The sequence below is a fragment of the Gavia stellata genome, chromosome Z (genome assembly GCF_030936135.1).
Source record: "Gavia stellata isolate bGavSte3 chromosome Z, bGavSte3.hap2, whole genome shotgun sequence".
Taxonomy (NCBI): domain Eukaryota; kingdom Metazoa; phylum Chordata; class Aves; order Gaviiformes; family Gaviidae; genus Gavia; species Gavia stellata.
In genome coordinates, this window is record NC_082637.1 from 67,781,786 (window position 1) to 67,925,964 (window position 144,179).

Sequence of the window (144,179 nt, forward strand, 5' to 3'; positions counted from 1 at the left end):
TTTGTCAGTGTGGTTGGCAGTTCCTTGTCAGCAGGCGGATAGGAGTAGAAGAAGCTTCCTTGTGTTCAGTATCAGCAACTCCTGTTTAATTTGCATTTGAGGGAGTTTTTTCCATAGCTTATTCATTTGCCAGTGAGTTAATGTGTCCCTGCATAATCAGATAAGAATGGAATAGAATTACTAATGATAAGAGGAGGTGGAACAAGGGCATGCCAGTAGAGCAGCCTTTCCTTCACCCACCTAATCTGAATAGACCATAATTTCAACTATCTCAAGTTTGGTTTGGTCTTATTTCTTTTCCCAAGGTAGGAGCAGAGGTATTTTTTTTTCTCAAAACTCAGTTTAGAAAATTAAATGCTCTGGATTGGCTATGACAGCTACTACTTCATTCTGTGAAGCTGGAGTTAAAGAATAAAGCACTCTTGCTTGCAGCTAGGCAAGCATGTCACTTGCCTTCTAAATCCAATCCAAGAAACAATTAATTAAAGCAGAGTAAAAAATATTCTCTGTGAAGCACAAGGAAAAAAAAAACAGAAAAATTTTGCTCCTAGTGCAACATACTTTTAATGTGTGCAAGTCAATAGTCATAATTGCATTAGAGTAAATGCAAATGTCATAAACCTTTAGGGTTGTAATGTGCCATTCACGAGGCAGGCCTGCACAGTGAAGGAAGGAGGACTTCCAAACAGCTTTGTCAGCTGGTATTGGCCCCCCGGGGCTCAGAAAGTGGGTTGTCAGCAGTAATGCCTGGGCTACCCTGCCAGACTTGTTGGTGTTCAAGAGGTGGGGGGGGCCTTGACCTCACCCTCGAGGTTACGGCTGCCCTGCAGGGGCTTGTCTTGCAACCAGGGACGATGCTCCAGGCTGTTTAGCAATGCACTTGTGGGTCCTTCTTTAACATTCAGCAAGGGGCACAGTGACAAGCAAAAGGCTGCAACACGAAGCTGCAGCATTTTAAAACGTCGCACAGAACCCCATTAATTTACCACTAGTAAATTCATCCCTTCTAGTGTCTCTTGGACAAAGCAGCAGTACAAACACCCTGGAGTTTTATGCTGTGTTATTACTTCTAAGCTTCTGCAACTCGACGTAGATTATCTCTTTTAGCTGAAATACTTTGTAATGCAGATGAAGCTGCTTTTGAATCAGAGAGACAGGTGTTAATGGCCAAGATGCAGGAGGCCCGATTTTAAACTCGTGTATGATGTCATTTCATTTGGCTTCACTCAGCTTCTAACCTGGTTTTGTCTGAGCAAATTCTCACTGAACTCAGTGGGCTACACCCTTTAAACATGATAGCTAATATAGAAAGCGGATACTTCATATGTTTATTAATTCTGCTCAACATAATTTATAGCTATTTTTAGCACAAAACTGTGAGCGTATATGCCATGATATATTGAAAGTGAATACAGAGCTATGACTATCCATAGCAGTATATATGCAGTTGGAAAGAAAAGAAAAGGAAAGTTAACGCAATAGCTCAATAGATCTGTTACGGTCTTTCAACCTTTAAGTCTCTAAATATGTATTATGTGGCAAACCTTAAACAGTTCCTGCAACCTAAAGCTTTCCTGTGGATTTTGCTTTGGCCCCTTAAAAATGTGCATATACATTTCCTGTTTGCATATCATCTACTCAGCAGGACCAACTATAAACCATACCAACTATAAACTATTCTGCCTAAGTAACACAAACTGCATGACCTTGCACTGGCCTTTGCAAATGATTTGGACCAATGATGTGTTTAATTGGGAAATTAATGGGCGAAAGAGATGTTCCTGTGCTTTTCCAATCCACAATTATGTTCTTCTGCTTTTACTTCCAGATAACTCTACTGACTTTGAAAAGGGCACACTTTGGACAGAAAAAAAAAAAATATGTAGCAGTGCAACAGGCGCATGCCAACTTCACTGCTGAAAACCAGCAGAATTCGCACCACCATGGAGCAAGCAAATCAAGCTATAAAACAAGGCAAGTGTCCGCTGAAATAGTCTCCCCGAAAGAAGCACTAGATCCTTGAGAGTTGTTTCAGCCACTGTCACTGAAACTAAGCTTTGTGACTGCTAATGCTGTTGAAGAGCATTGAAGAATGCTTGATCCTATCATTGAAATCACAAGCATCTCCTTCAAGCAATACAGCCCAGGAATCACCCTAAAGATTGCAACAGCCTAGTCCTTTCTGAAGAAAGCCTATGCTTGATGCTACCAAGTTCAGCATTTATAGTTCTCTTTTTTCTAAACTCTCTTTTCTTAGTAACGTAATTGAGAAAAATATATAGCTTTCTAATCTGAATAGGTTTCTATACTTTGTCCATCACTGTAGTGCTTGAGCACTTAGTATTGTCTTGAGAACTGTAGTAGAATCTATCTGCATAGAGGATTATGGGATTCCTCGTTTAGATAGGAATACGCTTCAGAAATCACCCTCAGAATTCAGTTTCTATCAAAAAATTCTAGCTTTGATTACCTCCAAAGTCACCTTACAATTAGGAAACTACAGAGAGGATGCAATATAGAATCATAGAATCATTTAGGTTGGAAAAGACATTTAAGATCATCAAGTCCAACCATTAACCTAACCCTGCTAATTCCACCACTAAACCATGTCCTTAAGCACCTCATCCACACATCTTTTAAAAACCCCCAGGGATGGTGACTCAACCACCTCCCTGGGCAGCCTGTTCCAGTGTCTGACAACACTTTCAGTGAAGAAATTTTTCCTAACATCCAGTCTAAACTTCCCCTGATACAACTTGTGGCCATTTCCTCTTGTCTTATGACTTGTCACTTGGGAGAAAGAGACCAGCACCCACCTCTCTGCAACCCCCTTTCAGGTAGTTGTAGAGAGCGATAAGATCTCCCCTGAGCCTCCTCTTCTCCAGGCTAAACAAGACCAGCTCTCTCAACCGCTCCTCATACGCAAGAAAGGTGAAGATATTGAGATCCAACACAGCAGCAGAACACAGAGCAAGAGGGCTCCTCCTGAGGAAACTGGAGCACACCTCACACATTGTTTGATGCAGAGGTGCCAAGCTAAGGACATCTAGCACCTGAAGAAGGTACTCATACAGGAGGAACAATCCAAGTAGGATGCTTATCCTGTCTAAAGCAGAAAGATTCAAGCTATAGACGGTGTGTTGAGATAACAGAGAGATCAGGAGAAAAAAAGGTTTTCTTCAATGGTAAGCTGCTGCACAGAGATTCTACTTTTCCATTGGCTTCTATCAGTGCCATTGCACCTCATAGAAGAAAAAAGGCATAATCTGACTGTGCCCACACTAGAATGACAATGATTAATTGCTAATTCTTCATCCCCTCATGGAGTTTATTTATGGTAGGCAACTGGTATAGTGAAAAGAACTACATGCCTCTGATTTTTAAATATAATTTTGTTCCCTCTGTACTGAAGATTCTTTTCAAGCACAATACATCATTCAGTGAATCTGAACTTATAAGAATCTCAGGCCCCCCCATAATATTCCAAAAATAGGTGCAACTAGCTTTCTTACTTTAACTTTCCCCCAGTCCCTTAAGGGACCAGTGTTGCCCCTCAGGTATCCAGACAATGTCTGGGAATGTCTGTGATCTTTAAAATACAAAATTCCAGCTCCAATGTATTTGTATGAAAGCCAATTCTGTATTTATTTTTCCCTAAGCCACAGAAAATGTCAAAATGTGTAAGGCGTAATGACTGTCAAAACTGGGACCCTTACCGCATTATTTATAGACATTAAGATATGTCACAGCAATTGTCCTACATAAAGAAGCCCGAGAAGCTTGTGTTTTTAAAGGTCTTCAAGTGGATGTTTACATAATAATGACTGCGAAGGAGTAGGTGTGTTCTGCTAGGCAAACCTCTCTAATTCACTTGTTTCTGCAATTGGCAAGACCCTTTTACAAAATGTTATAGGAATGTCTACAAAGTTGTTGCCATCTAGCCAGAAAAAAAAAATAATCTGCATTTTAAGAAGGATTTATTCTTTCACATAACTAGACTCCAAAGCCGTAAATGGGTGTGCTGTGCTGTATACTTCCATTGTTCCCAAAGCTGCTGCATATGTTTATTGAATTGGCCCTTTCAAGTGGTTAGTGCTGGTCAAATCTGAGTTTTGTTAACTGAAAGGGGAACAATTAATTTTCTTTAAATAGCCCCCTAAGCTATGGTCCTGAGTTCGCAGGAGTACAAATCTATTTTTAGGATCTAACTTACGAAGTGTCTTCTCTAAACTCCAGCAACAATGGAAAGGCAATATTCAAGACACACTGCCTTAAAGAAAGTTATACTGAAGACTTTGAATGGCAGGATTTTGATTCAGCAACAACAAAGATGAATATTCATTCCTGCCTGTTAATAAGCCACCAGAAGATTTCTAAAAAGGTTCACTGACCTTAACTTTCATGGAGAAAAGCCACAGACTGACAAACTGGTTCCTCTCTAGAAACAGGATGATCTCAAATAATTGAAATGCATGGGATACGGTTTCTGTGCATGCACAGTTGGATGGAAGGATCAGACTTCCAGTACAGGGGCTACTCTCTATTGCTTTGTGAAGGTAGCTGATCATCGCTGCCCAGGCAGCCCCAGGGACACCTGCGGGGCTGCAGGGCAGCTTTGTAGAGAATGTGCAATGGGTCCAACACGCCTGGTGTTGAGCTTCCTGCAACAGCTGTTGGAACCTCTGTGAATGGAGACCTGCAGCTCCAGGGGCTCCTGCTCTGGGATGATCCTGAATACTAGCGGTAAGAGTGAGAAGCACTCAGAAACAGGTTCATTATCCTTGTTGATTGTTTTGGTCAATTCTTACTGAGTTGTGAAAAACAGACAAAGCCATCACCTTTACGCTTTTGAAATGTATGTGGTGATGACAGGCATGCATAAATTCTGCCAACAAAGTTCATTTCCCTTTTTCTGCTTTAGTGCTTCATAGCTACCTAGAAAAAAGTCCAATGGGCAATAGGGAAAATAGTGTGCAGAAGAGGGAGATGGTGTTAGTAAACAGGTGTTCAAATATTTGGGTTTTTTCCTCCAGGTTTTTGTCAAACAACTGCAAATCAAAATCACAGTATTTGATTACAATGTCTTGTATATCATTTCGTATAATTGGTCCTATTGTATTCCTTTAGCAGCACGGAATACATGTCAATTACTATCTGCAGGTTTGGAGATGTATATATTTGTTACATCTTTCCTGAAAGGCTTGAAAATAAAAGCATTTTCATTTAGCTTATTAACATTATGTAAATGGCAACATAACTAGCCTTGATTTGCCACCGCTACCTTGGAAATAGTTAAACATTATTATTACTTAGCTCAACATTCCAGTTTTATCTCTGAAATTAATGCTTTTAGGCTCAATTTATGCTTGTCAACAAATAATGATCATAGATGTGAGCTGGTTCATAATCCAGAGGTACTAGGTTACAATGTGTTGCCATGGAAACTGTGTTTTATTGCATTTTCTCTACTTGATTTAAGACGTTTGACAATCATAGCAACTGTTTGCCTGTCTTCCCATATCATAAAAAATTCAAAAACACAAACAACCAATAGGGGACATTCATACAGTTCTTGGACCTCACTATAAAAATAAAAAAGAAATGACAACCTTGTATTTAATAAGGACCTTTCGTGAATAGTTTATCTCACAGTATGTCTAGGAGTGTTGGAAAATTCAATCAGTGGTTAGTCATCGAATGGACCTGTCTTGCCTGTGGTTCATTTTGTTTATTGCATCATATATCTTTTATGATCACTGGGACTTTAGCCTGAAACAGCATTTTCTTTAACAAGAGCCATGTTTCCTCTAACGTTGTTTATTGCATCTGAAACATTACTCTTTGAAACCACAGTACATTTTCAATTGAGCAAAGGTCTGTAACGGAATACAGCATGTCTGTGTTTATTCAGGATCCCAAGTAAAAAATATCCCAGTTCATGTAACATTAATCACTTTGCCAGTGTTCAGCTGAGGTCATTGCCACATTCCTAACGGTATTAAGCCGAGTCAAGATTAATCACGTACATTAAACCCTGCAAGGAAAGCACGTGAAGTGGATCTGAAATTAGACATTTGGTGAAGGACTAAGAGAGCAGTGTAACAAAATATGTTAGCAGTGCGGTAGCAAGCTTTCAGAATGATATGAGATTTTTCCTACTATGTCATTAGCTCACCCATATTTAAGGCTGTGTTGCTTTCATTTAACCCATTTTTTAGAAGTTTTAAATAAAATCACTAAAACCCTTTATAGATTGTAGGAGTGATATTTTTCCCCTTTTTTACTTATTCATAGACTTTAAAAATGCATTCATGTGTTCTTATGTAACTCAAATTAAGCTTCTGGGATTTTTAAAAACCGGGTAATAAAATCCTGCAGTATTTTAAGACAGAAAGGTTAATAATCAAAGAGTATTTAAAATCAGTTATCCTTTCATACTTTGTCTTCTTTCTGTACATGCACACACTTTAGTACCATGATGCTTCATATTTCATGCTGATGTTGCTGCAAGTGTAAAAGATGCATTTTACACTATGTCTTTATGTTCTACACGATAGACTGTAACAATTCCTTCGTCCATTCTTGTAAACTTCTATTAAACGTTTGTTTGTTTTTATTATGTTACACAGTCATAAAAGGATAATTGAAGCACAAATAATTCCCACTGAAAATCCCAAGGAGAAAAACCCATGGTGACGTGAGGTTTACAGTCAGTTATCTCTGTCTTGAGAATATATTGAAGTGTCAAAAACACTAGATTAATGTTTTAAAAAGATTAGGAAACCAGGCAGTTCAGTCACAGGAATGGAAACTAAACTGCTGAACTATAAAATTAAAGCAGGAAGATTAACATTATTTTGCCATTCTGCAATGGCCTGCAATATCAAATGCTCTCTTTTTCAACGATAACAGAAAGTTTTTTCATACAGCCAACATCCACAATCTGGGCTTGCCCTAATTGCAGCTGTATAAGGTTGTGGCCTCATACAGCTCTACAGAGTCACAGAAGTAAATAAAAAACGCTCTCACACAGTCATTTCATCAGAGCACAAAAAAGGCTCCTGGATGGGGCTGGATAGACTGAGTATTGAAGGCAATCCTTCTCTCCTTGGAAAGTCCCGTACTCACTTCCTGACCTCTGTGATGTGCAGGAGGGATATTGCCACCTCAGGGTCCTCAACAGGAAAGACCCTCTTCTACAGAAAAGGTAAGTGGCACCTCATCTTGGTAAAGACCCTCATACTGAAGAGGACGCCTAGCACCAAACTCTACAAGCTTTAGGAGAATCGTGACGTTTATGCAAGCATTCAGACATTATTAAGTTTTTCATCTCCTTCCCTATGAACTTCCACTGAGCGAGTGGGCTTTTTGTAGTAGACCAGCACAGAAAGCAGTAAGGAAGTCTAATGCTTCCCTGCACTTAGAAAAGAACGTTCCTCTTATGGATCATCATAGGCACTTCTCACAGCTGAAGGCAGGGGATGCTTCTAGTAGCAATGAAATTTATGAGGCATCTGTTTCATGTGTGTTTGCCACAACTTTATGCCAAACTGATGTCTGGAAACAATCTTTACTCAGATCTGATTGGCATGTACTCTTGATGTTCCTCTATAGAATAGGTCTTTTCCCAGTGGTTGTCAGGGAGGTTTCTCTAACAAGTTCCACCCCCCGCTGCAGAGGCTTACAACATTGGAAAAAAGAAAGTCTGCTGCCTTCCTGGGACATACTATAGGTAAGGCTTTTGTTGTTTGGATATAGGTCTCATATTTGCTGTAGGACTCAGGAATGAGTTCTGTGGCCTACGGTGTTTCGGTAGTATGTAGAATACATATTCTGTGCACCTCCTAAAACACTTATTGCATACTCTTCTGCAATGGCAGGGATTTGGACTTCTTGTACAGTGTCCTTTCCAAACCTGTACTCTGGCATTCATTACAAAATGGCTAGGAATCCAATGATTTTGACTGTGCTCCTAGTTCTGCCACCGACTTCATGCATGACACTTGAACTTGCACTCCTCCATACTACCTGTCTATTTAGCAGTTTGTCTACTAGATATCTCTGTCATATTTGGGCTTCTGCCACGTATTCTGAAGGGGTATTTACGAACACCTGTCTGAGAAATAAACCACACTTTCTTGGTTTTTTTTCAACTCTTTGTGGAAAATTAGAGGTAAGAAAAGAAAAAGAAAAGTTTTGGTCCCTCTTTTCTGTCTTTACGAATACTTGCTTCCAAAAACTTCATTAATGCAAGTTCAAAGTCAACTGACTTGCATGCCTGCAATATACCAAACTGCATGTGCAACATTGCCCTGGAAATCAGAGTTTACCACTGGCTTTATCTGAGACTAAATTGCACCACTACCTGTCCTATTGGCTTTAGGTGATGCCGTAGTATTATGTTGGGTTGATTAAAGTTCTACCACCGTAACAACCTGACAGTGTTTTTGAGTCCTTTTTTTTTTTTTTTAATTGATTGATTGATTGATTAGATGACTGATATCCCACTACAGATTTGGAATTAATAGCAAGTCTAAGCCAGTCCCAGGAGTAGGGATGCCTCTTAGAGGTATTTCTCCATGCTTAACTTTAGAGCTGAAGAGACAAAGCGAATATGTCAAGAATGTCACTAAAAAGTTCTGATTTTGTTAAATTCACAGTGAAGAATAAGACTGCTGAAATCCTCTGCGAAAAAATATGCATCTGTGGCTCCATGTGTGCCAATGAATGCATCCCAGATTGATGCACTAAAGGCCAAGGGATATGTAGCATAAAGTAGTCCCCATAGGCGAGTCTGAGGCAGGCATACAATACTTCAACAAATAAGTAGCCTGCCCAGAAGATAGGGAAGAAACCAGTGGGCAACATGGCAAAAAATCTGGTGACTTTGTATTGGGTTCGTTGTACCTGAAAGAAGTCATACAGAGATTTAGTCTGTGTTTCTAAAATTGCTCAATGAATTTCACTCAACACAAAAATACACAGACCAAGACAAGAAACAGTAACTCTTGCAATTATTTCCTTATTCCCAACTTCTTACCATTTTGGAATATTCTTCTGTAGTCAGTGGTCTGGCCCAGAATATCCTGTGTGACTCTTCCAAACCATTTGTCTTCCAAACCATTTACTGCCTTCAGCTCAGCTCATCATCTATTACATATGTTGATCTAACAGCCAAACCTCTCTGCTCTGCTGTGAAGGCAGGTTTATTTCCTCCCTTCATTTGCCTAGGATTTCCCATGCGTCTCTGTGAGTCCCTGTTCCAACACCTTGATTTCTTTGCTCTTTTTTTTTCTGTGAGAAAGTTACTGCAAAGAATACTGTTGTGAATTTATAGCACAGTCATTCTTCTGCACTAAATCCCTCACAGTGGGGATATTTGTAAGGACAGAGTCAGATCATTTCTTTTTACTGCAGCCATGCCAGAGGAAGTGGTTTTGATCCCTAGGTACCAAAAGTTTTTACCTGTTCCTCTGAACGAGGTGCTTTCATGAGTATGTCTTAGTCTGCTCCTGGCAAAATGGTCTGGATTGGGTTACGTTTAAAGTGTATTTTTTGGCAATTCAGCCAGCAGATCTGGTGATGGCAGCTGGGACAGCAGTCTGAGAAGAGGCAGGTCTCTGTCCTTACGGTACAGTTAGATGAAACGGCATAACCCCATTTCATGGTTTACTGCGACTAAAAGGGGTTGTCCTGCTCCGTTCAGCCCTCAATCCCTTCTCCCTCACTCGCACCTAACCTACGAGCTGCCAGTGACCCCCTCAGAGGTGACACAACTGCCCCTCTGACTGCAGAGCGAGCTGATTCAGCTCACTGAGCCAGCAGCAAGCTAACCCCACAAAACAGCCAACAGTTTTTTTGTTGGCTTAACAAACTCCACTGACTCACTTAGGGGTCAAATGAGTGCCAGAGCTGTGCAATGGAGAGGATGAGACCACACAGCTTGAAGGGCTGGAGAAAAAGTGGGAAAGCAGGGCCTGAAGAATGGGACTGCCCCTTTTGGCAGCAGCAAGCTGTTAGAGCAGCTCAAGTGTCTGGCGGAGCTGCACCCTTGCCGTGCACAAAGGATGCCCCTACGAGAAATAGTGCAGCAGTTGGTGTGCTTGAAGTCACACCCCTGCCTACTTTGCAGTAACTTCACTTGATCCATACGTCTTTTGTTCCGTGTTTGTTCTCCAAATTCCCTCCCTGCAGGCAGGTAAGGGAAGTAGCTTCAGCTAATCTCCTTAGCATACCTATTGTCTGCCTAAAGTACAGTCATTATGTTCAACAAGTCTCCATTGTAACCAGTCTGGGAGAGAGAAGACACAATCCTGTGAGCTGGATACCCATTTGCCAGGGCATTCAGAAGTACAGCAAACCTGCAAGCTCGCCACACCAACCAGAACTCCTACATCTTACCCATTCACCCCGTGGCTGCATTATGTCAGAGTTCAAATTACTAGACGTTGATTAGATGGGAGAAAGGTTTGCCAGAAAACTTATTCTGGCTGAATGCACATACATTGCACGGCAGAACATGTCGGGCCCCTTATCTAATTAATTCTGTAATTAACAGACATTGCCCAGTTTTGGAGAGATCAGCCTTTTTGTGAGCACAAGTAATGCCAGTGGCTGGGACAGAAAATGTGGTTTTGAATTAAATTTTCAGTGACCAGTTTTGACCTTATTCCCCCTAGTAATTAGCAAGAATATTCTACTACAGTCAATGGCTTAACAACAAGAGAGGCAGCTTCAGGATATGACTATTGGGCTGTAAACAACCGTCGCAGATGAAACAGAGTTATTTTCTAAGTCTATTGTCACTTGTTTATCATTGTACTCCCATGCCTCTGCCCAGAAGTTACTAAACTTCACCTCTTCCAGTAAAGAGCCCCCTCTAACTCACTTCTGCCTAAGTGGGTTCAACTGCTTACACAGTGGGGAAAATAATTTTGCTAATTTGTCTCATTTTGGCTGGAACGGCCTTGGAAGTGTTCAGGTCAGGGAGAATATGATGTACTATCCCCAGGCAGGTGATGGGCAGTATCTCTTCCACTGGCGCAGCAATTTCCATAGTAAATGTCTATTGCTACCGCTCCGGTCTCCGAGGCAGATATCCAGTCACATCTTCAGAGTCAGAAACTTTTAAGGAGCAATTAGATATATATTGGATAAGCCATTAAAACATTTCATTTTAATGATTTGTATCTGCAAGAGGATGTAAATTAATAATGGCTTATCAAACTTTACAGTTGAAGTTATTAAAAAAGACATCTAAATAGTAGATGATTTAAAAAAACTATCTATGTATGTATATACATATACTCACACACATGTACATACTCATGTTACTGCAGGAAGAGCTAAAATCAGTTTGGGTTTTTTTGTCTCTCATAAAAGAAATGTCTCACACATGTTGTCCAGCTTGAAAGTTTCCAAGAGAGCTGATTGCCAGCAATTATTTTATATTTTACAGTGCATTCTTTCACTCTATATTTGGTTTTGTTCATATGGAGTGCTCGGTGCAATACAAAGGTTTGTAGAGGGTTGGAATTCCTAGATCCCTCCTGAAAGCTCGTTATTAACAGAGGCTGCTTAAAAGTACTTTCCATAGCTGCTGGCTGCTCCTGAAACGCATAACAACAAGCTTTCGGGGGGGGGGGGGGGGGGGGGGGAAGGAAAACCTTAAAAAGAAAAAAAAAAAAAGGAGAGGACACTGATTTCCCTCATTCTGAGTAGGAGGTATAATGTCTTTATAAAGCAATAATTAAAATAAAAACAATTATTGGTCCCTTATCTGGACCTTGCAGCTGTACTTCCCCCTTCTGCATTAGCAGTGTGTGTTCTAAGGTTATGAAAAACCATGAAAATTGCATCTTAAGAGGAGTTTTATTCTTTTTCCTAGGATTTGATTGAAACAGACAGCTACATTTTGTGTATATATAATTAGGCAGTAAAATAGGCTTTGAAGGCAGATTTCTGTTTAGTATGTGAGTCACATGCACAACAGTCTTTCATTCAGCAACCAAAGACTGATCTTTTTAATGCCTCAACTCGCTCAACATGTTTTCTGAATGCTACATCTTGCAGGAAAGAAAAAAAAAAAAAAGAAAAAAGGAGAGAAGGGAAAAAAAACCCCAAATGGCTTTTACGCCATATTTCTCTCCTTCTTTCTGTTTTTCCTCGTTTCCCCAAATGAAAAACAATCTGAAAAGCCAATCTAGCTAGTCCGTAGTGATTTAACCTTATGACAAACTGATTTTTATCATCTTTCTTTCCAGATTGTTGTCCAGGGCAGCACTGAATGCTGCACCAGCTCTAGGCGTATCTAATCCCTCTCATAAAAGGCCATTGTGGTAGTAAAACTGAGACCAATGGCTTTTTCATTCTCCACCTCTCAGCTCTCCAAAGTAATGGCAATGGGGTCTTCTCTTCATGTTTTTCTTTTCAGATGCATAGTTTCTCCTTTTAATAAGGCTAAAATAGAGAGAAATAAAAGGAACAGAATCACATTTTCCTCAAAGCTCTTTCTGTAAATACCTTCTGGAGAACTGAACTTAGGAACAATTATCTGCAATCTGAGTTGTTGTGACACTGTGTGTGAATACAGCAACGTATCCTTGGAAGCTTCTGATCATTCTGAAGTATGTGAACATGTTAAAATGTTGGGCAGATAATACTTAGGGCTTCATATTTTCTGCTTAGGGTCACACTCTGGCACTCGTCCTCACCCTGAAGCCTGGGGAACTGCGGATGTGATAAAAGTAGTGCTCAACACAGGCACAGTTCTCACACCTACTCCTTGTAAAGTAATCATGTAGAAGCCATTGTCCACTTATTTTGTGCACTTGCAATGCATTCTTGTCAACAATATTTTCCCAAAAAAAAGTTTTTTTACAAAGAACAATTAAGAAGAGTAGACAGCAAATATTCTCCTGGAAAAGTGCACTTTTATTTTTTTTTTTCCCAAAAGCCTTGACCTCGGTGCTAAATGTTTTCATTAATAATATGCTAACGGATTGTATTTCAGAACTAGTTCACCATTTTGAACAGCAGTACAAGAGAAAGTTGGTCTGCATTTGATTACAAATTTTTATTTGACCTCAGAGGAATGCTTTTAACCAGCAAGATATAGAGTGCTAGGTAAAAAGATTTACAGCTCGAAATAGTTCACACAAATTCTTTTCTCCAAATAAAAACACTGAATTTTAATACTTATTAATATCAATGTACTTACAGATATCTTTTAATATCACCATTAAAATTAAAACCCAACAACACTGCTTAAAAGCTATAAAACCTTGCTTTGGGCAAAATTTTAACAGAAGTGTGTCAATTCTGAGGGCATTACATTTGTGCACTTACGGAAGTATAAAATGAAAAAGCAAAATTTTATAATAAGAGTGCTATAATTTATTCATAAATTTCAAATCCAGAGAGAAAGCGACGGAGCAGCATGTACTCTGCAAAACAATATTCCGTGGTCCAGAGTATGGAATAATTCACAGGTATCCTTGTCTTTTAAGTACAATTTGCTAATCTTCTGTTGGGCGTTCTTGATGAATATGAGCTAGAATACACTCTGTTGAAGCAGTGATCCTCACAGCATTTCTTCCGGATTCTTTTATAGTATTGCTGTGGGAAGATGGTTGAAAAAATAGCACTTCTGGCTCCAGGACACCACAGAAAACCGTAGGCTCCAGAAGGATCCCTGAGCATCTCCTAAGGACTCAAGACTTCTTTAAGCAGAATTACAAAATGTGCACCAGGTCTTTTTTCATATCCCCGTGGCTGTTCAGGGAATAAGACAAAAAGTCTGCTGCCATCCCTGCTTAAATGGTTTGAAAGCACAGACCCGTCTTTACAAAAGGCAGATAAAGCTGAGACCTCTGCGTGACTCTTTGGACTGTCTTTCTTTTCCCTAGTCCCAAAGAAGAGAGCAGTTTCAGTCACTGGAAGGTCTGCTTTAATAGCAGTTATTTGCAATACACATGTCTAAATCTAATGCAGATGTTCTTAATCGCATTACACTTGATCTCAGTATGCTTAACAAACACAGTCCTCAGGGCACCCTGTAAGGTAAGTAATCACTGTTACACGAAATTACAAGTGAGGAAGCAGAAGCATTGTCCTAAGAAGACCCACAGGTTTCAAAGTCCAGATTGTGCAGAGGCTCACTAGCTAAACAGATCACCTCTGCCTGGTGTCTGGCACGAGCCGTGCATGCCACTGCTTCAAAACAGAGACATAAGTGATGCACTCAGTTTAGCTACAATCATAACTTTCTTCCCTAATAAGAACGATCAACCGGTGATGGTGTTTGTTATTTTCTTGTACCCCAGCTGTGGTGTGTAACACCAGCTAAGTTTCATGGCCACTGCTGTGGTACAACTCCTAGACGTTGAACCAAGGGGCACAAGACGACTGTCGGAGTGTTGTACACACACCACATACTGACAGAGTAAGACACCACTGAAATCTTTTTGGACGTTGTATAAAATTTTCTGGATCCTCAGGTGATATATTGCCTTTTGTGGGAAATTCTCACAACGTTAAAAGTTTTTTGTGACCTGATACTCCTTACCACCGGACTTCCAAATCTATGCATTCCTCAGAGTTTTTTTCTCACCATTTTCTTCTTTATTTATCAGCCTGCTTCTCTTTTTAAATTAAACTTTTGCAATCATATCTCTGCAGAAAATATCTAACGGCTGGATAGGTCTTCTCCTGAAACATCAAGAATGCAATTCTGCAATGTTTCAGGTAGCTCCATAGAGAATGTAAGCCTTGAAAGTGCGCAATGTCTCACCTGGTCCAGGCTCCCCTTCCACTAAAAAACTGCATTATTTTTGGCTGGGGGATTAAGGATGTTTTTACATCCACGCATCGTTTCAGTTATCATTTCAAGGCAAGATGGCCAAGTCACAGAGAGAAGTACCATGACCTTCTCAAGGTCACATAAAATGGTGAGACAGCAGAGAACAGATCCCCGGTTCCTCAGCCTCTGCACTAACGAGATCATTCTTCCCCTTTTGTATTTATACTGTCCTCTTTTCTGCCTCCCTCTCTTCGTCTCAAACCCCCCTCTCCTTCGTTCCTATTGTCTTGATCTCTGTCTTCTCACTCTTCTTTTCCAGCAGGTCTCTTCTTGTGCAGTTGAGGGTACGAAGCTCTCTTTGCATTTCTCTCTTCCTGCCCCAGTACAGCAAAGGAAACGACAGGAGAGCAACAAGAACAGTCAGGAAAGCAAGAGGACATAATTGCCTGCTCTGGTACACATAGGGAAGTTCTCAGCCATACTCTCTCCACTTGTGGCTCCCGTGGCCCACGCACTTCATTTGCTAAAATGCCTCTCGGCTGATTATCAAGATCTCAGGCATTCACCTTGTCCTAGCGTATTTATTTTCTCCTTCCACACCTCTGCAGTTTTTAAATCTACCAGACGTCAATTCCCAGGCACATTCTGATAACTTCTTTGGTGAGTTTTCAGGGTCATTCCTCTTCAAGCTCCTTTCTGTCAGAAATGTAGCAACACGCTTCCTCATTCCTCCCCTGAGGATGACATACCTAACCTTGGCTTTGAAAACTTTCACAGATTCATTCCTCACTTCACCAGCCAGTACACACTCTGCCTCTTCGTCATCTTTATCTCACTCCTAGTATGTACTACCTGATCTTATCTGCGGCCTATTCCTTCTGCCCATCCAGCATCATGTTTCTCTTTCTCCTTTCACATTGGACAACAAATCCCCCACAACCCCGCCTCTGCTGCAGCCTCCTCACCTCTAACTGGCTACTTCTCTGCAAATTCCATTTCAAGACTCATCTTCCCTCTCCCTGGCCTATGACTCCTAGCCTTCTCCCTAATAAAACAATCCAATCCTACTCCCTAAGCCTCGGTTTCATTTCCCTATGCTCATTTGTTCTCTCTGAAATCCCAAAGTATGGCACCCAGCCACTGGCCTTTTGTACATTTTTCACCCTAGCACTACTGTAATGTGGATGCTGCCCGACTAAAATACTGAATCTGCATCCATCATTTCTATTACAAATTATAATTAACTGTGAAACATTAAGCTATGTGGTATGATAGTAGCTGTAAAAAATACACCGTGTAATGGAGTACTAAGGCTATGACAAAGGACTATAACATGTATTGCCTGTTTCTCATCGCACACAGTCTATTAAGCAAGAAACACCTGTTTTTAATATTATCTGAATGTTTACACAATGCACTACATAAATAAATAAGCCGTTGTTTAAATTACTTGAGGAGAAATTGAGTATCTATACAGTGAACCGAAGGCTATATTCATGTCTGGGCAAAAGGTTTGTAGTTCAAATTCTACAGCAGAACTCCACAGAACTATTAAGTTGCAAAATGGAAAAGGCTTACTAGGTCATTCAGTCCATTCTAATGCCAAAATGGAGTCATTCCCCATTGTATTTATTTTTAGTGTTTTTTCCAGCCTAATTTTTCCAGTCCTGTGCAATGGGACCTAAGAACTTCCTTTGGGACATTATTTATTTCACTGATTAGCACACTTCACTCTTAGGATTTCTTTTTTAAATCTTCAACTGTTGTTCTTCTTTTCTTTTTTTCATTCCTTGTCCTCTCAGAAAGATAGTTTCTATCCTGTCTACCTTTTACACTTTCTCCCTACCCCTAAATAAATAGACATACATGCACGCGCGCATACACACACACACACGGTCTTTCATAAATCACTCCCTCTAGTTGCCAGGCCATTTTTGTTGCTCTTCTATAAACACCACAGCGGTACTTTGTTTCCATATATAACCTATATTTGTGTGCTGAAACATCAGAGACACTGACCTTTAGATTAGATATCAAACTGAGGCTCCTTGTGAATATGCAGATAAATGTAAAAGAGTCTACGGACTGTTCTAAAGAAGAAGAAAACATTGTTAGCATTGCCTCTTCCAAAAAACAAGTAGTATCTAAGTATCTAAGTGTCTGCCAACTGTATAATGACTCCTCTGTATGTTTGTATCACCAGTTCCCACACTCCGGTCTGTGGATCACTGGCAGTCTGCATAGATGTAATAAATAATCCACAACTAATCTGCAGAGCCAGTAGTTTGTGCACAGCAATTAAAATTTTGTTCATAAGACCCAGGGGGTAGGCTGTGGTAAATTCTGAGGGTTGTAAGGGTGTGCGAATCCAAAATTTTCGGATCAATATGATAATCTCCAACGTACTGCTTTCTAAACCTGCTGTGAGGAACATCTTTACGCGCAGAATGTTGTGTATGAAAGAAACGCCGCTCATTGTTTACCTAATTAATCTGGCAAACAAGTCCTCAAGGGAAACGGGGTTTTGTCCTCTCCTTAGTGTAAAATTGAAGAAAAAATAGCGATGGTTTAGCGATGGTCTGCAGTTGTGCCGCATACAATACTGAGATTGTCCGCACGTACGCGTACCTCTGCGCCTGCAACATGGAACACAGGAACAAAGGGTGCAGTTAGAAAATCTCGTCTGAGGGAAGGTAATTTAGGCTCAGCTGCAAATGGCGGTGGGACTACGTGGCGTTTTCAGACATTAATAAATTTAACACCAACGATCTTAGAGCTCGTCCTATTAGCGGGACAGGGGCGTCGGCAAGCGTTGAAAAAAGCCCTTCCCGAAGTTGCCCGTGAGTGAGTATTTGCTGCAGTCTTTACTCCCCACCGGCGCCCGCCTCTGAGCACAGGTGCCCCGGGCTTTCGGGGACGAGGGGGAGCCGCGGGCCCCGCGGGCAGAGCCGGGCGCGGCGCCGCCGCCAGCCCCACGCCAGCGACCAGCCTCAGCCAATGAGAGGGCGGGAAAGCGATTTCTGGAGCGCTGATTGGCCGCTGCGCGCTCGGCGCCCCGGGGCGCCGGGCGGCCGGGGGCGCGGGGCGGCGCGGCGCGGCGGGTGGAGGGGAGAGCGCAGAGCGGGGGGCGGAGGGCAGTGCGTTCGCCCCCGCGCCGGGCTGGAGGCTCCCGCCTGGCCGCACTGATTGATCTTGTCGCCAGGCTGCTCCGGGAGGAGGGAAAAAGGAGTTTTCCCTCGTAACAAGCGTGGTTTTTACACTGTCCAGGAGTCTAAGATAAAAGCCTCACATTCCTTTCGCTAAAAATAGATGTTTGCCGGTGATTTTTCTTAGCTTATATGAGGCATATGTCTGGCAAGATTAAAAAAAACACCAAGGGGGTGGGGTGGGGGTGGATGGGGACCTCGTTGGGATTAGCGGTCTGCAGCTGCATTAATTAAAACCGGATTTCCTATTTTAGACAAACATCGCTAATTTATTGGCCTTCTGTCCGTCTTGTAAAACGTACACGAGTACGAAGTTGTAATTTAATTTGGCGAGCAGGCAGAAACTACGGCGAAAAAGCCACTAAATCACACGGCAGGCACCGGGCTCTTTTTGGAATGGGGACGTTTCCAGCCTGAGGAGACTGTGAGTTAAGTGGTCTTTCTGCATCCACTCATGGGAATCGACTGCTGCGGATGCGCTCACGGGCCTGCGAGTGGTCCTGCTGTAATTTCTGCCGCAGAAACGGGGAAATAAAACCCTGCTTCGGTAATCACGCAGCAGACGTTGGGCAGGCTCCTTCCCGCTACAGTCACAGACAAAAGCCAGCGGGGAGAGGGGGGAGAGGGGAGGCTCCGCTCTGAATGCTGTGATCTGGGGAGGTTTGTGAGGGTATTTCACCCATCAGTCGGCAGCTGTGGTTGGAGAAACGGCTCTCGCACGGACCGCTGCTTTCAGAAATTAAAATGATGGTGTAAGGCAGATAAAGCAGAGGCATTTTTGCAATCTCTCCCAGTGACTGTTCCTTGGCTAGTTAACAGACCATCTATTCAGAAGCAATTTTCTTTGGGCTGAAATTATGTGCTGACCGTAGCAGATCACTTCCCATAATAGCCCTTCCCCCACCCAACGCTAAATACAAACTGTCTCCTACTCGCTGTATAATAATGTGAAAATGACTGTAATTTCGCAGACGAGAAGCAGCCCCAAGTGAAACGTGTCTAAACAGAGGTCGATATTGAAAAATCAGGGCCATTACCTAAATCTGAAAAATACATACTGTAAAGAAACGGCAACAGTGATCCACGACTAAGTAGGCTAAAAAGAGTAGGCTGGGTGCTGCTGCTCTTGAAATTTTCGCTAACCGCCGAGCGAAGTGACCCAAAAGTTACCCCGGGGAACCTGTGATTTTCAGTTGTCACAGCGTCGTGCCTGCTCCTTCTCCCACGCATTGCAAACGCCCGGGGCGCATCGCCGGCAGTGCCCGGCTGCCACAGCGGCGGGGCCGCCGCCCGCCCCCCCGGCGCTGTCAGGACGGCGGGGCGGGAGGGCAGGGGCGCGTTCGCACCGCAGCCTCTCTCCTTTGCACTACGCACATGCTGCGCCTCCCCCCCCTTGTAATCGCTTAAAAAATTAACGCCGTCAAAGGCCTCCTTGGCAATGAACTCGCCCCTGCTAATAAACCCATCGTTACCAGCCCCTGAAGGGGAAGTGTTTCTACGCCAAGAGAAACGGAGCGGGTTTCCTCCGGGCCGCTGCCAGGCCTCCCCAGGGAGCGTGTGCTGGTGACCCCAGGGCCCGCGGCGCGGGGCCGCGGGGCGATGGGGAGCCGGGGCTCGCGGGAGGCGAGCCTTGCCTCCCAAGGGCCCTGCTGACGGTGGCCTGGTGGCCGAGACACGGCCGGGTGCCACACCGCGGGTGGCTTTGACCCCCCCATCTTGCGTCATCTTGCCTGATGCCCCCGCGGCGAGCAGGTTGGGGAGGTTTCACTCCTCCGCTACCTCTCCGCTAATCGCCCCTGTGATGGGAAAGCGTGTAACGCGGGGACGCTAACGCTCGTAATTTGCTCAGCTGGATGAAGTCCAAAGAGGTATTTTGTCACCCTGTCACGGGTGTGCAGGACATCGTAAATGCCACGCTTTGACTTCTCGCCGGAAACCTTGACTCGGGCAACGCGTGCGTTTGGCAAGAAAAACATCCCCTATCGATTTTCGCAGGGAGATAATTCCCAGCGAGATCAAGGGACGGCGAGGGGTGGGGGGGCGCACACGTAAACCGTGCTTAAGGGTACGACAAGGGCAGGGTCGGGCCCCCCGGCCCGGCGCACGGCGCTGCCTGCGGGTGCCCGGCGGCGGGTGCCGGCGAGGGGCAGCGCCTGCCTTCCCCCCCGCCCCCCCGGTGCCCGCGGGCGGCCGCCGCCCCCGCCCCCACCCAGCACCGCCGTCTGCGAAGGGTTAAACGCAATTTAACGCGGTGGTGTAGCATAATGGCTCCCAACCTAAACAAAAGGAATGATTAAGGGGGATATTTTCGAGCTACACAAAGCCCGATAGGGAAGATTTGTGTTACTAATTCCTGTGAAAGGATGTTCACGTGGTAGTTATACGGTCGCTGGCATTCACAGTTCAGTGCGTGCAGCAGTAAATCAGCAGCCTGGAAACAAAAGGGTTATTTTCTGCTCCCCCTCCTTCAGAAAAAAAGGGGGGGGGGGAAGAATAGAACCCGACCTGCCTAACTTAAGCCATATTGTAAAAATGAACATGGAATAAAATACGTGAGGAGGGGAAGAGAGCGAATGCAGGAAGGAGGGCGGGTCCGAAAGCGCAGCAGCGCCTCGGAGCCCCCCCCCCCCCCCCCCAGCAGAGGTGGGGTGCTGCCCTGCCCTCAACCTCCTTTCAGCCCCTTCCTCCAGACACTGTTTGCTTTTCTCCTCCACTAAGCACGGAAATAATCGCACATGTGTATCAGCAGCCCTCTCTCGCTGGCTTCAAGCTGTTGTAATTTTGAATGAGGGGGCATTTAAAAATTATGAGTGAGATTCTAAATTGCCTCTTTGAAACCGGCACAGAAAAATCATTCATCACCGCTTCGAAAACTGCCCTGAAATTAAATTAAAACGAAATGAGGGAGTCTTCCTCCCAACGTGTGAGTCTTGGCAGCGCTACTCTCCACCTTGGTTTTCTATTTTTTCCCCTCCTCCCTCTCTCTCGTGCCCCTTTTTTTTTTTTTCCCCTAAGCCCTAAATGTTATGCAGGATAATTGAAATGGGAAACATGATTTGTATCTGGCTGCAGCAGGAGGCTGCCGTCTGTAGCACTCGGCGTAGGCTGAGGGCTGCAGAGCGAGGGGCTGTGCGTGCGTGTGGCGAATGTGAGTGCGTGTGCGTGTGGCTAACGCGGGCGGGTGTGTGCGGTGTGTGTATGCCCGCGCCTAATGCCTGTGTGTACAACGTGTGTGTGTGCGTGTGTGCGTGTGTGTGTGTGTATGTGCGTGCGTGTTTCTGTCTCTCACCCTCGCCGGCAGGCAGGAGGAGCGGCGGACCAATCAGAGAGCCCGGTTTCATAAAAGCTGGCTTCTGATTGGCCGGGAGGGAAAGGGCATTGTGAACAAAGAAAAGTCCCTCTCAGGTACCGCGCCGGAGCGGGCTCCCACTCCCCCGCCTCGGCCGCCGCTCGCGGCCGCCGTGGGGGCAGCGCCCGTGTCCCCTGTGTCTGACAGCGAGCGGGGGGATAGATGAATATGCTCTTTTTTCTTCTCTTCCCCCGTTTTTATTTTTGTTTTAATTTTGTTTCTAGAAAGAGAGGAAGGTTCATGGTATCTGGTGCTCTCTTCTTCCAAACACAATAAATCTGTTGAAGACATTAGATTTTTTTTCCTAATAAAAAGCGGCTGCAACAAAAACACACTCAATGCAGTTAGAAGGAAAAGGTCAACTCGATCCAATACAGACCGTAAGTACGGTTGCGTGGTGTGTCTATAGCACTTAGAGGGGATTTTTTTTTTTTTCTTCTCTGCAAAGGGGAGCGTTAAGAGTTTTGGGAGTTGAGATAACTAGGGTTTTTTTGGGGTTTTAAAAAGAATCCCACAAGCAGGATGAGTTATTGGAGAGAAGGAAGAGGGCGAAAGCGCTCTAGTCACACAAATCATACTTGACGGTGCACTTGGGGGGCGTTAAAGCATAGTGCCTTTTTGGGGGTTTAACTAACCAAGGGGGGGAAATAAAAAGCGACACAATTACAGACCAGCCCGCGTACCTCCCCCTCCCCCCGGCCCCGAGAGCGAGGCGCTCGTTAGGAGGAGTGATGGGGTTCCGACAGGTCCCAGCGGCACGGGAGGCATTTCTCCTGTCACACGGAGACGCCAGGAACGCGAGGCTGGAGCGGGGCGGGGGGCGGGGTGGGATCGCCCGTTGCTCGCCGGCGCCTTGGCCGTTCCCCCCACCCCTGCCGCGGTCTCCCAGCCGGCCCGCCGCTCGCCGGCCCGCCGCTCGGGGAGGGGAAAGCCCCGAGGTAGCGGCACCCCCTCGCCGGCCGCCGGGAGGGGGTCTGTGAGGTGTTTCTGGGGAAGCGCCCGCTTTGCCGCCGCACCCCCGGGGATCCCCTCGGCGGCGGGGGTGGCGGTGAGCGGCCGGGGCGAGAGGCAGCCACGGCGGGCGCTGCCTGCCTGCCTGCCGTGCGTTTTTGGTGTGTTAAAGACCCGACCCGTACTCGCTGGATACGCTTGTCACCCATTTTTGTCCTCACGACAACCAATGGAGCCCGCCAGCCTCACGTGACGCGGGCGGCCTGAACTGTAACGGAACCGCCGCGCCTCGGGGGTTGGCGGTTGCTGGCGCGAGCGCCCCTCCTCCCTCCCCCCGCCCGCCACCGGCAATTCATTACGGCTTTTAGCTTCCCATCGCCGGCTAATTAAAAATACTAAGCTAAAGCTCCGAGACCGTCTGACTCGGGGAGGAGGGGGGAGAGGCGGGAGGGCGAGGGGAGGGGGGATAGAAGTAGGCTGCGAGGTTTGCCGAGACAATAAGGTGGGAGCGATCTGTCCTGAAAAAAAGGTCGTCTGCTTTATCTCCTCGGACTCTAATTACTGAATTACTTACCGCATGACTGATTAGCCCAAGCTCCCGGGTTTTTCTTTTTTTTTTTTGGGTTTTTTTTTTTTTTTTCCCGAGACAGCAACTTGAAACTCTGATCTGTGCCTATACTTTTTTCATTACTATTTTTAACAAGCGCTGATTTGGGGCGGGGGGGACGGGGACAGACACCCCCACCCCCCCCTCCCGAAATCTTATCCCTGGGAAAATTTACTTCGTTTGATAGCACGCTGTCCTTCCTCCACTCCCACAAAATGTTTTGATAACCGGTTTATCAGATCAGTGATTCCCCCCTCCCGCTCCTCCTCCTCTTCCTCGCCCCCCCCGCCCCCCTCCCGTTTCCCCTCAAGTTACTTCAAGAAATCAGATCTGTCAGGACGGGCGAAAAAAATGCCACTTCCCAACTAACAGGCGGAATCCAGCCCAGATTTTCAGTCCTTTCTTCTTCTTTTTTTCCTTCCTCCCTTTCACTAATTTATCCCGATGTTAGCACATTCTGTCTTGTAACACCCGGGCGCCTGTAGGTTTGTTTCATGGGATCATTACTTACTGATCAGGATGGCTCCCAGGTCCGGGGCTGAAGACGGAGTGTGAAGTTGGGGAAACATTTCTTTCTTTCTTTTTTTTTTTTTTTCTTTTTTTTTTTTTTAATTACTGTGATGATTATTACCTCTTGGTGCTTATTCAGGAAAAGCAAAGCAAACAAAAATCTGGTCCTTGATGCTCCAGTTCTGAATGTGAAATATTACCTGCCAGCTGGTAAAGTTGTGAGGCTCAGCAATTTTTTTTTAATTTTTTTTTTCTTTAAGCAAGGAGGAAAAAAAACTCTAAACAAACAAAAAAAGGACTTCTGATCCGTGTGCCAAAGTAGGGGGAGAGATGTTATTGACCGATTTATACTGGCTGAGATGATACTTGCTTTCTACTTTTTGATCACTTGCTCTTTAAGTAAAATGAGGCACAGAGTTGTTGCTGAGACGAGTGGGAACAGCATTTTGATTTGCTGGTTTAATTAAAAAATGATAAAGGATTAAAGGTAAGCATTATGCATATATATGTATAAATATTTCGACAGTCGTCTGTAAAAGGGAGAGATCCCTTTAAAAATCGTTTTGACTAAGCTTTGTCAAACACACACTCATTTGCGGTCACTGAGGCCACCTTGGTGCAGATCACTTAAAGTGTATGTCTTAATCAGTTTCCTGTACAGTCAGTAATACTATATTTAACAGACCTAACAATTGTATGACCTAGGAGTACATTAGAACTGCTTTTAGAACTGTTATCTTGAGAATATTTTTTTAAAGAAAAAAGACCTTTTTATTAATTTTCTTCTTCTTTTTTATTTTTCTTAACCTATGGAGTTTAATGTTTTCCAGTAAACCTTTGTGTTTGTAGGTTGTTGGTTTTTAACAGAAGCTGTATTGTGGCAAGGAAAATCAGGTTTCCCACTTCCCTTGGTGCTCCCTCTCCCCCCCAAGAGATTAAGTGGAAGGGGGGTAAAAGATAATACAGGAGAGTCACAAAACTTCAAGGGTCTGGTTTAAAGCCACAAAATCCATGGAATGCAGTGAAGAGTGAATCTGTGTCCTTCCTTTTCTCCCTTTCGTGCCTAGGTGGTGGTCCAAGGGGTTAGATTACAACATGTGCTCCAACAGCTAGGCACCACTTCTAAGACTGTATTTCCTGAGCTTTGTGGATTTAAATCATGTAGTTAATTTCTTTCTTTCCTTTTTTTTTTTTTTTTTTTCTTTTTTGTGGACATGACTTTTTAAGAGAGATTGTGGATGTTGGTATACAACTTAGATTAAAGATGCTCACTATGAAAGCATCATGGCCACTGCCTCCGGTTTAACAAACTTAAGAAAAAAATGTGGCAATGGTTAATGATTTCGCTCCCCCTACCTTGCCCCCTTTTTATTAGTCGTACTATATTCTGGTAACACCCAGACAAGAAATATTCGACTTTTCCCCTCCTCACAGGACAAGGTGGACGTGGACTGCAGGTTGTAAACCTAGACACACCTAGGGGAGGAAGACAAGAAGACTTGAACTTAAGAGAGCCCAACGGAGATAAACGAATGTCCCCACACCTCCAAAGGAAAGTTCATCGGATTTTTACTCTAGAGATCTCATCTTCAGGATGTCATTGAACACTTCCACTGCAGGAAAAGGTGTGGATCCAAGCGCGGTTGACACTTACGACAGTGGCGATGATTGGGAAATCGGTGTTGGGAATTTAATAATCGATTTGGACGCCGATTTGGAGAAGGACAGACAGAAATTTGAGATGAATAATTCTACTAATACCACCAGCAGCAGTAACACCAGCTCCAAGGATTGCGGGGGTCTGGCTTCCAGTGGGGCTAATGCTACCTCAGCCTTAGCTGATGGCCTAAAATTTGCTTCTGTTCAGCCCTCTGCTCCCCAGGGGAATTCCTCTCACAAAGAGACTAGCAAATCAAAAGTGAAAAGGAGTAAAACTTCTAAGGATGCTAATAAATCTCTGCCTTCTGCTGCCTTGTATGGGATTCCTGAGATCAGCAGTGCTGGCAAGAGGCAGGAAGTCCAAGGGCGCCCTGGAGAGGCAACTGGCATGAATTCAGCACTGGGTCAAAGCGTGAGCAGTAACCCAAACGGCAATAACAACACCACCAGCAACAATACCACCATTGCCTCTTGTGGGAAAAACAAAGAGGAGAAACCAGGTAAAGCCCTGGGCAGCAGAGGCTCCAAGCGGGATAAGGATGCGGGGAAATCCAGGAAGGACAAGCAGCATGACCTGCAGCAGGGCCACCCCAATGGCAGTGGGGGTGGCAGCAGCCAAGCTCCCCCTGGGCACCTCTATGGCTTCGGGGCCAAGGGCGGCACTGGTGGAAGCAGCAGCCCTTTCCACAGCACCTCCTCTGCCGTGGGGGAGGTGAGCAAAAGTACCCCGGATTCAGGGTTAATGGGGAACTCTATTCTGGTAAAGAAGGAAGAGGAGGAGGAGGAGAGCCACAGGCGAATCAAGAAGTTGAAAACAGAAAAGGTAGGACAAAGCTCCTCTCCACCTCTTCTCTTCTGTGTCTCCCTGTGTCTATAATAAACGTCCCACAACTGTGTGTTTGGCTCCCGCGTCCTTCTCTCTGCTTCGTATTTGTGACGTGCATCTGTTCTTCCTCTTAAAGAAAAAAGAAACAACCCCGAGACCTCTTCCCTAGTCAGAAGTCACCATGTTTTGAGTGTGCTGCTCTTCCTTACGATTTCCCCTCCCTGTCCCCAGAGCTGGAGGACGTTTCTGTCTTGTCTGTTCCTTTTGGTCGCACTCACCCAGAAGGAGAAACCCCGAGATGACCCTGACTCAGCTGTCCCTGGTTTTCGCAGAGAGCAGCAGTGTTGGTACCAGTGGGACGGCACGTGTTTGCAGGCTGGCGGTCGGTGTGTTTGCCTAGGGGGGTGCGTAGCTCAGGCTCCAGGAGCAGCAGGTCTTGTGTGCGCTGACACTTTTCCGCAACACCGGCGGGCATTTGCGGCCGTTCCTCTCCCGAAGTCTAAAGGGACCCCACTCCTTTCTCCTCCGACCCGCTGTCTGGAGCCGAGATTGTTCTTGGGGCAGGGGGGCAACAGGCGGGATCGGCAGAGACCCGGGCTCCGCCGATGCACTTTGCGGAGACGCAGGATGCTTTACCGTACTGGGGGGCTCCTCTGGTGCCGCAGCCCAGAGGCCCCAGAAGCTGGTGTGGAGGACGGGGAGGAAGGAGCCAGCAGACAGGCGGTGCCTCTCATCCTCCTGGAAGGAGGCGGCTGGGAGGAGGGGAATGCACCTTGTGCTGAGATGCGTGTGTGCAAAACAGCCTTTGGAACAGAGGGGAGCCGTTTGTCTCCTGCCTGGGGGAGCTTTCCTCTCCGAGTCCCGCTGGCCCTTGGATGCGAACCACTCGTTTTGTTGAGTGGTTGAAATGTATGAAAGAAATCAGATGGGGGTGTGTGTTTTTCTTCCTTTCTGTTACCGTACGAAGGATGCTTTCTGTAAGACTAGATGGCCACGACTCTATTCTTCGGGAAGGGTGGAGGGAGAGCTTGGCTTTTGTTAACCGCTGCTTCCAGGAGGTTCTGGTGTCACAGGTTCTGGTGTTGGCAGGAATTGTTCTGTCCGTAGGGCAGAAGGCATCTTCTGGGGGACCTGGGGGCGAGCGTTGGCCCAGGATTACGAGTCCGATGAATTCTACAGGTTGTTAAACAAAGATAGCCTGGTCTGCCTGAAAAATAAAAGCAAACAAACACCCCCCAAATGAACAATCTCAGGGTGTTAGATTGTGACTACACTGTCAGCTGTTGGTCTTAAATTACCTGCTTTTACAACTTCCCTAAGCGAATGTTCAGCGATGGGAAAACTTTCGGGTCAGCGTTAACTGTATGGTCTGCAAGTGTCTGGGAGGGCTGAAGGTCTCAGGGAGAAGGTCTTGTTACAACCCATTACCGGCTTTTTTGTATTTTGGTCGTGTTGAGGTTTTTGTAATTTTTAAGTTGACTGGAGGATTAGATATGGGTGTTTGTGACATCAGTTGAAACTGGAAGATAATTTCAAGGGCTTCTGTTCAAGGCAAGGAACAAATTAAATTTCGTATTGTATGCATATTATTGCTTTTAAGATAGCATATCTACAGATGAATTTGAATGAGCCTTGTGACCTTTTCTAAATGCAGTTGAGAAAACCAGATTGCTGTAATTCATGTGTATATGTTTGCGCTTTGATTTATGAAAGTTCTGTTCATGGCGGAAAGGTGTCCTAAAATCTCACGGTCTCTTTATTAACTTAGTACAGTAGGCATTTACTTCTGTTGCCAATAGTCTTCAAATTGCAGTTCTCTAATCTGTTTTAACTATCTAGATAAATTGCCGTAATCCGGTCTTCACAATGGCTGTGGTTAAAGAGTCAGAGCCATTTGATTGGATTCAGTGGCTGCCTGGAATGTGGGAGGTACTGCCCTTTTGCAACCCCCTTAGCCTTTTAATCTCTCAGCCAAATGTTCACATTCAACAATTTTGTTTAGCTGGCAATCTGAACATTTCAGTATCTCAAAGGCTGCTGTCATGGCAACAGAGATTAGAGGGTGGTGTGGTTTCTCCCGTTTTTGTGTTCCTTTCACTCGCTAGTCTCACAGGAAATTGTATGAAGAATCCATATCCATGCGAGTAATCGTACGTGCAGTGTAAATTGGATGGCATGCAAATTCAGAGCGAACATGTATGGAGTGGTTCAGAACCAGTGGTACACTCTGTGTTGTAATTGTTGCTCCAGGAGGAGGTTTGGAGCTTGCATTTCCAGTAACAGCCACTGCTGTTGGCACACACCGACTTGAATGTAGGTTCCGCGCATTAGAGTCATGCAGTGTTGGCCATTGTCTGGCACAACGGTGTGCTGGCTTGCTGTCTTAAATAACATCCCTTAGTATTTCTCTTCCCAAACAATGTTCCCTTCTAGGCATACAATAATAATAAAGCTCGTTGCTGACAATGGTTGCAAGCTTAAACCCAGCCTGTGGTACTATTAGTGAAACTTAACTGTTTTATGTTTGTTGTTATGGCTTTTTTCCCAACTGTTTAATAATCATTAGAAAGATTTTTTTTTTAAGGGTTTTTTTAAAGGTTTAAGGGCTAAGTGTTCTTGATTTGACTGTTTATACACTAGAACAGATACGCTGTACTTGCACAAAGCACCTTGTGTCTGTAGATAAATATATAATTTGCAAGCCTGCATGTTAAAGCCAATTGCCAGTTGTTACCTTAATGCTGTGAAAGACACGCCTCATGAATTTGGATGTTTTCTCTTAGATACAAATGAATTCATGCCTGCTGATTCAAAATCTACAGGTTTTTGTATGTGGTGTGGAATATATTGCATTTGTTTACTATTTGTGAAAAGCTTGGAGCAGATTCCCAGGAGTTGGAGTCACTGTTTAGCTTTCACAGCATGCTTCGATGTCTATTTTTGGTCTATTTATTCTGTTTCCTTGCTGCAGAAAGTCATGTAAAACATGATAAATCGGATCTTGTGAAGCCTGATTAAATCAATGACTGTGTTCTGCTGGCTCTTTTATGCAGAAACCGCAAGTACGTTGTAAAAGTCGCCACTCCCCTAATATGTGGATAAAGTCAAAGTATGCTGTAATTCTAAGATGTTTGAGCTATATTCATGCAGCCCATTTTGTGGTTAAGCCACCAGTGACATGTCTGAATAAGTAGCTTTGACAGGTAGGCTAACCACTCCTAAGATTTTTGGTGTTAAAACCTGTCTCCGTTTTCCATTTCTCATCCATACCGTTTTTAGCACAGTTACTGACTGTTTGTCAGCATAAACTCTTCATCTGTTTTAGCTAAGTTTTTTGTATTTTTTAACAGCTGTTACATTGAAGAGTGTTCCAAGTATCTAGAAGAATTTGCTTTGTGTGTGTTGTGGGGAGATTTTGGGATTCAAACAGTCACAATTTACTCTGAGAGACAGGAAAATTGTATTTGGCATGTGAAAATCAGTATGTTTATGTGAAAATAATACAGAAGATACAAAGCTATAATCAGAGGTGTCTAGTTGCAGTTTGCAAATGAATCAGCCTCGTGATATTCCAGGATTGAATTTTTCTCTTGTGTTAGCTTGTTGTTTCTCATTAAGACTGTATTTCACATCTGAAAGTTGTCTTCAGCAAATTAACACGTTGGCCGGTATTGTTTGTTTATTTTATCTTCACTTTCTTTTTTTTTTTTTTAATAGCGGGGTTGAGGGTGTTTTACACTTCATCAGGAAACTCTGTGTGCGTTTTACGTATTGATGTAAATCATTTAAGTACATGCTTTGATTAATGATGTCATGGAGATATGCTTTTCATGTACTTTTCTCGCTGGCCTTGGGTGTAGTTTATTCGCTGTGAAATAAAAGGGCAGGGAGGTCACTTGCTGTAATTAAAGAACAAAGTCTATTGTTGTTTGACAGCAAACTGTTTTGAAAGCTACATAAGGGATTTAGCTGTTAAAAACATTGATAACTATGGGTGTCTAACAATAAGCACAGCTCAAGGTTCTTAAAGTTCTGTAGTGCTGTCTAGTAGTGTGACAGCGCTTTTTGAGCTGGGTGAAGAGGTGTTGCCCTTTGGCCGAGGAAAGCTTTCCGTGTGAACCTGCTGACCCCCGCCAATATGTATGACCAGATCTGCTATTGAATTCCTGTGCAAAGCAAGGCTTAGCGTAGCACAATGGAAGCTGGTCTAGAACATTTATAAAATAAAGGAGGGAAGCTGATAACCTTATTCGGAACTACTGGAAAAGTATTTCACTTTGGGCATCAGTAATTTTACAGTTTTAATAACTTCATAAATACCCAGTAAAAAGGAAAGGATTGATTGTCCAGATGTCATGAGGTTAACCATGTTCTCCATGTTAAAGGGCTTTGCAAGACTGTTTTAATTACAGCTATATAAAGACTTGTTTTTCCAAAGTAGCATTTTATAGTCCAATAAATGAAATGTATGTTAAAAGTGCTAAGCAAAATCTCCTGTAACCATAGAGGTGTTCAATAACCAGATTCAAGTAACATGGAAAGTACCATCTGTTCCTAGTTTTCAACATAAAACCAGGAATTGAATAGCTGAGATTTGCTCGTATTTTTTTGATGCTCTTTCTTTTTTTTTATTATTATTATCATCATTATTTAAAAAAGTTCACCTGGCACTTTATAGAAGCTTTCTGAAATGCAATAATACAGGAGAGACTGTGAAAACACATGTTCGTACATACAGTTAACCAGTTCCACTTTCATTTAAAGGGTTTCCAGAAGCTCAGTCATTGAAGAATTTATAATAGCGAATCACCTCCTGCAGGCAAACACAATAAGGGTCAGTTCTTCAAAGGTCTTACTATTTAGGTAGAACCTGAATTATTCTGTCAATTTTTCCCTAAGAGGTAAAAGGAAGGGGGGGGGGGGGAGGGGGGAAGCAGCCTCTCAAAGGATAACTTTAGCAAGCTCTTATCAGTCACCTAATTGCATATGATAAATCCATTGACTAAAATTTTCCATGCAGAGACTTTTCTGCTCTTCAGAAGACTGTTCTAGAATTGTTGATGGGGGAAAATTAGTCTTTTAAAGATAACTTAAGTTCTGACCTGTTAGGCAATGAGATTCTTGGCTGCAGTCTACAAGCCCTGGATAAAACGCCATCCGGCCTTTGTTTGAGGTCTTTTACTGAAGCTAATGACTGGTCTTGTGCCGCCCTGAGATAAATGACATTATCTCTGAGTGGTCTGACAGGAAACAGACATGTTAATGGTGAAGCTGCGGGGAGGATCTGCTACAGCTCTGACAAAAGAGTAAAGCTTGGACCCCTGGTTGTGATCATTAACACATAATGCATTCCAGCTTCTCTTACCAGGGGCTTGATAATTGGAAAGCTATTTTATCGACAACAATGTAAATCATAAATCGGAAGTGTGCAGTTTTTCTTGCATGCCAGAACTTGAGCCTTTTTTTTTTTTCCTAAGAAATGAATGACCCACTTTTAAAAGGTATCATCTGTAGGCTCCTTAGTATTGACGTTTGTGGGAGATGCTGTGACCTGCTTTCTGTGAATTGGATGCATCCTTTGCATGTTGAATGCAGGTTCCCCTGTATTTGCTCTGTGTTATCCATGACATTTGCATTTGTAACAGTAGGCTGAATGCTGTTACTTCAGGGAAAGCAGGCCCCGTCCTGTGCTTGCTTTGTAAAACAGGTGTATTCAAAAACACCCAACAATCCACAGCAGTGAAAATGATGTTCCCTTAGATAGAAGACTGTTGAGGGTAGGTGGCAGGGTGGAACATCATGGTACCCATTATAAATTGAAAATTTGACCTCGTACAAGGCTACGCAGGTCTGCTTCTGTTTCTCCCTCGTGCCGCTTCGGTGCACATGCCAGAAAAGCCAGCAGCGTGTTCTGTACCTGTGACTTGATGGATGCTGGTCCCAGTACCTACTGTGTACTTTCTAAATTTGCTGTGGTCTCCGCGGTCAGTTACTGGATCTCAGAACACTCGTGTATGTCCTGCTGACTGCCCGGGCCATCTCAAGACTGTTCCAGTTGAGAGCTAGACAGCACGCATCCACCTCTTAAAATCCACTGGACAGGTAGGAGAGCAGGTGTCTGACCTATCCCCAAAAAGGTGTCAGGTGTGAGGTTAACAATGAGCGTGAGATTATATCCCGGCACCCTTTTCTCCCCTCTGAAGTCACTAAGGTTACACATGCGTCTAGGAACCACATGTGGGATTAACGATCAAGAAACATAGTCTGTGAAACGGTAGATAAGAAGTCTTGCCTGAAGAGAGGGTATAAAGAAATGGAGTTGGGGGACGTAGACCAAATATGCGAGGAATTAGAATTCTCTTCAAAATGCCCAGTGTGTCAGCAGTATCTTGACAGCCTATGCATGCTTGTTTACCCCTGGAGCCATGGTCTTGGTTGCAATGCTCTTTTTGAAGCATTCTTTTTACTTATTTAGACTAGAAGAGTGAAAAAATCTGTGTTTCTCCACATCTTACACAGTGTTATTGGTACATATGGTATCTGAGCACATTTTACAAGCATCATCAGGAATATGGTCTCAGAAATATAACATTTCTGCTACCAGAAACACCACCTTTACTTCTATTTTGGATAAAGACATATATATATATATATATATATATTTTGGATTCCCATCACCCACCCTTGAAAAAAGGTTAGACTATTTCTGCAGCTACTTAGGCAGCTTTGTGTCGTTGCCCCATGTTCTGTATTTCTCAGATATAGTGTTCTTTGAATGGCATGTCAGCTACATGTTCCAGATTTGTTCCATGGTATACAACTGGGATTGCTGAATATAATGAAGTTTTAGAGTCTGCCTTGCTCTGAGCTAAGATACTTTGTACAGATGATCCAACAACCAGGTTATTCTTTATGTAATATGAATAGTACTGTACCAGCTTTGTATTGTACTTGTATAGCGTTCTAACGTACATGGTGATATGTCCCATGAGTCCTCAGACAGGGTAACACCTGTGGATCTGTGGATGCAGTGACTTCAGTTGAAGGGCTGGCAAAATGGTGTTCCATGAAAATTTCCGATGATGACGTAACTACAAAAAGTAAATAGCTTTGTAAATTTAGAGAAGTTTGTTTATATTTCTTTTTTTTCTTTTCAATTTGATGAACTGTTTTTCTTTTTCCCTTTATGCACCGGAGTGTTTCTGCCCAGTGGAGCGCTTTCGTGATGCAGTGTTTCACCAAAGTGAATAATAATATAAACTATAATTTTTTAATTTGCTTAAAAATATGTTCGAAATGAGATAATTTGAATAAAGATAATTACCAGGTTTTGTAGCAGGACCTGAGGGGTTTTCTTAAAATGAGATTTTAAATCACAAGATTTTTTGTTTAATTATTACATTCTTGAATTAAAACCGCAATTTACTGCAGGCTATGAGTAGCCATTTGGGCAAATATGAAGATCAGACTATGACTTTTGGTTGTGCTCTAGCCAGGGTTTCAGTAAGCACTCTCTATTGCATTTTCTCTTTTAATTCTGACTAAATGGTCTTGGCAATTGGAACAAAGCCTTTACATTTGAATAAAAGGTTGTAAAAGTATTCAGAGTTACTTGACTGACAAGCGAGTTCTTTGTATTTTTCTTCCCTTTTTTGAAAAAGCTTGAGAGAAGATTCAAGGGGGTGGGAATAGGTGGTTTGCTCTGATGCCCCTGTTTGCATGTACATGTACACATGTATACAGAATATATGTGCTTATATGTAAGACTACTTGATAAAACAACTTAAGTGAGTGTGTAGGGTAAGTTGCATGCAATGAAATAGAATTGATGACTGTACACGCAGGTTTTGCAGCTCTAGGGTAGCTATGGTGTTGATTAAATTTTCTGAAATTTTAAGCCAAGACTGCAAGTAAAAAAGTTGGGTTTTAGTGACAGAAGTTTATAATATGTCCGCTTTTCCTGTAAGTTGGCAAATACTGCTAAATCTCAAAACGAAGGGATCAACTTTTCTAGCATCTATCTGTAACATCCACTGAGGCTATTCAGATCAAAGCCTTTGGGAATTAAATGTGAAGCTGTTTGTTTCAGTAATTTTGAAGTGAAGACGTGCCATGTTGAATTGTAGGTCCTTTATGACATATCTTCCTCAACCATTTTGACTTACCGATCTTCAGAAAAAATAAATACTGCACATTTGGTTCCCTTATCTTCTCCCATCTTCCTCTCCCAGTTTTTGAGTCTTCCTAGCCTAAATCTTATTCCTGGGCACAAACCCAGATTGGCTGAGGTGTTTCTGTCTCCTGAGAATCTCCACCAAATAATAACATTAGAAAAATGTCCTCATGGGGATGTTTGACGCATTTGCCAACAGTGGCATGCGAATGCAGTTTTTGCAGTAAAGAGCAAACTAAAATCTATTGATTGTGGTTCCTTGGTGTTTTCAAAACACCGGTGTTCAAGCTGTTGAATTGTCTTGTCATATTAACCAGGAGGCAGATGGCATTATGCCACAGAAGTGTATTTTTACTTAAAGGAACTTTAGAGGTTTTGATGTGTTTTCTTTTCCTCTTATTTCCCTGATGGCTTTTTTTTATTGAAGAGTAACATGAGGAGACCTGGTAGCAATTTTATTGCTTTCCCATAACAGTTTGAAATAATAGCTTGGTCTTTGGTTGCCAGTCAAGTTTCTACGAGTCAGCTTGATTCTGTTTTTTATCATGTGGCAGTGGAATATAAAAAGTACATGTTTGTAGTTTGCCCTCTGAAACTGGCTGTTTTTCTCATGCTTCAATTAGCAACAGAAGACTAAGCTCCAATTGGTCACACTTCTGTAAAATCCTAGAGCTCGCCTTCTTCATTCTGATAAAAGAAAGCATCAAGTTTAGGCTCAGTTTCCCAGGGAATTTTGAGGCACATCTGGCCTCTTTAACTGTGTGCACTAGATAGTTTGATTTTGCACACATTTAGTCATTTGCATTAGCCACTGAATTAATTCAGGGGTTTTGTTAAGTCCGCCCCCCCTCGCCCCCCCAAACATAAATTCACACTACTCAAATGCCACCTTTTATTGATGAATTTCAGTGGTGTTCTGCTGAACTGTGGTAGAAATATGTCTGTCACAGGAACGGCACCATAGGTGTCTGTTACATAAGCATAGATTTTACAGTTTTCACTGCTTCCCTCAACCAGTAAGAAGAGTGAAAAGCAACTTGTAATCTCCTTTCTCATAGTGTGTAGGGCCAGACCAAATTATTTTTGGATTTCCTGTCACCTCCTTGGCTGATTTCTGTGGATGGCTTATGTTAAAAGCAACAACAATGTTTGAATTGGATGGGTTTGGTCTTTGGGTTTTCATTCTTCGTGGAGAACTGTTTATTTGTGTGTGGTTCGCCACACTACATGGATAGTACTATCAAATCTGTGCTTTATTATAGGCTTATAGCAGTGGAGTAATGGCAGTAGTTGCGTTCATGTTCTTGCCAATTCTTCCTTCTGGAAGGAGGGAAATGAAACTAGATCTGTATCTGTGTGACAAAAGGTAATAGTTAGAAGCAAATACAATTAGAAACGGACCTCATTACTCAGTTGAACTTTCCTTTGCTGCTAGGAGGTTTAAATCTGGTTTAGTAAATGTCCAGGGAGTTGTTTAGTTAGCTTGCACTGACAATAAGGATCTGATATTCCAGGAGTATTTCTGGATATATTGAACATACCTGACATAAAGTTTTACTGGTTAATTTTTGCCCTGGGTTTAACATTAGGCAGTGTGTGTTGAATTAATTGCACTGGAGTTCTGGAATTTGAAGGAAAAATACTGCTGCAGTTTGAGAACAATGACGGTGGTTGTTCCACACCCAGTGTTACTAAAAAACTAAATTCATGTTCTTACCCACTTCAGCTAGTAGTAAGGGGTAGTCTCATGTAATAGTGTTACTAGTTGCTGTTTAAGGACAGGATTGTGTACATGTATGTGTATATGTATATCAATACAGATATATGTAGGGGAGGTGTGTATATGTATGAATGTGTATATATAGATGTATATATGTATACACACACGAGAAAAAAGAGCTGCTACTGTTTTATAAATACAGCAACTGAGTTTTGGCTAATAGTCTATATTTACATTTCATGTCCAGATCCTTTAACAATCTTTCCTGTGATGCTGCACCAGATGCCAAACATTGAAGGAGAAAGCTAGCAGCTGTTTCCATTACAGCATTGGTACATGAGCCTCTACACTTTTTATTTTCATTTTTTATATTCCCCTCCAACCTTTCCTAATCACCCTCTAAAATTCCCTCCAACCTTTCTTAATCACCCTCTAAAAAGGATTTTTTCCTCCTGCCTCTGATTTATCTGTCTGCAGGGTTCTGTGTTACTCTTAGCTTTAAAAATATAAAATCTGTCTTTTGTTTTGTTTTTTCTCCTACAAGCTTAATGCTTTGACTCTTGCTCACAGTGTGCAAGGGCTTACAGCCCTTTCTCAGCTCAAGTAAGTAGTTCATTGCATTATGTCTGTGTAAGCCCTACTTGAGATGAGTCCTGGTTACAAAACAGGGCCCAGTATGACCAATTTGATTATTCTTGTAACAACTTGAGCCTCTGTATGATTTCTATTATTTTGCACACCGCCTCAATAGTGGTTTTTTTCATTCTTACTCTTTCCTTCACCATCTCTCTGAAAATAATAGTTTCATGGCTGTATGCTGTTATTGCTGAGATATGACTGAAAACTGCATGCAGTACAGTGAAGCACATTCATTTTCATCTAGTACCCGTTTATTGCCTTGAGCACTGTAAATCTGTCAGCTCTTCACGATGCTTTCACCTCTTTCTTCATTTGCTCCAGCTTCTAGTTTGACAATGTTCCCCTGAGGCAGAATTCTAATCTGCTTCCAATTAGTTGCAAAATGTGACTCAAATTTCCACATTATGGCTGCTGTTTTACTTGCACGCACAAATCTAGAAACAAATTAATGCTCTTGAATATTTATTTTTGAGCCTTCAGATTTACTCCGGGAGGAAAAGTTGCCAAATACGTTCAAACTACTTCCAAGATTTACATTTTTCCTCAAACTGTAATATTGATTATAGTTTAAAATACCTCGTACTGCTTAATTTTTACAAAAGCTTTTCAGCTGGTCGGTAATTATTGAAGCTACATTGCTTATGGATAGAATTAAAAAATGAACACTGCTTATAATTAAGTTTAAAATTTGGTTGCGGTTCCTGCAATTCAGGATTTCTTTTCCGCAGGCCTCCTGCAACATTTGGGTTTTTTAAACCTTTACGTAGTTTTTCAGGACAAACATACCTACCTGCCTGCCTGCCACCTACTTACTGTCTGCACCTCCAGAAGTGGTGATTTGGCTGGGGGAGGGAGACAGAGACTCACTTGGTCTTTGGTGAGTCTTTAATAGGTACAGCTAATTACAATCTGTTTGTCTGTGTCCCTTTGTATGTGTCTGTACTTGTCTCTGCATGCATATACATGAGTACATGGGTGCACTTTTGAAATATTTTATAAAAATTGAGTTTTCAGGATTCTGCTGTAATGTTCACATTCCTGTGAGCAGTTGCAGGAGGAAAATGGACTTTAGTGTTGTATTCATTGGGGAAGAAGTGAAATTCTGAGTGGAAGGTGTGGAAATCTAGATTACAGCACCGTGGAGAGAACTGGAATTTAAACCCAGGCGGGACTCTGAACTTCGGTCCTTGTTCGGGCAAAACTGGCATCAGAGGCTCCGTGACAATTCTGCTTTATTGCCCATCCACCTCCATGCCTTATGTCTGTAGTTGCCTATATGGAGAAACACAGTGTATTTAATTCAAATGTACCAGTAGCTAAATTTATAGGTGCAAATCTTTAGTGGAGCTTAGCACTCTGCAGCTTGGCAGATTGATGTCAGCAGCTGTAATAGACTTTAAATAGGCTTGGAGAATTTCATTGAGAGTATATTGCTGAAGTTGATATTGCTAAGTACCTGTCATTTCTAAATGAGATTTACACCTGTAAATTTAGCTTTCCATTTACAATAATTCACTTATTTATGGACACATTTTAAAAAATATTTCATTGTCCTTACCATCCCACATTGAGGTGGTAGCCTGCTAGCCTCGTGTTGTATGTATAAACATCCGAATGAAGGCGAACACACACATGCTGTGTTTTGGTTCATAGTCCCTGAGAACTATTTTCCACCAAGAACAAAAATGTAAAAACAGAGGTAACAGAAAATGACCTTGATGTTATTTTGTTTTCTCTTGGGTCACGAGTGACTCTAACTGCAGAGATGAGAAACCTAAAATGTTATTTATTTCTCTAAAGGTTTCGCTTACTCTAGTAGACTCCTGTGATTCACAACATCGTTTTATAAGGAAACAATATTTGCAAACATTGTGAAATGCTGCAGCAGCATGACTTTTTTTTTCCTCATAAAACATCAAAGTCTTTGAGGTTCAGCTCTGTAGCCATGGTGAATTGCAGTTCCTGTGATTGTCAGTTGTTGAGGAAAAAAGCACACAGACAATTAAAATTGGACTGAAATGCATGTATTCGTAGTTTACAATAACTGACTTAAAGATATCCAGAGTGTTTAAAGAGGCCAGCACATAAAAAACCCACCCCCACACATCCACAGGTATGTATACACACACACACACACACAACCACACATTATTAATTTTTCAGGCAAAAGCCACAGTGCTTCAGAGAAGCATTAAATGCTTTTGTTGATAGCTTATAGTTTTATAAACTCTAAATGAGCTTATTGCCTTTTAACCAGCACTAAATAATAGAAGAACCTATGAGCCTCCACATTGGACAGCAGCCAAGCAGCCAAAGAAAGGGGGGGGAAGAACTGAATGGTTTAATTGTAGAGCAAATCATTTGTTTACAGATTAAGACCTATTTGGTAGCCAAATCCTATGGACAAGGAGGTGAAAGAATGAGGCACTAAGGTACAGGAAATGAGCTTTATATTTTGTGACTAAGTCCTGCTATTTTTGCCTCCTCCTTAAAGCAGAGGGGGCAAGGAAAAAATGAATTGTTTAACAGCAAAGACTGCTGAGCAAAGTGCACGTATTAAATAGGAACAAAAGGGTGGGAAAAGGGAAGTGTTGGTGCGCTTTACACTCTGACAGGAACCTGACAACTGGAGCTGCTTCCAGCTAAGGGGCACCAGTCGGTGGCAAGAAGAGCTGCCCTATTTTGTTTTCTGTCTGAATGGGGTGGGGGAGGAATGCCTCTGTTAATGTGAGCAAACATAATACATTTTCTTGAATCTTTCTCCCAGAAGTGCAGTTTGGCTTGCTCATGATACCTTTTTTCCCCTCTTTTTTCCTTCTCTTTTTTTTTCCTCTCTCCTTTTTAAGAGCAAGTTTTTTAAATGGGCCTTTGTTTCAGTATCATAATTAATTCGTTGACAGTTCAAATGGTTAAGAAGTGCTTGTGGTTCCTGCTTTATTGTTGTACAACCTTTTTTTAAAGACCTACTTACTGGTGGCCGGTAAACTTGAAGATACCATTTTCATGAGTCACTGGTTTAAAGATCAAAGTCAAGAAAGTATTATAGCAGAAGTGGAGTAACCTCTATAGTAAAGGTTGTTTAAGCTTCTTTATTTGAACCTCCTCTTTTTCAGTAATGTATAGCCTTTCAAAACTTTTACCTTTTGAGGTGAATTTTCTGTGACTTCTTTACTGTAATTTCTCCAGCATCACTGCTGTGAAAATGAAGTTACAAAGTCTGGATAGGGAAAATGCATATTAAGGGAAAAAGCATCACAGAAAAGAAAACATTTTATTTATACAGAACATCCCTGCTGCCAGCAGCTTGGTAGGCAAAGCCTTCTTGGAAAATGTGTCATGATTGTTTGTGTGAAAATTGGCTGTGATTTGATCAGATTATGAACCTTCTGAAGAATATGTCTGGCCCATGTAAAACTGGCTATAAATACCCGATTTTCCATCTTCAGAGGCCATAGTAACTGCATGAGAGAGGGAGTAGGCATAGCTGAGTTTGGCAAGTTGTGTCTGGTCATCTGAAGTCATTATAAAAGATGCTTTTAGTTTGATCCCCTTCAAACTGCAATAAAATGGACATTGGGTTTTTTATCCCTTTGAGAAGTGGCAAGTTTATGTAAAGAAAAATCAAAAGGTTTAGGAAACAAAGAACTGGTCAGCTGTTCATATTTGAAATTGAATACAGGAATAGGAAAATTTTTAGTATAGTTTCTGTAAGGGGGCAGGAAAAAAGTTAATGAGCTTCAGGTGTGGCTTTTTAAGTGTTTAGCAATGCTATGTGTTGTTTCTTTTCATATTGCTTGATTGAAATTTACTGACAGTATATAAGATGTTACTCTCTGCTTGTGTGTAAACAAACAAGAGCATTGCCAGTAACTTGTGCTATTATAAATACTACTCCCTCAGACTGTAGTCCATTAAGTAGTAACCCAAACAACAGTATTTTTCCTAATAGAGTGCTTTTTTCTTCATGTTTAGTTTCTGCTGTATTTCCTTATCCAGAGAATGAGAGATAGTACATGGTGAAGTGCATGTAGCTGTGTTCCCAAATAACAGGCCACTTTACCCATTGCATTTAGAGGCTGGTTCCTTTGAAACGAGTAGCAACATTAGCACTAATATCTCTGCAAGGAGAATGCTGCCTTGAAGGTTATGTAAGAATTGTGTCTCTCATATGCATTCTAATTATATGCATATTTGTGTACATTTATGTCCCTTTGTTTTCTCCCTAGGCAGTGAAATGGCTATTTCCGTTGGAACATGAAACCAGTCTGTTATCTGATATCTGTTTGGTAAAATGAGCATTGACAACATATTTTAAGTGATTGAAGGCAGTGTTCTAAGTGACCCTTAAAGAACTTTACACTATGTTCTGGTATTGTGATTTTGTTCACATTGTACTTTAGAACTTGTATAATGTGACTGGCAGAGCTACAAAACCAGTCTGTAATAGGAAATTTGCAATAGGAAATTTTAAGGCATAGCCTCCATCTGGTAATATTTTTTTGCATCTACTTACAGGTATATAATTTTAATGTTGTTACTGCTTCTAACAGATGCAGGGATGGTCTTCAGACTGCAGGTTAAAAATGATAGCATTGAAATAACAGGTGAGGTTTCATAACTCTCAAGACAAAATTATTCTTTTTTGCGGGTGTGTGAGGCTTAACTGTCGGTGGACAAATTCATTCCAGGCTAAGTCTTCCATTTTTTGATCAATGTAGTGAAGTATGTAATAGAAAGTCAAGGGTACCATATCCAAATGCTTGATAGACTTAATGAACTTCTCTGTCTCCTTGGTGGAGTAAAAAACAGTAATTAAGCAATGTTGCCCTGAATGTGGGTCTCAGTAAATTCAAAAGGAAATTTGCCTTCTAAATCAACAATTTAAGACCAAGAAATTATTTAATCTCAGGATTTTGGGAAATTTGATAGAGGTTTACTTTTGTTTTTGTTGTTTGTTGTTGTACTAGAAGCCAAGGGGCTGGTAAAATTCTGAGAAAAAGGAAGTTGCTGACATGATTTTAACTCATTAAGATAAAAATAGCTCTGGATAATATTTATAGTGGCATAAGAGCTCCTCTTTCTTATAATTGTGTTTATCAACTTTTAATTCTTTAAAGAAAAGCCACGCAAATGTAGTATTACTTTCAGAATTGAGTGGGGGGTGAGTGGTTTAACCTGCACTAACAAATTTTCAGTCTCTTGCGGGAGGTAAACCTTTAATAAGTTTAAAACAGAGGTCAGAGTAGATTTTTCTCTGTTGTATTTGGCCTGCATTTGTATGGCCCATGGGTGTTTCTGATCTGATCTTGCCTCTGTTGCACAAAGGACTCACTCGCTGTGTTTACTTACTTCTGTGAATAAGAAACAGCCCCATGGATGAGGAGTGTGACACCTTTGTTGTTCATTCCATACTTTCAGTATTTTCAGTGTTTTGACTTAGAGAAGGTAATCTGATCTGGAAACTGAAAGTCAGTATACCACGTTTTCCAGGTAATTAGGCTAATTTGTTTTAGTCATTACTAAATTTGTAAAGCATTCACTGAGAGACCAGGCTATGAGCAGGAAGGAGGTACTAGTTACTTCGAGATTAATTGACTCTCCTTTTAAATTACAGCTTCATTTAGAAATAAACTCGTAGCCCACTTTAGAGTTGAATTACTGCATTCATTGGTTTGGGATATGAGAGCAAAGCATCATTACAACTCTTTTGAGTAGGGAAACGTAATTTCTTTGGTTTGGTTTAAGTCAGGCTGCACTTAGAGGAACCAGTACTTCCAAGACTAACTCCTCTTAGAGCACTACAGAAATTCTTCGATACCTTTATGGGTTTGCCAGTGTGGAAGTGGGCTATGGTAAATCTTGTTTTCTTGATTTCCAGACACAAAAGGTCACATTTTTGCTCAGCTCTCTCAGAAAAGGTTTTGCACAGCTCTCCTACAGAAGAGTGCCTGCAGATGCCTTGGGTGTATTGTAGTCTTTGCACCTGGATGTGTAGTGAAGCTGTATCTGTGAAACGGCTGTGAATGGAGCAGTTCCAGGACAAAAAGGGTAGCTGCCTGTCAGAGTGTGCCTCAGCCTGCAGGTATCTGTGGAGTAGTTTTGTTAGGTTTCTGAAAATGAAACTCGAGCTGTAATCCCATGTGGGGTTCTAACAGCATCTACCCAGAATACTATCAGTACTCATCGCTGATGAGTACTTTCTTATTTTCCCTCCTTATTTTCTACAAGGCGGGCCATTCCCTAGTCTGCTCTTGTCAAAAAAAAAAAAAAAATCCAGGTGATCACTATAGTGTGCTTTTTCTAACCCAGCGTCCTACTTGGATGCAATGAAAGGTGGGGTTACATCGGCAATGTGGAAGGAAACGCAGTGATCTCCAGAATAGGTGAGGTGGAGCTGGTGATAAGTAGCTGGGTCTGATACCCTCATTTCAATTTAGCTCAGTGGCAGCTGTAACAAGATGTGTAACTCCAGCCTAAATGTATTGAGTTTATTTGGGCACTTAGACTGACATTTGCAATCTCCTGGTTAACCAGAACAATTTATTTAAAAAAAAAAATAAAAGAGAAATGAGCACTGAAAGTCTTTTTACTTTATTATACCACATTGCCTGCTTTATTCATGAAGGCCATCGCTGCTTTATGTGTAATTCTACATATTCTATTCACATTCTAATGTGATACTAATTCCTTCTATTTTAATCTCACATTGTAATGCCTTTTTCATTTTTTCCCATCTTGTGCTGTATTCAATGTTACTAAAAGAGGTGGAATATAGGGAGAAAATTTCCTCAAGACCCTCCAGTTCATTTGACCGATCGTGTATGTAGTCAAATCTCTGGTTCCCTGGTGTACTCTGTCAGTTTCCCCTGTTGTTTCTGTGGACTTACCAACTGGTTACCAAGGAGAGAAAATTTCTTCCAAATTAATAGAAAAATGTGCCATGAAACCACAAAAATGTATAGAAGCCTCCAGGGTAAGCTGTGTATCTGGAACAACTGGAGCATGTCCAGAGAAGGGCGACGAAGCTGGTGAGGGGTCTGGAGCACAAGTCTGATGAGGAGCGGCTGAGGGAACTGGTATTGTTCAGTCTGGAGAAGAGGAGGCTGAGGGGAGACCTCATTGCTCTCTACAACTACCTGAAAGGGGGTTGCAGAGAGGTGGGTGTTGGTCTCTTCTCCCAAGTGACTAGCGACAGGACGAGAGGAAATGGCCTCAAGTTGTGCCAGGGGAGGTTTAGGCTGGATATTAGGAAACATTTCTTTACTGAGAGAGTGGTGAGACACTGGAATAAGCTGCCCAGGGAAGTGGTGGAGTCACCATCACTGGAGGTGTTCAAGGAATGTGTGGATGAGGCATTGCAGGCCATGGTTTAGTGGACACGGTGGTGTTGGGTTGATGGTTGGACTTGATGATCTTACAGGTCTTTTCCAACCTTAGTGATTCTGTGATTCTGTAACACTGTCAGGGCTTTCCTTTTTAAAAAGCTTTCATTAACCTGAAGGGACAGTGCCTGTAGAAACCTTATTGCTGAAATCCTTGTCTCCTTTGCTGTCCTGTCTTGGAAGTCTCCATCTAGACCTCTGCTGTAACAACATTTGAAACTTCTCATCTGGCTGGCTGGTGGCCAGGTACTCTGGACATAGCTAGGAAGAATATCACAGATAGCAAGAAGGACAGGGTTTTCAGGCATAACGGTAGGAGCTGGAACTGAGTCACTTTGTATGAATGAAGCTCACTGAGGTATGACCAAAATTTGCCCTTCAGTTCTTCAGGTGAAGCTGTTTGGGGGGGTGGGGTGGGAGGTTGAGCAACATCTGTCATCTGTCTTCTGGTCATGAGGAGGGATAGTTTTGGGGTTTTTTTGCCTCTGTTTCCACACTTGCCACCAGACTCTGAAAAACATGTTTTTTTGGAGCTGGCACAAGAGAGGAACAGCCTTGTCTTTATGGCATTCTTGAGTGCTAAACAGTCTTTTGCCCTGTGTACCTGGTGAAATAGTTAGTGGTAACCTATGGAACTAGGTAACCATACAATTCCTTATGCAAATGATACAATTTGATAGATTCTGTGGTTATGTGCCAATCTGTGCTGTTTAGGGAGCCAGGTGGTGATGTGACTGTAGAAATGGCATGCTGTTGTTCTGCATTTAATGCACATTAGCTAGGTTTCAATAAGCTATCCCATCATGAGGAACTAAAGAAGCACCTCTTTGGAAAGGAAGAGGAAGCAGGAGAGTATAAGCCCACGGTGAGGGAAGGACAGTCTTCACTGAGTCTCTGGGTTGCCCACTTGAGGTTGTGACACAGAGTGACTCACAAATCTTGCCTTCATTGTCCTTCTGTGGCCCTAGCCATATATTGCAAATGCTGTGTTTAATGCTGAAATGTAGCTTCTCAGTAACCAAAGTAAATCAGTGAATGTTTTGTATGAACGCGTTCCTCTTGGATGTGTTTGCACAGTGCAGAGGAGCCTATGGCAGTAAGCAATTACCAAAGGGTTAGTTTTTCTTCAGTATGCCAGCATTTTCATATAGATGCTTATGCTTGTGGTAACTTGGATCTCAAGCTCCTTTAATCTCAGCGAGAGAAGCCTAAGAAGCACAAGAGATGTATATTAGCTGTTGCAGTACTGGGGGCTGAAAACAAAACACCATCTTTCCTGGTTACAGTTAACCTCTGGTTGAACTCTTTACGGCTTAAACTGGCACCAGCCCCATTTCTCTCTTCTGAAGCTTCCTCTTCCAAATTTGTACATACGGATATCGTGGGAGTTATCATGATGATGACTGATGCCATTTACAAGCCATTGGAGGGCTAGCTTGAATGACCTGGCCTGAGAAACGTGCTTTAGGTAGTTGTAGAAAAAGACAGATACTTAATGTACGAGGCAAACGAGCACAGTAACAACAAAAGAGTTTCCAGACTGTTTTCACTTTGTCTAACCTAATTAAAGATCCAAAGAGTTGTATTAATAAGCCACAGACACGTACTGTGCAGAGACCTAGAGTTGCTTCCATATAACTAGGCTTGAAGAAGTGTGCCTAATTGGAGAAAATACTTTGTTGTGATGGGTGTGGCTGTAAATCTTGTGCATCTAGAAAGTGGAGGCTATCTTTGATTTGCCTGTAAAATCTGTGACTAATTTAGCAGATATTAACGTTGCCTTTGATTATTAAACAGTTTCAAAGTACAGTGAAATAATGTTTGTTCCCAAGCTGTTAACTTTTGGAAAAGTCACTGTGTATCAGTTAATTAATGATGTTTATAGCATCAGCATGTTCAATAAGCCCATCCCTCACGTTAATTAAAACGTGAATGTTATAATCTTAAATTGCAGTTATCTGACCTTTTAAAAGAATGGCTTGTGTGCTACTCCGTGCCACTGTTATAATGAATTAGAAATCAAAATCTAATGATGAGTATGTTTTCTCTCTAATGAAACGAAATGTGGAGCTCTCTTCCCCCTGTGTCGCTGCTGTTACAATCAAGGTGTTGTCCGTGTTAAAATTTGAATACCTCCTCCTCCTCCTCAGTCATCACCGCTGAATAAACTTGGTTTTGATTGTAACTTTACAGATTAGCAGTTCCTTACTGCCCATCTTGCTCTCCAAAGCACGAGAGTAGCCTAAAATGGCTGCAGATGATGATGTATGGCTGCTCTTGTGAAGCTGCAGCTGTGAATCTCAAAGAGGATGTAACCATGCAGAATCGCTCTTTTAGATGGTCATTAGCGCTGCATAAGTACAAGCCTCTTTTTCAGATAGCGTTTATTCTTCACGGTTCTTCTACTAGTATGTGATGGCAATGTCATTTGCCAAGCATTGAATAACAATGAATGTTTTATTGAAGTACAGTATTCTGAACCAGTGCTTTTTTAAGCCGTTTAAGTGCTTAATTTTCGTTTGACTGCTCCTTTTCATGCAAATGTGAGTGTAGCAGAAAAAGCCAATACATCCTCCTCCCTTGTGCTCCTGTGATGTATTGGACTAAGCTGAAGGCTTGTGTGTGGGAGAAGGAAACATAGCTTAATTTGTCAGAGTTATCCACTGGCATCCTATCCTACTCCAGTTTTAGTTGTCTTTCTTCATTTTGCGTAGAAGAAAAACGTGCAAAAAAAGCAGCAAGCTTTCTGTGTGATGCTAAGGAAAACGCGAGCCAAGAAACAGTCTCTTCCTTGCCCCCAAACAGATGGAAGACCAAATTCCAGATTCCTTTTACGTGAATGAAAAGAGGAATTAGGTCTAAATATTTCAATGCATGGTTGTTTCATTCTTCTTTCAAGGATCTCAAAGCACTTGGAGGCATCACGAGTTCATCTCTGAAGAGCAGATTTTTAATGTGGTTAACACCTACAACTATGGTAAAATTTTTGAACAGTCTAACGCCTACTTTTGCCATTATGAGAATCTGAGGGAAGCCCATACACCCAGTGTGCTTTGTTCTTTTGAACATCTGGCCTCTTGTTTTGATTTGTGAGCTATTTTGAAAATCTGGCATCAGTTCTGGGTTTTAAGTTCTAATTAAATATAGTACACAGTCTGGCCATAAGCTTCAGAATACCCAGAGGGAAGGAAGGGGGGGGGGGAGCTATCCCCATTTTATAGTCAGTGAAATTGAGATGGCGAGATCATAGAGTTATTGAAAATTGCCAATATCTTTCTATACTGAATAGCTCCATCAAAAGCAGCTTTTAGAGCCTAAATTCAGACCAAAAGAAGTGCGTTTGTGATCTCAAAATTCCTAGGTTTTAGAACCACAAAACAAATTGCATTACGGCATGGAAATTAGCCGTACTATGCCATAAGGACTGACTGTATCCATTCCTACATTATCATCAGACTCTTCAACATGTTTAGGGAATATGAAATAATATTCACGTGTTTGTGGGCGGAACAACAGATACGATGTTCTTTCTGTGGAGCAGTAAACAATTACGCCTCAGAATTCAAGTGCTGTGACGCTCATTTTAATAAACCACATGGTGATTCCCTTTTAATTATAACCAGTATTGAAAGCAAGTGGTCAGTCTTCAGTAGATACTCACAGAATCACAGAATCATTAAGGTTGCAAAAGGCCTGTAAGATCATCAAGTCCAACCATCAACCCAACACCACCATGCCCACTAAACTATGTCCCACAATGCCTCGTCCACACGTTCCTGGAACACCTCCAGGGATGGTGACTCCACCACCTCCCTGGGCAGTCTGTTCCAATGCTTCACCGCTCTCTCAGTAAAGAAATTTTTCCTAATATCCAGCCTGAACCTCCCCTGGCGCAACTTGAGGCCATTTCCTCTTGTCCTGTTGCTAGCCACTACTTGAGTCACTAGTCAAGCTAATCCAGTCTAGGGTAGCTTAAATACCTCTTTCCTTGCTGTGTAAGAGTGAAGAATTTTCTGTATCCTGCTTACCGAGATCAAAGAACATTGTGTTTATCTGATTCTTTTTGCCATTTTTTCTCTATAGAAAAGCTAGGTTGCAATGTAAGAATGTGTGTGAAGTTCTTTGCTTACATGCAAAGATCCACCAACTCTGTATCTTGGATGTCTGTGTGTGTTTTTCTAGAGTGTCTGTGTGTGTGTGTCTGTGCGTGTGCGTGCGCGCACACGCTTTTTTCTTTCTATATCCTCCACACACAAGTGGTGCGTCTTCGGGTATCTTTGATCCTGTCTTTTCTGCTGGGCCATTAGTCATATTGGTTCTCCAGTGATAAAGGAAGCTTTGTTCTCAATGCAGTTTTAACAATACAGTATTGGGGCCTGTCATATAAACATTGTTGACATCAAAGAGACTTTGCAAAACCATGTAATTTTGCAAAAATACAAACTGAGTTTTATTTTACCTTCGTATTTCAGATACAAAAAGGAAAACTGACTAGGTTGGGTTTAGTGTCCAAAAGGAGTGACATTCCAGAAGCAAATCAAAACAATGACAAGAAAATTTAACTTCTTCCTTTTTCAGTTACCTAAAATGCTAGTAGTAATATAAGCAAGGTAGCTTCATTTTTCATCTGCCAGTACCCCTTTAATGTAATTTAGCATTGATACAATTTTCTACAGTTGCAGATGGAGTAGCTCCCTCAAAATTGAAAAATAAGTATGCCATTAATTTCAGCATCTGAGAGTAGTGTTTTGAACTACTTTGTTTGTGAGTAGGCTTTGAACTAAAATGCTGTGTTACATATTGAAAACTGTTGTCAACCACTGCGCTTTTTCTGTTTTATTGTAGTACAGTATTTGCTTTAACCCATTTAAGAGTCAGCCCAATAAGAAGCAAAGGAAAGGCAGCAGAGGTGTAATAAACACCGGTTTAATTTTTACAGCACAATACATTATGGAACTATAAAATTGTGTGATTAGCTAAGTCATTAACACTGTCTTAAAGCAAATAAGTGTTTAGAGCCTCACACACTTAGTGCTGAAAACCTTTCTAATAGTGAATTTAAAAAGTAACCGGTGTTGCTTCGAATAAAGGTTCTGCTGCTGTGCATCATCAGGACCTCTGTATGAGGGCTGTCATCCAATTATTATATTCTAATGCATTCCCTGTTTTACAGCACTTATATCTATACCATTTTGACACTTCCTTGAGAAGCGTGCCATGCAGAGCATTTGTGCAGGATCGCCACCAAAAATGAGTTAATTGATTTAAGTCCTGCCCTCCACTTTATGAAAGGGTTTTTTTTCCACTTGCTGTTTTATCCTGCATTTATCGGTAGAGAGTTAGGAAGTACAGTAAGAGCCAATCTAAGAGTCACTAGAGTCAGTTAAAGTCTCCGCTTTTCTAATGGGAACCCACTGATCCAGGTGCTATGTTAGTTGCTTATGTTTTAGATCTCTAATTGCCTGGTATGAAACATCTCAAAAGTCCCAGATTTTTGTACTGTGCTCAGTGCTTTCTGAAAGTGATGTCTTCAAGTTAGAAATTTAGGAAATCTTTACTCTGTTTTGAATACAGTCTAAAAATAGATAAACAGTCTCTCTTTTGAATTTGCTAGATACTGGGAGGCCACTCCTGTCAAATTTAACTCATGTCACTTGGCGCATTAAGTCCAACATTTGGTATTAGTTTGTATTAGTTCATTCAAAATTGAAAACAATGTTAGAGAACATTTGGAAGACAAATTTCCTGTCCCAGCCAGCTGAACAAAAACATGGCCTCTTCAATAAATTTAACTTCTTTTCAATCCAAAATTATTTTTTTTGGCCATTATCAGCTGCACAGTGGTTGAATCACTTTCTTGTTTTATGATGCGCTTATGAAGTTACTGCTTTGGAAGACATCTGCCTGATAAACGTTTTCCCAGGTTAGCTTTTAAGCAATTGAATGGCAAAATTTCTAGTCCTTATAGAATGACAGAAAGAGAGAATACACTGAAATTAAAAACTTGAGGTGTTTTAGGGTGGCTTTCATAGCACGGTGTTCTTTTCAGAGATGTAAGAGAAACATACCCTTTTCGGATATATATCAGACAGAACGTTTTCTTTTAGAACAGTGGATATATTCCCAAAACATGTCGAGGATAAGCTAAAAAGTATTTCTAAAATTGTGTCAGCTGTTAAGCTGCCAGCGATAGACCTTTAAGGACCTGGTGTGTGTTCCAGGTATTGCTTTCGCTATGGAAAAATAAAGCGGAAACCTAAGTGAGCAAAGGACTCTCACACACTGTGTTAAGCCATCAAGCATCAGTGTGAGTTTAAGATGTTTCATGTCTCCCACAGCAGTTGCCATCTCCATGGCTGTGCTGGCAGAGTGATGGTGTGAGAGTCGTCTGTCCCCTTTGGTGCAAAGCATACACTTAGCCTGTGGTTCCACCTCTGCTGAAACTGATTTCAAACTGAGCTGTCACTGTCACACTTAGCCATGGACCCTGGATAAGGAACTGGCATGTCAAGATGAATCCCACCACAAGTGTGAGACAAGTTGTAGGATTATTTTTGGCCCGATATGAGTTGTCCACCTGTTCAGCTGTAGGAACACAAGGATTGATAAAGACCCTTAACCCTTAGTTAAATTTGCCATATCAGGTGTCCCTGAAGCAGAAAGCTGTGGAAGCTAACATTGCCATTGTTACCTGAGCAAACGATCTGGGACTGACATCTCTTTGCTCAGCTGTTTACTAAAGGGGCAGTTCTACAATATGAATCCGCTGCCTGCCTCTGTGTCCTTCCATGTGTGATTATAACCCTCTTAGCTGTGTCAATTTTACTAACAATACGCCATCCTCGAGTAGGATATGTATGCATAATATTCCAGGAAAAAACAAGTGAAGGGAACGAGCGTCTGGAAGACTGCAGCAAAGTGGGAACTCTGAAAACTGGCTCATCTGACAAAGAGTATGTATTCTGGAGCTGTGCCTAAAGGTGTAATTTTCACATTCCTGACTCTGGGGCAGCAGAGAGAGTCTAAAAGGTTCTTGCTTCTTGCCCCCCTTTTGCTCAGAGGTTAATTGCTGGCAGTACCTGAGATAGCTTGTGTAAAGATAGCTCTGGAAAGTCCCCACAAACAAAATTCTCTGTTCCAGACTGCATACCTTTAAATACAGTATTGATAGAGTTGAACGCAGGTTGTTTGCAGTCATGCTGTAAAACATCTCTCTATTTTCAGACCCTTGACTAGAGTCCAGGCAGGGTAGTTGATGACTGGACAGTGATTGGACCAAGCTTAAAGACTCTCCAGTTAATATTGCTGCATTTAAAATGCTAGCAACAGGTTGTCTGAGGTCCATCTCAATAGGCATGTTTACATTTGTACAGAGGAATAAGTGCTCCCTTTGGAGGTATATTCTTGTCTTGTTTCCATTCATTTATATGAGGGAAGAGTAAACCTCTCGTCAGCCACCCTGCATAGAAGTCAGTAAGAAAGACAGAATTGTGCGGGTTTTTTGCACACACTTGAAGACCAAAATGAACCTGAAGATGAGTTGGTTGTATTTCTGCTTTAGTTCTTCTAAGTCATTAGTGAGACAGAGTAAATGGATGCCTTGAAGGCTGGCTAATTTGTTTGTAATAGTAAACAGCTCTGGTTTTGAGGGAGAGAAGAGCCATCAAACACTTCTGTGTATGGATGTTCATTTCCAAATATATAAATAATGATTGAGGATGTATAATTGATACGTTCAGGAAAGGAACGTATAGAAATTGTCGCCTTTACCCACCAGACAGAGCTTTTGCAGCCTTTCACAACTTCGCATATGTTAATGAAAAACATTTTCTGAGAAATTGGCAGCTTTGTGCTTTGTAGCTGATGCCAGCTTTTTTCATGGACCAGTTCAAGGCAGAGCAAAGGGAAAAATGCCTTGTTTTAGTGCGTGAATTACTCTGACAAGCTTTCACATTGCCCCTCCTCTTGTTAATATTCTTTTTGATGTGAGCTTGTAGAACAGAGGATTGGCTGTTAATCTGTGGGATCTCAAGGGCTTTTGGCAGTGGCCCATAATTGATGTGTTCACATGGCTGTTGTCTGACTACTAATGATTAGACAGCAGTGTTATCTCCCAGCAAAATCAGTGTTGCTTATAAATCACACTTGATAAACTGCAGTTTCATTTCTTCAAAGGATCTGTACATGTCTATATAGTTTGATAGAACTGCCAGAGTCATTTCATGATTTCATGACAGTTTAGATTAGCTTATTTTTTATTTCAGTTGAGCAAAATACTTTAATTTCTACCCAGTGTATAAAAAGATTTCTTTTCATTTGTTTGTCTTTGTTACAAGCGCGTCATGCAGTGGATAGAATAGAAAGGGTATGTAGCATTAGGGCAGAGCAGAGAATAGAAGGTGCAAGGAACTGTAGAATATAACACATGAAAAGTGGAATACTTGGACTGCTGGTTTCTTTTGCTTTATTTGAACAGAAAGGAAGCAGGTGTTGATCACACTGTTACACTATAAAAATAGACTATGAGACAGTGTAAGAGAGGAGGAAGTTAGAGGTTAGATTGATGTACTGAAACACAAGGTGTTTCAAGAATGGTGTCTGGGATTTTCTGGGTGAAATCAGGTCCTCTGCATGCCTCCAGTCTTTCTCAGCAAGACAGGAATGATAAGCAGTTACTGAAACTCTGCAAATGTAAACTTTTGTCTGTGTTTGGGTGCTTAGAGAACATGCTAATGAGGATCCTAATGTACTAAGGCAAAAATCAATAGGGAAAAATGTCTTTGCGGTAGGGACATGAGAACAGAGATCTCAAGGTGACCTGCTTCTAAGCCATGGAAAGGACAAGATTTGGCTGGCTGTTCAGTAGCCTGTAATCAGATGATTTGGTGCTGATAGTGTAGATGCACGCATGAAAGAGAATTAAGAGAACACTAAGCGTGGGTTTCTCCTCTGCCAAAACTGAGTGGCCTCAGAGCTGAGGCAAGTAGGTAACTAAATTTAGAAAGGTCTTCCCTGCTGACTCCGGTTCTTGTATTTGCCTTCATGTACTGTAAACTTAATCCTTCAGTCTCATTGTTAAGGATTATCGGACACTTCGCATCGGCAGCATGTTCAGTTTAGAAAGAGGAAAAAAAAGAACAAAACAGTTTGGAGGGAATAGGTATTAGCAGCTTCCTCCTCACAAGGATTATTTTCCTCTTAAAAATCTTCACTGTAAATGCATTATTTTCAGAATTTTTTTAGCGCTCCTGAAAAATTATTTGAAATGCTAATTACTTTTCTCCCTGGTAAAACAAACACTGCAGTCCAAATTCTGCCCATAGTCATGATTCAGTGGAACTACTCTGGTTTTACACCAGAGCAAAGGGGTACACCAGTCAAGAGAAAAAAATTACTTATAATAAATTTGCTTTCCCTAAGATATTATAAATACCTCAAACTGAGAATAAAGCTTTTCTTTTTATTATTAATTACAGATATTCAACAGCAGGTAGTTGCAGGGATAGCTAAATAATAATGCTTCAGCTCTTTTTTCAGTTGAACTATCACAGTGAAAAGGACAGCTGAAAGGTCATTTTAGAAGTGTCTCCTTCAGTGACTTGCTAAATAATCGTGAATGTCTATGTCCCATTCTTAAAAGTAATAATACTGTCTTGTTCGTTAAATTAATAGGACATGGTATCATACACTTGGTAGTGTTTGTAGCTAAGACCATGAAGTTGGTCTAAGAAATACAGTGAAAAACTAAGTGATGTGAGATCTTACATCCTATTGAAAAGCCCAAGTGGGAGACCTAGGGCAATAATACAGGAATATATTAACCAAAGATACACCTGTCTTGCCTAAGAAGCCTAAGGGCTATCTAAATTAAAAATTTTGGTGTCTGTAGACACTGATAAATATAGGGCCATGAAGTCAAAATAAGACTTTTCAGAACATGCTAAAAAATGTCATCCATAGGAGTCTGGTTAGGCAACTAAAAGGTTTTGGTATGCACAGACCATCAAGGAAGCTCAGTTCTTTTTCTGAGGATTATAGAGGTTCTTTGACAAGCTTTTACAAGAGAAATTAATAGTTTATTTGATTTTTCTCAACAAAAAATTATTGAGGAAGCAACAGTCTGAATAATAATATATGCAACTTCACACTCACAAAGTAGAGTAGTTGGCAAATGGGTAAAAGGCAACATAAAACCTAGTGATAGACCACTGACATGCAGAAAGTTGAAGAGGAGCTAAGAAGCTGTTTCTCTTCTGAGTCTTGTTTGCCACTGGATTATACATTGCAGATTCCTGGAAAAACTCACAAAACTGTAATGATTCTCTATGTCCCTGCACTCCAGAATGGCTGAAAAGGCAGCTATTCCACCAGACTGAAGTCGCATCATTGACTAACTGAAATCTTTTGGTAATGGAGAACTTCTGCTGCAGGGTCATAGGGTTGTGGCATGATTTGCTTGGACATTGAGAATGAAAACTTGAAAACATAGAATGGTTTGGGTTGGAAGGGACCTTAAAGATCATCTAGTTCCAGCCCCCTGCCATGAACAGGGACACCTTCCACTAGACCAGGTTGCGCAAAGCCCTGTCCAGCCTGGCCTTGAACACTTCCAGGGTTGGGGCATCCACAACATCTCTGGGCAACCTGTTCCAGTGCCTCACCACCCTCATGGTGAAGAATTTCTTCCTTGTGTCTAACCTAAACCTACCCTTTTTCAGTTTAAAGCCATTACCCCCTGTCCTATCACTACATGCCCTTGTAAAAAGTCCCTCTCGCTTTCTTGTAGACCCCCTTCAGGTACTGGAAGGCTGCTATAAGGTCTCCACAGAGCCTTCTCTTCTCCAGGCTGAACAACCCCAACTCTCCAAGCCTGTCCCCACAGGAGAGGTGCTCCAGCCCCCCCAACCATCCTCGTGGCCCTCCCCCAGACTCGGTCTAACAGGTTCATGCCGTTCCTATGCTGGGGGCTGTAACAGTTAAATGCATTCAGTCATGGTGCAATTAAATTATCCATTATCTTCCTGTATACAATTAAGAGTGGGAAAATTTTCCTTGGCCAGCTGGTGTCTTGGTATGTCATAGAGCAAGCATAGCTTCATTTCTGGGTCAAAGCCTCACACCTGTTAAACATTGACAACCTCAGGGTACCATTTACTGATAATGCTGTCAGATTTCCATAAGCAAATACCTTATCTTTTTTCAGGCTCAGAACTGTGAAGAGTTGAGTGTAGCAGAAACTTGGGAGGAAAAAGAGGTGATTGTCATCTTTAACATGAAAAACTTTTTTCTTTAAAATGAAAAGCTTCTAAAGGGTCACAGATTTTGATAAACTGTTAACTAACCTTTACGAGCAAATGGCTGTGCCTCGATTTTTAGCATATTCACACCATCTGATACTGGTGATCATGTTATGCACATTCTGTCTAAACCCAAACAGTTCTGAGAAATGCCTTTCTTGACTGTAGAATAGAGTGTATCTCTCTAGACAGGATAGGTACCTTGAGCAAATTTCAGTGCTTGTTTATTCTGTATGAAAGCTTAGCAAAGCACCCACACTGACTGAAGAAAAGTTTGGAAGTGCAGACTGAAGAGCTGACCAGGAGAAATCAAGTTTAAATGGAGAGAAGTGTTCTAGAGACCTATGGACAAAATTATCTCAATGAATACGCCTTTCTTGGGATGAAAGAGGAGAAATGACTTTACTAGAAATTTGCAGGTGGTGATCTGGGCATTCTCCCAGGACTCTGCCGAACATTAGAGTTGACATACAGTTTTTCACAGATGCAGCTTTTGGCAGAAGGGTATCGCTGGCAGCTGTCAAATGCTAATCTTTCCCACAGTAAAACGAGTGAATGGCTTTGGGAAATCCCAAGCATCTGAGCTAGAATAGAAGATACAAGAGAGAACAAGGAATTTTCCTTACCTGTTATTTAGCACCATTGTTTCTGCATTAGACCCTCCTCAAAGCTTTGAGTCTTCATCATGGTCTTCATTGTATATTAATGCTCTCCTAAAAAAATACTAACATTATCATGTCTGTGGAGGTCCTGTAGATACAGTCACATAATGTCTGAGGAGGTCTGGAGGTCTGCATGTAGAAAGAATATGTAGCTGTCAAACAATCGCGAGTTTGCAGAACTGTGTTTGCTGGTTTAGCAGCTGAGTGGAATGGCGTAGATCATCTTGAATACAAGGGGGAATTTTTCCCTTGTTCCTTGTAGTAAAAGCATAATTAGATTATGTAATTAGAATTATGTAAAGTAAAATTAGAAGCATAGTAAGAGATTTAAGTGGATTTTTTTGCTTAATAATAAATATTCAGAATATTGACATTCCAGATGTGAGTGATTTGCTGATTGACTGGAAAAAAAAAGTGTCAGTTTCTGTTAGTGTGTCTTTGTGTTTTTTTTTTCTCCCCAACTACTCAAGTGATTTGAAGTGGAGAAGTTCATTTTAAGAGTAGGAAATACTTGGAATCTCCAAGTAGATGCTACTTGTGTTACTCAGTTCAACACAATTGCATGTCAGGTTTCTTCTCCATACTGCAATATTTGTAAAGCGTAAGTGTATTTTTTTATTTTTCTCAAACATAGGTTTTTAAGTCTACAAACAAAAAGTTTGCTTGCCAAAAATGCCTTCATTAGATAATAAGCATGAATTTTAATAAATAAAATATTTTTAGGTAATGACCACTATTTCAAAGGTATAATTAAATACTTCTCATCTCAAAATTAATACTAGTTTATTTAAGAAAACAAACCATCAGTTATGTTAAGCACAGTGTCAAAATGCTTCTAAATGGCCTCTTATGTGATTTTAGAAATACTGAATTGAGATTAAATTGAGATTTTTCAGATGAAATGGAGATTCTTCATATGGGGAGTTTCTGTTACATGGTAGAATACAACGGAATAGCTTTAGTTTTTAGATGCGTAAATTCTTTGGGGGGGCAAGGTTTGTAGCAAGAAGAGGTTTAAAGATCAATTCGATGTCTAGAAATGCAGACACACTCCTGAGCACATAAACATTTTTTTCCATGTCACATTCTCCCGCATTTGTTTTCTTCCAAAGTAGTTTCATTGATTTCATTAGACTTACTTCTGATTTATGATGCTGTGAATGAGATTAGAATGAGATCTTCTGGGGTCACTGTTGCTTTAGCAAATTAAGGTAGGGACAAGCATGCTTTGTATAAAAACAAGGTAATCTCCCTTTCACCTTAAAATCTACAGAAAGCAATTTGGAGAAAGCAAAACTTCTGTATAGGGCTGAATTCCTTTATTTCCTGTTTTGCATTTCAGACATGGTGATTCTGTGAAGTATTAATTCATAACGCTAAAGAACTTTACAATGTAATTTTCAAAGTTGGAGGTTTCTTATTCCTTTCAGGCTTTATGTTGGTGTCTTTTTTAAGGAAGGATTTAGTTTTGCAAAGGGTCAGGCTTTGTTTTTTAGGTATGTCTCATAATAAGGATTCAGATCTTCTTTCCACGTTCTTTCTAGTAGTGCAGACGATCCCACTGGGAATGCTTACAGTAGATTTTTTCTCAATTTAAAAAGCAGTGCTTTCTTGGAAGGGCTTATTCTGAGCCTTAAACCTGCTCCTCTGCCTTTCTCCAGGCGGTATATTGGTAGATGGATTAAATGGCTTTTGGCATGTACATTTCAAAATCACGTGGTAGGTGACACTGCAGCAGTGTATGACCCTGTTTGGTCTTAGATTGGTAGACTATGCCATCATTGAGATATATCTTCAAAGATACACCTTCATTAACGAGGTGGAACTACACGTACATTCATAGTTATACATGTGATAGCACACTTTGATGGGTCATACCACACGGCCTGGCTGCATGGCAGCTATTTTCTAGTTTGCGTTTTGTGATTTATGACAGCAATATTTCACCCTTTGAAAGTTTTCAAAGTTGAAATGCATGCAATACATAGATAAAGAATACTTCCACTTGATAATACGATTAAAAGTTATCCGTTTAAATCTCTGTGAAAAGTGATTTTATTTTGAAAACTACTATATATCAGCTTCTGTTAGATCAGTACCATGCCAAGTAGGGCCATAGGTATTCCTGGTATCTTGCTCTTCTTTCATTCAGATGAGTTTTCCCCAGGCATACATGAGAGATTTCGTCCCGTAAAGAGTTAAAATTCTCCCATTCCTGCAGGAATGGGAATATGATACAGCTGAACGCAATTTTATGATTTTGGGCACTCTCTGACCTGGGAAGTCCCCACCATTCTGTGTACCTTCTTCTGTGAGCACAGCGTTACCCACTGGAATCTCTCCTGGTTATCGGGAAATTGTGTACAAAGGACACAAAATGTTAATTTTCAAACATAATTTTAGAAGCTTACACTGCATCAGGAAGATGAGTTTTGACAAGCAGAACTTAATTCCAGCATGTAAGGTGCCAGGAGATCCCTGCTTATTAGAAAGTCTTGCCTATTTCTAGTTAGGGTGGTATTTCCTCTCCCTTCCATACCCTCTTCCTCATACTGACTAATGTTATGCAGCCACCGAAATATTTTTTTTTTCGGTCATGTTCAGATAGAAGAGTGCTCCATGGAGCACTGACTACATTGCTTGGCAGGCATTCTTCATTTTCTGTGAGCTTTCTACAACTAAGAGCCATGGCTGTCTGATACAATCAGACACTTGGCAGTGGAAAGCTGCCATGAATAACACTCCAGCTTTGTAGCCTTTGTCACTAATCAGCTCTCAAAAGCTCTTGGAATTAGGTGAATGAAGAAAATATTGCTTGAATACTTCTGTCTTTTTTGGAGCCCTTTGATTATGCGTATAAAGAGAGCATCTATGTAAATAACCTTCCTCAGATTTAGATTTTCATTCTCATATTGGAATATTTCGTGTGGTAAACAGCAAGGCTACTGCTCAGTATGCGCCAACACCTGGGAATAATCATGCAAAAATAACAGTGAGAAACTGCAGAGCATCTGTTCTTGACATTAACTTTCCTCGGCTTGACAGACTGCCACCACCAGATGTTAGTCTTATGTGCCTTTTTTCCACTGGAGATGGCGGTCTTCCTGCCTCTCTCTTTGCCTCTAATAGCTTACATCAGTGCCCTTTGGAGAATTCATGAAAACAATTGTGTCACCACAATGATCGCTGAGAACCACCACTCTGCTGTGCTGACATTACGATTATCAAACAAGATGGGATAATTTTAAAACATGGAAGACTGGAGCAATATTTAAGCTCAGCGTATTTTTTTCTTACTAGTAAGGTCATACTTGTGCAGCGAACATGAACCTCAGGGACAGTAAATGTCCGCTTAAGTCTCGACCAAAGGCTTAGTGTTTTAATTCACAGAACAACAGTCCCTTTTAATGCAATAGGCACTCTTTGGCCTTGTCCCGTGTGTTTCTAGTGGCAATCATGAACATTCATTAGCAGCTCTAAATAAACCAGAACTGAGTGCAAATATTTGTAACAAAGAACTTAGTGTAGGGTACACTGTCAGATCCGTGCCTTCTGTAGCTCCCCTCGCTGTTTATAATACTTGGAAAATGGAAGACACATCTGCCAATTTAGTCTACATTCATTTAAAACATTGGCTAGTTTAGTATGATAATAGCAAACGTTTTGTTTCTTCTCTGGCTTTGTGATGAGTATGTTTTATGGAAGAATGATGTTGCACGTGTAGTAGGAGGTTTTGCACAGCTTTATAAAACACCATGTAAACTATCAAACAGGCCATTCATCAGCACTTCTTGGTTTTATAAAGGGATGTGGCTTAGCTTTTCTTAAGCACTGGGCTCCATTTACCTGCCAGTTACTGATCCTGGTTCTCTTCTGGCTTGACGTAGTATGCGTTAAGAACCCTCTAAATTATGCCTGGGGTATATATTGATCCTGTTTCATTGGCAGAGCCCCGTTACGCAGCCAGTGCCAGGGAGCAGGGCTATGCGCCATCCAACTGTTTGCCTCCACTTGGCATCAGACAGCCAGGATCTGTATAGCGTAGAATCAGTGCCCCCCTGTACTAGGCATACACAGTTATGGTTTTATGTTATGCTTACTATTAGATCTTGCAAGTAACAGCTGCTGGTGGGGGTCAGTTGATACTTCACTTGCCTGTGTGTACGCAAGTCTGCTCTGCAAAGCATTCTTGCCTGTGCTTTAACTCTGCAACTGTGATGGTATAAAGAGAAGAATAGAGATATAATTGGTTGACTGCCACAGGAACTCTGCTTTACTCAGTGGAATTTTGCTGGTATTAGCAGGTTTTTACTCCTGATGGATGCTTTTAGTATTCATGTTGTGCTTCGTGGTTTTTTTTTCCTTCAAACTTTGTTCTCTCTCTAACCTGAAGATTATTTTAGTCCTAAATAAAAATAACGCCCCCAAAATGAAGAAGAATTTGGAGAAGAATGTAGTTATAGGTCCTTCCTCTCTCCTCCCTTGTTCTAGTGTAATTGAGGTCAGAATCCAGGCTGGTCATACAAAGATCTATACAAAACATATTTGTTAAATAAATTAAGGCTTGTGTGCACAATTAAAAGTCTTGGCTCTCTGTATGTATGAATGATGCTCGAAGCAAAAGAATTGTTACAAAAGCCAGTTGTAACAATTGGTAGAATTTTTAAAAAGTTCTTTTTAATTTTAGATTTCCATTTTATTTTCTCTCTATGAAAAGTGGCCATGCGATGAAGTGAGCTGATCTGTGATACAAGCGATATATAATACAAGGAAAATACTCTTTAGTCCTTTCTTCTTTTGTACCCCCATGTGCCGACTTGGCTTTAAAAGAAAGCAAAGTTAACTTTGATCTACATTAAGATACATTTGAACAAAACCTAGGTGACAATGTACAGTGAGTCAGTATGTCTCTTCTGTTGAGTCTTCTTACGGGGTCCAAAATTAAAAACTGCATAGACTTAAAGACGTTTGATCATCTATTTGAAAGCAGCTCGAAAGCAGCCTTTTTTAAAAAATCATTGGATTGAAGAACGATTTCTTGGTGTGATATCTATGATCCAGTGGGACAAATAAACACAAATTTTAGGTGGTTTAGCTATTTGAGTGCACACACTCATATCCTCATTTAGCTATCGTTTATGTGACAAAGGACCTTATGGCTACAGTAAAATACGGAGAACCCTCAGGCCAAATCTGTATACTGAAGATTTGCTACTGGGTATATTGGAAGTCATACGGGAGAGATAACTTCTTCAGTTCATATATAGATATTGTCTCTGTGTGAATTGTCTGTGTACAGACTGGTTGTCTGGCGAGTTGTATTCTTCCAAATACAGATTTTGGAAACCCTGAGAAATTAGATGGTTGGGATAGGTTCTTCTAAAAGCCCTCATCTGTTATTTCAAGTAGAAAGATGTAAATGTTATCTGTAAGCCGTTAGGTGGGTGATCCTAATGTATTTTAAATGATTGGGTGACAAAAGATTATATTTGATGCCATATGGATATTAGAATTGTTCCAGGTGCTACTTTCTCTACGATGCACATGAAAAAATGGTATTTGTCTTTGTACTGTCTTCATAAATGTTTTTCTTTAAATAGAAAATAAAGTTCCCAGTTTGCAAAATTGATTTACATCCACAAATCAGTCTCTGTCAGCACCAAGAAAAAAGTGGCCCTAATCCTTGTTTTTAAAATGTATTGTTATTTCATACTAGCAGTCTATGACAACAGGGAATAGTCTTGTAGAAACTTAGCGATTTGCCTTGTTTAGCATGATAGATATTTTTGTACTTAATGTTTCATGTGCAGCTTTTGGGCTGATGTCAAAAAAATTAAACTCAAGACTGAAATTACCTTTGATACACCAGATCTCTGTATATACAAATGCAGTCTCAGCAAACTGGGCTTTCTTTTTTTGTTTTAATTTATCTTTTTTTTTAATCTCACAGCACCATTATAGTAAGTTTGTCTGTTGTTTTCAGGTTGATCCCCTGTTTACAGTGCCTGCACCTCCACCTCCGATTTCCAGCAGTATCACACCTCAGATTCTGCCTTCCTACTTTTCCCCATCTTCATCCAATATTGCAGCACCAGTCGAGCAGCTTTTGGTACGGACTCGTTCAGTGGGTGTAAATACTTGCGAGGTTGGAGTAGTAACAGAACCCGAATGCCTTGGACCCTGTGAGCCTGGGACCAGCGTGAACTTGGAAGGAATTGTGTGGCATGAAACTGAAGAAGGTAAATTGTTTTTTCCATTAGGTTTGTCTATGAGATATGTTAACGGGGAGGAGACTTTGCTGTATCTGCCTGGGTGCTAACTAAGGGCTTGCTAGTCTGTTTGGACACCGTTATGTAAATTGGCAGTCACAGCTTTATAGCTCAGCTAGTGAGTTTTTCTTTTAAAAACAGATGGCAGGTTTTTTATTATTTAAGCAACTGTATTTTCTGAATGACCTACCATGTAACCCTAGTTAACAATAGAATTGTTTCCTATTCCTATATTGAGAAAAGCGTATGAAGAAATACCTAATAGCATAGCATAAATGTGCTATTTAAAAGTACGTCATGAGGGGGGTTATATGTGATGGGAGTGGATATCTGAATAGTTTAGATGAAAACTTAGCCAAATATTTTGGAATTCAGACACTGTGATCAAAAATGCCACCATTATGTAACAATAGAAGCCCCAGAGACCCTGCAGAAATTTAGTTTGATGTGATTTTTGTTTGCATTTTGGTTATTTGAAACATGCTTTAAGAGAAAAGCATTCTTGCTCGAAGTGTTCCATCTGGTGAAGAAGTGCTATCTAAACCAAAGTGATTTCTTTAATATCCTTTGAAGGCATTTGGCCAAGTAGGAGTGCTGGAGAGCTTTGGGGAATACTAAACGTTGATTTGCTATGATTTAGAACAAAGTAAGTAGGAAGAGGATTATGCTGTGATACGCAGATTTTTCCATTTTGCTTTTCAAAAGCTCATTATTAAAATACCAGCTTTCTCCTGTTAATGCTAAAAATACTGCATGTGAACACTAAACTTCTGCAATTTTTGATTTAATAATAGTGGATTTCTCCAGCTATAGCTGCTTGAGAGTCTTCCTGTGATTGTTCTTAAGATTGTTTTGAGGATTATTTAATTTTTAGTGATCTACCTGCCTCAATAGTGAAAACAAGATTGTTTACAAAAGGATATAATGGAAGAATACAGCAGTGCATTGGTTCATGATAAATCCTGACATCCTTCACACATACGCACAACGGCATTTGGTCCTTTGCAGTGATATATAAGACCTTACCAAAGTGTTCTACACTGTCCTCTCAAAAATCAATAGAGAGAGGCAGATTTACTTGCTTTTATATGCTTTCATCCATCCATCTCTCTGTGTATGTCTACAGCAGATTCATAAGGTAGATTGATCCTTTTAGATTGTTTTTAAAGCACACTATAAATTTTGTTTTAAAATATCCATGCAGAGATGACTGCCCTTAGCAGCTCCAATCTTCCTTGACTGGCCTGTATTAACCAGAGTTGGAATGTGTGGGTGTTAACTGTGTTGACATGAAAGAGCAGTAGCTGTTAATAGTGTTATTCTTGCTGAATAAACTAAACTTCTGACCCCCACTGAATTTAAGAAGCCTGCCTTGTTAAAGGTTTGGCACCAGAAATGAAGTATTAAAAAAAGTGCATTCTGGTCAGGATGACATTCCATTTACCAGTTTCTCAGCACTCTACTGGTTTAAAAACTTGCTGTTAGTTAATAGAAATTAACTCCCTAAACCTTTTCCCAGTTTGTCTAAAACAGTTTTCTGAAACAGCTTGAAGTTCAATGACGGCATGTTTGAGTGAAATGGTTTTGAATGTGCCTGTTTTCACAGAATTACAAACACTGTTTGGCGACACTACAGCTATCAGTGACTGCAATAATAGATAAAATGGGATTCTAAAATACTCTAGAAATATAGCTAGAATGTGGATTAAGAGACTGAAGATAATTGTTACGATTTCATTTTGCATGGTTTGTACTGTGCTCTGTGTTTTACTGTTTCAGACCCTGCTGACTGAAGAAAATAACATAAATTCTAGTCTGTTTTCCCAGTGTTCACAATCAACACTGTATTATGAAAAATGAGTTCCTAAGGATCACTTTTGCATTTTAATTAAGTTTTGACGTTTGAGGCACACATATATGTATATATTTAGCTGTTTTCAAATTTTCTGACATGTTCATGAAAGCAGCTATATAGCAGCTTGTGTGAAGCCATTTCTGCCAAATTTTAGAAAACAGGGTGCAGATGGGTCTTCTATTTATCTTTAACAGAAGGAGGATTACCAGATACTCATTTTTTCCAGTTATGATTTTGACTTTAATTAGGCCAGAACATGACCTTTCCTAAATTGGTGTAAATCCAGAATACTCTAACTGAAATCTTTGTAATTGGTGACAGCTAAAACCATCTTGATATTCATAATGACCAACTGAAATACAAATTTCTTTTGTGATGCCCATATGTTTCTTTCATATTTACTCCCTTCACTGCTTTCTAAAACCTAATAAAAACACACATGCCAACTGACATTTATCTAGCTGTCTATGTATCTGATAGCTTTTTCACGTAAAACAATTCTAAAAAGCTAAGGTATGAAAATTTCTGACCTTGGCTTGTGTTTTGAGATATTTGAATTATTTTGTATCTGATTTAGCCACTCTGTAAGACGAGTTGTGAGGCGATTAGAATAGGCTTGTACGATGTCTGCATACTCTACGGCATATGGGAACTATGAACCAAATGTGCTGCTGAGCAGCCCTCATATGCTGCATCAACTAGCTGTGGGAATGCAAATACAGAAAGGATGTGATGATCACAGTTATGATAGCCAGAATGGTAGAGTGAGTAGAGAAAGAAGAAATCAGATAGTTTATGTAGAACTCATTATTAAATGTAATATATGCTTTATAGAGGAGAAAGTGTGTACTTGAGAATTCATGTTTTGAAGGTTTTCGATATCTGAAATAACCAGTTTTGTTTTAGGAATGTTAAACAAGTTCTCACATTCTGTTGCATTCGTTCTTCAAGGTCAGAAGAAGGATGATGTTTGGTTTTATTAGTCATACTTTTAAGATAATCACTCCAAGGAGCGGGGGAAGCAGCATTGGATTTCAGACAAAACTGTGGCAGATCAAAGAGAGCGTTGTTACTACAGCTCTTTTCATTTATTCCATACCAATCTATTCCGTTGACTTGATCAGCAGATTTAGTAAATCAGACCGTTTTTCCCAGAGTGTTTCAATCTTAAGATGTGTAGGGGGAAGCTGGCATCTGAAGTCTGTCACATTTTATTACAGGGCTTTGTAAATAACCATAGCTGGTTACTCATATAATTGACTGAGACTGCTGGTTATCACATGGGCATTTCTCAGTTGCGCTACTAAGTTGTGTGATGGTTAATTTCTACGTATGTATGCTGTAGGCATTTTCATCTGCGTAACGACCTTGTTTGGCTATGACTTGATAATGTGTCCAAAGTGGTATTAATGGCTGTAGGAAAGAATATTGAAGGAACTAGTTGGGACTATCCTTTAGAAGTGAAATGAGAAATGGTTATGGGCAAGTCAATCTGAGAGTTGGCAGCTGATGCTGATATTTGACACTAGAAACGACCATCCAGTAACAGTAAAAGTCCTTCACAAAAAGCAGCTTGGCAGTGTTATTGGAGTGTATTTTTTTGTTTGGTTGATTCTTCTGATACTCTGGGAAACAGCTGCTAAAAGTCTGTATTTCTATACTGAGAAATAAGGTTTATCTAGAATCAGGTACTTGCTAAATCGTGTAATTATCTTCTGGGAAAACAGTTTTGAAGAGAGCCATAATTGTTTCTTACTGCCTGGAGGAAATAAAAATGACCCAGAAAAAAGGGAAACCACCAACCAACTTTCTAAATTGCTTAGAGCTTGCTTTTTTGTTTAGTTTCTCACACACAGTTGCCCTGGGTCATGTCCTGTTTTTGGTTCTGCATCTAGTAGTAGAGTCTGCCTTTAGATGTGGGAAGCACTAGTTCTGATGATGTCTTGTTTGCTTGAGAACTGTGTAGGAGACAGCCATCCGTCAGCTTGCTGCCTTCGCGTGCAGAACAAGCTGTCTACATGCGGCGTTGAAGTTCTCGCATTGCTGCACTGACATTCTTCCTCTTTGTGCAGTTTGGGTACAACTTGCTGTTGTTAGTAACAAATAATGGGGACAGGAGTTGTATTTTTTAAAGTGTCCTCTTAGCAGGGTTAGCTTGTTGATTTTTATAACTTGAGACTAGTTGTCAAATGTAAGAAATAGGAATCTGCTGGATCTCAGAAATCTGATGGGATCACCTCCAAGGTATTCTAAATTTATCCTAGCATCAGTTCTGACACTATTTTGCAGAAATTTTCAGTAGAAAGGAGAATGCTTAGATGACAGAGAGGCGTGCTGGTACTTGTTGTGTATGGGTTTCCCAGCCTGCCACATTTGCAACCAATATGCATAGATGTTGTTTTGAAAACATAACCTGTTGCACAGGCCTGATGTGGATTCCTCCCTGTCTTACTATGTGATGTTAGTTTTGCAAAAACTATTTTAAAGAACAGTCTGTTTTAAGTGTGTTTGGTTATACATGTGTTTGTACATGTGTGTATAAGTAAGGGTGTGTATGTGCCTATACAAATAGAATTAGAAGAATGAGAAGTAGTCTGATTGCCTCTGATTCCCCTTAGCAATTTTTGTGGTTTAACAACCACATTTTCCTACTTTCACAAATACAAAGGCATGATGAAACAATGAAACTTGTAATGTTGAAAACCGTGTCAAATATGTAAGTAAACAAATGCAGAAATCAGAGATTCCTAAAAAATCTGTGTTATCAAAGAATATTACAATAATTCATAGAAATTCAGATAAATATGATTAAATCACAGTGTTGTCTTGAGCTCAAGCAAGGTTTATAGAGGGAGGTAATATCCTTTATTAAACCAAGTGATACAGTTGTAAAAACCACGTAACCTTTCAGACTGGGTGCATTATATTCTGTCCTTACGGTGTAACGTAGACGGTTGAATTGCTGGATACAGGAAGCAGTGGTTTGGTATTGTTAACCACCATATTCAGTTCAGAGTTGAAAGACAGTGGGTATTTTTATAGGAGAGAAGCATAAAGATACCCACTGCTCAAAAATCAGGCTTTGTTATGTCCATGTTACAGAGAAGCAGTTTGTGGAGAAGATAGTTTTTTTGCCTAGCTACATTAACAGAACACCTAAAATCCAGCTATTTTCTGCTGTCATGTGAGTCATCTGCTGACGGGTATGAATGTCAGCCAGTATCAAGATGTCATCTGTTTAGAAAAAGCCTATACACGTGTTTATATTTTGAGATGTTATGTTTAATTTTTCCTCTTTCTTCCATCTGTGATATCAGACCCAGTAAATCAATGGATTTAAGGAAGCATGAGATAGGGGTTTCTTTATAGACCTCAACTGTCTCTTTGTATCATCTAAGGCACTTGGAGTCTTGACACCTAGTATGTGTTACACAGAAACTTGTAGCAGAAGAGAAATGGGCTATATCTCACAATGGGAAGCCACAGGCTTGCATAGAAATGTTTGTGGTTTATGGAAGCTCCACTTACTTTACAAAAGGACTTTGGGAGATTGTACTTCGGGATGTACACAGACTATCTAAGAAAAGTTTTAAGGGTTTAACTTTACAATGGTTTTAAATGGTTTTAAACCATTGGGACTGGCTCTTATGAACCATGCGTACATGGCTGGGTTGATGTGGCTTTAATGAGTCGCCATGAATCAGCTGGGCTATGATAACCAAACCTTTGCAGGCTCTTTGTTCACAGCAAACAGTAGATAAATCATGTCAGTATAAGCCTTCTCAGTGAAGGAGAAATGCAAAATAAGGTATAGGTGTTCCCTGCCGGCAGAGCTGTATGTCAGATGCGATATATTTTGACCTCCTTGAGTTTAATTTTGATACTTTTACAAAGCACTTCTTTTTCCAGAAATGTTCAACTAGTCATTCATTTAAACAGTAATTTAAGTTTAAAGCTGTTTGTCTAAGTGATGGGAAGCATCACAGATTAGTGAGGATCTGTAACAGAAAAAAAATTAGGTGAAAACACAACCAGTGCTAATTTCCAGTCTTTCTTAATGCAGCGGAGAAGTCAAGCTAGTTCATCACCCCTTCCATTCCTTCCTGACACCATTGCTTGAGAAGATTTTTGAAGTCTGCAGACCACCACTGGAAGACAAGCACTTAGGAAATTTGTGTAAAGATGCTGTTAAATGTTAATTTTGGTATTGAAATGTCAGCATTCCTCCTTGAACATACACACACCCCAGGGTCTAACTAATGCTATTCCTACAACTTTGTTTAGAGAGGCTGTACATCTCTATTGCATGGAGGGATGCGTGATTTGTTTGCTGCCTAGTGCTTGTCTTGTTGCTTCACTCTTATGGATGCAGATGTAATGCTAAGCAGAGCATGGCCACAGTACAGTTGCAATAACTGACCAAAAATATCCAAAGTGTCTTACTTAGCTAGGATAGTAATGGCCAGCTTATCTAAAATGACCTGGCAAATGCCACATTTTACAGCTCAGCGAGAAGACTGGGTGCAAGTCCCTTGGTATAACCCAAAGCAGAGAATGAAAAAACAAATTCCAGACAGTGCTTACATAAAAAGCTGTATATTGCCAGACTGCTATAGAGGAAGACTCCCTGCGCTGCTTGTACATACATAGAAAATTATCCCTTTTACAAAGAAGCATATGGGGGCAGGTAGGAGGCATAGAAAAAGGAAGGCAGATAACTGAGATTGGAAACATTTGCTTGGAGCTATTTGAATGTGAAACTAAGCCTGCTCAAGCAGTGTGGTTATGAACACTGAAGGAGTTACTTTAAGAAAAGCAACAGTTTTGAGCATTTACTGCTCAAAAGCAGACTCTCAATAGCAGCAGATTGCTTAGAAGTGAGACCGTTCCAGTACAAAATACTTGCAACATGTGGTATTTGGATTTGTAGATAGCAGGGGGGAGAGATGACTGCTAATGAAGAAAGTGTGTATGCTTGCAAGTGTTTTCTTACTAAATAAATACCACTGGAATAAGGAATGAAAGCACAACTGAAATGCTATCTTTAAAATGGTGTGGTTCAGGGATTAAACCACTTATTTAAAGATGTTCTCACAGTTACTCTAAATTTGTACATAGTTTAACTAGTTAGGACAAGCTGTGGTCTTCCAGTTTTGTTACACTCCTAAGTATTGCTGGTTTTCTGCAGTGGTGAATGAGAGGGTCTCTTGATTGCTGGACTGTATGTTTTCACTAATACAAGTTAATATCAATTTAATAAAATAATCTTTCTTTTCTGCATTTCAGGCTATGTAGTGAAAAGCTGCTTTTGGCATTGGGACTAACTTGCCTGTAAAAGATCAGTGGCTCACCTAACATCCAGCTTTTCAATTTTTAGAATCAGTGGAAATGTACGTTTTGTCACCCTGAGGGCATATTCATAATTCTTTCTAGTTATTACTGATGTGGTAGTAACTAGCTATTAGTCTGGAAGTCCTGGTGACAGGAGGCAATCCAAAAAGCAGGAGGAAAACCTCAATTTAAAAATTTTGAACAGTGAAGAGTTCTTTGGCCTTCAGGGTTACTAAAGATTACAGCTTATATTTTTGCTCTAAAAGAGGGAGACAGGAAAGGTAGAGGTTGAGGGTGAAGACAAAGAATATCAAAAAAGAAAAGCTCAACGGAAATAGCTTTCTTGATTTAGACTGAAAAACTAGGTCTAGATTTAATTACAGCTAGTGTTGCAATGGAAACCACAATTGAGGTTCACCAATTTTATATCCCCAAAAGCAAAAACAACTGGGATAAAAAACAGAAGGCCAGTAATAGAGCACTTTGCTTTAATTTTGTTTTTTGGTGGTGTGGTGTTTTTTTTTTTGTCTTTTAAGGAGTATCAACTAAAGCAGGAACACTTACATGTCCATCAAAATTAACACTGGTTTGTATTTACTAGCTGCAAATTTAAATCACAAACAATTTTTAAGGGGATATAGCTATGGAAATAAAAGGCCATAGAATTAATTTTTAAGGGCAGAATTTACTACCCTTGTTAAAGATTTAATCAGAATAAAGAAGAGTATTTAAGAAAAGCCTTCTTTTCCCGTATTTTGTTTGTTTGTTTGTTTTAATAGATGTCAGTTACTTGTTAAGCTTAATTGGGAAGTTTACTAGGGCTTTGCTTGAGGTGCTATTTTAGTGTATCTAAGTGATTCCGTTTTGTTTGAGTTTTGTTGGTTTTGTTTCTGTATGAATGTTAACAGGCAGATTAGGCCATTTGCTTTTTCTATAGTGACTTAGCCACTAGTATAAAGATTTCCAGTAATAAAATGGAACTGAAGTTAGTTGTCAGTAGACGGCAATTGTGTAGCCGGTCCCTAACACTGAGGACAAGTGTTGTGGAGAATCGGTTTCAAGCCGGGGCAGTTCCAGATCAATCTTTAATTAATCTAGAGGTGTTTTTTTTCCCCAGTCACTTAAAACTTCTGCATTTAAGTAGGTTGAAACAAGCAATTACGTTTTACTGCCTGTTTACTTTCCCCTACAGTGTGAACCTGTACTTCTTAACCTTGCATTCATATAGAGCTGGCTTTTGTGGATCTTTTAAAGCCTGAGGCGATGCGACCCCCTCTAGTTGGGAGATTTTAGAAACAGAAAGAAGCGTCTCAGGTTTCACTAAAGGAGCTGTTTTCCTTAGGGAAGAGATAAGCTGCTGTCAGCTTTTAGCAGAATATGACTTCTAATGTGTGCTATGGATTTTTTAAGAAAGCTTACTTCTTAGGTTATTCTTTATGATTTTATTAAAGTCCTGAAAGTTACGACTGTAGGTTCTGTGGTTTCTGAGAAAGTTTTGCAGTGGATTAATATTTGCTTCTTGAAAAATTTTGTTCAAATCACTACCAGTGGCAGTGAAGCCAGTACAAGTTTGTCTGTATCCAAGCCAGTTTCATCCAGAAGAACTGTTGGCTATTGGTAGACTTCATTTAGATTCAGAGTAAGAAGTATCACTGGTTACAAGCCTGAGCAATCAAAAAAAAAAAAAAAAAATTGTTCTGGGTTGCAAGAATTCCCAGCTAGAGACCTGTATTTAGACATGCTACCACCTGAACTACGGCCAGTGGAAGCTACTAATGTTCATTAGTTAATGAAAATCAAATCATTTTTGTTGAATTCTGAAAGAGAGGATGACATTTCAGCACAGTCTGCACGCACTTGAAAAAGCCTTTCATTTTTCTGTTGTTGTATAAAGGAAAGAAAAAGTTTTCCTTGGCAGTCATATAAAATTAAGAATTCATTATTTTTAAGCACATCAGGCCTGTGTGACCCTTAAGTGGCAGTATAGTTTGGTTCTTTCACATTAGCCTATTTCTGAGCTTTTTCAACTTCACGGATTTTTTGCAAACCCCAGCTAGGCCCCACTTCTTCCAGAGTGGAGGGCTTCTTAAGATGACAGTGAAAGATCTCGGTTTTGAACACAGTGACACAGTAGTTTGTTTCTCGTTAAACTGGCTAGTCAGGGTTTGTTAGAAGCAGATTTAGCAGGGAAAGTGTTCAAACATAGTTCTGTTGTGGAGAGAAAAGGCGGCAGCGAAGTTGTCCTCACAAGTGCTGGTGGAAGGCTGAGAGATCTCCACAGTGCTTCCGACTTCTGCTGGTCCAGTCCGTGACCGCGGAGGCATTCACTGAACCGCGTGCGTTTTCCTCCAGTCTAGCTCTTTGGGAAACTTCTCACAACAAACCTTCACATCTTGTTTGAGAGTTATCTCCTAGGTTTTGTGTGTCTGTGTGTCCCAAAAGCTGCGCAGACAGGTTTCTTTGAATTTTCCTTTCTCCAGCACTTGAAGTTCTGACGGCCTCAACCGCTGTGCTGTTGTACTGAGGTACGGCTTCTTGCTGGTCAGGGAAACTGCAGATGTGAGCAGACTTGAAACAGGTTTCGAATGACTACATCTCCCCTGCAAACACCTTCCCGTTGACAGTGGGAATGAAGTTGTGTAGCATTTTAGTAATTTATTTCATGATACCCAGTCTGGAGGTTTTTCCTCAAGAACTGACAGGCAGTTTCTCCCTCAGATGAAGATTAAAGGTGGCACAGAGGTTCGGATTTATCTACTGATGGCGCATTTTTATGAAACATGAACCAGAAGGCTAATGCCATTTCTTCTTATCTTGATTCTATCCACGCAAGTGGCCCATGAAATTAGTAAAAATAAGGGGGGAGAGGGACTCTTGAGGGGCAGGAGTAAATCTGTTCTTGGTTTTGCTTCAAGGCAGTCGATGGTGATTGGGTTACAAGTGGTTCTGTTGGTCTAGACAAGCAAGTGACAGGAAATAACTTTGAGAAAATGTTTTTGTATCCCCAAAGCATTATCTTCAAGGAGCACAGTTAGTAATGCTGTTGTGAAAAGAAACCTCCATTTGGACAGACAGCTTGATGCAGGCAAAGCTGCTAATTTGTTTTCAGCTTCAAGGAGATTTAGAGTCTTTGCATCCTTGGCAGTAACACACAATGTAATTGTTTCCCTTCCCCTTAATCTTCAGTCTAGCTGCATTGGCTTAGTGCAGCTAGGAAGGGCTGGAATGTTGACTGAATTAGCTGCACTGGATAGCTTCTCCTAACAGGCGAGGAGAAGTTACTCCAGGACTCTTCTGACTTTCTAGTATGTGAGAAGAACACTCACTGTTCTTTTCATGATTACATCTAGTCGCAGAAACCCTTTTGCACAGAAAGGAGAATAAATTGTTGGGTATGAAAAGGAGGTGACAGAATTAATGTTCTTACGCTGGCAACGTTACTCAGTTATTAGGGTCTCTCTGTAAATAACAGCTTTGCTTTCATCTATTTTCTGCCTCTTTCTTCCACAAAAGTAATTTTGTAACCTTACAATTTTTAAATACTTTAAAAAACCTAACTGTGCACCGGGAGATTTGTTTGCATTCCTATTACTCAGTTTGGCAATGTTTGTGGGCAGCAGCTGCTTACACTTTTGGAATATGTGCCATTAACATACCACTGGTATAAACCTAGCTCAATTCACCAAAAATACAATCTTCAGAGAAGGAATATAGCATATCATTGAGCAATTAAATTATTTAGTCAATCCAGTGGTTAAGCTTGGGTCAGCTTTGAAGGGTAAATTTCATTGCTGGGTTGCATTCTTGGCTATGAATGAATGCATGAATAATCTTCCTTTGAACCTTAAGATGCACAATAGACACAATAACTCTTGAGTTGAACTCTTGAGAGTGGGCTGATTTATGGGCAGCTGTTGAAACTGCTCCTAGTCAAATTATTTTTTCATCTGTGAAGTAGAAACCTGTAGTATACTAATCACTGTATACCACTGCAATGGTAGACAGACAAAAGCTGTGGAAGTCTTTACTATGGGTTTCTAATTTATAGATTAAGAGAAAAAGTAATGATTTTGACATGGTACTGCCATAAACCGAGAATCACTTGTCAGGGCTCCAGCAGACAAATAGCTGAAGGCGTTATTGACCTCAACTACTCAGCTGGTTGATCTGTGTAAGTTACCTCTCATTTAGCAGAGGCAACAGCAGAGATTGTGTGTACTCCCCAGTGCCAGCAAGTTCACAAACCTGCGTAAGCCAGCGCTAGTTTCATTTACATTAATGCTGTGATTGCAGGTGACCAAGGATCTGACACACATTTGTTTCTACCCTCCCTGCTCCAAGGGCTGTAGCCTCAAGCAAAGGGCTGGGGCAGATGTACAGGAGGGGGTAGTGTCACCACCCACTCTATCAAGATTTGGCCACGTTTATCTGCTGGAAGGCTTAGTTTGCTAGAAGGATCAAGAGAGGTCTGTTTAGTGATCAGCAATAGTGGCTTGGCACAGTGCCTTTTCAATGCTGGGGGAGGAGGAAACTGTTCTTGTCTCAATATCCATTTCTGAGCTATTGTGTCTATATTGCACAGTGCTAGGAAGTTTACTGTTTGTCATAAGGCATTCTGCATTATTAAAATTGTGTCATGGCCGTTGCTTTTTAGGGACTTCTTCTGAGAATTAGTTGCAGAAGGAGCAATTTGATTTTATTTTCTTTCAGTTAACAGGCCAAGCAGATGGGAAAGCAGACCTGGAGTAGTTTTGCTGGCTGGCTGCCACGATTCTGTAAATTTTGATTTGTGTGGATATGTAACAGTTTTATTTTTCCCTTTTTGGAAATGTATGCCTGTAAGTCTTTCAGAAATTAATCGTTGGTTTCCTGTGAAATGTGCACTTGTAAAACAAATGTTGTAGCAATGTGCCATGCAGACCCTGTGTTGTGTCAATTAGGAAGTGTGACATCAGCAAACTCCATAGGCTGTCAAAGGCTAAAGCACTTTTCAAAGCATCTTTCCTTCTCCAGCTCTCCAGAGAAAGGATTAAAAAATGACAGAAATTTGAACGGCAGTTCAGTACAGTTTTATTGTTTGCCTTTGCCACTCAAAAGGCACAGGGTTCGTAATTCTACCCAAATGAGATTTTTAATGCCATTTGACCTTGCACTGTTTTGTATTTGAAATTAACAAGGCATTCAAATTTGCAAAATCTGTGTTAACAACTAAGTGTGAGTTGATCAAAACTTGGAAATCTTAAATTTAACATTCCAAAGGGGGAAAGATGAAAAATGCAGCTCATGTTTCACCCTTGGTCTGTCTCCCCTTCACTTCTTGCTATTCCCTGCACCTCCACACCAGAATGACCTGCAAGAAGAGTTACTTAAGCATTTATTAACTGTGGTATTGATGATGACATCGTCACTAATTACACGCCAAGAGAGCTACATTTAACAGTAAAAAATGCTAGGGATTTAAGCACATGACTGACAGCCTGGGTCATAGTCATTTTTTGTAGCTTTTTCCCTGGAAATTTGAAGAACTCAGATTCTCGCTGTTCAGCATTTGAATCTTTCAAGATCAAAAGGCCTTTCCTTCAAAGAGTTTCATGTTGTTATTTAAATGGTAATAGGCTCTATCCTCAGTTTGACTGTGAGCATTTTAACTTTAGTAGGTTTGGGATTTTCATTATTTTCAGTTCTGTGCTTCTAATGGAGGAGGTGATTTGGGGAATGACAAAGATTAATTGCAAATTTGAAAGCTAGTTACTAGTGACAAGAGTTGATAACTTTTGGGAAGGCACATACGCTATTTGAGCAACATGTGTTCTATAATGAATGGTTTTGCTGCTATAATAATCTGTCTCTTCTTTTCTGGTGACTTTTACATCTGGAGTAGTTCCTCACTGACAGGTGAATGTTTCTGTATAGTGTGGACTGTGAAGTAGACATTAATTATGGGATTTGTTAAACTGTTTGCCTGCAAACTTTTGGTTCAATACAGTACTCTCTGGAGAGAAGGTCGTGGCCACAAAACTCTGATCTCCAGGGTGGCAGTGCTTGAAGAGTGGTAATCTTTGGTGAATGCTTTGTACTGTGATTTTCAATACTTTCTGGTGTAGAAAAACTTACGGTCCTGTGAGGTTTTTAGGGGACAGAACCAACATTTTGCTTTAACTCCTATTCAATCCTTGCTGAACTGGACTTCAGTTCCTCTCTTTTAAAGTCTATTACCTTCAGCTGTCAGTGTGATGAAGAAACATGGAAACTGCTATCCTTGTTATTCAGGAAAAGCTAAAATACATTCACAAAGAAATGTATTGCTATATGATATTGCTGTCATTGGAGTAAGGAAACTGCTGTTGAAGAGCATTGAAGAGCATAATGAGACATGATTGTATTTCCTGTGCTTAGTGACTTGGTTTTCATTCTACTGGGGAGAGGGGGAAGGAAAAAAAAACCCACAAAGGATCCTTAGGACCGCTACAGTGGCTAAGCTGTATTCAGGATTAGAATGTCTTCATGCTAAACATTAAATAAGAACCTGCAGGCCTGGGTCAGAGAAACAAACAGATGAATGTGGCAGTTTTCAAAATGCAGCAATTCAATTTATATGTGTTAGGGAAAGAGGCATCTGAGGAGTCTACAGAGGGGTCTTTGTATTGGTGGTGTAGCACCAAGGACTGCATTAAGAACCTCTAGTGTTTTCTAATAATGTTAGAGGTATCTTCCCATTCACGTGTTCTTTTTCTACCGGCTTTAGACCACCCAACATCACATCTAACCTGCAGCCTTTTTTATCCTGCAGTCTCTTTCTTCCCCTCCCCCAAACGTATGGTGCATGTGTATTCATGTTTTTGCTTTCTGTTCACGGAGGTATCCAGCTGGGAAAATACAGTGTGTACAATACTCTCTGCCTTCAACTGACATTTCTTATAAATTGCAACAGAAACACTGCTATCAGCAGCTTAATAGCAGGTAGAATACGGCTCTACATATCAAGTCTCAGCAGGACACAGAAACTATGGTTACCAAATTTCCAAAGAGAAAGGGTTGGGAGGGCAAGTTTTTATATGAGAATACTGGCGAGGGGGAGTGAGAAACATTTAAAATGGATTCATTGAAAGCTGCCTTTTTGAAAAAAAGGCTTATAGGGGCTGACTCAGTGGCTTCAGCATTCACTTTTTGCTGAATTGTTGTTTTAGAAGACCTCACAGGAGGTTTCTATTATAAGCAGTGCAAAAAAATCAGTGCAATAGTCTTTCCTCTTTGGTCCTTAAAAAAACCTACCCTCCACACCCATTCCTTGAAATACTTTTTGAAAAATATGTAATACTTAACTGCTGCTGTAGTATAAAGTGTTTATGACAGAAAGTCCAGGTCAGCCACAGTGCATTTATGCAGGAAATACAGGTTTGGTGGAAATAGACTAGTAAATAGCATTATGTTCCTAATCACAGGATTTAGTAAGTTTCCATTTTGCCCCCAGCTCTCTTTAAACCCAAGTCTTGACTGAAGAAGGTCAGCATAGGTTAGAAAATAACCTCACAGCATAGGTTAGAACATGTATCACAATACTGAAATAAATTAATTGATTTAGAATTGATGGTTTGTTTGTTTTTTGGGTTTTATTGTTGGTTGGTTTGGGGAGGGTATTAAGTCAGATGAGATCTTGTTTATCACAGATTGGTCTGTTCTTTGTGAACATGGCAGAAAGGACAGGAAATAATGATCTTAAATTGTGGCAAGAGAGATTCAAGTGAGGCATTAGAAAAGCATTTCCAACAGCAAGGATAATGAAGCTGTGGAGTAGGTTGTCTAGCAGCTTGTGGAGTCTTCCGTTAGAGGAAGATCTATGCAAACATCTTTCAGGATAGATGCTGATACTGCTTCAGAAGCAGGAGGGGTGGACTGGGCAACTTCTTGAGGTCCTCTCAGCTTTACAGTTCAGTGTTTCTAAGAGCAGAATAGTTCATAATTGATTTGGTTGCTTTTTCACTTCTCACACGGGGATGTCCTAGGAAATTAGGACACAGTGTGTCACCTTTATTTTTTTTAGATTTAAAATTAGTTGAAAAGCATTAGTGAAATATTTAAAAAAGGCAGTAAAAAGGAAATTGTGCTGCCTAAACCACGGCTATATATAAATTATAGCAGACAGCTATTAATCAAGGGCTCATGGGAACCAAATATGGAACAGAGAACAACTCTCTTATGGACAGCCTAGTAATGAAGAGACCAACTGTTGAATCTATATAGCTGGAGGAAAAAGGAGGAGAGTGTGCAGGTACTCTTTGCTGGAAAGTTACTCCTGTGCTTGGCTTAATACCAATACCTAGCTAGTAAATATCTCATAATTTTGAAGGTTGCTTCTCCAGTAACCTTTGCTTTACTGTAACATAATCTTTTAAAGCTGTCTTAAGAGGAATGAGGGAAGGCAGTGTTATGAACATAGTACAGCATATTGAGATCCAAGAATACCGTTGAGTCTGAGTGAGGCACATAAATAACACTAATCTTCCTTCTGTGAGGACAGCTGTTGGTTTCAGTTTGGAGAGTAATAAAAATACTGCTCTTCTCCTTCAGTTTTTCAAGCTATTTTCAATGGAATATTTTTCCAGTAGTAAATACGTATGAGCATTTTTGTTTGTTTCTTTGAGGGGTGTTGGTTGTATGCTGAGTTTTGCTGGGAGAGAATTAAAAAAAAGAAATCTTTTCAAGGTCTCAAAGATACGGCCAGGTGTATTTTATTTATGGCATCTATAAGACAATTGGCAGCCAAACGAAGAGACAGAATTTCACTCATAGTCTTTCCACTTTTCTCATTCTTTCCTCATTATTTGCTACCACCTATCAGTAATAGTATTTAAGATTTTCCTAGTTCTGTGTTATTTCCCCTATAGCTGACTTCCCTGTGACAAAGAGTAATAGTGAGTTTACCAACAATGTTCTCTTTGATTCATCATTCATTTGGGTTCTTTCTGCAGTCCTCCCTTGCACTCCTGAATTTTTATAAGATCTCATTTGAATTTCTCAGTTGGTCAGCCATATAGTTTTGTCAAAGAACAGCCTTTACCCATTTGATTATCTAACCATGAACCTTTTTGCCAGTGAGCAACCGGCTTGCAAATACATTACATTACAGAGGATGTTTTCTCATGGACAACAAGAGAAAACCCCACACTTCTCTAAAAGTATTTATGTAGATAGTTTACTAATCTCCCATTGAGAAGGCCTCAAAGAAAAGAGATTTTCAGCCAGTAACAACCTAACTTTTGATTGTGCCTGCTACATTCTCTAGACAGGACAGGTGAGATGGTAGAGTCAGAAAATAAGTTTAAAGCAGTTTTATCTAGACACAAATTTATCCTTTATTGTCTGCACTGGCTATCATTGTGAATATCTGAAATCCAGAGCAATTTGGAAGGTTCTGTATGCAGTGCCTTTGCTTTCAAAAATGAAGACCCAAACTGACTCAAATCTTTTCGGAAGCATTGTGCCTTGACTGCCAAGGGACTGCTAATTATGTAGGTGGGAAATCCTTTGGAGAGAAGAAATTATCTTTCTAGTCTCTGAATGTTTCTGATAGTCTCCTGTCAGGTAGAGCCTCCTATCCATGGATGTCTATAGGCTCCTTTTCAGCAATTCCCAAATGTACTAGAAGTGGATATATTTAACCCCTAAAGACAGACATATCAGAGGCAAAAATAGGTTTTAATTTTTCTAAAACAGTGGGTGTTAATCTGTGAAATTTAAAAGTACTTGAAATAAACTCAGTGGCTGCCATTTTGCATAGAATAATTTCTGAACTACCTTAAAGGCTAGCTACTGAAAGAATCACCTACAGTCGTGTGGTTTAAGGATGTTTTACTTCCACTTCCCAGTTTTTCCAGTTTACCAGATTTGCCTTTTGTCATTTGTCATCTGAAGTACTGAGTCATGTCTTTGCACTAATCTATAGGTGATTAAAGATAATACAAAATTTTCTTTTCAGAAAAAACAGAAACTTCTTGAAAGGAATGGTTGTTAAATTCATCACTATTTAGGAAATACAAATTGTTTCAGGAGTGTGCTTATACCTTCAGGATCCTATCAGTGTAAACAAAATGTCTATATTAATAGTGTTTATGAACTCTTTGGTCAAGTTTGCGTTTCTGATGGACCAAATGCAGATTTTGGTGTTCTCAGAAATAGTTCTCAGTCACTAAGCAGTTTTATCAAGAGAGGAAAAAAAGGCCTTTTCAGAGGAGAGAAGGAAAAAGTAAAATGAGTTTGCAAAACTTCAGGACTTAAGTGAAAATGGGTCTGTTGGGCAACAGGGAATCTTTGCCCAAGAGGTTTTTCCAAAGCGTCCCTTCAATTTTCAAAACCTTCAAATGAAAGGGTGAAGGTAGCAGCTTTCTACCAGCCTACCAATCATGTCAGCTGTAAAGAGACCACAAAAACCTGACAGTGGGTTTCCTTTGGTGTAGCTCTTCTGTATTCTCAAGCCTTCTTCCTTGGAATCTGATTCAGTTCACCAAGCAGCCTTTTTATCTGCCTATCCCCAAAAGGTTTCCTCCTAAAAAGAGGTTGTTTCTGATTGTGCATAGTGCATTGGACTTTGCAAACAAAAAGGCGGCTTCTCATAAGTAAGATGCTAACGGGATCTGGGCTGTCAGTAATATGGTGAAGGGAAAAAGACATAGCCGCTACAAATGTTTTCCATGGACAGTCATTAAAAACCTAGTTTACTTACTTTTTGAGTAGCGTGGTAGCTATTTTAGGTGATTGCAGATCTTTGTTAAGAAGAATATATCAGTTCCTGTTACTAAATCTGCAGTCCTCAAATCACCACTGGTGTTCTTTGTTTCAAAAGCAAGGTGTCCCCCTTCTGTGGAGTTTTCATAGGTCATTTTAACATTTCTTTCTCAAAATAACATTTGCAGAAGCTTTTCAGTCAGAATAGGAAAGGTCTTCCAGGAGAAAACATCCCCTTACCAATGGACAAAAGTCCTACTTTTGTTCAGTTCCTAAAAGAGGCAGAAGGACCTCCATGGTCTTGTGTCCCTTAACAGTTAAAACAAATGTACGGTCTTATCTTGATCTCTAGTACTCTTTTCTGTCTCTGTCACAGAGGAGGGTCCATGACAAAGAAACCCAGCCTCTGTAATCTAAGTAACTAGTTGACTAAAATACCCAAAGTTCATTGGTAGAACCTCTGAACAAAGTGAGACTGTGAAGAAAAGGTGCCACAGCCTCGGCTGCCTTCTGAGTGAGAAGAGAGGCTTCTGCAAAAGAATTGAGAAAGGCAGCCAACTGTCATTCTTTTCACACCTTCCTGAAGTGTTACAAACTTCTTGTTGTGGCATCTGTTGTTACTGCATTCGGTCGTCTACTGCTCAGAGATGTGGTCCATCACAGGAACCCATGGGTGGAGACATAAGGAGGTCTGACCTTTTCCCCGCTGGCACCCTTTCTTTATCAGTGCTGCCTTCTTTTCCTGATGAAATGCCCCCGATTCTGTGTGATTCTACTCCATTCTTCCCACTAAGCGGCCTTTATCTTCTGGTGAATACTGCACAGAAAGTATAAGGGAGAGAAAAATACAGTATTGTTTTTGCTAATTACTTTTGTGGTTTCAGATGGTCATCTTCAGGCGATCTTGTGTCCTGAAACACAAAGACTCCTCTTCATAAGGCAGGTAGGTGAGTTAAAAGGTGATAACAACTATACAAATAGCATGGGGGACCAAGAGCAAGGGAGCAGTCTTTCCATGCAGTTGTCTCCCACCCTACAGGAGGGTGAATATCCACCCCAGTGAACCCCCACAATCTCTAGGTCTATAACAAAAAATGCATTGGCTAAATGGAACTGCATTCACACGTTAGGACTGAGGGAGCTAGATTTTATATGGGTTTGATATATCATGCTGGTATTTCACAAAAGGGGAGGTCCACATGAGGTGTGTAGATTATTCCATGTAGTATAATGATGGCATCATTTCACTTGCTTCCTTCCTGAGAGAAACCATTAGCCGTAGTGGATTAGCTGCTGTCTGAGTGGAAGTTGTTCTGATGAAGATGATCATGTAAAGAGTGAGCTGTAGTTTTATATTAGGAGAGAGGTCAGGAAATGAATGTGTCGGAGGATTTGAAGACAGAGAACAAAACAATCCCAGAAGCCTTGCTTTTGTGGCCTGTCAGAAGCAGCTTTCTTCATGTGGTCAGAGAGAATGTAAATTACAATAAAACATGCAGTGAAGAGTTGTACTTAATCTGACTAAATATTACGCATAAAGTCTTTATCAGTCTTTTCTGCTGCTGCTGTTGCAGGCACATATTTTCAGACATTCAGTATATTTCCTCCTCCCTCCCTTTTGCTTCTATTCAGGGGTTGCAGAATTTAAATTAGCTGACATTTTCAGTATCATAAATAGAGGACTAAGGGTTATACTAGTATGATGTGGTGACAGTTACCCTAGTTCAGACATGCCATTTCTTTCTTTGTTTTCCCTGTCAGTTACACTATATTACTAAGCACAATTCACAGTGTAGTGGCGATCGAGTTCACAAACACTGTCATCACAAAGATGGGAAATTAAAATGTTCCTTGCCAAACTTTATAAAGAAATTGCGGGTGAGGACTGGAAATCAGAATTAGGCTCTCAGGGCTTTTGGTCAGTGTATGGTCCCCTCTCCAGCACGAGTCTGTGTAACAGAATAAAGGGAAGAATTTTCCTCATTAACTCATGTGACAAGGAAGTGAAACAAACCACACAGCTTGTACTACAAAGTTTTTATTGCTTCATAAATTTTATTGAGATAGAAATTAACCACTTTCCTCTGTGTTTTAAACAGAGTCAGTTTGTGTTTATTGACACAGGGGAAGCTCATCTGTGTTAAAGAATAGATCTGTTTTCTGTTAGAAAAAGCTGCACTTCAGAGATATTTTTAATACCATCATGTATTATCTTGACACACCATGCTTAAGAATCTGCGGTTTCGTTTTTTAATTTAACAACAACAGCTTTTCTACCTGATTGGTTTTGTGATAAGCGGGGAAGTATCAAGAAAGAGGTATTAAATTATAAGAAAACCACTGTGAGATACAGCAGATGTGCTGAAGTCAAGAAATGTTTTTATGCATTTCCAAAAACTTTTCAGCACTGCATCCACATTAGGGCTACTGCAATGTTTACTGAAGCATTTGAACGATGTTTTCCTGCTTATTTATGGAGGAACATAAGCATGGGTATGTTACATTGTGGCAAACAAATTCAGGACTGTCTTTCATTTAAGCTGTATTATTCATTATGAATTTTAAGCTGCCCGAAAACATATGGAACTTATACAGCTTTATTTGGGTACTTCAATACAGACAGGTCTGTATTTGGAACAGAAGCTTAATGAGCTGTGACTATCTGAAAAATGTAAATGTATAGGCAGAGCCCTTGAAACGTCACCCATCTTTTTCTTCTCTATTTTTACAATAATGATTCTACAAGATGGGATTTGCATCTCTGAGCAATGAGTTAAATACTTCCAAATCTCCTTGAAATCAATTTCATGTGATCACGCATGCAGATTGAAAACCATGACTTTGAGATTTACGTTCTGTGAATAAAATTTACGTTCCCTGAAAAGCAAAGAAGGCTGTCATTTCATGCTTCCTAACCTTCATTGTCTATTTCCCTTTGGTATACACAAGCCCAGCGCGCCTGCGCGCAATCTAGAGGAACAGCTTTCTGCTTTGTCGATTTTGTTTTACAAAAGTCCTGTTTGCTTTACTGCCTTTATCTATTACATCTGTAAAATTTATTTAAGCAATGACAAATTTCTCTTCTGGGCCTGGAGTCTAAAAGAGTAACTACTGTCAGGCTATTGGTAAAAGATTTGTTGGATATGACTGTTCATTAAATTGCAAGGATCTGTGGGTGAGGCTAGCTGTCTGAAGCTGCTGTGAGTAGGTGGGTTATGGGCTGAACTTAGTGAACATACATCATCAGAGAGACAGATGTGCTTCAGCAGCCTCTTGTTTTGTTCAACTAAAATGGGTGTTGATTTTAGAAAGCTCAGCAAAATCACTGTCGTTTTTCTAAATCAGATATCATTCATCCTACAGAGCACACATGAAAAACAGCATTTAGGTTAAATATAGCAGCATTACTTCTCAGCTGCATAAGTTGACAAGAATAGCATTACATTTATTTCCCTTTAAAAAAGTGCTCAAGCTGATTGCAGTGCCTGTGAGTGAGGGCTAACTGACAGCACTGTAAACAGGAATCCTTGTACACTGCAAGTGTACAGTCCAGGGTGCTGCAGTGCTTACCTTTTCACACTGCTTTGCCAGGTTTTCTCAGCCATGTTTTATGTCCCTGTAGGTACAAGAAATTTAATGTTGCACGCATTGTCACTATTTTTAAGAAAGCAAATAAGAGAATATTTGTCAGGATAAAAACCTGAGTTACTGTGACTGTTTGATCCACACTAGCTACATAAATAAATAGAAAGGCTTGCTGTATTTTTAATTTTTATGATGCTACTGCAGCACTACCAGTGCTTACTGCTCTGTTTATTCAGGTGTCCACCTAAATAACTGTGAAACTTCATCTTCAGCAGAATCTGAAAACAAGCTATTTGATGGACTACAAATTATGAGTTCTTCTCATTCTTCAGGGCGTAAATATGCTTTCAGCTGAAAGCCAGGGAGGGAGGGGAATTCTTCCTTTGAAACAAGCTTTTAGTCTGCACTTCATCTCCTCTGGTTTTGTATGAAAAGCCACACTGGACTAAATGACAGCTGAAAAGGCAAGCTGCTGTATCAGGGGATTTAGCAGAAGGAAGCTGCTGTTCTTTCAGCCAGCACCTTCCCAGAAAGCTCACTGAATCTCTTACCCGTTCAGTCCAATTGTGAAGTCAGTGCACTAACAAATATGCACATGAAACAGTTTAATTGAAAGTACCTCTCCCTGTCTTAGTACTGATATCCGGGTTTAACAACGTAAATAAATACTCACTTATGGATATCAATTTCTATTCTGTAATTTAAAGTGAGATTATCCTTTCCTAAAAGCTGCTGTTCAATGGCAGAATCATCTAAAGCTACAGCTAAGTTAATTAAAAAAAAGAAAAAAGAGCCACTCTCTTCCTTCTGTTTCTTCAATATCCAGCAAAACTGATCTCTGGAGTTACTGCAGTTGGTTTCTGCTAGTTGATCACAAGTTCCATTCCTATCAAAATGAGTCCTGCTTTCCTATTTTTTTTTCCAGTTTTAACTTTGATAAATAGGAAAAAAGACACAGAAGACTTTGCCAACTGTAAAATCTAGTCATGTTACATACACAATGTTGAAATTCTTACACAAAAAAAGGGTTTCTGCACGTTTGGTGACAGCACATTCTGACTCTGTAAATGACCTGTTGGTGGTGTAAGATTTATGCATGCAACTGAAGTGATACACAGTTGTTTAAAAATAATAGTAATAATTAAGGTTGAATGTTTTCAAAGACAAGTCAGTATTCTTCCGTGTCAGACTTAAATGCTCTTCAGACCTCAGGAGAATGCTAGGGAAAAATAATGACATCATCATTAGTTTTGAAAGTGTTTTTCCATTTTGAGCACAATGTGATATTGATCTTGAAATACTATAGAGTGACTAAAGAAGAACATACCCGTTTGTCCACGGCTAGCATAGCACAATTCCACAAGGGATATTTTTAATCAAATCTGTTTTGGTCACTGGTTTTCTAATACACAAGTTACGTTACGGACATACCAACATTTGCATGACAGTTCTGCGTGACTGAAAGGTTATCCTTCTTGGTGTGTGTAAAATCATCTTAGGAAATCTTTCTTAGTATGCAAAGACGATGAGACTAGCTGTTTGAATGTTACACCTTTCTTTCACACAAGTGTGTGTCTAAGGGCTGATCTTTGTTACTGATGATTATTAGCAATTAGGAATGTGTTACTTTCAGGGAAAAGGCTTTTGGGCCATTATTGCTCATAATAGCCTTTCTTTCTCATTGAAGCCTTGGACTTGCCCTAACTTCATCAGAGCAGAGGAAAAAAGAATAATGTGAACAATAGGAGCCATGGAGTTTGACTTAGGCCTAATGTGAGGAGGCTGTAAAAGCTGTCAGGGAGCTTGATTGATTGGCTCTCGGGCTGCAGCCATCAGTGCAAAGCAATAATGTTCCTGCCTCTTGTGAGAGGGCTGGATGTGCCACCTGGGGTCAGAGCTTATCAGCCTCAGGGGCCAACATTTCAGATGAGGCCAAAGTGCAGTCAATAATTTATACAGAAATTTGTGTGTAGATTCTGGAGTAAAGCAAGCTTTATCTTGATACTGTTTGTTTGACCAAGGGAAGAATTAAGCCCTGTCTGAAAGTCCACCCTCTTTTTTTCTTTTAGTGACATGGGAAAATAGTCTCCTAATACTGAAATATGTGTTTCTGTCATCATGTTGGTTGTACTTCAATGAGGGAGGGCATTCCTATGATGATACTTTGGGGGATGTTTCATTGCCAAAAGGAATGCAGAGATTTTTAACTGATTATATTAGGATTCCTAGAACCCTAAGATTTTACTTACGTTTTATGCAACACTGGTCTGTCCTCAGTGGCTAAACAGTTTTGTTTCTAAAACTATGAGGGTCAAAGGTTGATCAGCTCTAGTGCATGAAGAAGCCAAGAGAAGCTGTAGTAGTGGCATAGATCACAACAGATCAGGGAAAACTAGCCAGGCTCTTATTAATAAGTGGAGAAATTGGGACAGCCTGCACAAAGGACACTTACAGGAAAATTGTCCAGCTGGTCGCTGGTAAGAGAAGAGAAGCCTAGCAGAAAGTGTACTGATCGCTAGTGTGAAATCAGTTTGCTGGTAGCTTGCCTTTGCATTGCATCAGTATTGACAAACAGCTGGAATAAGCCAACTGGTTAACTAGATGTTTTACTAGTTTACCCACTTGGGAGGTAATTTAAAACAGGAAAGAAAATCACGGTGAACTGCTCTGCAGAACTCTGACACCTGTTGAAGTTGGTTAGTTGATAAGTAGCTCACTTTTGTTCTGTCCCAGCAAAATGACTACTTTGCCTCAGTAGATGCTAACAAAAGCCCTTTTACATTTCTTCTGCTCAAGGAGAACACTATTAGTCATAGTTTATTAGGCTTGTTTACAAAACAGAACTGGCATCTTAAGTGTTACTGAAATACTTGTAACTGTTCTGGGCACCTTTTTCCCCACTAAAATACAAGAATTTTGTAATAGGAAGGACAGCACTGCCTACTATTTTTTAAGGAAAGGAACTAGTTTGTGGGACAAGAGCTGTAAATATTATGTAGCATTTAGCCTTGACTGCATAATATTTGTTTTGTGGTTTTCAAATCTTGAAGGTGGAGTTTCAAGCATAGCTTTGGTTTTGATCTGTTAACTAAAGCAATAAAAGACCTTACAATAAGGTTACTCCAAATCCCATACTGAAGCAATTGTATAGGAAGAAGAGCCTGAGATGTGTAAGGTTCTTGATCTGCTTTTCCTAGACAGAGAAAAAAGTGGAATGGTGGGCCTCACCATACTATACTTAATTGATTCCTTTTCAGTGCATGGATGGGAAAGAGGCAGAAGAGACAGAACTCCTTATTTACAGTTGCAGTTTTCATGGGACTCTAATGTACATCCCGTGCTTAACTATACACTGCTTTTAGCTTTATGTATTTTACTGTGAAGTTTCATGGTGGGGTATTACTATATTAAGATCTTAATAGTTTACGTCCACAAACATAAAACATGTGCCCCTCCAAGTCCCACAAACTGAATGAAAGAAGAAGAGGTGCTTGTCTCCTGTTAGCTGTAGTAAGAAATCCTGAGGGAGTTCTGCAAAAGAAATCCTGAATGTTTTTTATCCCTCCCCTTTGTCTTGGATGTGTCTGTCTCAGGTGTTTTCCCAGGCTCAGTCTTCATGAAGTAAGTGAAGCTTAATGCAGAGAGAGAGAGAGAGATGTAAAGTGCAGTTCAGCAGATTTCTGTGTTTTCAGCCACTGCTTTAAATTGCTATTTTAAATTCCAGTGAGTGGAATAATAGAGAAGTTATCATGTCTAGTAACTGCCGTTGGCCTTCGTAAAGAATGGCTTGTTAGGAGGCTTTATGATTTACTGAGGCCACAGCTGGCTGCCAGCAGAGCTACAGGAATGTGTTCTCTCTTGGGCCTGGTAGCTAGAGATGAAAAGGATCCAAAGCTGGCACAAAAGCAAATAAATGCTTTGACTTTAAATAAAGCATCATAATTTATAAGAGGCTCTGCTTCTCAATCCCAATGAGGTACACGGATCAGCAGCAGCTCTTTGAGGTTGAGCAGAATTGTCTGCCTGGCTCGACTGCAATTCTGGTATCTGCAGTCTACAGATTTGGAAGCATTTTCATGGTTTGGGCTTGGAATTGTTTCTTTATCCATGCTGTTTCTTTTCCACAAATTCTCTCTCTTCTGTCTTCCTTTCCTTTACGTTTCATTAGCTGCTCTACTGTTTGATAAATAATTGTACCACTGTTTGCACCTGGCAGCTCTTTATCGTGATGTAGAGTACTGGGGAACTAATCACCAAAGACACCTGAAGGTTTATAGGTGCATTTTGTCATCTGTTGCTTGGTTTTTACTCTCCAAGTGAATTGTTCCTACAGTAGCAGAGTTCAGAGCTGGGACACAAAATTCTACTGAGATGTCCTAATACTCACCTTAGGAAGAAAAATAAAGACATATGAGCTCCTTAAGAGGTTCTTTTTTTAAATAGATACATACACACATGCATACACACATAAATTTATACCAGCTTCCCTATTTCTGCAGCTGTTTCTCAACAGTTTGCTGATATAAACGGTATTTCTGTGGACTGGTGTCTGAGATGAAGAACAGAAATGAGGCAGAAAATTATTAGAGGAACTCCTGAATGCTTGTCAGAGTGTGAAAAAATGGTTTTGGTTTTCCCTTTCTGGTCTTACTTCTCATATTTAAAAAATAGTGCTTTTCCCTACACTCCTGTCTTGTTTTGCTTTGCTATTTACTTGCTTTTAAGGGTGAAAGAGTTTGGGAGAGAAATAACTAGCTGAAGAGATCCTGTAATTAATATAAACTGCAGGAAGTGAGTGTGACAGATGAGCTGAAAAGCCCTATGTTCTGTTGCTTATCTCAAGTGACACATGGTCCTAGAGTACAAGCAAAGGCAGTGGATTGTGGGACTTCTTTTTCTTTTGCTCTGGTAGAAGGCAGAAAAGTGTCCGTGTGTTCCACAGGGCAGCAATATAGGAGCTGAAATAACACTCCTTGAGAAGCGAGTGGAAAATTCAGGGGATTACAGAACATCATTTCCTTCTTCTAAAATTAAGACTATGTGACATTTTTCAGTGTCAGGCTATGTGAATCACAGTTATGATTACTAAAGTGAAAGAGAAAAAAGTCTGCTAGAAACAAAATACTTCATTTCTGAAACAGATTTGGTTTTCTTCAGAACACACAGATGTTAAATGATTTTCAACTTGCATTTTTAGTGTCAGCTGAAATAAAGTAAGACTGCAGTATTATTCTCAAGCTTCAGTAGAATAGTGAAGTGGTTCACTTACTCTGGCCAAAAAGAAGATAAGGTTCATACAAGAACAAATCTTTAGTTGTACTCCAGAGGTCAGAAACCTATGGTTAGTTTATAATAACATTAATTGCACATTTTCCTGTAAACACTGCAAATATGTGCCTGACATTCAAGAGGTGTAACAGCAATTTACCCAAAAAGGTTTCCTAGTCCTGCCAAAATCTAATCACTTTGCTATAAATCTGACAGGAGAAAATTATGTTGGTTGCTGTGGCTTCAGAGTTTTCAAAATCACCATTCTAAGCAGCTTGCATTTTAGTTCAGCTGTTCAGTGGTGGATAAACCTACAAGCCATTTGGGACCCAATCTGATGTACTTTCAGGGGTATTACCCAGTTTTCACTGAGTCTTTTATTGCTCTTTTAATGAGTGTAAAATTTAGCCTTGTATTTGATTAGGACCATTTGTTTTCTTTCAGCTCTCCATTTGCGTTTAGATCTTGCTTACTGGTTATTTAGGCAGATAGGCAGACTGTCTTTAGAAGAAACATACACTGAAAAAATCGTAGTGGCATTGTTACTATCTCTGATAAGGGACATAAGCTCTTTGATTAGATGCTGCCCTGTTTTCCAGAGCCAACCTGCTTATAGCATTTCAGTCATAGCTTTGTTCAGAGGCACTACCATTTCAGCTCACCTTCAGCAACAAGTCTACCTAACGTGCTGTTTTGTTTTGTACTAAAACTGGAAAAGGATAGTGTTACCAGGGAGGCAAGAAAAAGAAAAGAAACTAGAGCTTCTTTTAGCTGACCATTCAACTGAATATTGACCAACTGTCTTCATGAGAAAGAAATAGATGGTGGTGAATAAGCTGGAGTCTAGTTTTCCAAGAAGCTCAATGATTTTCCCAAATCAATACAGCTCATCAGGCTTCAGAACAAAGGCTGTGGGAGACGTGACAGTGATGGAAGTGGCTGTGTATTCTTTTGTGTATTAAGCACATGGGCTCATGGGGAAACAGGCCTTCTTCAGTTATTTCAGTGTTTATTCTTCTTTATGCCCTGGGATAAGCCTCTAGATTAAGAAAATGTATTACAGTTACTATTAGGTGGGATGAAAAAGTTGTCTCCTTGATGGCCTACCTCCATGGCTTCAAGAGGTACTCCTCACTGTATAATTGCTGCTTCTTTTCTGAATGCAAATGGGAGTATGTAATGCAAGTCCAGGGAATATACGTTTTGTTTTTATGTCATTAAAGGTGTAACACAGCTTTTCCAAGCTAGGGTGGTGGTTGCTTCTCTAAATACATTGTACTGATGACTTCATAATGAAGAGGGAAAGAAAGGGCATGCCATTTGAACAAAGTATCCATGAAATTTAGGTTGACATTACTCAACTTCCTGGAAAACACATGGATATTAACAAAGTTTGTTACTCTGTTGAAGAAGCTGCTGTAGTTTATGTGGCTAGAGTAATGCCAACCTGCTTTAGCCACCAGCAGGGCAACACTAACTAAAATAGCAGGTTTTAGCCTCTCAGCCCTTTAACCTTTAAGCTTACTATGCTTTCATAAAGTACTAAATTAACACCACAGCTAAGTGTCTCGAAGGTTTATGACTGTTCCAGCAGTATTTCATTATGCTTCTTTTCTTTAATGCTATCCAATCTTCTCAGCTTCGTTGCTATACAGTATTTGTTCAGATAAAGTCCAGTGTCCAGGATGACTAATTGCAGATCTGTGCTCCAGATGGTTTGATTACAGGATGTGGTTAAAGTGACTTTTCAAACATTCAGCACAGCAGTAGGGCTCTTTAAAAAAGAAAAAAAAACAAAAAAACAAAAAAACCCCCACCAACAAAACCAAAAAACCCCATCAGTCTTGCATTTCCAGGCCACCTGACAGTCATTAGATTCTCAGGCTTGCTGATGTTGATGTCTGTTACATGTGCACCTGCTGTAGATGTAGTTGCTTTCTTGCGCCATGCTAGACAGAGAGTGTGATTAAAGTAGTAAATAAATTGTATGTCTACCAGATCAGTATTCAGTGTAGAAGACTTGACTTTATAGGTAGAATGTTTACTGTTAATTTTAGATTACTTTCTTGATGGAAGCAATCAGGGAGAAATAAGCTATTTGCATGGCAAGTCTAACACATTGTTTGGTGTTTTTTATGCCTGGATGAATTGCAGGTGTATATGTGGATCTGGGATTGATGATGATGTGGTGGATGTTGTGAGGCAAATGAGTTCTACTGCTCTTGCTAAACCAATGGCAACAAAAAAGCTTGAGATAATCCTAAGATTACAGATTTTCATCGTGCGGCTTTTTGCACTTCATGTATTTCAGTTACTGTTAGAACAGTGATGTCAAATAGATATATGCGGGCTTAAAAACTTAGCAGTGCCAGATGCAGAGTAAAATGTATTTAATCCATGGTGGCGGTGTACTCACTGATGACAGATATGCCGTGGTTTGGCTATCCCAGGCATGTCTGTATTATTTGTATTATTTGCATTATTACATATCTGTATTATTTGGCAAGGCTGGGACAAAAGGCAAACGGAATTTGGTTTGCAGACAAATTTGTGGGTTTACTGATCATAAAGATACAAGGAAATGCTTTTGCTGTAATGTTACGTCAAGAAATGATGTGACGCCTTCTCAATACTGAGAACTGCATCTCAACCTTGAAGAGCGGCTATGCCACAAGAATATTGCTACAAGAATTTGTCATATTAAACTTTTTAAGAGGTAATCTTATAAAAATTACTACAAAGCACAGTATACTTTGGTAGCTCTTCCTCTGGCATCAGCAAAAGTTGCCTTAAAATGATACTCAGAATAGTGAAGGCAGTAGGCAGAACTCTTAACCGAATGGGAATTTTGAGCAAGTAGGACTCCACTTATATTTAAACGTAAGTGACTTATGTGTCTTTTCAAACATACGTGACTTTTCGTGACTGAAAAGCAAAGACATTACTTCTAGTTTTGGAAGATCATTTAAATATTTTTCAACAGATCAGTTACAGAAGTGTTCAGAATGACTGTGCAGAAACGCTTTCTCCAGAATTTTGGAGATACTTTTGGCCAGATGCTCTGCTAAGAACAGAGGGAACAGCTCCTTTTAGAAAAATGAAGGCATACCCATTCACCCGTTCAGATAACTGGTCTTTTGAGTTTTCTGGGAAAATAATCAACTTGAACTAAAACAGAATTTTGTAGCAATTGCTGTGATCTGAACACAAAAGCAGTCTATGCTGTCAACAGTAAGTCAGGCTTTCCAGTCTGATTAATTGAGTAATGTCTACTTATATTGGAATTTGAATATGTTTCTTGTCTAAAGCCAGTATTTTCAAAAATTGGGGCCTGCATTTAACATATTAATGTGATAATTTGATTCCTAATCACATGATCTAATTTTCAAAGTTTTGAATATAAACCGTAAAAATTCTTGGCTTATGTTCATTGCAGAAAACAGAGTCAAGAAAACAAAAGTATTAATATCTGTTTTAGACTAGATCCTTCAGTCTTCCGTTCTTTAGATGAAAGAATATCTACAAGAGTGTATCCTGTTAGATTTGAGTAGATCGTTACAACTTCATGTGCCTGCTAGAAGTGCAGTGTCAAGGTAGTCAACATTAATGGTACCCTGGCTTGGTATTGAAAATGCATTGTGATTGTGATGTTTTTGCATCAGAATAGCACATCTGCATTTGTTAGGCTGACTTTAAAAGAGCATGGCTCTTTTTTTCAAACAGTGAACAACAAATTTAGGTAGTTCATTTCCAATTTGCGATGACACATTTAATTCTATAAATTTAGTTAATAGTAAATAGCCAATTTTAGTTCTGGTCTTTGTTATGCAGTCACTGACAAAAAGGAAGGGAGGGGAAAGGAAAGAAAACATATATTGCATCCACAGAACTCATAAAAAGTGCTTCTTTCTGTAGATTTTTGAAAATTATTTTATTACAAATCACTTTTGTGACATGTGACCTTTCATTCCATAATAAAATCCACATACAAATTGTCACAGTTACTTTGTACATTATATCTATCAGAACTGCTTATGTAAAATGGTTTTGTACTCCCTTAGGAATGTGTTAGTTTTTCCTATCTGTTGTTGGGTGATTTTTTGCCATAAACATTGTGGTTGTGAATGTGGCAAGTAAAGAAAAAAGCTCATAATGGTACACGCACTGTGAAGGAAAACACTAAAATACAGAATCTTTTCTTGCTTCTAGCAGGCTAATGAAATTCCCCTTGATGTTAAAGGAGGGACTTCTGTTGACAGTGATGGGCACTAGGTAGCATCTTGTGTGCACCTCTGCCGTACATTAAGGCTTTTGTGTATGATCCTGCCCTAGCTAATAATGGATTCCGGCAGAAAAGGTACTGGGTAGTGTAGGTGAACTGTAAAACCTCTAGGTAACATGACCCCATTTTCTTGTGTTAGACACCATTTTGTAATTCCTACACAATAACACATTCACCACTTACTGTGTCTGCTCCTTAGTGATAAAGAGTAGCATGGGTAGTAACTTTTGAAATTTTCATTTTCTTATTCTTGGCTGCTTTAATTTAGGATATTTGATACTGAAGACTGTGGAGGATATTGCTAATTTTAGATATACTGTAACTGTGAATAGTTACGTAGTTTGTAAATGGAATGCTAAACCAAATTAAATCAAGAAATTCACACCTTCATTTTGGGATGTTTTTCTCTATTACATCCAAATCTTGTGAACTCTGCTCTTGGTGAAAATCTTGAGTTGACACCCTTACTTGGTGGAAGAAACATTTGCATGTAGTCTAAATATATTCACTATTGTTTGATCCAACCTCACAAGAACAGGATTAGATATTTGGCCAGGTTTCCTGAATTGGAATCTTAAGAGTCCCGATATCCTCGGGTACACTGCATTACAAGCATCTGAATTTTTCTCCCATTCTTCAGTAATGCTTACTTTCAATAGTTTAGCCTCTTGGGCTTTTTTAAGGTGAAAATACATCTCTGTATTCAGACAGACCTGTGGGTTCTTCAGGCTGTCTTTGCATTTTCACTCTTGTTCAGGCAATGCTAAATAAATGGTCGTTACATGATGTGTCATCTCACATATAGTCTAATGTAATGGGAAGTCTCATTACAGGGACTTCTTGTGACTTGACATAGCCCCAGTGAGGTTTGATCTTGTACGTGATATTTTACTTACTTCATGAGATGGAAGGAGTGTGTGGAGAGCTATGCCCTAGCACACACATGCTCAAGAGGAGTTGGAACAACTTGGAGAAGGGTTAGTTCATCTATGACTGCATGCCCAGTGTACTCAGATGCAATCCGTGGAGGTGAACTGAAGACTGCTGTAGTACTGCTATTCGTGTACTGCCCCTGAGACAGTGCAGAGAAGTCCCAGCAGAGGTTCTTGTTTTGAGCTTGAACTCTGTGCAGGACAAGTATTTTGGATCAAAGAAAACTGTAATAGTACACCCTGACTGGGTGCAGCAGGAATAATCCTTTCTCTTCAGTAGCACATCCAGTACATAGTGTGGGTTACTTACCTTTCACATCTCGTTTGCATTTTCCAGTGCTTTACTCCAATAAGCCTCCAGTTGCATGTTTCCTTAGGGGTCAGTCCCACCTCCCATCTTACTTACACTCTTTTGACCCATTTCTATGATAATCTCAGAGGATTAAATGAGCTGCCTTCACTGCTGGTTCTGTGGAATCTTACCTGTGGCTGAGTAATGTGCTGTTCATTAGGGAAAGGAAACTTATTCCTTGCCACAGTTGTTCTAACGCAGCATAGAAATTAATCTTCCCTCCTACTTCCATACTGGGGCCTTTGCTAAGACTAACAAACTTAATGAGATGCTAAACGTAACTGACTTTAAAGGAGGAACCTACTTGTGTTTGAAGTATTGACTTTCTTACACTGGAAGGTCATTTGAATGTCTTCTAAGAATTACTGAAAAGTGTATTGATTTCCGGGGGTTTTATTATTATACGTACTCCATGCCTTCTACTTTGCCCTCTTTTCTATTAATAGGTAACAGACTATCCCTAGGTCTGTTATATAAATTAATAAATAAATAAAGCACAGGTAGAGATAGACAAGACTGTGCAAATATTGAGGAAGATGGAGACTTAGTAATACACCTTGATTAAAAAAACCCCCAAACCCCACAAAACCTAACAATTACATTTTAACTAAAGGATAAAGGTGAACGAGCTGGGGGAAAATGAATGGCGCAGTTAATTCTCCCCTAATACTCCGTGGGAAGTCAGAAAACCCTCCTTGCTTTGCACATTTAGGAGATTGGACAAACACTGGTAAGTGGACAGCAGGGAGCAATTGTGCTGCTGCAGGGAGATGGGCTGCGTGATAGAATTTAGCGATGGAAAATAGCCGTGATTTTCAGTGAGAGCATTATGGAGTCACAGCTGGGGAGGTATTAAGGTGGAAGGAAAGCACCAAGGTTACCAGAGGAACACCTTTTTAGTCTCTCTCTAGTGCATGAGTGGCAGATGGGAACATAGCTTGGAGTTGCCTGTTGCGGGAAACCCAATTTCCAGTGACAAATACTTCCTCCGCGGATCTACTGACGTGTTCTCCTCTTCACGTTTTTTGCCCCTGCGTTTCAGTAGGTGTAGCCCTTTCACGACATGGCGCGATTTCAGCACTGGAGGAAAACGACGGGGCATCTGCTATCCCAGAGCCCCACAGCCCGCCTCCTCTTCGGCGCCAGTGGCGGCGGCGCTATGGAAGGGCCTGCTCCCCTCCCGGACGGGGGACGGTTCCGGCGGAGCCCGGCGGGCCGCCCTCGGGCCCTCGGCCGCAAGAGCCGTTTCTCCGTCCGCTTGCCTTTGCCCGCCTAACACCCCACAGCCGCCGTCCGGGCCCGGCAGGCGGCAGAGGGCGGTTTCAGCGCTGCAGGGCGCGGGTGCCGTCGGCGAGGTGTGGCAGCCCTGGGCCGCGGAGCGAGGACCCCCTTCCCCCGCAGGGCTCGGCGCTCCGGGGCAGGTGGGCGACAGGCAGAGCCCCGCGCCGCGCCCGCCCGCAGAGCGCTGCACGCGCCTCCTCGCCTGGCCCCGGCCACCAACAGGCTGGCGGCGGCGGGAGCCGCACGGCTTGGGTGCGGCCAATCAGGAGCCGGAGCTGGCGGCGGGCGAGGGCCAATGGCGGCGGGGGCCGCGGCGCCCCGCGGGGCCGGCGGCGACAAAGGCCCCTCAGCGCCGGCGGGCGGGCGCGGGGCTGGGGCGGGCGGGCTCCGGCAGCGCCTCTGCCCCTGCCCCTTCCGCCGCTTTTTCAGGCGGTGGTTCTCGTTCGAAGGGGGCGAGGGTGAAGTGTGTTTGGTGTTTTTCCAGGCTGCCGGCTTTGCGTAGGTCGTAAAGATAGGGCGTAGCGATTTAACCTAATCCTTCGAGGTATTCAGTGCCTGGCTCTGACCCTGGCTGGAACAGCCGCCTACCTTTCCTCTTTAAGACCAGTTCGCCCCAGTGTACGAAATTCCGGTTGCCTCACCGTAACGGCGACTTAAAACCATATGGGGTATGATTTTCAAATCTGCCACAGAGAATTTTCAGGGAAATCCCTTCTTCCCTGGTAGCTCCGCTAACAGCACTTCACATACTTCCCCGCTGTTAAAAGGCCCCTGAGGAAATAAGCAGCTGATTGCAGGTTTACTTTACCTTGGTGCAGCAGAGAGGGGTCGTTTTGGTACAAAATTAGAAATTGCACTGGTAAGACAAAGCAGAAGGACTGGCTGGAAACAGTCTGGCACAATGCCATTATTATATCCGTTACAAAAACGCTACAGCTAGAACAAGGGAAGTGTAGAGGAAAAACAAGTCACAAGGCTGGCAGCTGCGAGTTAGTGTCTTTACGCCTCACATAAATTGGAAGCGTTTTGCATCATGCCTTTCTTTGCTAGGTAAAATACGAGGTTTTCTTCAGTGTACGTTCTAGTAAGAAGAGATGGCTGGTTCAATAATACTGTCTTGTGTTTATCTGCGGAAGTTAATGAATTGAAGGGGTCATTATGCTGTCTAGTCCATAAACATGATGATAAATTACGTGAAGAAGTGTTTGAGGGCAACCTGAAGACACTTGAATGACATCCCCCACATTTATTTTGTTGTTGCTTAGGATATCCTTACCGTGCACACATTTTACCAGGATAATTTGAATAAACCAAAATTAGAAGTCTGCTTTAGGTGGGGATGAATTTACATTTAATAAAAATAATAAGTGGAAAAGCAATTAAATTACAAGGCATTTTTTAAAGGATCCCTCTTTCTATGTATCTGTATTGCGGTTCCTCTTAGCTTTACTCTATGGCTGCAGTTTCATGTCTAATCCCTCGCTTTGCACAGAAGAAAAAGCAAGGTAAATAATAGTTGTTTCCATCTATGTCTGCTGAACAAAACTTGCAATGCATACGTGTGTGTTTGTGTGTTTGGATACATGCAATTTCAAATAAATAGAAGCAGCATTGTCATATTGTTCAAAGCAAAGCAGGTTCTTCTCAGTCACCTACTGATTTAAACACTGTAACTGGTGCTTAGTTTATGCTGGCTGGCTGCCAAGCGAAAGCAATTATGTGCAATAATAGCAAAATTAAGAGGTGAGTGTTGCTGTTTTACAGCAGGACATGGCAAAACCCATTTCCTTCTGTCAGCTGTATCTTGATTACACACACAGTCACACAGGCACACACTCTCTCTTACACGCATACACATGCGCACACACGCTCTTGTTCTTTGTCATTTGCTGTCTTTCCTGTGGGTTTTAACTTGAGGTCGATGAAACCAGAAAACAGGAAGAGTATAGACCACAGTGTTGGAAAGCAAATGAGAATAAAGCTCTCACTTCGTGGGGAGGGAGAGAAAAAAATGAAAAAAAAAAATCCCAAACAAAAAGCCTACCCCAATTATTGTTCTGACTGTGATAATACTTTGTTTTTCTCCCACTGGCAGGTGTCCTAGTGGTAAACGTTACGTGGAGGAACAAGACTTATGTGGGAACACTGCTGGATTGCACAAAGCATGACTGGGCCCCTCCTAGGTAGGCGGTCATTCTGAATCTGTTTTTTCCTCTGCTGTATTTTCACCCCCAGTCTCTGTCAAGAGGCTGTGCAGAGATTAATAAAAACCAACTGGTTATAATTGAAAACATGCACCAGTGAAATGACTAATTCTCTGTTCCACGCTGAAATGTTGGGTGGGAATTTTTATTTCTTTTTGTTTCATGTTTTTGAGAGGGAAGGGGAAATACATGGGATTTGATCAGAAGGCACTTAATTTAAAAATGCATTTCTGTAAGTTTGGAAATTTTTTCTTTCCATTGTTCTAGTTAGGTGGTCTTGTTCTTACCATTTTTGTCCTTCTTTAATGACTTTCTCTTTGAAACTGTAACATGCTCATTTGGAAGAAGGACATGTTTCCTTTAACATGTACGAAGGTTCTGTTTTGGGAAGTGGTGGTGTTTTGATATTTATTCAGTTCACAGCACCTGCTGGTGAAATCTGCTCTTGTTTATATAGGTTTTGTGAATCTCCAACAAGTGACCTGGAAATGCGTGGAGGACGGGGCAGGGGAAAGCGGGCAAGGTCCGCTGCAGCTGCAGCTGTACCTGGGAATGATGCGAGTTTTGCAGAGTCCAGAGGACTTCAGAATAAGAATCGAGGTGGTGCCAATGGGAAGGGGAGGAGGGGCAGCCTTAACTCAAGTGGGCGCAGGACACCCCCAAACTGTGCCATGGATGAAGTCAAAGCCAGCCCCTCATCCACAAACAAGAGAAAAACTAAGCCTCCAATGGAGCTAGATTTGAACTCCAGTTCGGAGGACAATAAATCTGGAAAACGTGTTCGTACTAACTCCAGAAGCACTCCCACCACCCCACAGGGGAAACCCGAGACTACTTTTTTGGATCAAGGCTGCTCTTCTCCTGTGCTGATTGACTGTCCTCACCCCAACTGCAACAAAAAGTACAAGCACATTAATGGATTACGATACCATCAGGCTCATGCACATTTAGATCCAGAAAACAAACTGGAGTTTGAGCCTGACAGTGAAGACAAAATTTCGGACTGTGAGGAAGCGTTGAGTAATGTGGCACTTGAATGCGGTGAGCCAAGCACAAATTTGCCAGGCTTTGATCCATTAAAAGCACCGACATCTCCCTCCTCCATCACTACCCCAGGGACCCCCAAGGGAAAAAGGGAACTGACCAGCAACGGCTCCGGTCCAGTTATCAGTTCCAAAACTGGCAAGAATTCTGGCAAAAAGAAGGGTCTGAACAGTGAATTGAACAGCCTTCCGGTAATTTCTAATATGGCAGCCACACTGGATAATTGCTCAGTAGCAGATGGCAATTTGCAAACCGAAATGCCAAAATTGGAGGCTGAGGGGTTAATCGACAAGAAGAGTTTGGGTGATAAAGGCAAGAAAGCAAACAATTGCAAAGTGGATAAAAACCTTTCCAAACTGAAAACAGCCAGGCCCATTGCCCCAGCGCCAGCACCAACTCCTCCCCAATTAATAGCTATACCTACTACAGCCTTTACAACCACCACTACAGGGACAATACCGGGACTGCCCTCTCTAACAACTACTATTGTTCAGGCTACACCAAAGAGCCCTCCGCTAAAACCTATTCAACCAAAGCCCACAATTATGGGAGAGCCAAGCACTGTAAACCCAGCTCTCACATCACTCAAAGACAAAAAGAAAAAGGAGAAGCGAAAGCTGAAGGACAAAGAAAGCAAAGAGACGGGAAGCCCCAAGATGGATTCTAAGCTGGGAAAGCTGGAAGATTCAAAAGGGTCTGGGAAAGACTTATCTGGACATTTTTTAAAGGACCATCTCAACAAGAATGAAGTGCTAGCTAATGGACTGTCAGAGTCTCAAGAGAGCAGGATGGCAAGTATTAAGGCTGAAGCTGATAAGGTTTACACGTTCACAGACAATGCGCCCAGCCCTTCCATAGGGAGTGCCTCCAGGATGGAATGCAGCACTTTGGTGAATGGACAATCTGCCATGGCGCCACTGCACGTATTGACACAAAATGGTGCAGATAGCACAGCCGCTAAAACTAACAGCCCTGCTTACTCGGATATTTCTGATGCAGCTGATGATGGTGGTTCCGACAGCAGGTCAGAGGGCATGAGGTCAAAGGCCAGCTCTCCGTCGGATATTATTTCTAGTAAGGATGGTGTTGTAAAAGGACATTCTTCAACCACAGCACAATCGGCTCAAGTGAAAGAGTCCCATTCTCCCTATTACCATGGCTACGATCCTTATTATTCCCCAAGTTACATGCACTCTGGACAGGTCAGTGCCCCAGCAGCTGGGAACAGCAGTACCCCACAGGGACTGAAGATCAAAAAAGAGGCTGAGGAAGAGGCTGAAAAGAAAGAGAAGGCAGAACCTGCAGATGCCAAGAAAAGTGAAAGCACTTCCTCTAATTTGCAGCCACAACATCAGTCAGTAATAACGCAAAGGCACCCTGCACTTGCTCAGTCACTTTATTATGGACAGTATGCCTATGGGCTCTATATGGACCAAAAGTCCTTAATGGCCTCTAACCCTGCTTACAGGCAGCAGTATGAAAAATACTATGAGGACCAGAGACTAGCAGAACAGAAAATGGCACAAACTGGGAGGGACTGTGAAAGGAAGAATGACCCCCCCTTGAAGGAGATTGGGAAGGATGACAACAAGCAGAAGAATATTCCATCTGCCACTATTTCAAAGGCCCCTTCAACTCCAGAGTCCAGCAAAAATAACACTAAAATAGGGTCATCAGTCCCTAACAAAGGTGAGGAGACAAGCAAATCACAGATGCTTTCCAATCACCAGCAGCAGCTTCAGTCTGACAGTTTCAAAGCCAAACAAATGGAAAACCACCAGCTCATAAAGGAGGCCGTGGAGATGAAATCTGTTATGGACTCCATGAAGCAAACGGGAGTAGATCCGACCACAAGATTTAAACAGGTGAGGTCACAGGAAATGGAATGAGAGTGTCTTGATTTATCCTTAAGTCATGTGAGATTTTGTCCCTGATTCTGCTATGTTCTTCTACCTTTGCAGCCAAACAAGCTCCGCCATCCTTCTTTCATGCTAGATAGTACTGTAGTCTGTGAATAGACCAATAGACTTTTCAGTTGAGCTGTTTGAAAAGGAAAAAAAAAGACAAAGGTCTAGCAAGGTGGTGACAAAACCCAGGCTTAAGTCCCGAGTAGACTATTTTAAATTATGTTCATGAATAAAATAGAATTAGCTTTCTCTTTTAGATGTAAATTCTAAGCACTTTACTTAGTTCAGAAATGAGAAATTTCAAGCAAAATAAGCGGCTTTGATTGTGAGAGGACTTAAAGTAGATTTGAAATATGGTTTGAAGTGTTTCTTTTTTTTGTTAAATGACAGTTGGCATTTACTAAAGATGGGTGAGCTGGTTCTTTGAAGAATTGGCTTGAAGCTCAGCTCTTTATCTTAACCCAAGGTGACCTTTTTGAAGCAGTTAAGTTCCCCTTCTCTCCTCAACCAACCTCAAGCCCCTACAGACCTACACAATGGATGAAATCCTCTCTCTGCTGAAGTCAGTGATAGTTTTGCCATTGACTTCAGTGGAACCAGAATTTCATCCAGTGGCTTCGTGCTGACCTTCCTAGATGTCACATTGCCTTCATTCGAGGCAATGCGACTGTCTCTGTGCTCTGAACTGGAGCCTCAATGCTTGATGCTTTCATGTGCTGGTGTACGGTACATCCCAGACTTCCCCCTTACTTGTCTTTCAAGATACGGTGGGGTCAGGCGAGTGGGAGTTAGGGAGCTCTAAAGGAAGCGGCAAGGTACAGCCCCAAGTAGGAGACGATTTCTGCAGATTAAAATGAGTATTTGAACCAGGCTGTCCAGGCGTCTGGTTGTGTGCTTATGTTTCTGTTGCATGTGCCATAAATGTGTATCAACTGGAGACAATGTTTACAATTAGCTCTTGCGTATCCTGTGTTAGAAAAAAAGGTCTTCCTGTTACTGCTCAGTACTGGCTTGGTGTAGTCTTGTAAAGAACTCGCCTACCTAATTCTATAATGTCTTTATAAACTGGTCTATGTAATACATTATGCAAAAAAGTATTTACGATAGCCTGCACATGTTCTTTAAACCATGTGGTCCTGATCCTGTAAATACTTATCCATGTGTAATTTTACAAACTTGAAATAAGACTGTCAGCTGAAGTCTGCCTTAATGTCTGACTTCGACTGATTCCTGAATGTTTGTAATATCAGAAGCAGCATTAGCACCTTTCCAGATAGATCAGTTTTTCAGGTTCACTGTTCCAGGTAATCTAAGTGTTCTGGCATATCATTAGCCAGCTTTAATTTTGTGGTTCACAGATATTTTTTGCTCTCTAATGGGAAGATCTCTCTGTGGGCTTTAATTGAAATGTTTTATGAATAGCATGGTCTCAGAACTTTCATACAATGCATATGTATTTCATGATTAAACTAGTTAAAGGCATGAAGAAGGTTATAAGATGAAGCAATTGAATTAAATTTTGATAATAGTCTCTTGCTCCTTCATGGGAATATTGGTCGACTTTGAGCTCAAGGCACTCTGTAGCAAGCAAACCTCTCCTGTATGTAATAGGGATATGTTATTAAAACAGCTATTAAAAATACATTAACTGAAGTATGGGAAATATCAATAACGATCTTATTTCAACATCGAAGTTCAGAACAATTTTTTTTTTCTCTTCTGTATTAGGATCCAGATTCACGAACATGGCATCATTATGTCTATCAGCCCAAATACCTTGATCAGCAAAAGTCAGAAGAACTTGATCGTGAGAAAAAGTTAAAAGAAGACAGTCCTAGAAAAACACCTAACAAGGAAAGTTCCCTGCCTAACCTTCCTGTCTCATTAGCAAGCATTAAAGAGGAGCCTAAAGAGGTCAAGCGTTCTGATTCTCAATCAGTGGATGAGAGCAAGATAAAAAATGATGATCGAAAGACTCCTGTAAATTGGAAGGACTCTCGGGGTGCTAGAGTAGCGGTTTCCTCACCAATGAGTCAGCATCAGTCATATATCCAGTACTTGCATGCTTATCCTTATCCACAGATGTACGATCCCAACCATCCAGCCTATCGTGCAGTCTCTCCTGTCCTAATGCACAGCTATCCTGGTATGTATTCTGAAATTTGCCTTGCACACTAGTTAAGATTTACATCCTCAAAGTGCAGTAAAGCCTGCATTTTAATATTTCTGTTAGTAGCTAGGGTAAATTAAAAGCTTCATCGATGACATTTGTTTTGCTTGTGCTTCCACTGGGGAAAGTTCTGTAGATGAAACTGATTTAATACAAGATGTTCCTTTTATGAACTGTCACAGTTCCCAGCTACAGTTTTCTCAATCCTTGACAGTCTGCTATTGCTGTTAGACTGACAGATAGTTTATTGCCTATAAAAATATTCTAAGCACTTACTGTCACAACCATTATAGTTACTATTCCTTTCACTTAAAGAGGACTCATAAATGTCTGAAATGGCTATCAGCTCAACCTTCTTTACAACCTCCATTCATCAGGGTAAATTAGGTGAAGAAATTGAAGAGCAAAGATGCTGTTTGATAGTCACATGATCCATTTTTGGTGTTATGCTCTGTCCTGGCATCCCCTCCTCCCACCTTGATATAACCAGAATGTAAAACCAGTAACTTGATATGGTATTTATTGTTTACCTGCAGGGGCCTATCTCTCTCCAGGATTTCATTATCCAGTTTATGGGAAGATGTCAGGGAGAGAAGAGGCAGAGAAAGTCAATACCAGCCCGAGCATCAATGCGAAAACAACCACTGAGTCCAAAGCACTGGATTTGCTCCAGCAGCATGCCAGCCAGTATCGCAGCAAGTCCCCTGTTGTAAGGCTTCATCTGTTATTATTGAAGAGTGGTACATATGGGGAGGGGTAGAGAACATAATTTTAAGAAGCACACAATCTGGCATCAAGCTCTGAATGCATCATTCTTCTTTATAGTACTGCTTAAAATAAAAGCAATTTATAGTCAGGATGCTTCCATGGCATAAACTGGAAGTGACACATATAACACAGTTCTGTGCTCAGAGTCTTCCTATTTTAAATGAATGGACTTAAATAGAAATGTAGGTTCAGAGATACCTCCTGGTGCACGGTTTATTGCAGTTAAACAAGAAGCTCCCATTTGGAAACAGATAATGAAATGAGAAGTTGGGCTGTGGGATTTGGTAATATCCCCTCCCTGTATTTGCCAGGAAGCAACATCTTCCAAATAGCAGATTACCAGCCCCCATTTCTGATGATTTCCACACTGGAGCAAATGCTGTTATTTTACTTTCAGGTAAGTTGGTGCTCATTTTAATTGTGAGCAAGCCACTGGCTCTGATTCTGTTTTTAAAAGGGCTTTCTTGCTATTCAGGCAGGCTTGATCCCCAAGGTGCATTAAAGAGGGCTAAGGATTCATTTACATAAGCTTTCAGCAGTTCAACTAGGTTGTTCGGCATTGGCAAGTCAGCCAAGCTTAAGGGAGCCCAAAACTAGAAGTCATCATGGTGGCTTCAAGCTGCAGTGTGTTGCTTCAAAATCTCTGTGCCTTGGAAACTCTTCCATTAGCCAGATGATACAGCAGCTTTAGATTAGGATCAAGTACAAGTAATCCAGTAGATATATTTCTTCAGAAAAAATCAGCTTCATCATTTGAATTCAGAAGGTTGCCAGGTAATGGCAAGTGTGGTTTTGTTGTGATTTCGTCCCTTTTAGAGTTGCCACATCAGTTTTCTTTCACTTTCTATTACTAGCCTGTGGAAAAATCAGCAGCTGAGCGTGAACGGGAAGCAGAAAGGGAACGAGACCGGCATTCTCCTTTTAGCCAGCGGCATCTCCATACGCACCATCACACACATGTTGGAATGGGTTACCCCCTTATACCTGGACAATATGACCCATTTCAAGGTGAGCAGAAGAATTTCCAGTGGTGGGATTAGCTTGCCTCATGGAGTTGTTACCTTGACATTGGAAGTCATGCCTATATGAAGCATTTTCAATAGACATCCCCTTGTTAAATCAGAAGTGCTTTCACATTTAGGAAGAAGGCTTGAAAATTCACAGCATGGACTAACAGCAAATGAATAGCTCATGCCTGAGAAATACCAAGTTTTGTTTCCAAAACTGGGTGTTAGAGGATCATTAAAGATGTACCAGTTAGGCTGTCATTCACGTGAATGTTTTGATTCTTACTACAAACTGACATCAACTGGATGAAAGGCAGTAGAAAAACCAAACCGAACAACCTCCTTTTTATATAATTAAGGTTGTGTAAGCAATGGAAGAAGTGTAGCAAAGACAAAAGCTTTTTATACTGAACATATTTTATGTACAAGTCATTGCAGTCACAAGGGTTTGAGCTTGTTATAATTTGACCGTCTGAAAGAGGACTCTCTATTTTGGCAAATGCAGTGCACAAAGTTGCGCTCAGGGAAAAAGCAGCACAGTAAGATACAATTTATTCTCCCTAGGTTTTATACCAGTCTTTGACTGTTTTTCTCAAACGCTGGACTCTAGCTGAATGAAAAGGAGATTTCCTCCCATGCAGCAAAGTACATGCTATCACAGTTGCTGGCTAAATGACATTAATTCATTATGTTCACTTGGTGCCTCAGCAGTTACTTTGCCTCTGTAAAAGTCTTGACATTTCTCAGTTTGATTCCGTGATTCCATATGCCTTTTGGGATGCATTATGCTTGTTCAGAAGGAAAACTGTAAAAATGGTAAGTTATTATAAAGTATTGTATTCTGAGCAGCTGGCATGTCATTTCTGTAATTCACTGTGACTTTTGTTTCTTGTTGTTTCCTGGTACCTATTATTTCTACTGACCTTCTTATTCAGGAACTCATACAAACCACTTAGCATCATGCAGTGCAGTACTTGGAAAGGAATACAATAAGTAGGAATGCTGTATATTCTTGTAAAATATCTATTAAGGACAATTCTGTTTACTCTATGAAGGCATATTGATCATACTGGGCAGACTGTCTTAACACTGTGGCCTGAAATATTTGCCATTTATGTAGTGTTAAAACCCCACCATTTTCTGATGGTGGGGGTTTTTATCTGTTTGCCTTAGAGATGCTTCCTAACGTTTCTCTGAGCACAAAAATCCATTAAAACAAGAAGTACGTCAACATTCCTTCATTTTTTCTTTCCCTCAGGATTGACCTCTGCTGCCCTTGTTGCCACTCAGCAGGTGGCTGCGCAGGCATCTGCATCTGGTATGTTTCCCGCACAAAGAAGGTAAATAGCCAGTAAATCTTAAATTATATATCTTAACATAGAGAGGAGAAAGCAAATCATAAGATTTCATAGCCTGATGGTCTGCAGTTCCTTGTATGATGCAGTTTTTAAGGATGAAGAAAACTGGGGACTTTGGGTTAATTGTAGTTTTATTCTCTTTAAGGTGACATTTTGTCCTTAGTTGTGTCCTTTAACTGTAACATAGATCATTGAAAAGGAACAAGCAATCTGTCTTCTGAGATTTTCCATAGACTATGTTTTAAGGATTGGTATTAAGAGAAAACAAGTGATTATGAAATATGATTTAAGATCCAGATTTTTTATAAAAGGGTTTTAAAATTCATGTTCAGTTAGATCCATGTACTACCAGGAAAACTTAAGATTTTATCTGTTCTGCAAGTCTGCCTGGTTTGCTGATTCTGCTTTCAGAGAGGTTTGCTTGGGAGTCCATTAGAGCTGACATTCTATTTAAGTTACATACCCATTCCACGCATTTGCCTCTCGGTTATTTACTAGGTTTTCAGTAGAATTTACTCTTCAACCATCATCCTTACTCTTCAAGAGGAAAGGGACTCTTCTGTATTATAATGATCCCATCTCAAGTGGAAAACTCAAAGCATCTTTAACATTAGTGTTTCTTTCATCACTGCCATGTTAATCCTCAGAGTTTAATGTATTAAATAGTACTGTAATGTTCCATGGTTATGGGTGTCTTTCTGAAAGCTGACTCTGAAGACAAGTGACCATGTAAGGCTCTTAGCTGGAATTGTTTGAGTGAGAAAGGTTGGTAGCCCTGAAAGAGCTGATGGATGCTAGGGTGTCAGAACCCAGAAGATAAATCTCAGCACAGATTACTTGTTAGTGTGCTGTTCTTGGCAGGGGAGGGACGAGGACATGGCTTGCTGTTTCTCCTTGGGATTGAGAGTACTGTGCAGTTTTAATTTCACGGTGTATCTGAGGTGCAGAAAAAAAACTAGGAGGAAGGGATACTGCATACTAAAACATTCTTCTTTCTCTTTTCAGAGAATGATGAGTTTGGAGATGTACATTGTCATGTGACTGGATCACATGAGGAAGCGCTTTATTACAGACATCAGTTCCATGGTGTTAATTTGAAATGCCTTAATGGCAGGCAAAAACCAGTCATTTCATTTTTGTAAATTGCAGATTTTATCACAGAGTAACAAATGTTGCTGTAATTAGACTTCTGTTTTTATATATATATATATGCGTATATATATATATATACATATATATATAAAAATATATATATATTCTTTACTTTTTTTGTATCAGTACCAAGGCTCGCACACAGGGTCTGCTGCTAAGTTGCGAACCATACAGTAAAAGGAGATATGTATTTGTCATGTTTAGAAAGCGTTAACTACAAAAGGCTGTTTGTTTCTTTTCTCTTCTTCTTCCTTTTTTTTTCTTTTTTTTATTTCCAACTGTAAATAAATAATGTTATGTATCAGTGTGCCTGAACCTTGCATACCCTTCTGATATTTCCCACAAGCTCTCAGAGAGGCTAACTGTGATGACACTTTGGTACAATGTAGACGTCTATTTGGTGGCTCCTATTAAGATGCATCAGTGTAAAATGTTACTGTAATCACTGTTTCATTGTAATTGTGTATTGTGAAAAATATACCTTTGAAAGGCATGGGGATTCTAGTACCACAAAAACTGTGTTGTATATAATGTATAGATTTTAAATGGAGATAATGAGCATCTGTGAATAATGAAATGTCTTTTTTGATAATCTTGAATGGCAGATAACCTAATAGCCTGCATACCAGAAGACATCTGTGATTGTTCTATTACTTGAATAGTCCTGCAGTCTTTTTTTTAATGTTTACAATTACCCAGTTTTAGAAGAGAGACTTTAATGCTGTTGCCTGGTTACTTGTTTTATGCTGTAATCTAGTTTATTTTATGTAAAATGTATATCGAATGCTTTCATTTTTATACCTGCCTTAAATAATTTGGCAATCAGAATAAAGAAAAAAGTTGATTTTGTACTTCCTTGGTGTCTATGGGCCACTCTGAATGATGTGTCATAGGTGTAGATAGCAGAGGCTGCAGCTACCACCCAGCAACTAGTCTGTGTCCCCAGAGGTTCTCCAGGGGCTCAGTTACTGGTGTGCACCTGCAGCCATCCCATGCCTCCCTGCTGGGCCTGTGGTGTTGTCCTCCCCCAGTGGGTGATGCAGGGCCCAAGCCTGACGGCAATGGACCTCTTTCAGTTGACCCTGATAGGCTCAAAAAAGGCCCATAGTAACACCTTGGATAGTATTAGTGGAACGTAAATCTCTAATACCTGCTTTAGAGCAGCTCTGTCTAAAAACAGAGGACCTGTTGATTAAAAAAAAAAAGTCCCTTGCTGTGCTTAACCTGCATTACCACAAAATAAATATTTTATGTGGCTATACCACCTGTTCCGTTACAGTGCGGTTAACACAGTATACAGTAATATGAAATCACTAATCATGACATGAAAAAAAATCAGATTTACTGGCCAGGTTTTTGAGGCTTTAACTTTTGTCCTTTCCTGCATATCCCAGTTATATTGATTGTCAAAACTGTTTTTTAAAGTTTTATTGTGTTTTTTGGTTTTGTGTTTGTTTTTTTGACAGGGTGAATTACTACAAGTTAAAGCTTGTTCTTGAAGTCGGTTCCATTTCTCCTACCTTGTGACTACTTAATACAGAAGGATGAATTAAAGATTCCCAACAGACAAGCACACTTGGACTTTTTATATTACTACGATGAATCTGCCATTAATATTGCTATAATTGTTTTATTTTTATAGGCATAAAATCAGTTCCCTTAGTGACTAGTTATAAGGTTTATTGATTTTTACTACACATCATTCATCTGTGGCTTACTCTTATTGTCTTGTTCTGAACACATTCAGAAGTCTCACAGTGGTGACATACTACAAATTAGCCTCATAAAAAATGGGAAGGAAGGGGTGTTTTCTTTGGAAAGGGGATATTGTGAATGCAGGGCTCTTGAAATAATAAATGCCTTATTACTTCTATAGTAAAGGCTCGGATGGCTTTTGTATTGAAATGTGCCGTTGATTTTTTTTTTCAGCTTAAACTATTATTGCATCTGCAGCAAAACAGATCTTACAAATTCACACTATTGGTGATTTTGATTTAGTGTGGTTTGACTGTCCTAAGTAACTGGAATGAATTACTCTGACTGATACAGGGTAAGCAACAGTTAAAATGGTAATTAATGTTACGGCATTATTATAGCCTTGAAGTCTATAAGAGGGGCTAACATCCATTGCCATTTATTGTCTTCCTTCATTTAAGGTTATTGTCTTCACTCTAGTTTACTACCTTTCCTTTTGGTTTAACGCCTGCCATGTTGACCTCCTTAAAGGCTGTGCAACAGCGAGCATGACTCCCTGGTTCAACACTCCCCAAAGCCAAAAGGTATGCACCCACATGTCCGAGCACTGATGTGCAGCTGCTATGGTCATTTCACCACTGCATGAGCATCCAAAGGATGAGCAAACTGAAGCAGTCATACAAGGAAGACAATTTATAAACCTGAGAACTAAGAGCTGCAGAGGCTGGTCACTGGAAAGGGGCAGCTGAAGCAGCATGATACAGATAGATTTGCGCTGTTTTCCACAGGAAGGGCTTGTACTTTTTGTTGCCTCCAGCTGACACCTCTATTACTCTGCTCTTCTAGCAGCAGCAATCAATGACCCTGCTTCTATCTTTTGTCCAGATGTTGCTGGATGTCTTGCAAAGGTGAAGCAGAGCTTACGCACTGCACTTATTTGAGTTTCTAGCCTGTCCATGGAGTGCAACTAGAGAAGTGAAAGGTCTGTCAGTGTCTACACTGACTCATCACACAGACCCAAAAAACCCAGCCAGGAAGCTACTGCCTGTGGTGCTTGCACTGGGAAAAAATGGATGTGAACAGAGAAGGGGTTGGGGTTTCTTTGAGCAATCATGCAGGTCTAGAGGCTGAAACAGCACAAGGGGTCTAACTGTCTGAGCTGGCTGGCTACCAGGGCTAGACTAGAGCTGGTGAAAATGGGGTCTAGGAGTAACATCTCTCCAGTTTCGCAATTTTAGATTCCCTGACGGCCTTAGGGAACACCTGAGAACTCACCGAGCTAATTCTCTGCCATGCCATCCCCGCCTTGCTTCTGAAAGGTGCATTGGTTGGGCTTAACCATTAGGTCATTAGTCCCACTTGTCACTCTGACAAGTGCTGGCAGGACAAGTGCCCCCAAAGGACATGAAGTTAGAGGACCCCTGAATCCATCCTAAAACACAAGAGGGATTGCTGATAGCACAAAAACTGGCATAAGCAAAGAACATCACAGTGCCCTTCTGCAGCTCTCCACCCTGGCTATTCTCAGGGAACCAGGGAAAGCGTCAAGCAGGGAATCTAGTTCGCATTTCCTTCCGGCATCACAGTCTTGTCACTATATTTATCACAACAGACAAATGTACTGTCCTCATCTTTCTGCCTCAGAATCTCACTCTAATGTTTGCTTGCCACACTTTCTCACTCCTCCTTTCTTCTCTCTGTACCCCACTTGTCCACTTAATAAGCCCTCTTACCTCCATTTGATATCATCAAAACTCACTCTATTTGCACAGCTGAAAACCTTCTGCATACATTTGTGATCCCAGCCCTTGATTAGTTCTCTCTCTCTTTCCTTTTATCACACTCCCTCCTTTGACCTGTGTTTTTTTCTGTATCTTATGCTGTGTGAATGTGTCCTGTCTCTCTTCAGCCTAAAGTGTTTGGGACAGAGAACATGTCTCACTTCAAGTTCATGCAGCATAGTTCATATTTATAGTTCCCTCTGAATAATAGCTATAGCATCTCATAGATGATAGCACAAGATGCCATGACTAGCTAGAGCAGACCATTATTAACAAGGAGCTTAAGATAACTGACAAAAATCATTACAGTTTTAAAAGGTATTTTGAAACCATCTAATGCGTCAAAAATTGGGAATGATACCAAGCCCACATAGGAAGTCTGAACCTGTATCTCTTTGTGTCAGAGGGAAGTGGAGACATAGTCATTACTTAATGAACCAATGTTGTTCTGCTTTAGAAGGAGAGCTATTTTCTTCATTTGTTTCAGTTTTAGCCCTTTATCTAGCTTTCTGTACTAAACACTCTACAGCATTACTGTGAACTACAGTTGTCCTTGATGTAGGTCAGTATTTTGTACGTTCTCATAGCTTCAGCCTTTTCTGTAAGGTTCTTTTGAGGAAATCCTACTGTTAATTTTACCAAGAAATGCAAGAGGTTTTCATTCAGGAGAGGAGACGTCAGCTGGAGTTACACATGTTGCAGTGGTGGGAAGGTAGACACCATTAAAATCCTCACACTGGCTGTTGGTAGGTTTTGTGCAGCATATGCTAAATAGTGCTTTCAACCTCAGTAGCAACTCTGAAACTTCTTGTCTGGACTGATAAATTAGCAAACTTAAGGGTTTAGCAAAGGTAATTATTACTTGCAGCCTGACAATATTTATCATGCAAATAATTGCTATTCTCCACCATAATATTATAGAGAAGTGCTCTGGGGATTTCGAAAGCAGATTTTGTTATAGACAAATGGAACTCCTGCAGACCAAGCTGGTACCTGTAGTTCAGTTCCAGTGGCCTCATAGTCATTTCAGCAGCATTCCGCAGTCATTTTGGATGGTATAATGGTGTATGTTAATTATATGATTTCCATCATGTAGTTTGCTGATGGTAGAATAGTGCTTACTTATTGCTTTGAGCATAATGCTGCAGGATTTCTTTATGAAACTGAATGGTGTAGCAATGGCTGCTAAAAAAAAAAGGGCTAAATCAGGAAGCAAAGATTCTCTGAAAGCCTGTTTAAACCCTTAATACAGGAGACTAATTTTAAAGCACACATCTTGACAGGTAGAGAAAATGACTGCTGTTCCCTTAATTGTTTTCAGTGCCCTGAGGGCACTACCAAGCCTTGCTGGCCCTGCCCAGCCTCCCATGGAGCCTCTCCCCACCTCTGCTCAGGGGCCCAGGACTCCGTTTCAGCTCAGGCTGTGGCTGTCCATCCCTACCCCAGGGCCGCCTGATGTCCTGGGCTGGGGCTGTACCCCAGTTGTCTTGCTCCCTGGCTGGGGTAGGTGGGTTGGGCCCCGCCAGCCTCCCCAGAGCCCCCCCAGAGCCCGCAGCCCTGCCTGTGCTTTCACAGTAATGAACAAGGATGTGCAGTTTCTGCCCTCACAGGACTTGGTTTCAGGCTGTTTCTAATAGAATGGTATGTAGGGAATGGGCTTCAGTAAGAAGCCATACTAATATTTTCTTAATTAGACAAATGAAAGAGGAATTTTGTCTTTATATGTTTCAAATCAAACCCTTACAGAACAGTGGAAATGAGATGTGGAATAAAAAGTCCTGGAGTTTTCTGATTGAAGAACCCACTGCAAAGTTAACAGGCTGCCATCAAAAAACAGTCCTTTCTTCCTTAATTTTTTCCTCTTTTCCCTCAATAGTACAAACTTGTGTTTGAAAGTCCAAGTGACACTAGAAATAACTTGAGGAGAGGGGGGAGTTTTTTCCTCTCCCCATCCAACGTGGGTGACTGAAAAGGACAAGATTGGCAATTACAGAATCACAGAATCACTAAGATTGGAAAAGACCTGTAAGATCATCAAGTCCAACCATCAACAAACACCACCATGCCCATTAAACCATGTCCCACAATGCCACGTCCACACGTTCCTGGAACACCTCCAGGGATGGTGACTCCACCACTTCCCTGGGCAGCCTGTTCCAGTGCTTCACCACTCTCTCAGTAAAGAAATTTTTCCTAATATCCAGTCTAAACCTCCCCCTGGCACAACTTGAGGCCATTTCCTCTTGTCCTGTCACTAGTCACTTGGGAGAAGAGACCAACACCCACCTCTCTGCAACCCCCTTTCAGGTAGTTGTAGAGAGCGATGAGGTCTCCCCTCAGCCTCCTCTTCTCCAGACTGAACAACCCCAGCTCCCTCAGCCGCTCCTCATAAGACTTGTGCTCCAGACCCCTCACCAGCTTCGTCGCCCTTCTCTGGACACGCTCCAGCACCTCAATGTCCTTCTTGTAGTGAGGGGCCCAAACTGAACACAGTATTCGAGGTGTTAATTCAGCTCGAGGTGTTCGAGGTGTTGGAGGTGTTAAATTAGCTTTAAAAGGAGCTGGCCCTTAATACATGTGCTCAAACTAGGCACCTTCCTTACACAGAAGGGGTTTCTCCATGATAAGCTCCCTATTCAGCAGTAGTCAGCTCTGCTGGCTGCTTCAGAAATGTGACTGCCTCCTTCCCCTGGGGCTCTGTGTTCCCCAGAAGCAAGTGGGAGGAACCAGATCAAGGGCTAGATGGACTGCAGGGGCAGTTGAAGTTTCTGCTTTTCCATTGCTTACACATGCCAGGACAAGGCTTTTATAATCTCCTTTTGTCTGCACCTTTCCCCAGCTCTGTCACCAAGTCAGTTTAAGTGTTTGCAGTGATAAGCCTCATCAAGCCACTGATTTTTAAGCAGAGCTCCAGACAGAAAAGGTCATTAAAATGTCAATGACACAATACGTTTCCACATGCCGTACATCGGAACATAACAATTTAATACCAAGCTTTGCTGCAAGTATCTGCTGTGCTAATTCATGGTCTTCCTACTTGGAAAGAAGCTGGCTTCCTTTAATAGACAATTTGCCAAATCCTCAGCCTCTGTAAGTGGCTTGTGGCTTTGTTGAAACCAGCTGACCGCTTTCCCTTTTGTCTGCCAAAAGTCTGTCCCCATTTTTGGAGTTACTTCCCTAAAGAACCAAGGTGCAGAAGAAACTACTATAGAAAGAAAACACTAAAAATAGCAAGACAGAGTCCACTGTTTTTTATGCTAGAGCGTCTCTCATTAGGCTTAGGTGGGTTCTGCTTCTGCAACTCAGATAAGGATTGGATCCCTTGAGGCACAGTAGTAATTGCTATTCAGTATAACTACTTCTTCCTTGAGTACATGCACATGCAAGTCTCTCTCAGATGCTCATGTACTCACTCTCTCCTTTGTTAGAGGGTCACACATAAATGCTATATGCATGATTTGATATTAGTTCGCTTAGGGTTTTCTTTTGTCGCCCAGTGGCAATAAAATAGCTCTCTAGGGTACTAATGCCTGCTCAGCTTTGCAGTTTTGTCGCTGCACCTGACAGGAGGTCATGAGCTTTAAAAACGTGTCCCACTTGTAAAAGGGTTAATTCTCCTAAGTTTCGGATACACTAAAATTATGTTTTATTAAAGAAAAGCAGTATGCGTATGTCAGTGTATGGTCTTGGCAAGTCATTCAAGATGTATACAGAAAGGGGAGGGAATGATTAAAGCTGGCCCTGATGGGTAAGGAGGACAGGAGGCTTTGACATAAAAGCAACCTGGCTGAAAACTTCTGAGTCTGCTCTAGAGATTCCAGTGCTGAACTCTGTACTGAAATACAGGGATTTGGAGAGTCATGGGTCCATCAAGGTCACCCAAGCAGCGCAGGGAACAGTGGCATCGCCTAAGTCAGTGAGCAAGCGCAGGTGAGTCCCCAAACACTGATACTGGCGACTGCAATGGCTCCTAGAAAAGAAAGCTCTGGCGGTGGACAGGCGGATCTTCTTTATGCAGCTAATGTGGAGCAAATGCCCTCGGAGCAGATCTGACTGCCCTGAAGCACTCAGGTGCTTGCTACAGGCTCACATGCTGCGGGCTTATGAGCTGCCATCTCAATGTGCTCTGCTATCTTCAGTGGCACAGGTCTGCAGCATCAAGAGGCAGGGTGTTTAGGATCCGAAGAGTGGGGAGAATTATCTCACTACATCTGAGCAACTTGCAGAAGATGAGACAGGATAAAGCATGAGGCAGCCTTAAAGCTTAAGTATGACCTTGACAACTTTGTCTTTAGAAGGCATTACACCTGTCCCATAGTCACATGCAAGTCCCCTACCCCAAGGGAACATGATTTCACTTGCTTCTAACTGCTGTACACCAAAGAACCAGTCTTTTCTGTCTGCCATGTGAAGGCAGCAGTAAAGAGGAGTCCCTCTTTACAGAAAAAGAGAACTTTATTGCAGGGTTGAAAATTATCAGCCAGGAGACTGCATGTGGCAAACCAGAAGTTTGTGTCTCCATTTCCACTTCCTCTCATGGCAGTAAGCTGAAACCTTTGGTCCTGTTCTTTTTCGCTCTTTGTTGTCATTAAGTAGATGAATTCTTACATTCTTTTGGGGCCCATTAAATGACAGTATTAGATTACTAGTCACCAGTACAAAGGACCCATATCTCCTCATTAATTGGCTGATACATGTTTAAGAAGCCATCCTGAGTATTTTTCTCTGTAAGAAGGCTATTTCCATCATGGGACATGATAGTTTTGCTCTTACTAGATGCTTTTGCTTTGGCTGCTATATTTTTAGATACTAGCACTTCAGCATGCAGCTTAGATGTGCTTTCAGCTGAATCTTTAGAATGCAGTATTTTTTAAATTCCTAAGTTAAAAACTGGTACTAGACTTTCATATTAGGTGCCACATATATTGAGTAATGTTTTGTTGTTTTGGTTTTTTTTTTTAATCTTGTTCATTTGAAAGGGAAAAATAAGCTTCCAGGAATTCAATTTTTACTCTTTTTTATTTTTTTTTTTCTATTTCTTTAAAAGGACAAAACTAATTCACAGATCATTCAGATTCTTGGCAGCACCTGGTAGCAGATCCAAAGGAAAACGAATTTCAAAACAAGTAACTGATTTCATGGAGACAACATTTATCAATAATACGATTACTCCTCTAACTCACACTAAAGCTCATTTGACTAGTATACAATGATCAGTAGGATGAAAATTGACAATCTCTCTATGTGAAATCTGTAAAGCAAACACATGATACTGGTATCAGGAGAAGCTTTTATCAGGGCAGCTAAGGGCAGTGAGGGATGCAGACCACTTCCCCATCTCCCTTTCACACTCCCACACCCCTTTTTAGATTATGCTTTCCCCCTGGCTGGCTTCTTATATTTACTGTCCATTAGTCCGTAGTGATAGCATCGAGGTCGGATGCTCTACTTGAATCAACAGTTGAATTACCCCTATCTTCTGACACTATCAAAAACAAATTGCTAGCTAATCACCAAGGAAAAGAGACTTAAAGAACAACAAATAGTTCTGTGACCAGTGCAGCTAATAAAAGACCAGTTTTCAATGACTTTCTTGCCTGTTTAGACTCTCAGATGTTCAATAAAGTGTGAACTTCTTACATTTTTCCTAAATGAGGCCACTAACAGGCTGTCTCTCCTTTGCCTGCTTACCAATCCTTGTGAAATTGTAGAGTGTCTTTGGAATATCTAGTTCAATTGCAACTGGTCAACGGGCTCAAATGTTATGTACAAGGGAAAGGTTATACACATAGTGTGATCACAGGAATTGTAAATGAGAGCTGCGCAAGGGTCTCCTCTGCATGGCCTTATGTGTGTATCCTGAGCAGTCAAAAATCTTAAAGGTGGTAGTGGGCACAACAGCACCTTTTCCCCTTACAAAGATGGGGTGTGTTCAGGGCCAGGCATGGACCCTCTCTGTGAAATTACTGCAGTCTCTTGCACCATGCTCTGCATCACAAGTAAGATGCACAACATCTCCGGCATCATAGTTGTTATAAAGAAAAGTAACTGGTTTATATTTGTTCATTTTTAGGGCAAAGCTGTGAACAAGGGAAACAGAAATAAGCCTAGGTCATGGCTCTTGACTCCTAAATCCACCAATAATCTCAAGAATGTATAAGTTGGAAGTAGGCCATCATATTTATGTATTTAGCTGTAGGCTTTACAAGTTGCTATTATATACACATAGGCAAAAAAGGAGCCTGGATTTAAGAAAACCTATGGCCAAAGTCTTTTTTTAATGCTTTTGGGCATTAACAAACAACAATGAATTTTTCTAGTGTTTAATAATAAGCTAGTTAAGATACAAAAAAGAACAAAGAGCTATTTTTGAAAGCTCTGGGTTGTAACAACATAATGGGTTCATTATCTAAAGTTCAGTCACAACAAGGACAAAAAAAAAATCCCTCTTGTGTATGCTGAAGAGCTTTTCAGTTTTGAAAAAAAATCAATACCATATTCACACTAATGTTTGCTTGCATAAAATATTGACTGTAGTCACAGTGGCGGTTTTACATAAAGACTTAAAAGCAATCTTGATTGTCTGAAAGGTTCTAATTGTTTTTTCCCTTTCCTGAAAGAGTAATGAAAGGACAACTAAAAAGCAGAACTATATAGTTATTTTATAACTGGCACTAACAAATTTCACCAATTACAGAGTCCATTCTGTAAGCAATGAATGTGTGGCTCCCAATTAATCTAGTGTACCTCCAGGCAAGGTCTAAATCAGCTGGATACAGCTAAAGCAATTTGCACACAGCTAAAAGCAAATTGGAAAATAAGTGTTCCACGCTACTGCCTATCTTTCCAAGCCAAATACACAATCAGTATTCTGGCAGCAGCATTCTGTCATGTTATTTGCAGCTATCAATTTTAATTATAACAATTATTGATTAGTTGGGAAAGTGAATAATCTAATGTTCAAATGAGGTTGGTGCAGCTGCTGGGGATCTTTTTTCCCTTTCATGCACATGTACATTTAGTGTTAGGAAATATCAAGCAAAGAACATACCTGCACCACAGTGCTGAGCTCAGATAACTATAATTGAAGTTGCAGCAGTGATTTCTTTTGTTTGTTTGTCTACAGCAAACATCCAGTTTTAGGATTCACCAGTCTGCTGTACCAAAAGGTCAATATGAATTGAATTAGGGCATGAGAGGACTCAGTTCAGGAACATAGGCCGATGCTTTCAAACTTGGGCACCCAAAGTCAGACTCCTATTTTCTTACTTAACTGCCTGAATGAATGAGCTGTTTTCTTTGGGGAGAGTGCTCCTGTTGCCCATTGACACCAGCTATTTTGCTAACCTATTTACTTTTAGACAAGCTGTTTCTTCTTGTAGAACAATGCTTCTCTTGGAACAGAGAAAAAGGAAATACCCAACCCTAGCTGCACTAACAAGAGTTTTATGTGTTTCAGCTAAATAAATAGCTGGGGGAAGAGTACATCCTGACCTGAGCAGTGTTACAGCCACAAAGGCTGAACACGAACTTTCTGAATCCAAGTTTTTGGTACAGGCTCATCTCCACTGCTAATCAAATGCCCTTTGTGGCATTGCTGAAGGCATGCTGTTTCCATTTGAAGTGATCTGGTAAACATTCAGCCAATAATTACTGTACCCCAAAGAAGCCCGTCAAGTGCGCTGCAGACTGCCTCTGCCGAGGCTGGGAGAGCAACAGGAGAGTCTCCTCCGTATCTCCTGCTCCTCCCGAGCTCTGACCTCAGGAGGCAGGGGCAAGAGCTGTGGCAATTGTAACTCCAGGGCTTTAGGATGCTGTTGCCTGCTTGCCCCATAGCTGAATGTGCCCACTGTGCTAGGGACAGGCTCTGTGGCGTGGCACAGAGCTACCCCACATCTGCCCTGGGCTGCGCCGACCCCAGCGGGGGAGACTGGAGGCACAGCCGCACTGCCTGGCTGGCTACTTCTCACATGGGCATGACTTTTTTTTTTTTTAAAAGGTAAAGAGGGCAGCTGGGGACAGCAACGTTCTAAAGCTCTGGGTCAGGTAAGCAGGATTTTTTACCCGCTTTTGAGTTTAAAGCAGTGTACTAAGTACAGAAGAGAAAAAAAAATAATTGTGCAGCTTTGCAAATAATGGCCACTGGATAACTGGCACAGCAGGTAGTGCTTTGCACTGTTGTTCGGAAACTGTGGATGGATGAGAAACTGGGAAAGTCAGCTACTGCAATTAGTTATCGAGAGAGAATAATTTCAAAGACCTGCACGAGGATTTAGCTATGCAACTCCCACTATCTTGGCAAAGCCTGGGGCAGCTAATCATCTGCTTTCAAAATGTGAGCGAATGTGTCCTTGCATTGGACAAGAAGATCTCTCCGCCTAATCAGGAGCCAAAAAAATGTGCTTAAAGTGCCTCAAACTGCAATGGAAAAAAACAAAAGCAAAAAATAGCAAAGACATGAGAATGAATCCTGAATATGCCAAACATGGGAATGCCTGTGTCTGATAACAAAACTTCTCTCTGAGAGAAAAAAGTAGTGGAACTCTTAGATAAATACACACAGGTGTGAGATCATCTGGTGATCATACACCTTTGGCACATGTGCACACACAGTGAGTGTAATACCGTTGTCTGACATGCCACCTGCTCTGTCTTTTGCCTTTCTGAGCTCTTTTGTTTGGAGTTTAAATAATTTTACCCTGCCCACCAAAGCTTCCAGACTGCTCAGCTTGATGCTGCACAAAACACACAGACAGAGACCTGTCCCCATCGTTTTCCTTCTTCCTTTCTTTCGCTTTTGTTGTGTTGATGAAAAAAAACCCCACCTATAGCAATTTCCTGTTTAATAGTACTTAGCACTATAGTATTGTTGTAATAGAGAACGATGAAAAGTTATAGACTGCAGTCTTTTAATCTGGCCTGTAACAGTGTGATTCGTATTTTGTTAGGCTATAAATGGATAATATCACAGCTTCTCTATTATTTAAAAGATAGTATTAACATTAAAATTGCTGTGCCTGTCCATAACTTTGGGATCAGAAATGTACCTCAAGGGATCCCACTCCATCTGCAATAAGTGCTTTTCACTTCAGATTAATATATTTTCATTTACCCTGTCAGCCTATGCAGATGGAGCAGGCCTCAAACCACATGGGGTCAAGTAGGAGTCCAATTAGGCAAAGTTATTTTTAAGTTCTGGAGGGCACAGGGTCAGCACGCTAGAGAGATTTAAGCACCTAAAGATGTAGATAGGTGTCTTACGTATTTTCAGAAGTGCTATCACACTGCAATCAAGGGGAGTTAGACATCTGGCAACTATCTTGTGAAACACGTTTTGAGATTCCTGCAAAGAGCATGAACACTCTTGGAAATCCATCTGCTCTTGCCATAGTAAGGTTCAGGCCACGTACCAGGGGCCACCAGTGGTTTCACTTTCCCACTGCTGCTGTCTCAGGTCTGCTGAGATTTAGCTTCATGGCCAAGATTCATGCGGCAGCCTCCGGACATGTTTACATTGCCCAGGAGGACACACGTACATTGGCTATCCTGGGAGTTCAAAGTGCTGGGGAATCGATCAGGAGGCAGGAAAGCTGACGGCCATGGATGAGCCAGCTGCACCTAGGCATGGCGTGGGGATCTATTCACTCAACACTGTTCTCTGTATTCTCGGTAAAGGAAGGTCAAGGAACATAAACCTGGTCCCTTTCCAGCTAGCTCAATCATCAGTAGTGGCCACAAGCAAATGCCTAGAGAAGAGCAAGAGTAGGGAATGTACTCCCCCATCTACTGACAATTTTCATCTAGGAGATTTTCTATTGTGGTTTTTCTATGCAATAATTTACAAACTTTGTTTTTCCAAAGTGCTTGTTCAAACTCCTCTTGAATTCAGTATAAACTTGTTGTATCCACAGTGTCTTCCTTTGCCAAGGAGTTTCCCACATGCATTGTCCATTGCATAGAGACCCTCTGTGTGTCCTGGAGGCAGTCCTTCTTACCTTTATTTGATGACCCTGAATTCTTGTACTGGAAGTAACAGCAAACAATTTCTTCCCTAGTCATCTTCGCCCTATACGTCTCGTGATTTTATAGACTTTAACGTATTCCATCTTAAGTCATCTTTTTTCCATACTAGACTCCCAGCCTAATATTTTTTTTTTCTTTTTCCTATAGGGAACCTATTAATCATCCTTGTCATACTTCTCTGAACCTTTTCTATTTCTAATATATCCTTTATAGTTGTAGCGACTCATCTCTATCTTTCCACTGTAGAACAGCGCATTTATTCCTACCTTTACCTTCCTGGATTTTAGCCAGTTATTTTTCTGATAGGTGTTTTTATGCTGGTTTCTTTAAAAGGCATGGTGAAGGTCCCTGTCAAAAGCCTTTTGGAAAGCCAAGCAGACAATATCATTGGGGCAATCTGGTTGAATAAACCTTTTCCGTATGTTTGTTGATCTCCTGACTGTCAAGAGGTTTGTAAGGCAGGACTTCCCTTTCCAGAAACGGTATACAGAAGCTGAGCCTGGAAGTGCATTTTGTGTTTGTATTCAGGATGAAAGGGAAGTAAAGTCACTTAGAGTTATGGGCACTTTGACATTTTAATCTAGTTCTGTGAATTGTCTTGAGATTTTATACAGACTTGGAATAGGGCAGATGAGACAGTCAGTAGGAGACTTTTCAGGAGACAAGTTAGGAAGATGAGAAACATGTACCCTCAGCCATATTTTATTAAATCCACCTCCTTGCTCTTAGAATCACAGAATAATTTCTGCTGGAAAAGACCTGTGGAGGTCTGTAGTCCAACATCCAGCTCAAAGAAGGTTTGATTAGAAGAGATTGCTCAGGGTTTGTGCGCTTGGTTTTTAAATATCTTCAACAATGGAAATCCCACACCTCTCTAGGCCAGTATTTCACCACCTTCGCGGTGAAAATTGCCTTTATTATACCTAGTCGAAATTTCCCATGTTCCAGCTTGTATCTTTTGTCTTTTCTCCTACCCCTCTCTGACTTTGGGAAGGGTCTGGCTCCACTTTCTCTACATACTCCCATTAGGTAGCTGTAGACAGCAGTCAAATCTCCCTTCAGCCTTCCTTTCTCAAGGCTGAACAAACCCAGTTCTTTTTAGCTAAAAAGAGGTGATGCATTGGTTTGACAGCAGCAGCATGTTTCAATTTTTGTTCTTAAGAATGAATGGGACAGGGCCAGGGTGCGAGTGTTACCCATATGGAGTTGGAAGAAATCCTTAGCAAGTTTTTAAATTAGGTTACTCAAAAATAGGCCGTTAGGTCTAAAGAATTGCACTAAAAATCAGTGACTAGTAATTCCTGAAGCATTGGCTGAATGATGTAACGTGTGCAGTATGTACCAGGGCAGAAAGCGTGTGTGCGCTACAAAGTTCAATCCTAATAGAATAATGACCCCAGAGGGGGCCATCAAAGGCTAGTAGAAATTAAAGCAATTCAGGATGCTCTAGCTTAGACTGAAGTTATTTCAATACCATGATCCGTCAGAGTGGATCTGCAAAGACCAGCTGAGGTTTTCACTGCTGGTTTGCATACTTGAGGTCTTACAGCCTCCAGCAGCTGTGTGTTGCTCTTGATATTCCTGTGGTTCCCAGCAGAAGGGATGGGGCTTCACATCAGGGAGGCAGAGAGAGGCTTCACCGCAGCACTGGGTGTTTGTTCCTCTGTCTGACAGTGTTAGATACTATACGACACATTTCTCCTCTGCCATTTCACTATTTCATGTATATAAGCCTACCAGCGAGTAAAGGGGGAAGGTGAGATGAGTCTTTTCAGTCTGCTGGTGATACACAGATTCATCTCTCAGTCACTCCACAGAGCACACTGAAGTACATTTCCCAGAGTGTGAGTACGGTGCGAGGTAGATAAAGGCAATTCACCTGAAATCAGTCTGGAGAACAGCAAAAAAACCCTCCAGAACAGCTGCTTTCATAAAATTCCTGCTATTTTGATAGGAAATACAATTGGCAGCTCACATGAGACTCTGACCACAGCAAATCCAACACTGACTGTCTGCTTAGGTTGCGATCCAGATCTGAAATCTAAAACATTCAGAGCCAAGAATTTTAATCCAGGCTGTGTGTTCTCACATCTACAGTCCTGAAATTTATTGCAATTCTCTACCATTTCAAAAAAGTGTGTTTAGTGAGTGTCAGATGAGGAACAGTGTTGCAGACTGCAAACCAAGCTCCAGCTTTTCTTGCAGATAGATAATGACAGCAACTCAGAGGCGAGTGCTGACTCCAGACAACACGGTCTGCCTGAACATATATTGATATCTATTGCAGGAAAGGTAGGCAAGTCCTTATGTGTTTGGCACACAGTTCAGTGGCCTTTACACCTGTAGGTGCTATCATCCTGTTTTTGCTTGCTCACAAATTCATTTTAGCTGCTATAGGAGTTCTGCAAGGCTCTTGTGTAAGCAAATACACAGAGCTAAGTACCCACAAATCTCCTTTAAAAGTACATTAGTATTAATTGCATATATGTGTGTGTGTGTAAGAAACAATTCTGCCTAAAGGGACCAACTAGAATCTGATCCATTAAATATTTTCAGTGTTGGATATAGTATTCTTTCCAAACTGCTTACACATTGCATATGCATATGTTTATATATATTTCAGAGATAATAATAAGACTCTGGTATAATGCTTCATCTTGACTTTCAGAGATAACAGTGCTAAAAATGCAAAACAATATCACGCAAATCTGGACAAAGTGAAAAATAAATAATAAAAAAAAAGAGCAGCTGAGACTGTCCTTGACAACATTACCACTGAACATGACCTAACTTGACAAATGCATCCATTTCATAACAATTTAAGTCTCTTACAGTGGGTTTGTAATATGGTAGAGCATAGGTAAGGTGTCTTTTGAAAAAGAGGAGAAAATTGGATCTGATGCAAACTTTAAATGAATAAAGGCTCATTAAAAAACTTACAGTTAGACCTAATTTTGCAGTAAAGTGTATTTCTTTCACTTTCTGTTTTTCTTATTTCTAGTGTGTGACATATTATATGTAAGTCCCCTTTTAAAATTTTTTAATGTATATATAAGTGTGTATACATGCACTTATATACCTAAAACTACATTATGGATTTTCAAACAGTTAAATACATGTTATATTTTCAAAGGCATAAGTGAAATAATTCATTAACTACTCCATAAGTGTGGAAGCCTGATTAAAGGCTGTTTTTGAAATAAACCAGTGGGGATTAAGGATTCTCATTAGCATATGCAGAGACTGTGGATGGAGAAGTGGCGAGCTGCTGTTGACCACTGGTCCAGAGTGCACTCCAGCACTGACCGATGACGGTGGCAGGTTTCTTTTGTTGCTCCAGAAGCAATAAATTGCACCACTCTCATCAGTGCAATGCCATAAACCACCCTCCCTGGCACAAGAAGCACTGTGAGCCACGGGGAAGGAGAGCAGACAGCACATGCTGGTGGAGAGCTGTGGGGTGACTCTTTAGCTTGTTGAAGGACATCTTACAGGTTTTGGGGTGTGTGTTGGGATCTCCTCATTCATCACTATCTCTAATTTGTTTTAAAAGATTTTAATATGTGTAAGGTAACCTACTGTCTTTCAGCATATATTTAGCCAATACTCCAGAGAGGTCCTGTCACTTCCCTTCCCCCAGCAGCATCACTTGGTCTGGGGCAGTGCCTGCCAAGGACGGGCTTTGGGGCAGCAGGGATGGGATTTTCTTTGTATGCATGGCAGCTTCCTCTTGGGCACTTTATCTCCCACCTCCCAGCCATCTGCTCATCAAGTCCATTGAGCATACGAATCTGTTAGTGCAGCACACATTTTGAAGAAGTAGAAGCTGCCACCACCAGCAAGGTTCAGGGGGATGATAAAAATGTTACCTTGGCCAAGTTTATTTTGTTGTTCTGACTCTTTTTTTGCTACTTCAGCTCCATTCCCGTCTCAGCAGGTGAGTTGTACAGATTTACACTCACCGTGTCAGAGATGCTGACCTCCCTAATTAATTCAAATTCACAGTGATGTCAAGGGTGTAGAGGTAATTTGGCCAAATGGATCAAACGCAGAGTAAAAAACATACTATTGGCACAGAAACTAATGGAATTTGTTTCCACTTAAAGCAGGGCTGACTGTGGTGCAATGACACTGAATTTCACAGATTTGCATTGATTTGCTAATGAGAAATTCACACCACCATTTACTTGCCTCTAAATTTGACCCTTTCACTTCAGCTTGAATTGATGATTACTGTGGGAACAGAAGAAACTGGATTCACTTCTCTGGAGTGAACATAATTCCGTGAGCAAACTATAAAAGAATTTGAGGGCAAAGTAATCCAAGGATTAAAAAAAGCCACTGAACAAACAGCAGCAGAAAGAGTGTCTGTCTGATAGCTTATCACTGTGACTAGTATGTGATCACCAGCACTCTTAAATGCTGGGGAGCTGCCCCCAGTTAAAATTTAATGTGCTGTTGATGAGGGCTGGGTGTACACAAATCCAGTTTTAATAAGCCCCTGAAAGGTGGTCTAAAATCCAGCCTGCTTCCCCTGGCTCCTCTGGGCATGTGGACTGCCAAGGGCTTTGCTGCCGGGATCTCGCCAGGAGCAGGGCGGCGGGCTCTGGGGATGCCGGACCCTCACACGCTGGCCGTGGTGCGGGAAAAGCCCGCACAAGTCACGTCCTTCAGACCCAAGTCACAGTGCAAGCACCGGGGGTTCGGAAACGGTTTACAATGCGGCGCTGAACCTTGCTGCACGGCTGACCTGCTTTAACTAAAGGAAAGAAAGCCCACATTAGCATGTGAGCAAAGGAAGTCAAAATGATCTCATTCATAGAGCTTTCTCCCATTTATGTAAGGGGAGTTGGCCCCCATAGAATAGCATGTCTTTCTCTGGGCCACACAGGGCTGTCTGCCTAATTTTCCTCATTCTTAACCTTTGCCTCTCCGTGGGACTGAAGTGCAAGACAAAGCTGGGACGCTGCATTCTTCCCTTATATCTTGGCTACAATAGCGAGGAGGTGGCAGGGTTAAAAATGTTTGCACACCCATGGGACAGCTTGAATGCACGGAGCTGTTCTGGCATCGCTGTCTCTGAGCTGCAAGGACCGACTGGCTTGAGAATATGCATCTCCACCAGAGTCTGTATGTAGCAGGTAGCCACAGCCGCCTAAGCTTAAGTGTAAGCTATCGAGTTTAAATTAATGATAAAAAATAGCTTCTAAATAATAAAAGTCCCCAAAGCAAAACTTTCATCTAATACTACTAATTGCCTTTGAATTAGTTCTTCTCTATAATGCCACGTTAGCACAGCAGCGCATTAATTATTGAGCAATATTTAAATGATTCTGAAGTAAGTAATACATTCATTTACCACCTCCTTTAGATGGGAAATATCTCTTATAGTATGTTACATTTTTTTAATCTTTATTATTTAAAATAGCACTTTTGTTTGTTTTTCCTTCTTACATAGTTGTGAATTTTTGTGAAGACAATGCTGCAATGGAACTGCAGTTTCAGAAGAAAAGTATTTATCATATTTTTAATCTAATAACTAATCCTTTTTTAAAATTATGCCTCTTAGCAAAGTGTATTCCTTGTATTTTGTTGCTGTATCATTGGACAGCTTAGCAAATTGCTTTTTAAAGGAGTCTACCTGGATTCAATTAATTATTTATGACACTAATAAACTAAGCATTCGTAAAACTATATCGATTGTGCCAACATGTGTCTTGAGTCTGTCTCACTGTTGAATAGCTAATATTCACATTCCTCTGAAAAAGCATGCAGACTTCCTGTGACTTTATGTGCTATCTGTGCAGTGTAAAAGATGAAATTACTTTGCCTAAAAGTAAAGGCAGGGTTATACTATGGTAGAAACATACTAGCGACAACTTCATTCCTTCACTATTACATTATTCTACAAAACCTATTTCTTCTCTTAGTAAATATTCCAAGTAAGGTTTTGTTATTTTGTAAGACCTCTTTTGTATTGCCCTATAAGAAAGGCATTCAGGTATCTATTCTATGGAATTTATCAGATAAATATTCCTCCTATCTCCTGGGTTTTTAGGGTGTTCAGACAAGAGAGACAGCTCTTCAACAGAGAGATCTTAAGATGCAGGTCGAAACATCCTGGCCTTCGTAAACAAACAGTCACACACAGCCTGACATATTCACAAACAAAACCCCCAAAGTATACACGTATGTTCTCCTTAGAGGACATGCTAGCGAAGGTACTGACGTTACAGGCACGCAGGACCTCACCATGCTCAGATCCTGTATGCATGTGTGTGTGGGCAACAGATTGGGACACATATTGGGTCACTGGGAAAGGGGAGAGGTATGATCATTGGTGCTTGCCCTGACATATGTACTGAAGACATTCTTCCCAGTTTAGATAGGATTTTTCTTCTTTTTTTCCTCTGTAGCTCTCCAGTTGTTCCATGAGCTACACTATAGGGTCCTCTGAGACCTAAATGAGCCTCTAAAGAGCTTCTTAGGGACTAAATGAATTACAGGAGCATCTACCTCTACTGTGCCATTTTGCACGACCTGTCCTCAAGTGCTATACACAAACTTTGGAGGCACCTCCTTTGTGTCCTTCCAATACGTATGATGTTAAACTGGAAAGAGTTACAGGAAATCACACTTAGATCAAAGCAGGTACAGATCTAGGTTGTTACAAGCTTTACTACTGTCCCTGGGAAAATTGTGGTACAGGTCCTCTTGTAAGCTATTACACCCAGGCATATGTAGGACAAGAATGTGACTGAGAAAAGCCAACACATATTTATGGTGTGTGACCGATCTGGTGACCTTCTATGGTGAAACAAATTGCTCAGTGGTGAGTGGAGAGCTGAGGATATCACTTACCTTGATTTTAGCAGGGTGTTTGACACAGGGTCCCACAGCATCCTTGCTGACAAGCCATTAAGATATGGACTGGACACATGGACCACAGATGTATGGAAAACTCTGAACTGCCTGGCAGTGGTCAATGGCTTGAAGTCAAACTATCTGCCACTCACAAGCAGAGATCCTCAGGGTGAATATTGGGACCAGTGGTACTCAGTATCCTTATAAGTGACTCAGATGATAGGACTGAATACATCTGCTCCAAGTTTGCATATGACACCAAAATGGGAGGAGCTGTGCATACACAGGAAGGAATAGCCACTCTACAGAGAGACATTGAGAGGCTGAAGATTGGCTCGTAAAGAATTGCACAAGGTTTAACAAAGGTAAATGTGAATTCCTGCTCCCGGGATACAGTAATCAAAAGCAAAAGCACAGGCTGGGATCTGACTAGAAGGGCCCTGGGGTTCCTGGTGGGCACCAAGGTGAGCATGAGCTAGCGGTGTGCCTTAGCAGCAAGGCAGGCCAGTCCTGGGCCACATTAGGCCAAAATTTATTCTAGCCATGACACTAGCCTGAAATCAGGATAGTCAGATGCAGATACTATGTCTGTCAGAGCCCTATTTCTTCAGTCTCAGATTTCACCTTTCTATTCACTTGTTCCATTCTGGTGCCTCTGATATTTCTATTCCTATTCTGGACTCTTGCAGCATCCATCCTGTCTTCCTCTGGATTCCTTACTTCATGCTCTTTGCATCTAGTTCTATGAAAACCTCATTTTTTTCACTGATGTTATTTTCCCACATAAATTTCTGACATTTAAATCTTGAGGACAATATTTACTTTGTGAGAAAATCCTTTAACTCTATAACCTCAGCCTTCACTAATATTTGGATTCATGTTGGAACTACGCCCTTATCCTGAAGCTGTAAATTTCTCCAGGTGACTAATAACTGCAGAATGTTCAAATGTTTGATGGATTACGAAATTGTTTAGCTGACCGCCTTGTAGGGCAAGATTGGAAGGAACATATGGAAGGAAATCTGAAGGTGGTGTCTCTAATTCATGATCCTTCCATGAATTTGTTAGTCTTCTTATCAGAACTGATGGAAGGCACCATAATGTTGCATAAACATAAAAGCCCTCAGCAGAACTTTCTAACACTAAGTGGAAGACTCCACACAGCAATGTAGTATTGTTTTGATGGATGACCTCAACAAAGTAGACAGAAGAAATCTTCCAAAACAGACCTCATGATTTTGAAGGATGCAACATATTTTTCACAATACTGATATGATAACATGTATGGAAGACCCAAAGATGGACATATCTTTGTAAGCATAGAGGAGTACAGTACAATTTTAGAAATTTCTAAAATCTATTTTTAAAGAAGTTCTAGTTTCAAAGATTTTCTAAGGATGCTCACACTCTTCAGCAACAGAAGGGATTTCTGTGTGAGTACTGCTACAAATCTTTGCAAAGCTTTAAAATCACTGTTTTCAGTAGAGGCTATGGACAACCGCTGTTCTGCACTTAGGATCGTAGTATCATAGAATCATTTAGGTTGGAAAAGACCTTTGAGATCATCAAGTTCAACCATTAAGTCCACCACTAAACCATGTCCCTAAGCGCCTCATCCACACGCAGCCTTTAAATACCACCAGGGATGGTGACTCAACCACCTCCCTGGGCAGCCAGTTGCAATGTCTGACAACCCTTTCAGTGAAGAAATTTTTCCTAATATCCAATCTAAACCTCCCCTGGCACAACTTGAGGCCATTTCCTCTCGTCCTGTTACTTGTCACTTGGGAGAAGAGGCCAACACCCACCTCTCTGCAACCGCCTTTCAGGTAGTTGTAGAGAGCGAGAAGGTCTCCCCTCAGCCTCCTCTTCTCCAGACTGAACAACGCCAGTTGTCTCAGCTGCTCCTCAAAAGACTTGTGTTCTAGAATCTTCACCAGCTTGCCCTTCTCTGGACACACTCCAGCACCTCAATGACTTTCTTGTAGTGAGGGGCCCAAAACTGAACACAGGATTTGAGGTGCCGCCGCACCAGCGCCAAGTACAGGGGCACAATCACCTCCTTAGTCCTGCTGGCCACACTGTTTCTGATACAGGCCAGGATGCCGTCGGCCTTCTTGGCCACCTGGGCACACTGTTGACTCATCTTCAGCCGGCTGTCAATCAACACCCCCAGGTCCTTTTCTGCAGCGCAGATTTCCAGCTACTCGTCCCCAAGCCTGTAGCATTGCATGGGGTTGTTGTGGCCAAAGTGCAGGACCCGGCACTTGGCCTTGTTGAACCTCATACAGTTGTCCTGGGCCCATCCATCCAGCCTGTCCAGATCCCTCTGCAGAGCCTTCCTACCCTCAAGCAGATCAACACTCCCTCCCAACTTGGTGTCATCTGCAAACTTACTGAGGGTGCACTCGATCCCCTCATCCAGATCATTGATAAAGGTATTAAACAGAGGTGGCCCTGGGGAACACCACCTGTGATTGGCCACCAACTGGATTTAACTCCATTCACCACAACTCTTTGGGCCCGGCCATCCAGCCAGTTTTTTACGCAGCGAAGAGTGTGCCCGTCCAAGCCATGAGCTGCCAGTTTCTCCAGGAGAATACTGTGGGAAATGGTGTCAAAGGCTTTACTAAAGTCCAGGTAGACAATGTCAACAGCCTTTCCCTCATCCATGAGGTGGGTCACCTGGTCATAGAAGGACATCAGGTTAGTCAAGCAGTACCTGCCTTTCATAAACCCATGGTGACTGGGCCTGATCGCCTGGTTGTTCTGTACATGCTGCGTGATGGCACTCAAGATGATCTGCTCCATAATCTTCCCAAGCACTGAGGTCAGGCTGACAGGCCTGTAGTTGCCTGGATCCTCCTTCCGACCCTTCTTATAGATGGGCATCACATTTGCTAACCTCCAGCCCACTGGGACCTCCCCGGTTAGCCAGGGCTGCTGGTAGATGATGGAAAGTAGCTTGGTGAGCACTTCTGCCAGCTCCCTCAGTACCCTTGGATGGATCCCATCTGGCCCCATAGACTTGTGGGTGTCCAAGTGGCGTAGCAGGTCAGTAACCATTTCTCCTTGGATTGTGTGGGCTTCATTCTGCTCCCTGACCCCATCTTCCAGCTCAGGCAGCTGGGTACCTGTAGAACAACTGGTCTTACTATTAAAGACTGAGGCAAAGAAGGCATTAAGAACCTCAGCCTTTTCCACACCCTTTGTCACTATGCTTCCCCCCATGTCCAGTAAAGGTTGAAGATTCTCCTTAGTCCTCCTTTTGTTGTTAATGTATTTATAGAAACATTTTTCATTGTCTTTTATGGCAGTCGCCAGGTTAAGTTCTAGTTGGGCTTTCACCCTTCTAATTTTCTCCCTGCAAAACCTCACAACATCCTTGTAGTCTTCCTAAGTGGTCTGCCCCTTCTTCCAAATATCATAAACTCTCCGTTTTTTCCTGAGTTCCATCCAAAGCTCTCTGTTCAGCCAGGCTGGTCTTCTTCCCTGCCAGCTTGTCTTCTGGCACATGGGGACGGCCTGCTCCTGTGCCTGTAAGACTTCCTTCTTGAAGAGTGTCCAGCCTTCCTGGACTCCTTTGCCCTCCAGGACTGCCTCCCATGGCTCCTAAACAGGCCAAAAGCCAGCCCTGCTGCACTTTAAGAAACTCCCTTATAGCAATCTGTAGTTTGGGCTTGATGAGCATAGTATGGGGGGAACTCACCTCAGAACCTGGGTCACAGGCCCTAGCCACGTTTTGCTTCTTTTGTTTTTTTTCCCTGATTAGTCAGTTCAGGGCTGTTTTTTCACTTCTGCCTCATGTGGCTACGATGGGTATTTCCCTGGTCCTGGGATAATTTCTAGGTGAATTTGCAGTCATTTGTTTCCAGTTTCCAAGCATTTGAGACTTTATGCCTGCTAGGACTTTCATGCACACCTTCTGTCTCTTTCTGGATCTGAGCTGCCTATGATCCTCATCTACTAGTTCTTTCTGAATGCTAGTTTGGGTGTTGGTACCATTCAGCAATGAGGAAAAAGAGTAGTTATAACACTGGAGCACTTACGAGTTACTATTTTGTTCAATCTGGAGTATTGGTCCGAGGAGATCACTGCACCTTCTGGGTAGGAGAAACATTTTACATGTGACATGCTATTTCCAGTGTCTATACATTACTGATGAAGTCATGCCTATGCATTACTGTGCAAGAAAACATGATGGCTTGTCTGCGTCTCATTTTGTCAAAACACACTGTATTTCAGACTCACTGTTCATAAAACTTTCCTTCTGGATTGTTTCATCCCACTTGTGCTATAAAACCAGGTGCCTAATCCTTTTTATCCTGAATGTAAGAGGTGAAAGGAGATATTTTGTTAACTGTCTTTGCCAAGAGCAGTTAGACTAAGCTAATGGAAGCCAGTTGTCTTAGTCTTTCTCTGAGAGCTGGGTATGAGCCATTTGACCAGGGTATCAAAGTGATGAGCAACCTAACAGGGGTGAGCGAAGTTTTACCAGAAGATGGATGTCTTCTCCAGACCTACCTGCTCTCTGTCCCTCTTCACTGATGAACTGGCCTTGGAAAACATGAGAATAACAAAGAAGAGGAATGGAGTATAGCTGCCTCAATCATAAACTGAACCTGCAGAATCACTGAGGAGGGGAGGATAAACTCTGGTTGAGAGACATATGTAGGTGTTCTTGTTTGTGCATGGATCAGTGTGGTTCCTGTATTGTCCAAGAATGAAGTGTTTTAAAAATTCCTCTGCAGACGTTGTGTGTTCTTTTCTTTAACGATGGTTTCCAAGGAGAAATGCTTTTGACCACAGTGCCATGAAAGAGGAGCTCTTGGAAGTCTATATGAAGTACCAGAGAAACTTTGTGATGCAGAGCTTCTGCACTGACCTGACCAAGATCCTCATCCCAAGGGAGAAGGAGGCTTCCGACAAAGAATACACACCCGTAATACACCCATGTGGCTCCCTGGTAGAAAATAGTCGGGATCATTTGTGTGGGAAATCACAAGATCCAAACCCCGGGTAGACTGATTCCCAAGCATGTGATAAGACTCAGCTGGTTCTGTAGTGTAAATAAAGCAAGAGGTGAAAGAGCAAGATGGAAGAGTAGCACTTCTGTCAATGGAAATGTATCCTCTGGAGCAGGACAGGAAGAAGGACGTCATGAGGAATGAGGTGGTAGGAGACACTATATCTTGTGTAGGAAAAGATGGAAGATGAGGATGTGGGGAAATCCCATATTGCGAAAGAGATAAAGGGAAGGTTTCAATGGCAAGAAAAAGGAGACTTTAGGGATAAAGGATAAAGAAGGGTGAATGTGGTAGGGAAGAGCAAGAAAGAAACAGTAGAATGCAATGAAAAGAAACAGACAAAAGATAAGAAAATAAGATACAGATCATAGGATAAGGAGAGAGAAAGGGTGTGGGTCAGTAAAAGGTACTGGGCATAAAAGCAATAAAGAATGATTGGAAAAGAAATGCTCCTTTCAGAGGGAAAAAGAACAAATAGTTACAGAAGAGAAAAGCAAGAGAACAACAGGCAGAACAATAAAAAATCTAAGACAAATAATACAGAAGTGAATGGAATGAATCAGAACTAATAGAAAAGAAAAGGAGGGGGAAAAGCCTGAAGAGAATAAAAAGATAAGGCAAGATTCAGAAAAAATAGATGGCTGATTTTAGTTGGATTTATTTGTTTGTCTATATTTAAGTCTTTCTGTGAAAGCCATATCTTCCTATATTTTGTTCTTAAAAGCAGTGGCTACCTATAGACTAGTGTTCAACATTTATCACATTTTATCATTATATTGCTCATAGAAAAGCTTTTAGCACTAGTGTGCTACATTAATATAATCTGAGTAGCAGTGGGAAACTGTAGGAAAGGATCCCCTATAGGAAAAGAAAAGTGACCCCCCCATTAATTGTTCTAATTATTCTTTCAGAGTATAATTGAATTTAATTTGGCCTTTTAATTAAGAGGCCAAAAAAGAGCTCATCTCTTTTTAAGTCACACTTTTTTCTTACAAGCCCACTGTTTACAGTCCATCTGAAATCTGAGGCTCGCATGCCCTGCTCTTTTGCACACATCAAAATCAGCAGCTTACGTTTAAGATGTTTTGATTCTTTTCTGAGTCTCTTGCTCTAGTGTACTTAGCAGAGAATGATTAAAACCTGTGCTCTGTTAGAACTGTTGCAGTGTTTAAACAAGGAAGTCTGTGTTTGTTTAAGAGAATGGGGAAATGGTTATCTTGACAGATTAGACTGAAAAAACAGGACAGCCGCAGTCTAGCACAGATGTCCAAATTTGCCACTTGGCTGGTTTTTTGAGGTCCTCTAAACAAAACTTGCCTGTGTGTTTGTGCCTTTGCTCTGTTTGACACCTGACTGAGGAATGTGATTAAGCACTACTGCCAGGGATTACATGTCTCTCGTGGGCAAGTGTTCACAAGGCTGAAGTCTCCTCGTGTCTGTCTAACTGTGTCATAGCTTGCTAAGGGGATACAAGAGAAACATCTCACAATGGATTAAAGCCCTTGCAAAAAGGTTGGTTTGTAATGAAAAGGCTGTTTTGGACGGAAAACCAGTGAACTTTTTTTAGATCTGAGTTTTCTAGTGTCTTCATTCACTTAGTGACAGAACATGCAGAAGTGAGAAACATATAATTTGTCTGTGAAATACTGAAGCCATTTGCAAGACACATTACAGCCTCCCAGATGTAAAGCACATCTCCATGGAAAGAAACGTTACATCCTTAATCAGTGTGAGATGATAATTTTCTAATACATTTAAGATGCATGCTTCGCTTGATAAATCCATACAACTGTCTGTCTACTCAAACACTTTATCAACTTCCATTAACGTTATCATCTCGAATTAGTTGTCCTCACATTACATCCATGATAAAAAAGGCACTTCCAAAGCCACTGCCATTTTAATTTCTTTAAAACCTGCTTATCTGTAAATAAAGTTTCGCTCCGTTTGATTAACATGAAGCCTAAAATTCAAAAGATAAAGGCCATCAGCCTACAAGAAGAGGTCACTGCGCCGTTCAGGCTTGTGTGCATGTGAGGGCTCATGTTTGCATAGTGCCACAGGTGAGAAATGCTTTGCTTGGCGTGCGTGTTCGGTGTATTACATACATCCTGGCTGTGTACACAAGTTTGGTGTAGGCCGTAGGGCCCCAGAAATAGGTCAGAAATCTGGGCCAGATCCCAGAAAAACAGCAGTGCATGGACCTGACAATGGGGATATATAAATACTTTTATAGAAATTGTCTTTGATCCCAACTTTCACAAGCGCTCTGAAAAATTTCATCTATATATGTCTGTGTGATTACAACTGTTGGTTGGAATTACTAATGGCAAATATACAGTTAGAGTGAGAAGAAAGCTTTTTTTTTGGAGAAATGACTGAAAATCTGTTGATCAATCATTTGGACTTCTATTACCACTCTGGTGTTGGACAGGCATTTCATAAAGCACCTGTGGCAGAGGGATTATTGCAGATCTCGTGTCTTTTTTCAGGTTACCCTAGATCTAGAGTTCAAGTAGTGTTTTAAAGATATACACCTACCACAAATATGAAATACCTGATAAATACATGATACCTGATGAATGTGTATAACATGATGAATATGAAAATGAGACTACTTTGGGACGCAGGTTTCCACATAGCCAAAACAACGTCATAAACAATTGAAATTTATAACCTGTAGAGTTGTTCTAGGACTTTGATGAGAAATTTTAATACCTGCTTAACTAATAGTTTAACTTACATTGGCATCTGATGAGTATCACGACGCTGTTTGAAGCAGTAACGAAACTGAAGCCATAGTCAAGCTCTGCCTTGAAATTTAGCAGGTGTTTTAACTTTTGTTGGGGACCTGTTTGAAGTGTCAGTCTGACGTTAGAAGTGTGAGAAGGACAAGGACCTTATGGGAGAAAGTGTTTATGCCAGGAGACTTCTATTTAGTTGCTGATAGGCTTTTATCTATTTCTTTTATCATCAGTTTTTGATTTTTGTTTGATTCCCAAGCCTTGGACTTGAAAGTTATGATGTTTCAGAAATCATATGCAAAACTTGCTGTAAGAGCAGAGATGAGTAAACTGTTTATGACTGAAATTGTTGGCTTGAAACAGCTGCCTGCCACAAGGTGCTTAAAAATCTCTGAGTTTTTAGAGTGTGTCTGTGCAAGTGTGCAAAAAGTGATTCTTTGCCTAAGCAGTTTGACCAGTTGGATTTGTTTTGTGTGTCACAGTGCAGAAATAATTCCACCAGCTTTGCAAGGGGGGTGGGAAATGGGAATCCAGGGTTAGCGCAGCTTGTTTGCTGAGGCTAGGAGGCTAACTTATCTTCAAATTCACAGAATAATACTACAACAAATGATAAAACAAACTCTTTGTAATAACTTGGAACAAGGAGTTGAGTAACTGTCAACAAAACAAGAACAAATCAAGACAAAACAAACGAATTTCCTTCTCTGATAGGACATTAAGAGAATAACACCAGGTGTTACCTATCTGAACTTTAATATGACCTTGACTGTGTATTACACAATGCTCCCAAATACAAGTTAGGCAGGTGTGGTGTTGATTAAGCTGTGGTGAAGTGGCTGGTAGACTGTGTTTGGAGAATAGCTATCAACACATTTTTGTCAAACTTAGAGTGGGTACTGAGAGGGAATTCCCATTCAGCTGCTCTGAGGCCACTCTTCAGTATATTAATCGATAACTTGCATAACGAAATAAGAGTATATGCCCTTTTAAAATATATGATTCCTACCAAACTGGAATGGGCTGACAGTGCGTTAAAGGATGGGACTGGAGTGCTAAATAATCTTCAGAAATTGGAAAAGTGCAGTGCAAAAGATATGCAAACTTGATGCATAGGTAAGGAAAATAAAATGTGCAAGTAGTGGTTAGGTAGTGACTCTGTAGGGGTTTATCATGGATCAAAGTGAACAGTGTCAACAATGTCATGCTATTGTGAAAGCATCAACACATCATGCTGGGATATGAAACAACATAATCTGCAAAACATGAACTAACGATCCCTCTACTGAGCAATGGGAATAAGTCAGCTCCATGCCCTGTCCGTCTTTTGGCCATTACACTTCAAGATGTGGACTGAGTAGAGTGAGTCTGAAGGAGAATGAGAATGATAAGAAATGAGGGATTTCAATTTTGACAAGAATCTGATCAGAGGTGGAAATCTTAAAACAGTGTAAAAGGAAAAATAAAAAAGGAAAGTAACTTTACTTCCTGGCTATTGTGGATAGGCTGAGAAGTGAAGGAATGAGATTCCAGCAAGGGAGATTTACATTACCCATCAGAAAAGCAGACTGCTAAGGGCTGTCCTATGAGGTCCTACCAAAAGTTCTTGTAGCCCAAAATACTGGCCATCTAGGCCATCATCTACAGCTGATTTTTGAAGCATTGGTAAGGTATGAGCTCTGGAGGCTAACATTTCGTGCTGAGATCTAGCCAGCATCCGATATCTACTTTATTTTAATTTAATCTTTTTATTTTTTTTTTTTTTTTTAATTAAAAAGGCTGTGGTGATATGTAAATATTCCTAAGAGGGCTTTTTAGTTTTGCATGTCTTAAGCACAGACTATGGTTGCCTTAGTACACTAAATGATGATGATCCTCCGTCACTGGGAGGAGTGTTCATGAGAACGTTACAGATATGCTTGCTGCTTTCACAGTATCTCTTTGTTATGTCTGAAGGTTTCTGGAATTGCATGGGATGGATAGGATTGTTTACCTTTAGCTTTTTATGCATCTGTTGGAAAAACATTTCTGTTTTTTTCCAGTTATTTTTCAACCTTTTCTTTTTTTTCCTACAATTATCTGTCACAAAGGTTTTCTCATGCTGAGTTCCACGGGTTTTTATTTGCAATGCGTAATCACAGACTGCTGGGTTTTTCAGCTCTTGCAAAGTTGGATGATCTCTTAGGAAAAATATTTTACTGTTGACTTGCCCAATGACATCTTGCGGGACTAATTAATTAAGCCTTGCTAACTTTCTGTAGCTTTTACTGCTCATTGATCTACCATAGATAAAATTCTCTTGTCATCCTGGCTCAGGACACAAACAGCCCTCCAAACAATCAGGTCAGCTAGGAATATCTGAGCTGATAGTTTTTTTCTCATTTTTTTTAAACTTGAGAATGAATACACATTGCAGGGAAAGGATGAGGCTGTGAAAGGAATATTCTAGTTGAGCTGGGAAAACATAAATATGACTTGCTCAGGTGCTTCTGTGGTGATTATTGACCTTCCTTTAAGACGTAACTGCTTGTATTATTTCCTTCAAGTTGCCTAAGTAAAACGAACACAGAATGAGTCGATTTACTCCCCAAAAAGAGTGAGGAGCACCAGAAGAAGCCCCCCTATTTCTATACCGTTAAATTAAGGAGAGCTGGGGAGCGGTGCTGGGCACTAGGTTCACCCATCCATACTGACACAATGCCAGGGCTGCCTCAGCCCAGATTTGGCCCATACTGTCTGCTGGGCATAGGACGTGACTGTACCCAAGATGTAGGTTTGGATTTGGCCACCTTGTTTTGAACAGTAGGATAATTTAAAGGAAAGGATGTGGTCTGCTCTGTGTAGGTAGGCCTCATTGCTAGAGAATGGCCTTGGGCACATTGAATTTACTACCACGTCTTAGGCCATCTGTCCTGGACAGATAGGGAGGCATTCATGTTTTACCTCTCACAAAGAAGTTTATATCTCAAGGCTGCGGTCAGCACAAGGTCACGGTGAAAAATCTTGGCCTCTAATTGTTTACACAGCGACTACCCTTCTGGTTTGTACAAAATCCACCAGCTCCCAATGTAACCGGTACTTTTGCTCTTGAGAGCACAAATACTCACAGGTGATAATTACAGGAAAAAAACACGGAGCTCCTTATTCAGTCCCCGTTTAAAAAAGCCAGCTTTGTCCTATAGTATTTGACACATTTGGATGGCACTAAAGGCAAAGGCTGAAAAACCATACCTGATCTTATTTCTCAGTAACCACTAGTAGACCAAAACACGGAAAGAATAATCTCAACCCTAGCCAGACATCCCAACAAATTTTAAGCATGTCGTTAAGTGGTGACCATTACGCAACCACTCTCCCCCAGCAAAAATAGTTGTCAGCATTGTGTTGTTGGTAAAAGATTCTTTTTCCTGATTAGACCATTCTTAGAAACGTTGACATCTCACAGAGAGAATAATACATTCCCCTGGAGACCTGGGATTTAACCTTGAAAGAATCTACTGTGACTGAGCAGGAATCTATCTGCATGTCTCTCTCGGTAAATGCAGAGACGAAAAGAAAAAAGGATTCTGAAAATAAAAATTTCACTTATTTCCCTACAAAAATGTCAATACAGATATTCACATACTGGCTCCAAGAAAAGTACAATATGTTTGCTGACAGTACGCTTACCTAGAGATTTACTTTATGGCAACAACTATGCTATTTAAATTGTCAGTAAAGCTGCAAGGAATTAAGTTAGCAAAATTCAAATGGACTTTTGGGGTAACATCAATCAATTATGCTTTGCGTAGTGTTCCTGGGCTGATAACAACGAATACAATATTACGCTACTTATTTTATTTAACAGCCTTCAAAAAGTGCACGATAAAAGCCTGCGAAAAGTGTGACTGCCAGGCAGCCCTTGGTTTATTTTGGCAGCTCCTTTGCAGCCCTCAGGCAGCCCTCGGTTTATTTTGGCACCCCCTTTGCAGCCCCACTACTACTGTAGCTTTGAGCTTGGCTCTTCTCTTGACCCTAACCCTAATGCTAGCAGTGGCCTGAGCCCCACACAAGGCTACCAGCCCTCAACAGCCATGGGTGTAACTTTGCTTGTTTTTTTTGCAAAGAAAATAGATTTTCATTTTCTATCTGTTAGGGAGCACCTGCAAGTTGGGCTGAGCGCTGGTTTAGGGGTCCCAGGCTGTTGTTGCTGGGGAGCCCCAGTACAAGATGCGGGGCCCCGGAAATGCTGCTACAGACCTGTCGGGACACCTAGGCTTGGAGCATTGATGGTGGTGAGCAGCCACAATGCCTGGTCCTCCAGCCCCAGCCCAGTGGCTGTCCCGCAGCCTTGTGGCCCTGAGCCAGGGCAGCTCCAGGGGTGGCCGTGAGGCTGAGCCGCTGGGGTATCCCGAGGAACTGGGGTGCTCGAAGTGAAGGAGGTGTGGGAGGAGGCTGGCAGCCTCTGAGGCAGATGGGCAGGATCTTCACAGGGACCCCACCGAGCAAAGTGCTGAAAGCCCTCTTGCATGGAAGGAGGGACAGCTGGCGGCTCTGTTCCAGGCTGCGCTTGCAGCTCCTGAGGTGGGGAAGGTTGGAAATTTGTGGTTGCTGGCAACAGAAGGAAAGATCCTTCCCTGTTGGCAGGCGTGCGTTTGCAGAATACGAGCAGTGCCCTGGTGTCACAGAGCTCTGCTGGAGGAGGAGGCATCGGGGTGGCTGAGCCAAAGCCAGCAGCACCTGGACACTGGATCCGTTCCCTGCTTCTGCATGCCGGGGGATGCACAAATGGCAGTGACCATGCAGCGGGGCGGGGGTGCAATGGAAAAAGGCAAAAAGGTCAGGGAAAAGAGAGGGGAAGAGCTGGGCAGTGCTGTGAGGGCTGCACATGCATCCCACCCAGGAGGCTCCCACCGCTAGCTCTGCATAATAGGTGGAAGTGCAAATCTTTGTGCTTGTTTCCAAATCTGCTTGAGTCTATCAGGCTCCAAAGTGCAGCTCAAATCCATGCTATGTGTTTATGTCTGAGTTCGTAGCTCTAACAAAAGAAGCAGGGAGAGAGGGAAGGAGGTGTCTACTGAAAGAGAGGAAGGGAAAGCAAGTGCAAGGGCTTGGGTATAGTAGAATGGAAATACAGAAGGGCTTGGGGAAAATAATAGGAAAATAAAAATTTTCTCTAGGTAATTAATGCTCCATTAATTCTAAAGTCTTAAATAAATATGATTCATGTTGCTCATGTCTGTTAGAGTTCTGCTTCACATTGTTTCAGCACAGTCTGCTTCATATTCCAGTAAAGAAAACCTAAACCATATGAAAATACTTAAATGACTGTACATTTTGGTATGTTATTGCCTTTTTTTTGATTGACGATGTGAGAGTGCACACCTCATTGCAAAGTAATGCTTTTAACTTAAATCAAATCAATTCTAAGTGAACATGTTTTATGCATTTATGCTTATAGTTTGAAAAAAGCGTTTCCTAAAAAACAGTACTGGCTTTTAACTATCCAGTGAACAAGTCACTGGAGATGCCTGCATGTCTCAGCCAGTGAGCATTTACTTCTATTGTCTTGAAACCGCTACAAGTTTAGGGCTCACAGAGCTGCTGTAGTCTTAATGAAGTGGTTAATGATGTGTGAATTATAGATCCTGACAGCCTCTTTAATAAAATCAACAGGACTGCATCCACAGTCTACCATAGCTGCTAAATAATGACAGTACTGTCTGCTTAACATAACACAGTATCTTTAAGTAAAGTACCATTCTTGCTTTCCTGTACTGAAAAATTCTCATCAACACAAAGAGGAATGTGAGCAATGAAGAACAAACTGATACACATGACACTTCATTTCTTTCCGTTTGGGAAAGAAATGCACCAGCCACAGGGAATTCGCAAATGAAGCATCATGTGAAGCAATGTGTTTTTCATTGTTATTGTAACAGCATTTCTATGAGATCCTTCATTGAAGTAAAGAACAACGTAATGCATAATGGACTTTAACAGTCAAAAGTTTGCAGGTTTTTTTTTTTTTGTTTGGGTTGTTAGTTTGGTTTTTTTTGAAAGCATGTGAACTTTATCTTCCCAACAGCTTTCAGTGAACAATTGTCTTCACAGCAGAGCTAGTTGGAATGTGGTAGTGCTGCAGCACTTACTTGTATGGAAATCGGCACTATATGTATGTATATTGAGGGATTTTTCCATACACTCAGCTAATAGAAAAAGAATGATTGTTGTAAGAATGAAAGGGCTTTTTTGCGTTGCTTTTGGTGATCAGTCTCATAGCCAGCTAATGATTCAGAGAAAATTTTATGCGTGCCTTGTGTATATATTCCCTAAATAATCTTCTTTATTGTCTGGTAGACTGAAACTAAACACAAAAGGCTCTGGAAAAATCCTAGGCTACTTTACTGTATGTGCTTGCTCTTGTTTATGTTTTTTCATGAATACTTCAGGCAGCTGTCTTTCTCTCACTTATTTAGCAGATACTGAAGCAAAGAAAAGGGAAAAGAACCAAGCCATATTCACCAGCTTGTGTAATCACTTAATTTGCTATCATGGTTCAGGCAATATCAGAGCAGCAAAATACCGAAAAGCTAGAAAGTAACGGACGTGTAAGAGAAAACGCTATTAAGACCCAGCTACAAAAGAAGGAATTACCTAGCCTGAGTATGAACTTATGAATATATTCAAGATACTATAAACCTGGCCTGATGGACTGAATTTACCCAAGTGAAATTTTCTTTACCAGTAAAGGGACTACTAGCTGTAAAGCCTGTTGCAATTATCATGTGCAAACAAAGCAGAATGACTTGCTTAGGGAAGCACAGCCAAACCATTCAATTAGTCCCCAGAAGTTCTAATTCTGTTTTCCTGCATTACTACAGCGGTGTTTGTACACGAAACATTGGCTGTTGCTGTTATTTCAAGCAAAAAGACTTAGAAGTTCTCCCTGCATTTGCCCCTTTCCACTCCTTTTTCCTTTCTTTCCTTTGGCTCCCACCTCAATCCTATGTGAGCAGACAGATGTGCACACACATTCATGCAAGCACAGGTCTTTATATCTCCTTTCCTATTTGGGTCTCTTATTTTTCAGCATTTCATGTCCCATGTCTCTTCCACTAATCTTTGTTGCACGCCTCTCAGTTAATACCTTGTTTAGCTCAATCCCGGATAACATCCTGTCTCCTCACATCCACTCAGCAACTACAAGGAAAACATGATTGCACTTTCCTGCCTTTCACATCGCTTATGAATTGAGACGCCCCTCACCCCTGCCAGTGGATCCATTTTTCCTCCCTCGGCCTCTCTGAATGCACAGGGCTGGATTTGCTGCATGGAGAGATGTTAGAGGGAAGACAGTGAAAAGAAATGCAGACCAACTGTTGAGACCATTAGTCTTCTGACAGGTGTAGACTTTTGGGATGAGGACAGACCTTTCAATCATTTCCCTCTTCCAAAGCAAACCCATTTTGTGTGGAAGAAAACCAATGTGGAGAGGGTGGCCCTACTTCTTGGGGAAAAAAATACATATCCAGTGCTCTGGATAAAGTAGACATGTACTGTGTTCAAGCACTTTTGAAGTCATATACACAGAAGGCTTCGCTTCCTTATACCACTCACTATTTTTGCTACCACCGCAGTAAGGAAAAAACCAATAGTTAAGACTCTCAGTAGCCAAAATCTCAGCCTACTAGCTACCGTACTGCTTCTTTCACTTGTCTTACCATTAGCATCAGTGGCAGCAAATCCTCAAAAAGCAGCGGTAGTAAAACTGCCATCTCAGGGAGGCTGTGAATGTGCGCTGCTCAGGAGCACGTGCAACGAGAACTAAAACAGAGTAAATCTCCCTCCAGTACAACGCAGCATCCACTTCAAACGTCCTGAGTGGTGCCATATGCTGCCAATATTCCCATTCATGCCAATCACTTCCTTGGAGAATAAAGCACCATAGCTCCTGGGAAGTATGGAAAGGGCACAGGTCTTGAATCGATAGTCTCCAGCACAGGGAAATCATAAACAAATGTGAAAACCCTGAATCTGTGCACAAGATTGAAGCCAGTTTTATCTTTTCGGTGAGAAAGCAAAAAGTATGGCTATCATTTTACTTAGTTAAGGTTTTTGCATTTTACATTTAAGATAAATATCACAAGCAGCATTGGTTTTCTTTTATTTTAGACCACCTACCTACAAAAGAATAAGAGATCCAATCACACAATGATCTTCTGCTTCATTACCACACAAAATACGTTTAGGAAAGCTTAGGATAAGCAATGGGATTTGTGATCATGTTTCTGAGTCAAGCCTTAGAGATTTCTGAGGTTTGCTTACAATCCCTTACCTTTTTCAGCAATCAGGTGTTAGAGGACCTTATAGAAAGATGGGTCATTAAATGATTCTGTTCTAATCTATAATGGTTACTATTGATATCAGCAAAACCTGTGCTTTCCATAAATCATATCACTAAGCAATATTCTCTAACTAGAAAAATACTGGCTTATGCTGATTTTTCAGGTTGATTTTTTCACCCTGATCCTTTTCATTTTCTTTTGTTTTTCAGTAGTGTATGTCTTCTTCTATTGCAGCATTCAAGGGAAAATAATTGCGGAAGTCTGTCTTGCATTGCAAATTACATTAACTGCTTCAGAGCTGGCAGTGGCATGTATCTGATTACAAAGATGTCAATATTTTATGATCACAACAGAAAGAGCTAAATGGTGAAAATCTGTAATATTCAACAAGCTCTGAAGATGGAATAGATGCTTTCATTGCTATTAGTATTTTTCAGGGGCCTGGGGGAGCCA

General features: G+C 41.1%; 1 protein-coding gene across 1 annotated transcript; it reads left to right on the forward strand.

The window, feature by feature from the left end:
• Positions 1-25,017: 25,017 nt before the first annotated feature.
• On the forward strand, positions 25,018-106,155 carry ZNF608 (zinc finger protein 608). Its single transcript, XM_059833596.1, has 8 exons — positions 25,018-25,905; positions 61,765-62,020; positions 97,754-97,841; positions 98,320-100,771; positions 102,542-102,959; positions 103,520-103,692; positions 104,606-104,759; positions 106,017-106,155. Exons 1-8 carry the CDS (start codon positions 25,018-25,020, stop codon positions 106,100-106,102), a joined length of 4,515 nt encoding a protein of 1,504 aa, XP_059689579.1. The 3' UTR covers positions 106,103-106,155.
• The last annotated feature ends 38,024 nt before the right edge of the window (positions 106,156-144,179 follow it).

What these genes read in the sequence shown, in the direction of transcription:
- ZNF608 (XM_059833596.1), top strand. Translation starts at nt 25,018, where the DNA reads ATGTCATTGAACACTTCCACTGCAGGAAAAGGTGTGGATCCAAGCGCG. An exon ending in CATGACTGGGCCCCTCCTAG is followed by an intron (nt 97,842 to 98,319) that starts GTAGGCGGTCAT and finishes TTGTTTATATAG; the next exon opens with GTTTTGTGAATCTCCAACAA. An exon ending in CCTAATGCACAGCTATCCTG is followed by an intron (nt 102,960 to 103,519) that starts GTATGTATTCTG and finishes GTTTACCTGCAG; the next exon opens with GGGCCTATCTCTCTCCAGGA.